Genomic DNA, 114,784 nt, shown 5'->3' with positions numbered 1-114,784 from the left:
AGATATTCCGTCGTACTTTGCTGCGCAGTCAAAGACAACTCGCACCTTTCCAGGCTTGCGAGGATTAGTTACTGGATGATGTGGGAGATACCAAACTTTCCCATCATTGTGGTCAAGCGACGAGAATGAGACTTCTTCGGCATATCCTTTATCAATGGTTGACTTCATCGCCTTAACATACTTGTCTTTCAGGTCTTTGTCCTTTGTTAATCTGCGTTCCAGTAGTTGTAGTCTCCGTGTCGCTAAGTTGATATTGTTAGGTAGTGTCACTGCCTCATTCTTAAAAGGTATGTCTAAGGTATAGTGTGAGCCTTCTTTGGTAACTGAGTTTTCCCACAGTTTAATCACCTTGTGGTCATTGATTGACAGATTGTTCTCTTGAGCGGGGTCATCAAGTTTCCAAAATCTTTCCACCTGTGTATGCAGACTTTGATCTGACTTGAGGAAGTAGGCCTTAGCCGTCCTAACATCTTTGTAATCAATGGGTCCATTTATGGCCCAGCCGAGTACTGTTCTGGTAGCGTAAGGGTCATTATCACCTCCTACTCGGTACTCTTCAGGTCTGAGAAGACGGGGAGCATCCTGTCCAATGACGAGGTGCACATCATTGGACTTGATGCTGGGAATAGGGATGTCTGCTAGGTGATCCCATCTGGCTGCCTCGTCAGGTGTCGCGAGACAGCTAAGTCCTATGTTTAATTTTTTAAGTGTTCTCACACCATTAAGTGTGTAGATGCTGCCATCATACAGAGAGTCAATCTCAAGATCAACACTTTGAGTAAATAAGCCTTCTTGGCTTCCTCCTACAGTATCAAGGTCTAACCTTGAAGGCTTGCCTTTGACCTTTAGCTTCTTGGTCAGTTCTTCTGACACTAAACTGGTGTTGGCTCCAGGATCGAGTAATGCATATGTAATAGAACTGATGTTTGTAGCTTTGCCCCTAACGACCACAGGAACAATAGGTAAACAAACTTTACCGTTTGCAGCGCCAGCGAATCCACATGTGACATTAGGTGATCTGATAGGTTGTGTTTGTTGGGTAGTTTTATTGTCATCACTGCGGTCCTGGCCTGCTGTTGTAATCTGTCTGTTAGAGTGGTTAGGATGCAGCCATTTGTTGTGTTTCTGTCCACAGCCAGGCACACTGCACACCCAGTTGCGAGTGCAAATCTCAGCACTGTGCCCAATCATGAAACAGTTTTGGCATAGTTTGTTTTCTTGAACAAACATAAGGCGTTCCGGCACTGTTAGTGAGCGGAAGCCTGGACACTGGTTTAAGAAATGGTGCTCGGAGCATTTAAGACATTTTAAATAAGTTGGCTGCTTAGTACGTGCAGACTTATTCTCATGGACTGCAGCCACTTTGACAGTGGTGGGGTAGTTTTGATGTTGTTTCTTTGAGACTTTGGTAGGTGATGTAAAGTTGTTTGGCTTCTCATGTTTCTTGCAGCTAATCAACTCACCAAAGACTGGATCAGATCTCTTTTCAGCTTCTGTCTCCACAAAGCTGACAACATCGTTGAGTTTCGGTAGGCGTCCTTCCTTTGTGATGTCATAATTTTTATTTAGCCACTTGGCCTTGAGATCCGATGGTAGCTTGCTAATTATCTCACATAATGTGCGGCGGCCACTGAGCTCTTCCTCACATTTCATGGCAGCAAGCGTGTCCTTACAACCTCTCAGCTGGTCTGCAAAGTAGTTGCATATTGTCTCTTATCTCTTTAAAGTTCAAAACCTTTTCAACCCAAGCTTGGGAGATTGAATGAGGATTTCCAAACCTTGATTTTAGTCGGTCGAGTGCTTCCTTGAAACCTGCGCTGGGATTGGGGTTGTATAGACAGTGACTAATAGCATCTCGAGCCTTTCCTTCTGTGTATTGGTGCAGACGAGTTAACTTTTCTTCAGCGGAAACAGACTCTTTGTCCACCATTGCAGTGAAAAGCCTCATGAACTTCCAGTACTGAAGGGGGTCACCATCAAACTTGATTAGATCTGTTGGTGGGAGCCTGAGACTGTCCACTTGGGCTTGATACTGCTGCCTTGAGAACTCTAGCAGTTGTGAGATCGAATCATCTGCCATCTGGGATGGCGAGGGTTGCAGTGTAGTAGGAATTTTTCCAGTTTTAGGTGTAGAATGGAGATCTGCCGCTAGTGCTTGCATCTTTTGCTGATTATGTAGCATCTGTGCATCCAGCTCAGCCTTGTGATGTAGTCGCTGAAGTTCCAGCTCAAATTCCTCTTTGTTGAGTCTAAGCAACAGCTCAAAGTTTTCCTTCTCTTTCTTTCTTATGGCTTGGATTTTTTCTAGTTCAGCTGATGTGGAATCTTCATCATTTATGTCAGCTGGAGATTCACTGAACAAATTAACTTGAGTAGTGACATCCAACTCATCATCAACATATGGATTGACACTAGCTCCATCTCCTTCTTCTTGCAGCCAGGTTAGAGCTTCATGACGCAAGTCGTGAACGTTCCTTATGATAAGCTTCTCATAAGCATCAGACTCTTCTCTGTCGATGTCATCAGTGAGTCGAGAATGATAACATTTATGTGCCTCCTGCAGTTGTGCAAGGGCTAAGTCGAGGCTCTGCAGCACTGACTTTAATTCTTCTGGCTTATTTTCTCTGATTTTTTCGTTTGCTGATGTTATCATCTTAGTTACAGCTGCTTTAGCTTGTCCTCTCTTTCTCTTTAGTATAGCAAGGTCTATTTCTCCCGCAGAATCTTTGGTTTCAGACATGTTTGCCTCGTGTTTAACTTTATGTTACAAAGAACATAAGATAGTCGTTGTTGTTGTAGCTGTTGTTATTTTTATTGCCCAGTGCTTTTACACAGACATGCTGTCCGGTTAAACTGTAAATAAAGTAAAAACAAAACATCAATACTTAGTATTGCAATATTCAATAAACAAACTTAAACATAGTTTTAAGAGCTAGGATTGACTTAACTAACTGGTTATAAGACAAATTTTACTCTCAGAACACTTCTTAATGTAATAAACATCGGCATTCAAACATCACAGTGCAGCAAACACAGCTAGCATATGCTAATTAGCTCTAGCAAATTTACCGAGCTCACGCTTCGAACAGATAACAAAAAATCATATCTTCTCACAACTAACATCATTAATAAAACTTACCACGTTGGGCAACACTCATAAGATGTGATTTTATGATATATTTAGCGTTTTAGTTTCAGCCAACGACAGTCTCAGTACATTACTGGCCTGCCGTAAGTTTCTTCACTGGTTTCATCTTCCCCCCCGTCCCAAATGCAAAGCAACTACAGCGCCCCCTAGCGGAATGGGAGGAGTGAATCCAACAATCAGACTCCACTTAACTGATTTAGTTCTGAGCAGTGATAAAATTATGATTGAGATTCCAGTACTCCATACGTTGAAGTGTAAATGCTTAGGCCTTACTAAAGTGATTTTTTTTTCTCTATTGCTCAAGTGCTGTTCTGTCATCCAGTGCCTGTGAGAAGAGAGCGCTCTTCGTTCAAACGGATCAGAGGCCAGACCGCATGCGTTTGATCTTTAAAGGTCAAGTGGATGTGTCTGCTTATCTCACTCACTTCATCAAAATTCAAAGAAAACAGTGGCTCTAAAAGAATAATAATAATAATAATAATAAAAAGACAATGTGTGCGAGTTAAATTCCAAAAAGAGGAATATTTAGAAATATCTACAAAGAAGAACAAAAAACGAGATTCTTAATGGGAAAAGGTTTTGCTAGTCAGAAAGAAGAATTTGGTTTGTGTTTTGGAACGTGAAATAAGACAAAGATCATAACTAAAATCCACATCAGTCACAATCTGATTGGGATGCTGCCTACACTTCTATTTGCAAATGAAGACAGGTCGCAACTGCAGCTACTGACTGCAATTTCCAATGCAGATATGCAAACAGGCAGATGGAGGCAGATATGTTCAGATGCTGTTTTTGGGTCCCTCTGTTTCTGTTGTTGACAGATATTTGGCAGTTCTTAGCTTGACGGGGAGTTTAATACATTTAGCCAAAAAAAAAAAAAAAAAGAGACAGATCCAGATGTCACGGGAGAGGATGTTTTCCAGCCTGGACTGAAATATTCTTCTCTTGATGGAAATTGGGTTTTTTTATGCTTGTCTAAAGAAAATTATATAACTGGTATTAATGTTTCTCCAACAGCTGGGGTGACAGCAGGCACATTTCACTTAACTATTAACATTTTAGTTAATAATCCTCAAAGGAAACTATGTTGTGTCTGTGCATGTCATGAAAAATGTAACATGACCTTCCAGTGGGTTGAAAAAAAAAAAAAACAGTTCAGAAATTGACATAGGTTTATGTTTCAGACCAATATCTAATTTTAATTTTATGCATGTGATCTTTTGAGTGTTTATCTAGGTGACAGATTAGTACTCTCAGAGCCATCTGCTCACTCAAGATGTTTTTTAAAAGGAAATAAGAAGGGCCCACATTTAAGGTCATTTTAACCAGATGAACACTGTGTCTGTCAGCATGATTCACATTTTTCCACATCATCATAAACTTCATCCGCAAACCTCTCTGAATTCGATTGAATTTTCTTGATTACTGCATGATGGGTGTTTTAACTTCCACTTTAGCCCCATGGAAGAGCCACAGTGACTTCCCACTCTCACAAGAAAGCAAACAGCTCTTTCTACAAATCCTAATTAACTCATTAGGGACACAGGAGCAAAAGTTACTTTGATCAATTCCAAAATAATTATTCAGTTTTGGCATTGTGACAAACTGGTGTGAAGATAAGTAGTCCCCAAGAACTTAATACATTTTTATTTCCAGCTCCTGAGGAGCCAATGTCTCACCAGTCAACCTCACTACATGCTACCGATTTGTGCTTCATTAAAGTACTCCAATTTCTGTGACAAAATTTGTAAAAGTTGAACTATTATCAGGATAACAACTGTAAAAGCCAATGAGAAAGCCTTGTTTCAGTCATGAGTGCAGGCAGCTACCCACATTATGAATGGGAAATTTACAATGTGGGTGTCAAAACTAGCAGTAATAATAATGTCTCACAAACTCACGCAGAAGAATGTGTTGAGGAAAGTGGAAATGAGAAGCGGAGCGGGGATGGGACGATGCCACTGAAGATCCCACTGGGAGTCAGTTCCAGTCTGCAACCCTCCACACAATCTTGTGTGAAACTACAGACTAAAGAGCTGCCTTCGCTGATACATCTGCTTATTGTCTCACTAAATAACTGATTGTTTGCAACTATACTCACAATCCCTCTTCTCCTTCGCAAATGGCTTGCTAATCCCTCTATCTCTACCTTTCTCTGCCTGTGTGGGATGAAGCACAATGAGGAAGCTGAATCTATTTTAATTGACTCTTTCCTCCTGCCCTGTGGCCCAGCTGTGTGCGACGAGCAGTAGATGAAGGACATACCTGGCTAGATTTCCAATGAGGAGTGAACACTTGTTTAATAGAATGAGTTTAAGTGTGTGTGTGTCTCTGAGTCTATGTGAACATCTTCACTTGGCCTGACTTCAGATGAGCACTGGCAGAGCAACAACCTGTGGGATGAAGTCTGTTTATAGACTTTTCTCTCCTTTATTGGGCAGTTGAGTAGGCAGACGTTTTCACATATAAAAGCTGTTTGTTTTTTTTTATTATTATTATTAATAATTTGTCCCCTCATGAACTGTCAGAGGTTTACGACTTCTCTTTCCTGTTGATTAACTCAGCAAGAATTGAGTTTCCATTGCAAAATACCAGATGAATTGTAGGGCAACAAAACAGTTTCATACTTTTAATTTGGGAAAAGTAATTGGAGAAACCATTCAAAACTAACAGAATTATATTTAAATCAAAATCAGTTTGATGCCAAACATGAAATTAAGCAGGAGTTACAATGTTGTGAAAAAGATTTCTTGTCACACTGAAATATTTTAAATCATTTAAGAATTAGTAGTGTAGCAATTTAATAAATATGAGCTTTAATTATTATTATTTTTTTTTCAAAAAGTTCTGAACATTCATTAAGACTTTTTTGAAAAGTTGAAGTCCCACCTTTATTTCACCACCATTTCATATTTGCGGATAATTGCTCTGACTGTATGCTGTGACATTGTAATTACTTCAAAACTAATGCTAGGGATTTTGTTGTAACTTTTATTTTTAGATTAGGGTGTTGTTTATTGCAATCTTTTAGACAACCTCACTCTGTCGGAGGTTATATTTAAGGTCTGTTATGACTGAGTAATCAGGTTTTGATTGTCAAATTGAGCTCGACTGTCCAAATAATATAATCACATTTAATTCACAATTTAACAAAAGAGGCAGTTGCTTCCCCCCTTTGGGCTAGCGTGATTTAGATAGCTTTGCTCCCTAAACAAACCAAAGTTTCATTTAAAAACTGCAATTTGAAATTATTTAGAAGCTTTGTTTGGTATCACAATTTGTTTGATGATTTAAAAAATCCAATTATGACGACAAAACAAAGGGGCAATAACTCCACAGTAGGCATAATAATGGCAAACGGGAATTCATGAAATCCATCTCCTCTTGAAGTAATGTAATGAAATGTTATTTGTGGAATGAAAATATTTATAGCACTTCCCCTAAATGGGTTTTCCCTAGTGAACAGGCAGATAAACAAGAGGATTATCATAAAGTAAAATAAAATAAAAAAATAGATGTATGCGATGGGCTTTGGGTGATGGTAATCAGACCTGAAGAACTGGCGCCCATTTCATGTGTCACTTTAAAGATTAAATTTGTATTTATTTGCTTTAGAGCTAAAACTGTCCAACTTTTACAAATCACTGTTGAAATAAGAAGCAAGGATGGTCTGGTCTATGGCTTGTAACACTGAAACTGCCTCATTTTCAGTGTTACAAGGACAAAACAAAATGACGTCTCTTTGGCAATGCTTGCTTTAAGCTTGCACATAACTCCTGATAAAGACGATTGATATCAGAACCCAATCAAACCAGAGGTTAGAGCTGCATTGTTATGAAAGAGCAACAGTTTGTAGATAAAAAGCTTAAGAAGTTGCAATCTGGGAGATAGTGGCAATAAACACAATTCACCTGCTCTTTTTCCAACTCCAAATTAGTTTTCTAGGTGATGATGTTGATGGAACAGGGAATGTTTAGGAGTTGAGCTGAACTGGAGGTACAGAGGTCCTGTTGTTTTGGTGGTGATATGTGGATCTTTGCATGGTTTTTGTGTTCAGATGTTTCATATTCTGCATTTTAATTATTGTAAGTTTTAACTTTTTCAAGTCACTCACATCAAAGACTAGATGTTTGTTTTTTATTATTTCTCTGGGACCTCTTTGTTAAAATGATGTGCTTTGTTTTGACGCAGCACAGAAGAGAGCTTGTAAAGAGACTCTCGCCACTTGAGGCTCGAGATTTTATTGGAACGCAACTCAGTCCTCCCTGCGTGTATCAAGAGTCACCCAATTCCATCATATCCATACGCAACACTACAGTCATTATGGATGAAAGCTTGTTCATGATGGTGAGAAATATTGCAGCTATATTTGCGTAGTTCTGTTCTTACTTCTTTGAAAAGTGACTAGAATCTGCTCTACAATCTGGCGCCAAGTTCAATCCACCCGTGTTTAAGCTTCACCTACAGTAGGAGGCTGACGTGAGCTCCCAATAACAAGTTAACAAACTGAGGGGAACAAATTTTCAACTGCTTATTTTTTTTATTTTTTATTTGTAAGTGATTATTATTTGCTACTGAATAATCATTACCACAGTTCAGTGCAGTTCAGGCAGCGGTTAGCCAGACGCATAAGTTTATACAAATATCTGAATAAGTTTTTTTTTTTATCTCAGCCAAACTATATTTAGTCCAACCGGTTACAGTGTTTTCGGAGAAGCACTACCAAAATCTGTACATCATGATCATTTTAATGCATTTAATTTTTACTTTAATCTTGCTGGGTGAGAAATTATAAATATCATATCAACCTGTGAATATACTTGGATAGTGTAGTTGACAGCTAAACAGCTGATTTACAGATATTTTCTGTTTTAGCTGTTTTTGTATTTAAATGCTTCATGTCGCTAAACTATTTTAATATCAAACAAAGTTCACCTGAGTAAATACAAAAATAATTTGTAGATGGTGATGTCATTTTTTTTTTTTTTTAAGAAAAAAGGTATTCAAATCTATCTGCCTGTTGCTAAATATCAAATTAAGAATTTTATTTGGGAAGATTTTAGAATTAATGAATTACTTAAAGAAAACCTGTCTGAAAACTTCAAAGGGGTGAGAATATCTCTAAAGGCAACACACCAAGTTCCAAGAAAATTAAGAATAGATGAAAAACGACTGATATTATTTATCAGTATGGAAAGATTTCCAAAGCTATTTCCAAGTCTTTGGACTGTGATAAACTGCAGGGTTATTACTTATTAATGGATAAAACATTGAACAGAATGGGAACGTTGACTGAAATCACTAAGTGCACATCAATGTGTCAAGTCATAAAAAAAAAAAACAGAGCACCATTTGAAGCAAAACATAAGTATTGCTTACTTGGGTAAACAGGTAAACATTGTTTACCCAAGTAAACAATACCTCTGTAAGCTTGTGACAAGGTCAGTTCATTTTAATGTGATGATCTGGGACTACTTTGTGTGGATGACTGATTTGAATGGATTCCTGGCTTTTACCTTACTGCTAACTTGTTAATGGTTAACATGCAGTTATCAAAATGACACTCATAAATCCTGCAAGTAACTTAACAAATCCCATTAAGGTCTTTGTGCCATTCCTCAGCATGTAGGCATTTAGATCTTGCGTGTTTTATTCTGTGCTTCTGGAGTGCAGAGGCGACCCGACGCAGAGCAGAGGCTTTTACACTATTAAAGAATATCACTTTATCCAAACATACTTGTACCAAACCCCTGAAACTTGATGTTTACATTTGTTGGACTTGAAGTTTTAGACACTCCTGCCATTTAAATCTACTTAGTATGCGAGTTTTCTAATGTAGTAATGAACATAAACATTTCTGAATTATTAAATTTTTAAAAATACATTGTAACGTGGTGCCATGTGGGAAAGTGAAAATATTTGTTCCTCTTTCTTGGTGTCAGATTGGACTCAGAAAAATATTATTCTAATAGCATCTGACTCACACTCAACCTAAAAATATGACACAAATGTACAAATTCACACACATACCTGTCCTCCTCCTCATCCTCTGCCAATCAGCTTTCCCACTCGAGGATATTTTATCTTGTTTCAGCCTTGATAAATTATGGCATTCACAGCAATCCCTGCATAGGAGTGTAAATAAAGTAAAAATGTGAAAATATGGACATCTTGAGGAAAGTGGGCAGAAAGGAAAGGTGGTCTTTTGATTGTTGACATTATGTGCAATATGTATATGAGATTGTTTTAGCATGTTATGGTTGAAACATGAATCTCCACTTTTGTTATTCTCTCATTTGCCCAACTAGGTATTGAGGTATGTGTTGAAAGTGCACAGCTATGTTGAGGTACATTTCCAGACCTGCCTCATGGTCTTGTGAAGAAATTTAAATAAGTGTGGACATGTCCACCCAAAGCATAAATACCCTTCCTACTAAATGATGACCATTAAAAATCGTGACTAAAAGTAAGTCAGGCTGGTTGTCAGGTAGGTCATTGTAAAGATTCAATCTAACATTCCCTTGGAAAAACCCTCACTGAAATTAACCCTAATTGGCTGAGCAGCAGAAAGACCCAAAGCTGCTGGGAATCCTGCAAATTTGCTTCCTTGTTTCAGCTGGCCTCTTTTCAGACCTTCTCTTTAACCCCAATGGAAACCAAGATAATTTCTTCCCCCTTATCCACACAAACATACACGCCTGTACACGCACACCCACACATACGCTGCTGTGTGACCATGAAAAGGTACAATTGGAGCGAGGGGGAATGTCTGGGTCTGTGCTGATTACTTTCACCTCGTTTCACTCGGCTGAACTAACAGCTTTTTAAATTTAAACATTCATTATTACCATAAACTAAAAGATTCTACATATGGACATCGATTAGGGGCTTCTGTGAGTTTATTTCACAAAACTGGAAAACTGGTGAAGATTTAAAAAACAGTTAATAAAAATGTTAGGGTTGCAGATGCAATATTTTGTACTGGATAAGACCATCCATCCATCCATCCATCCATCCATCCATCCATCCATCCATCCATCCATCCATCCATCCATCCATCCATCCATCCATCCATCCATCCATCCATCCATCCATCCATCCATCTTCTTCCGCTTATCACGGGTCGGGTCGCGGGGGTAGCAGCTTCAGAAGGGAAGCCCAGACTTTCCTCTCCCCAGCCACATCCACCAGCTCCTCCGGAGGAATCAAGGCGTTCCCAGGCCAGCCGAGAGACATAGTCCCTCCAGCGTGTCCTGGTTCTTCCCCGGGTCTCCTCAAATCCTCCTCCCTGACCAGATGCCTGAGCAACCTCAATTGACCCCTCTTGATGTGAAGAAGCAGCAGCTCTACTCTGAGTCCCTCCCGGATGACTGAGCTCCATATCTCTAAGGGAGAGCCCAGACATCCTACAGCAAAAACCCATTTCGGCTGCTTGTATCCACGATCTCGTTCTTTCGGCCGTGACCCAAAGCTCATGACCACAGAAGAGGGTGGGAACGTAGATCGACCAGCAAATCGAGAGCTTCGCTTTTTGAGTCAGCTCTCCCTTCACCACGAGGGAGTGGTACAGCGCCCACTTGACGGCAGACGCTGCACCAATCCGCCTGTGGATCTCCCGCTCCATTCTTCCCTCATTCGTGAACAAGACCATAAGATAAGACCAATTAGAACTAAATGCATGTTAGCATGGGCTAAACTGGCATGCATAGTCCATGTTACCTCTCTTTAATGACTACAACTTCATTAAGTGTTTTTGTCTCCTGTTAATCTTCAGTGAACATTTTAAAATGCATAATTTATCATTCAGAATAATGTTAGATATAAATGTAGCATTTTCAGTTAGTAGAAAACATAAACCTGGATAAAATAATCCATATAAACACCTTTACTTTTATTAAGACCTGCATTCCTAATAATGCCGGTCAGTTTTGGACTTCCGTCACTAAATCCAAAACTAACTATATCAAGTAAAGCATTAAGTTTCATCAGTTTTAATGATGAAGCATTATTACAACTTCTGCCCAGAATTTTTCTCCCAATCATTTTTACATTTATTTTAATATTGCAGAATGCAAACTTACTCTTGTCATTTAAAAAAAAAAAAGACATCCACCTTTTTAGACTACCCTTCCACTTATATCTGAAGCAGAATTTGGCATAAATGAGCTCTCAGAGCTGTTACCGAAACCTGGTTGGTGGATTTTGTGTTGAATGCAGGCACTGGGGGATAAAATGCCACAAATTTCTACAGCGCTGTCATCATCAGGCATTGTTCTCTAAGCCATCCAACTGCTGCATAATTCATATACACAGCACCAGGGACCCATTCCTGTAATAAGCTGGAATGACACAAATCCTCACCTCCACCAGTAAAGAGCTGGCTGATGTGTGACAGGAAGTCGGCTTATGGCAGCCAAAGGATCAGAACCACTGTAAATAGTAATGTTGAGTGTAAATAGAGCCACATGCTCATCAACTCAGCACATTTTTTACTCAAAACTTTTAGTTTATATGAATATGTATTTGTTTTTGTGAAGGTTGCAAAGTTGATGTCAACTACTGGCTTCAACTCATGACAGAGGTGTGAAGGAAGAAGAAGAAGAAGAAGAAAAAGAAGAAGAAGAAGAAGAGGGCAAAATGATTGCGAGTTCAGTAGGGATGCAATAATTAAAGGTCAGAATTTTGGAAAACACCCCCACAAGCATAAACATTTGACTGCATAGGGCCAGTTCTTTAACAAATTAAAATGGATCATTTTAATGAGGCTTTATCGTCTAAAGGTCAGGCAAACCCACCCGGATAAAGATATCTAAATAGTAATGAAAAACAAGCCATTAAATCATCCGGTTGGGCCTCTTTGAACAGCAGGAATTGGATATAAGGTGGATATGCTGTTACTGTATAAATCTATGAATTTTTCCACTTAATTCTGATCCCTCTAAATTAAAAACATTGCCCGATATGAAAAAACATGCAAATAAAGTGTAAAAATGAATTTTCTTGGATAAGCAAGAAGATTTTTAATTTCTTTTTAGCGTCCTTTTACTTTACCATTGGATGGAAGCTTAACATGATTTTTGAATTAGTAACACACGGTGAAGCAACATACATTAATATTAGTTTGAGTGACCTTATACAACTGTCTAATACACAAGTGTCAGCAGGTGAATGTTTTTCAGAAATTACTCTCGTTTTATGGCTGCAGAGATCCTCTTTTCTATATGACCCTCAACACAATGTAGAAAAAATACTGATTGGTTTCACAGCTTAGGAGAACTTACAAAAAGCAAAAACATTTCTACTACTCCATTTGGATGCCGCATGCTAGAAAACGTACAGCGGAGATCCCCTTATGGAAACTTGAACCCTTTACTTTGATCTGACCTCAACTATTTTCCCTCGCTTCTTGTTTACACATGTATTCTGCATGTTTTACAATGATAATAAATGAATTTGGCAAGCCCCTCAGGCTATTACTATGGGGAGTTTGTCTACTTTAAATGAAATAACTGCTCATGTTACCCTTGAGAGGCTAAATAAACACTTCTCCACATGGAACTGGTTGCTGGATTTGATTACTCAGCTTCATAGCAAAGGGATCCACATGCATAAGGCATACACAATAATAAATGTGTAACTGCTACACATTTAGGAGTTGTGCTAGCTAAACTCTCGAGCGCAAATAAAAGGAACAAGTCATCATCTAGATCCCAATTTGGCACATCAGGGACTTTAACTGGTTCATCATATTTTATAAACTCTTAACAAAGTAGAACACATTCAGTACAAGCATGAACAGATTTTAACAGATGTGCCCTTTCTCCCTCCTGATTTCCCACTATTTCTAATTCTTATAGGCTGTACCAGTGCATTGACTTTTAGGTAAGCATGTGCTGTATTCGCCTGAGGCGTCAGGGCATGTGAGGTTAAAAGACGCCTACTCACTCTTCTAATCGAAAATCACAAACACCCAATGAGCTGAGCCTGAAGAAACATGAGCGATACCATCTGACATGAGCTTCAAATATGCATATGTGTAGTAGCGGTGGAGGCAGTATGGTTAATCTAGGATGTCTTTCTTCTTTGCTTCAGTAAACCAGTGTCAGGCGCTGTTCCTCTGGGATTTTTACAAGGCACCCTTCAACATGAACAACCATTGTTGGATTTGCTTCTAAAACTTTTAGGAAGGGGCGGTGTTATTTCTGAATCACAACAGTTACTGTGGAGACTGTGGACTGATGAAGGATGATGTGGATAATAATCAGGATGGGTCAGAAATCAAAGGGGACCCTTACCGATGTTCGTAACACAAAATTTAAGCATGTAAACGAGAAAATAAAACAGGTATATATCAATATAGATTCACTAAAAAACCCTATAAATTATTATTTTAAAGAGGCTTCTACAGTGATTTTATTTCCTAGGTCTTGCAAAGGTTATGATGTTAACATGACTACATTTTTTCAATATTTTATCTGTGAACTATGTTTGAAAGATTAAATACAACTATCAGCCAGTAAAGCTGTTGGTTACCAAGGAGACTGAGCATTCTGTTTTTTTTCTAATAAAAGTTTAGTTTTATAAACAAATAAAACTAATTTCTCAGTCAGAAATTGCTGAGTGAAAACACACTGATTCTTAGGCCTCCTGCTGGCCATCAAAGGATGTGACAGGTGCTCGTCTCCCAAGTACTATTTGAAATTATTACTTAATTGATATCCTCCTAAAAAAAGAAACACAATTTCTTTTCCTTTAATATGGCTACAAATTAGTTACAACATGAGCAGCAGACTTGTGAAAATCATTTCCATACTTCCCACTGACTTTCCACAGATGAAAGGGATTGCATATTCTTTCAAGGCATTTTCTTCTTATTGAACAAAGCAGACAGCTCAAGTTTTGGAGGAAAGTTTTAACTATCTGTTTTTTTTTTTTGTTTTTTTTTTTGTTAGCTTATTCTTAATGGTAAACCAGTTCACTTAGAAGTATAGTGAGCTCTATTTTTGAAGTAACCATTAGCAGTGTGGCTATGTTTCTTTTTTTAGTGTGTGTCTGTTAAGATAATTTCACATCTACGGACGTGTCGTTTTGCACTGTTTGGAGATGCATCTTTAATTAGAAAAAGTGATGAAAAAAAAAATCCTTACCCCATTTTTGCTTGGGGTAGACTGACCTCCAGAAAAAAAAAAAATATAATGGATTTACAGCCCAGCTAAGAATAGATGATATGTGGGTTTTAGAAATTAATTTTTCCATCCCTGACCACATTCTGAACCTACATCGTGAAATTAGCCCATACAGCTAGTCAACAACCCAGCTAATTTACTCTTAATTACTAAAAAATGGCAAATCAATACCAAATTCAAATGTATTTTATCCCCATTCCTGTGCAGTGGAGACTCAATATTTTTAGGTCATTTTCCAGTCCACTCACTTAGACACTGATAGTGATTTTTTAACCAACATCTATGACCGCCATATCCTTGCTGCTTCAAAAGAGCGGAGGTTTGGGTATTTTTGCCAATAACTAAGTATTTCAAAAACCCATTTTCTCCTTTACTGCTGTTGATAACATTGTACTCTGTTGTATCCAACACTATCTATTCTAAGACATGTCTAGCACGCAAGAAAATAAGGAAAAGTTGAAAGGGTCTGAAAACCTTGTGTCATTAATGTATTCGACCATTAATGACATGCCATTATTCAAGGTTCGGTTGAGGAGTCAGTTTTCATTAAAATAACTCAAGCAGAACTCTATAACTCCAGACTCAGAGGATAATAAAGATAGATGAACTAGGACTGCTGCTTGCCCTTTTGCATTGAACTTGCATTTGCAGAAGGAAAGACAATTAAGTTGATGCAACAAATCTAGAATGCAGCCATAAAATAATCACAGAAAGACTAAGAAAATGGAAGCACCTTTCAAATAAACCTTCAATACGTTCCAAGATACCTATATATTAGAGTAGTTTTACCCTATGGGAATTTGCTGCATAATTCTTTAATAGCAGGTATTCATCACATAATTTTAATTTATAAAACTAAAGCACCAGTTATTTTGAAGTAATGGCTAGAGAGATCTTCAAGTGCATGATAATAAATCTTAGAGCCTATTTTCTCAATATGTCTGCTTTTATGAAAATATTTTAACTCAAAGAACTATTAATGATGAAGTAAATCTTGAGATGTGAGATAAAAATGCTGCAGAAATGAATAACTGTCATCCTCTGTTTTCATCCATGCAATAAATTCCATGTGACGGTGCAGATAAAGCAAAAATTAATACTGTGAGCCAAACTCGATTTTGTAAAGCGCTGGCTGCAGTGATACGCAAAGAAATGCAGTCAGAAAGGGGTCAGTAGGAGGGAAAATAAACCACTTGTTTGGATAGTTTTTATTCTCTCTGCAGGACTATTTCCTCTGGGTGCCATCAGTTTATGTTTCATTAGCCCTGCATTTTTCCCTCAACTGTTTTTTTTTGTTTTTTTTTGATGCAACAGTGGAATTGAGACCCAGTGAGGGGGCCTCAATCCTGCACAGCTGTTTTCTCTTAGGCAATTGCATTCAATCAGCGTCTTATTTTGAGTTAAAACTTCCTGTTGTCGCAAAGTGGTCTTCTATACTCCCCATGCAGCCATCGTTTGAAACACATCTCGGCCGGTGCATGGGAGGCCTGGCCCATGCATGATCCAGAACAGTTTACAGCTGAGGATAAGAAAAAAAATAAAACAACACAAAAAACATGTCAGAATGAAAAAGAAAATGACTATTTGCCTGAACAGAGCTAGTTAGGGACATGTCGCAGGCCAGTGAGAAAGTCAAGATTGTGGACCTGTGTGGGTTGATGCCCTTAAAATAAGAGATATAGCTGAGATTTTTCTGCTGTTCAAATCTTATTCTTATAATTCTATAAACATGATTGAAGCTGAAGCATCAAACAGCTACATCACAAGACCTATACAGAGGGATTTGTTTTACAGAGGGAGAGTCGGGCCTCATTAAGGCTGCATTCAGATCACGGTCACAGAAATTGAGGTCATGACCTGTGTGACTCTCCTCTAGTCTTTTCCCACATCTTGTTCCATTTCCTGCAAATGCATTACTAGTCTTTGCAGTCCCCAGTTTTCCATTATAGTGGAGGCTTTACAACAAAGCTGTATTTTTAAAATAAATGTAGATCACTCAGGAGGTTGGTAAATAAAAACAATTTTTTTTTTTATTTAGAGCTAAGATGACAGTTTCCAGGTTAAACTGATGGACAATTACAGTCCGATCAAGAAAATACAAAGATCCATGAAGCAGAAGGCAAATTGTGCCTTTTTCTACGTTGTTCTAGATCTGTTTTCATTTTTTTTCGAAACTGAAAAAGTATATATTCCTAAATCTATAACATGCGAGTTGGAAAATATCTAAATAAATTATGTGAATTTGCATTCTGTCTAATCTGAGAAAATCTTCCCAGCAGCCTCTTCCGTGCTCCACCATGTTGATGATGTGTTCAGGGTGATGTGCAGTCCAAATTTGCGGTGTTCACAACATATAGCTGCCCTGTAAACAGATTATTCCATGTCAGCTTTGAACTTCTACACAACTTTGCTCTATTTCCTGTGTTTCTTGGTCTTCATGATGCTGTGTTTTTTTATACTTGTAGAACAAGTTACTGGTTTTATTGGGACTCTCTAACCCTAACCCTACTAATTGGATGACTCCTGAAGGGCACTGGCCAAATTTGATTGATCTTCAAGGTATTAGAGTAAAGGAACCTGAATAAAATATTCATGTATCATTTTTACCCACTTCACAATTATGCTCTGTTTACTGCTGAGCTATTTTGAAAAATTACCCAAGTGACTTTGAAGGCAGCAGGTCGGACTGGATTTCATATAAGTTTTTACAAAGCAAGGAGAGCTAAATACAAATCTATGATGCACTTTTCACATAATCTTTTTTGAAAGCAACCTGTCATTTTACCCCAGCTTCTGAGTTATGCACTGCATTTTGGTGGCATGATTTTGCAATAAAATATGGTAAAACTTGCAATACAATTTTGAGGATAAACCACGTTTAAAAACAAAAGTTAAATCCACTGATAATATAGATGCATACCAGATACCAAGTAACAAATCTAGTCCAAAGTTTGACTCCAGAACAAATAGTAGCCTGCTTTATGTCAGGCACATTGCCAGTTGTTCTTTATTTATTATTATTAATATGTAGAGGCAAACACAGTATTATATATGTATGTAAATTATTTTATTAATTTTATAAATAATTTTATAATTATTTATAAAATTAATCAAAACCCCAGCACATACATATCTTCATTATTCCCCTGAGATTCTCATGACACGGATTAGCTCAACCATCTAAAGCCCCCCCCTTTTTTTTTTTTTAGCTTAGAAGCAGTTTAGGGGTCATAAAAATGTACAGCCATGAAGTGGACTCAGTCTTAGTTTGATTTCACACACATAAAACATTAATACTTTGTAAAATAATTATTGGTAACCTTTGACCAAAGTCTTAATAGCACCACCCTGCTGAATAATAATTCACATCTTTTTACCATCCTCTTGGAAATGTAACAATGGCGGCGAACAAAGTGATTAGAAATAATTGTAATGCTATTTAAGGCTAGGCGCCTGACTATGGCCAAGTATGGCAGTCAGAAAGGTTTGGCTGAGGAGCCCGTGTGTATGAATAAAACACCATCACACAGAAAGCACGTTTCAGTTATTGTATTCAAACTTATATTTTTTCATATATTTAGGAAGGTATTCAATAATAATAATAATATTTATATTTTTCTATAAGTATAAACAATAAACACAAGAAGAAGACAATAATAAAAAAATAAACCCTGATAACACCCAAGAGTTTTTTTCTCTTATTCAAGTCCGTTCTTTAGTATGCAGAGTGATCCATAGATACAGAAAAATAAAGTAGTTTGGTTAAAGTAAGTCCTACTGCAAAGCTGCTGTGATCTGGTAGCTCGCCATTCTGGGTTGAAACTGAGTGGGTGATTCCTGTGGTTTGTTGGCAAATGTTTGAGTGTGCCTAAGCCTGATACACTGTACTTGGTGCTAAAGTGGCTAACACGAGTAACAGTTTAGTCCAAAGCCTTTTCTGCTACAATAAAATATTTAGTGTATGTCAGATACAGTACACATTGCATATTGATCTGTTTAGCTAACGTTAGACTGTGTAGCAGACAGGCTTCAAGGTGTAGAAGTTGTATCAGTGCTGCCATTAGGCTGTACTTAGCTAACGGGAAGCATGTGTTTGTGAGACGGCTACGCACGTGGTAGCTGCACTAAATATCAGCCAATGAAATGCGGCCCCTGTGGTAAGGTCCATTGGTTTTTTGTTTTGTTGCACAACTCCAAATAAATGAACCAATTCCAGAGTTCTATAGGCGTCAACAAAATCACTGAAAAGCAACTAAAAGTATCCTAAAAAGGACAGATTTACAAAAATCAAAGGGCTTATTTAATACTTTGAGAATATATCTTCTATTTGGCCACAAAATTAACAAAAAGAGAACTTTCTTTTAATCTATAAGACGATTTTTAAGACGCCAATACATATATTTCCAGATCAATAAATTTTTGATATTGCATCATGTAATACACGACATACATGGATTTTGGCAATACATCCGTAATATACACATACATGTTTGCATGTGTCACAGAGCAGATGCTTTAACCCAATCAGTAACCGAGATGATGCAAGCAAACAGCCACTTATTTGCACAATAGTTATGGGGCAATTTTAGTTTGCTTTCACAGTAACGTTCATGTTCATCTGATGAATCTGAAGTACAATATTTGTACACCAACTACCTCTTTTTCCTTGGGGAAATATCTGGCTCCATACCACTTTAAAGCACCCCTCTGACTTGAGCGTTGCATTGTAATATTGTCCGCAATAACAACCCTCAGAAACCGCAATAAATGGAATGAGACTACAAAGATATAGCTATTGATTGTCACACATGCTGTGTTTGTCTCTTGTACTTCGCAGAAATACTGATCAATAGGGTGTTTGGCTCACATTTTGCATGCAGGAGTGTGAACTTGAATCTTTAAGACAGAAGGAAAAGCTTGTTATCCTCTTCTTACTGTAGCTTGGAAGAAATACAACTCCCATCTTCAGGATTAGGAAAGATGTGAAGCTTCTTCAGCATACTAATAGTTTCCAGATGACTGCAACAAGCTGGTCTCACATTTTTTTAGGAGGATTAAAAATTCAGAAATGCTTCACAACACAAGAAAATTCACGTCACGGGTGAATCCTTGTAGGAGAGCCCTATATAATATTTTTATCACGTGAGCCTTCTTTGCAACTGTGCAGCATAGGAATTGTAGCTCAGGCAAAGTCCTGTGATCTTTGAAATGAACAGAATAAACATGTAAACACAGTTAGTGACATTAAGTCAAATCATATAACGTTAATATCCATGAGTCAATCAAGCTCACTGCTCATCAATAATCCAATCTAAAGCTGAATTATTAAGCTTCGCAACAAGTTTTCTTTTCATTGCACTTCGAAAGAAGAGATTCCTGGTTATGCTCACAACAAGATGTTTACTTGCACTGTATAAAAGATACCATTTGTTTCAACCTCTCTGCATAGTTGAGGTGTTGCAGAATGCAGAGTGATCCTGTCGGCTGCATCATTTGCAGAGATATTAAACTTATGTTAAGCCCATATAATACTGTCACCGGATAAAAGCAGGTTCTCTTTCAGAACTTTTCACAATAAATGTACAGCTTTGAACCTTAACGTGTCATGCTTAGTGAGTGAAGACCAAAAAAGGCATTGAATGTAGGTGAGCTTGAAAAGGGGAATGTTGAACAGCTGAGAAGAGAATGCAGAGCAAGGAACTGAGGTGAAGAGACTAATGAACACAATGAACACAAAGGAAGTTAAACTTAAATGGACAAACTGAGCTAAACACTAATGAATGAACTGAAATGGCAGACAAATAAACAACAATAACAAACAGAAACATTAACAGAAACTGTTTCCATATTAACAGATATGGAGAGGAATAATAAAGAAAAAAAGAACAAGAAAAAGAAGAGAAGTGATCCCAAAGGAAACACAAAAGAACAAAACAAAAACATTTGTGAATCATGAGATTAGATAATTAATTATACATTCTGAGCAGCAGGATGTAGCTTGACATAAAACATTAGTGTGGAATGTCATGAAAACATTAAAATTTTAAAAGATTAGTTCAATGCTTTGAGAAAGATGTTTTGTTCTGATGAGGCCAAGAGCTCATTTTATTCACATACTGAAATGTATCAGACTATTTGAAGTGAGCGGGACATCAGAATCTCTTAGGAAATGAAAAGTTTAAAGTTTGGCTTGCACTACAATAATTAAAATATCTATATGGATATGGTTAGACACTTTAAATAAACTAGTAAAATCAAGTTAATTTTCCTCTCTGAATATGTGCCTTATGTTTTATTTTTGTTTTTTTGTTTTTTCTTTAAAGTTCACTGATGTTCATCAGGACTAGCTCAGGACAGAGGCAACAGATAATGAAACAATTTAAATTTGTATCTGACTGAGTGTGTGGCTCAGCAAGGACTCTGAATAAAGATCTGATGAGTATAAAAAAGATTTCAGCATGATGAAAACACCTCCTGCTGTGGATCCATGCTGCCCCTGCCTGAATCCCATCCATTACTTTACTTGAAGGCCTGACAAGCATAAGGCTGAAGATCGGAGGCCACCCATGTTATTCACTAAGACTCATACAAGAAACGAGATGAATTTAAAGACTGTAATTTGATGAGAGAGCAGTACAAAATAATCTTCCCTGCCTTTGAAAATCCCAGATGATTTGTTGTTATGTCAGTGGGATCTCTTATTGAAGAATGAGAGCGACAGAAACACACAAAATACATAACGGAAATTGCAGAATAAAATGATTTTAATTGACTTGTATGCTGTTTGAAAAGTTTTTCTTGCCAAACCTTTACACCCTCATAATGTTATATCATGCCCCTCCTGTCCAGCATAATACCCTAATGGTGTATCAGGAAAATCAGTCTATTACCTGTTTTAAAATATAAAAGTTCCCGTAGATCACAGGCCATAGATGCCCTTTAATGGTATATGCGTCAGTGCTGGAAATGGATAAACACATTGGAAAGTGCTGAAGGTGAATACAGATGTATGTGTTTACAGATGATGACAAGAATAAGTATTAAAAAAAAAAATAGACAATGTGATCCAAAAATAAGCACTATGTTTTCTACGTCAACACAAGGAATGGAAAAAAATATGTGAAATGTCTTCTCTTGTTGGGAGAAATATGCAAATACAATGACAACTAAATCAGTCTAACGGGACGCATTTTCTGCATTCTTAATCATAATACCTTTAGTGTACGCAAAGGTAATGAAGACTGTCCAGGTATGAGTATTATTATAGTTATACATTCTAGAATACATTCTTTCACTCTGATTGTCCAGTTTACTTTTTACACATGTGTAATTGCTTGTTATTTTTAATAGTCAATCAGCCATATAAACTTTAACATTTTACAAGCTGATAGGGGCCTTTAGAGTCTGAGAAGTACATCTTGTTTTGGGTGACAGTAGGACTTTAATAGCACTAAGATTAATGTAGTAACAACCCCAGTGTGGAGTTCCAAAAATTACCCTTCATTAAACCCAAAGCTTACCGAGCTTCTTAATCCAATCCTTCATAGCTTTCTTCCTCTGACTCGTGATCCAACTGGGATTACTCTCTAACACCAACACCCATGATCAATAAAGTGTTTAATCAAATGAGTGTGTTCATTTCAGGCCTCAGCTGCTAAGAGATTCCCAATCTGGAACTGTAGCCTTGAAGGTTAAAGGTTGAATCCTTTTGCAAGGTAGAGTCTTCAGCTTATCTGTGGGCCATGGTCGTGTTCTCCGTCTGCAGGGTTCTTTGTTTGTCTTGATCTGCTGTTAGGACACAACCCACACTTCCTCTTTCCTCCCTCCTTTTTATAAGGCTTTTTGACATACAGATGTGTTTCCTTATTGTCAGACTGACTTTACTGGTTATCTGTTTGGGTAGATTACCTCAAATCCCCTTTTACCCATGATGTCATGCAGTTTTTGTTCTTGTTGTTAGAGCCACAGCCCCCGTAGTTCCTCTTCTGTGGTTCTGCAGCCATCTAGTTGTTTCCATCATGATAGAAATGGTCACAGTACTCAGCTCTTTACCCTGTAGACTACGTCATGACTACAACTTATAACACTAGCATTACCAGGGATTTCGACCTCTGGGATCCAATGGTAGAAATGTCAAATGACCCTTCTCTGGTAATTCTAGTGTTAAGCACAACCTAGTTGACTGTACTGAAGTCTTATTCTCATAAAAGCCAAAACAAGAACTGCTTCCGCAAATTAGCAGAGTAAAATATTTCTGGTGTCTGCTTCTGCTGATTTCAGTGATTGCGGCTTGAAGTTTGTGAGAACCGAAGGTTTATTTTCTCAGAAGATTGAAACACTCTGTAACTTAAGACTAGTGAAACAAAAAGGCTACAGTTATTTCTGTGCTCATTCGTTTGATTGTATCATGCATTTTCCTACCAGAAAACTTTCCATTAGAATGTTCAAATACTCTAAATAGCTTGCTTTTGGCCATTTCAATCCCTTTCTTTTCTCCTTAGCACAGGAAAAGACACTTGTGTAGGATTCGGTCCTCTAATTGTAAAGTTCCAATAAATTCTTGGACAGATTTTGCTGGACAAGCGTCTCAAATCTGTTTACTTGTGCACCTTTTTTTTTTTTTTACATATTTACTTCCACCCTGTTTTCTATGAATATGCCTTTGTGAAATAAATATATACACAACCTGACAGTCAGTGGCATGTTCTATCCGTGAGTTTATTCTTCACATTAAAGCATATTACTTAAACTCATCCTTGTTTGTCAATCACAGCCATTTATTTAACTTTTGGTGAAATAACAGTATGAGCATCACTGGAAGCCGTAAGAGCAAACAAAGTTTCTGGTGTCTTGAAGGCTTCATTTGAAACTGCACTTGCTTCATTAGTAAAAGATCTAGATGGTCTAAATTTCTTCAGAGTGAGAAGCATCTGTCCATAATCTGCTGTTTCTGTACACAATATTCATAAATACGATATGATTCTCAGGGAAACAGGCATCCTGCTTTATGGGTTTTATAAATGTCATTCTGACACTGATAAGTGAGCAAGCAGGGTCCACACATATTTGAATTTGCACTTTAAATAATGAGGCTCAGTGAGGAATAAACAATGAGAGATTTTACTTAATTCACTTCATGAATATTTTAGTTGTGGATTTTTTTTTTTTTCTGTTTCATAAATCCAATATCCTCACTTCACTTTTTCAGAAATCAAAAGTTCAGAGATAATAAATCTCAGAGTTCTTTTCTGTTTGTTTATTTAAAGAACCAAAACCCATCTTTACTTTCATGAACAATAAGGGAGTTGTAATTTTTACCAAATGAATTATATCTAACATATGTCTGAATTTTGTTTTGAATTGCTGGACCCAATGGCAACAATGTGTAAGGTCACATAGATTACTTTGAGTGTACATGGTAAATTTATTCCATCCATCCATCCGTCCGTCTGTACGTCTCTCCATCCAGTTTCAGGAACTGATTAAAAAATATCTCATGCAGTAATGAGTTTCTCTTGAAACTCAGTGATGAGTTTTAAAAGAGACCATCCTGCAGATGGTTTGAAATCTGAAATCTTATTTCAAACCTAATGCTGCACTTTCCTGATTCCTTTTATCACCTGAGGTCATTTCTTACAGTGTTGCCAAGTCCCTTGGACCAGCCAGTTCCAGTCCCACCTCAGCGTGACACAGGCTGATTTACACTAATGACAAAGCGCCTCTCCTTCTCCAGATGCGTCAGTGGATAAACGGCAGTTTTGGCCTTGTTTCGCTGTCAGCCCTTATCTTGTTGGAGACAACAGAAAAAAGCAATTACCCACAGATGCTGCAGTGGCTGACAAAGTAATGGAGGAGACGACAAGAAGCTGATACCACTTCTTTCATCATTACGTCTGTCTCTTCTGCACTGCTCCTCTCTGGAAACATTTCTGCCTGTCTCTTTTCTGACTGCTCTGACTGCAAATAGGCTCGCTAACATGGCTGACCCTAAACCGCTATACCTCTCTACTTCTCTTCTCCTATAGCTTAAAAAAGCTCTAGTTCATCATCGCACTCTGGGAATCATTTAAGCTCTTAGCAGTCGGCCCTGTTGCTCTTACTGAGCATTCAAGTGAGGGTTTGGGAGGTGGAAGGACACAAAAGTGCTTCAACTCCTCCTCAGCATCTATCAAACTTTTTTCTTACCTACAATAATATATATATATATATATATAGTTGGTAGATAGATACAGTGAGAGAATTACATAGAATGCAAACTAGGAAAGCCCCAAGAACAGCAAATTAATGTCTATAAATACAATTTTTGGCGTATTTATCTGATAAACCTTTTTATGCAATAACAGCCTCTCATATTTTTCAGTCTGCTCTCTCTGCATTCTCCTCTCTCATCTTGTCACCCTTCAACTAGTTGCACTTGATTCTTTAGATTCTACCTGTAAACTGTATAGTTTGACTTTTAACTTGCTACACAAACAACACAGATTTTGATAATTGTACAGGACAACAAGCAAATGAAAAAAATGGCTCTTACTCTGAAAAAGTTCTGCTAATATAAGCAAAATGTTTTTGCTTTTATGTACTAGATTTCTGGAAAGTGGCAGATCTTCTTCTCGTTATCTTCAGCTTCGTCAACATGTAGCTAATTCAACTCCGGAGTCAATGCATCTAATTTTCCCAACCCTTTTATTTTTTGCACAGGCACTGTTTCATTCTGATTTGACTTGGATATTAGCACCAGGAACAAATTCAAAGGTCTTTCTGTTATACATCGCTGCAGCCTTATAAACCAAAAAACTGTAAGTGATTCAATTGAATAAATCAAAACCTCTGTGGTGAAAGCATGAATTAGACTATTAAAGTATTTTAAAAAATGTTACAAAGATAACCAGTTTTGAAATGAGGACTTTATTAATCAAGGTAAACAGAAATTTTGAATTGCTGAATTGTTTTAATTCTGTCATTTTGACAAATATGTTTTTAAGGCAATGCTACAGCATCTCAGTCAAATTTAAATCCACACTTTGACTAGGCTACTCTAAAACCTTAAGTTTGTTTCTTTTGAGCCATTAAGAGGTGGACATGGGGGTGAAATTTGGATCCCTGCCCTGCAGCACAACCCATCAAATATGGCAACTTGTCCAGATCCTAAAGCAGCAAAATCAGTCTGTAAACCAGGGGACTTCAAATCCAAGTACTGTGTCCTGTAATTCTTCTGCTTTGTCGCATCTATGGCAAATAATAATGTGATTAATAAGACTCTGGAGAAATTGCCTGCTTACTGATGGGGTAATTATCATTTGGCCCAGGTTTGTTCGACCAGGGAGACATCTAAAAGTTTCAGGACAATGCATGGCTCTCGAGGCGTGGACTTAAAAACCTCTGCCATAAATTATGTTATGATGTTTTCTTTCTAAAATGTCTTCTTGTTTTTATGCCATGTCAAACAGGACTTTTGTTTTTAACATTGGTTTGCAAAATGTTTTCAAAAAAATCTTGGAATCACTTGAGCTTTTGTTTGTTTGTTTTCTGTTTGATAATGGTGGATTTCACCTCATAACTCTCCCATGTATACCATTTTTATCTATTCTCCTTCCTATTTTTGAATCATGAACATTGACCTTAACTGAGGCCAACGAGGCAAACAGATGTCTGTGACATCGTTTCTCTTCTGCTTTCACAAGTTCTTAGAAGAGGCCAAATGTGTTGCTTTTTCAGTATTTGATCTTGCTTGATCTGGCAGGTTGTATTACAGTTTCTTGGTTCTACAGGTCGAACTTAAACCACATTCTCGGTGTGTACTTGAACTCAACTTTCAAAATAATTAGGTTAATAACTAGAAATTCATGATTTCTAGTTCTAGTTCATAGAGCGTGGTTCCTTTTAGACTGGAACTGTTTTGTTTTTTTTTCTTCTAAAAAAACTGTTTGTTAATCAATTGGCATTTAAACTGGTGATTGTTTTATATTAAAATTGGTTCACTGGTGAGAAACACTTAAGAGTGACTAAAAAAAATTAAAAAAAATCAACAAGCAGAAAATATATATGAGGGCACACCATAATTTTGGTGTGGTCAAACTGTAAATCAGAGTCTAATTTTGCTGATTTTAATGTATTTTCAGGGACAATATCTTACCAGTATTGGAAAAAATATCAGAAGAAATACAGAGCCAGGAATGCATGACTTCGACTTTAATGAACATTTATTGAAATCTCCTTACAAGATATCTCTATATAAAAGGGTCTCATAAAATAACTGGACTGGAGAAATGATTCTCCTTGCTGGTGTCCTGTATGTTTCAGGAAATCGAGAAATTACACTGGCTGGCCAATTGGTGCAGGGGGCGTATAGGAGGGAATAGTTATGACAATTCTAGGGCCACTGAATGACAATAAATAATTATTTATTTATTATAGAAATCAAAAACAATTGGGGCACGGTCAATTACAAAATTAATCATATTGTGTTTTCTAAAATTGTTTTTAGCAGTAAAAATCAAATGTTGCCCCTCCCAGACCAAGAAGCAGACATCCATATTTGCCCTGAACCCCCCTGGATCTGCATGAAATGGTTGGTTCCTTCTTGGACAGTGACGGTGTTCAGCAGCAGTCAGAGGAAGACAAGAACGACTGTGGCTGTTACTATGCTGCTAAGAAAAATAATAAAGTTAGGTTTACAAGAAAATAGAGAAAGAGAGAGAGAGAAAAAGTAATAGTGTCAATTTATAACCCACTTTTTGTCCAAGAGAGGTGGGTAGACTGTGTGAGATTATCAACCATTTAGCATAATTAGCTTAGCTTCAGACTACTGTTTGCCTCCATTTCACTAGCATTCTATGAAATTGTTGGAATATGTTGGAAATTATTTCCAACATATTCATATATTTTACTTGCATTTGTACCTCTTTACCACACTTAACAACAGATGAGTCAGTCAGCAGCTCTAACCCAAGTCCCTCCTGACCAGTCCTCTCCTAAATGAAATTATAGCTACAGTAAGTAACTTTTCTAACAAAAATATGTATTTTTTTTACATATTTGTTAAAACTGTCATTATGTTGTGACAGTATGGTATAGAAATAATCTATGAAAAATGTATTTCATCTGCTTTCTCCCAGTACTATCTAGATACAACCAATCAGAGGCAGGAGAGTTTTAATGCTGTCAGTCACAATATCATGTGGCTGCTCATCCTCCCTCCCCTTGCTCGTTGCTATGCTGTAGCTAGCAATGACGATAAGTTGTTTCTCCACCATTAGCACATTCAGTAGTGAATGAATGAGGTTGATTGACAGCACTAAGACCCTCCTCCTGGTTCTGATTGGTTGTTTTTGGCCAGAACATTGCATTGCTTTAGCCAGCAATAGTTCAGGGAGGCGGTGGAGGAGATTGATCTTTTCAGTTTATCTGTCTCGTAACAAACTGTCACGACCTGGTGACAGCTTTAACAAATATGGAGAAAACATATTTTTTTATTAAAGTTATATACTGCAGCTTGAATAAAATGCAACAATATAGCATTTTTTGAGACATCTGGATTGGTTCATGGGGCCCAAGATTCCTGGCGGACCTGACCACCTGCATGTGTAACATGAAGACCCACACTCACACAGGAAAACACATGCTGTGAAAACTATGCCTGGAAAGACAAAATTTTACAACTTACCCTGAAATAAAATTTGTGCAAAATAAAACAACGTGCTTGGGTTCCAGACAAAAACAGGTTTTCGTCTGAGGAGACATGATCTGTTCCTGCTGCACTGGAGCATCTGATTAAAAAGACAATTGAAATGGGATGTGAGATCCAACAAGGGAACTGCCTGTCATGACGGATGCTAATCAGTGTATTAGTGAGAAAATTACAAATGAGCGTTCATGTAAACATTTTCCACCTTGGTTAATGAAACACAAATTGATAACTGCATCCTCCGGAGAAATTAGGTGACAGCATGCGTACAATAGCATCCCAATAAGTTACGAGCAATTAAACATTGCCTTTCTTCCACTGAAGGAATCTGGAGGCTCTAATTTAACTCCATCTTCCGAGTGTGGCTCTGCCCAGACATTTCATTTGTTTCAAGAGTTTGTGAACCCCTCAGAGATTAGATTTCCTTCCTCTAAGCAGTCAAAGAGGCCTCTTATTTTTTAATCTTTGTTCAAAAGTAAGAGAATATCAAACATGCAGCCACCTTCACTTTGTTTACCTTGATATTTTATTTTAAAAAACTCATCAATATGAGCATACTACCCAAAAAAAGAAAGAGAAAAATATCCTTGCAGGCACGACACCCCTAAGACGGAGTGATTGTCTTTGGCGAGGTGCCATTGAGCTGTAGGAGTGCTTTGAAGACATTCCTAGTAGGATATAAATAGTGTATTTTTCCTCAGCACCGCCGTGTAGACAATGGCAGAGATATGGAAGTGGCCAGTCTTCCTCTCACTAAGTAGTACTTTCCCAGAGAAGTATAGGCCTTTACTCAAGAGGCCAGCAATATATGAGACTGACCAGTTTTAAAAAAGTGTTGACAAGTTTAAAGTTAGACATAAATAAACGCCATGCCCTTTTCATGAACTTTGTCATGTCAACATTAATCATTTGACACTGATGAAAATGTAGATTATATGAGTAATTTTTTGGTGTCATTTCTTTGCTTGTTTGTATCTAAACATGGTATATGATGGGAAATAGGAAGTATGTAGTATGTAGCTGTTATAAAAATAGATGTTCTACTCCAGAGTAAAAGAAACCCTGTCATGTTGGTGAGACCAGGTTTTACGGGAGAGATGAGACCCCAATCCATTTAAATATTTACTGGCCAAATATTAAGCTGCTGCAAGGACACCAAATGTGAAAATGTCTGCATTTCATTTTTGCGCTTGCAAGCCTCATATCTGGCCATTGTTCAAGCATGAGGCAGTGTGACGGCGTGGTGAGAGGGTGAGAAAAGACTCTTACATAAGTTTGACTATTTCCTGTGCAGAATTGGCTGAGGTGGCTTGCAGAAACAAACAAAGAGATGCACCTTTATGAATCAGCCTCAACGTGGGGAAGTTTAAATGCTGCCTTTTAAACCATCCTTTCGTCCTCCAGACACATACATTCAAGCTCGCCTGCCAGCTGCCAGGCTTGTATGCAAAAGATGGTGAAGATTATTCTTGTATTTATGAAAACACAGAACGCTCGCTTTGAACCCAAAGTCAGCCCTGGAATTCATATCAGTAGTTTCACATTTTCACTCTAAATATGTTCTGCCTGTATGCTGTTCCAACCCACTTGGTGAAATAAGGAGGTGTTCAAGATTTCTTATGCAACCTAAGATTTCTCAGACCTCAGAAAGAATGGCATAAATATGAGATTAGTAGCTTTTAACTAATATTATATATGCTCCACCAAATAAATTTTATTCATAGACAGTAAATACAATGAATTATGTTTTTTTTTGTATAATTTCAGTAAAACGATGAGGCAGCAGTACTCTGGGCTAATGAGTCACAGTAACACATTTTTAGAGATGCACCAATCAATAGGCTAATTTTTCCTTAATATGCTCTAATTGGTGATCAGAATTTGAAATACTGAAAATTATGTTTTCTTTTCCTTTAAACGCACCAGAACTAGAAGTGTTCACCACCTTTGATCTACAAATACAACAACCAACAAAATGTACTTCGATGCACTTTTTTCAAGTGTAAAAATATCTAAGACATACTTGGGACATATGCTTTTATGCATAAAAGGAAAAAAGGTTGTAATTCCTTCTGTTGGATTCCAAACTATTTTACAATCTATTTTACAAAATTTACTACATATTTATTATTTCATGAGGGGGAAAGCTGAAAGACAAAACTAGTAACTCAAGACAACAATTGGTAAGTTAGACCTTAAAAAAAATCTATTTATATGTGCTTTAGTAGCATTTCCATGTCTCATACTAATGAGTGAGAGAGCTCCAAGTCTTTCTAAGACCTTGCACTACTTTCTTCAGAAAATTAAATCAGATTTGGTCAAATATGGCCTTGGCAGGTGAGTGGACATTGATATCGGTCATGAAAGTTGAATCGTTTATCCGCAGATCAGATGATGAAATTTTGGATGGGTTTTTCTCTCCATTAAAGATATCAAAATCTGGATCTAACATTAGTTTTAATGTATAAACCCCGAGCCATAACATCATGAACTTTTATAGAATATTTTGGGGGAAAAAATATAACATAAATGTCATTTCATTTTTATTTTAATTAGTAAATGAGCTCCCTCTTTAAGAAATTGTGGAAAAACAGAACTGGTAAATACTGGAATCAGCACATCAGATCCAAAATAAAATCTGAAATTCCAGGAAGAGCCTGACAATCCTGGCCAGAAAAGGTCCAGTCGATGAATCTCCATAAATAGATTTTATTATTTAATGTGTTATTTCTCTTGGGAAGAAATTGAACTGGCATGTTGGCTCTCAAATAAAATCAGCATCGACCTGAAAAAAAAAAAACCCTGATTGGTGCATCTCCACACATTTCCAAATCTCTTTACTAATTAGTGAGTGAGGCAAAATATAAATAGTATCCCCCTTTATGTGCGCTTTGAAGTTCTGCATATGATTTTCTTGAAGGCTTTTCTGAAGTCTCTATTAAAAATAGTGTAAATAATGGGGTTCACCGAGCTGTTGCAGTAACCAATCCAAAAGAAAAGTTTGAAAAGTGCGTCAGGGATGGTGCAGCTGTTTCTGCAGATCGCATGGAGGCTGTAGGTGAAGAAAAAGGGGAACCAGCAGAGCACGAACACCCCCATCACCACCGCCAGCACGAAGGTAAAACGCTTCTCCCGCATCTGGGCCACTTTGGTCTTGTTAGCCGCGCCCAGCTGCTGTCGCTCGGTGGGGTTCTTCTGCTCCGGGTATGGCTGTGACGCCCGGGCCGAAGCCCAAGAGAGGCGGCAGCTCTGCGGCGGGCAGCATTCCGACCCCTCCACCTTTCTGCGCTTGGTGAAGCGGTGATGGCGGGGCTTGGTATCCGAGGAGTAACAGCTCTCTTCCAGGTCGATGTCGTCCAACTCCCCTTGCCTCTGCTGATGGCTGCCGGAGCTCAGGCTGCTGGGGCTCTCCACCTCGAACCGGTCCTTCCTGACGAAGCAGGTCTCCGACTGGGAAGGTTCTCTCTCCAGGCCATTCTTGGCCACAAACACGGTGGACGAGCGCTGCTTGGCCACTTTGTAGATCTTACAGTAAACCAGAATCATGATGAGACCTGGAGCGAAGAAGGACACCAGGCAGGAGGAGAGGATGTACCAGGTCTCGTCATTCAGCTCGCACTTCCTCTCGTCGTGCTTGGTCATGAGAAGAGGGGGGAAGGAGATGATGGTAGATATCACCCACACCACAGTGATCATGGATTTGATGCGCTTCGGCGTTCGCTTCAGGTTGTAGCTCACAGCCTTTGTCACTGACCAATAGCGGTCCAGACTGATGGCGCACAGGTGCACGATGGATGAGGTGCAAAACAACACGTCCAAAGCCAGATAGAAGGCGCACCAAGTAGTTCCAAAGAACCAGTAACCCATCACCTCATTGACTAAAGAGAACGGGATGACCAGAGTGGCAACCAGGATGTCCGCCGACGCCAGGGAGACCAGAAAAAGGTTCTGTGGCGCACGGAGTGCCCTGCTAGTCAAAACCGCAACAATAACTAATACATTGCCTACAATAGTCACAGAAATCATAACAATAACTACAAGTATAATGAGTGCCGTGGCTGCCTCCGGGTACGGCAGTGAGAGGGGTGCGTCGGTGGTGTTGCCATCCCTGGAAGCGTTTTCCAGCAACACATTTAAATCCATCAAATCCATTCTGGCTGAAATCTGTTCTTTCGGATCATTTTTGATATATTTTCTCCCTCTTAAAACAACTGAGGACGGGCACGCTGTGCTGCGCCACTACAGATCGGTGCTCCGCTGTGCGCAACGCTCCTGTTCAGAACAAACGCAGCGCACCATACAGAAGACTCCAAAGCTGCAAACAACACCGATTTCCCGAAACAGCGTGTTTTGCGTGATTGTTCGTGAACACAGTTCCAGCACTTCCACCCGGTCCCGAACATAAAGAAAACATGTGAACGAAGTCGCTCCCTTGTTGTCACATTGCCCTGCGTAACGATGGCTGCTTCTGTTTCTCTTTGGAGAGGAGCTGGCGAGCCACGCTGCGGGTGGAATGAATGTTCTCACAAGAGTGGGGTGACATCACAGCAAGTACCATCCCATCTTCAAAACTCAAGCACGGAAAAAAGGAGAGAGAGAGAGCAGATAACATTCTCTGCATGTCATTTCTCCTGGGGTTTCATCTGTCCCCGGTGTTATTATTTTTTTTTTTATATTTCGCAAAGTAAAAAAAGAATAAATTACTAAGTAAAGTTTACCACACTCATTTTAAGTTGTGTGTATTTTTTCTCTTTTCATTGGGCGTATTTGTTATTTTATTTGATTTATTTATGCACTGCTAGTTGCGCACCTGAACTTAGAACTAGGCTACACCAACCCGACAGTTCTTTAACATACACTGTTTCATTAAATTGAATTTAGAATAAGAGATAACAGTTTGCAACAAACATGAATTTACTTATTATATTGCGTATTCGTCCATTTTTTGTGTTTTAAGTACAATTTTGCTGTTGATATGCCAACCCAAGATTATGAGCGGCCTTCATCGGAGCAGAGCACCCCCTGGGAAACCTGATCCCATCTCATATGCTTAAAGTCAAATTGTTAACTTCTTGCTGCGCATTAGTGCCAGTTAAATAGACGTAATTCCTTGTATACTGCAACGTGTATGAATAGATTTGTAGATAAACGAGTTACATTTTCGAGACCATCATGAACACAACTTTATCTATTTAGCCTACTATATATATATATATATATATATATATAATATAATAATAATATATATATATATATATATATATATATACGCGTCCCCCCATATATATGTTTCCACAGCTGATTTCTAAAAATTACTTTTCAAAATATAAATAAATTAAGGTTCACTTCAGTCACCAACTCGTCTAGACTCACATTCTTATCCAGTTACAATTTTAGGAAATGGTTATTCAGGTTTCTGTCTCAAGGCGAAGCCCACTGTTGTTTATATGCTCAATCGCTTTTCCATTATTCATGCAGTGTAATCTGGGGTCATTCTCTGCAGCCACACTGAAGCCGACTATTATACCTGTTGCAGTTTTATCTGTTTGCTCTCAGTCATATCAGATATGTGCAGCTGGGACAGAGAGCTAGAGGGATATATACCTGGATACAAATTGCCGGGTACTTAAAAGAAAAACCCCCCCCACCATATTCGACGTTGCTGTAGAAGAGAAAAAAACATTACAGCTAACAAGAAAGAGTCTGCCTAACACACGCAGATCACCAGTTTTGATTTGAAAAAAATAAAAAATAAAAATAAATAAATAAATATATATATATATATATATATATATATATATATATATATATATATATATATATATATATATATATATATATATATATATACTTTTTTAACATAAACAGCATCTGCTGCGAGGCTATTGGGCTGAGATTTGTAACCCATCTGAAGCTGCATAAAAGCCAGCATTTGCAGATATGTGCACGGTTGCGTTCACTCTTGAGAATGAATTATGTGGAGGCTCAAGAAGAACATTGGCTGCTGTGAGATGAAACCTTAAAAAGCAGTTCCAGGGAATTTGATAGTGAAAGAGGAGGTGGATTCTCTTTATCAAGCCTTTTTATTTTTCTCTACTTTTTGCTGTGAAAATAAAACAGCAAAAAAATTGTGTAAAGGTCACAAGGGCTCATGTCACTATGTATCACCAGTATGTGGACACCTGCCTTGAGGCTTTGTCTCCTTTGTAAAATCAGAAAAATGCTGCCTCAGGTAACCACCGTCCTCTAACACATGAATCATCTAAAGCAATGTAATTTTATAATTTTTGCCCATTATTTTATTACCTGAGGAACCAAGATATTGTGTGCAGTCATAACAAGCACACAATATCTTGCACATAGGATGAAAAATAGCCAGCTATTAAAATGGGTTCTTTTATTGCTTTGTTTGAGCTTTAAAGGGTAGCTACAGATGAAAATGAGCTCAGACCTAGAAGGGACGGTCCAAATAAATGAAATAGGATATCTTTGTAGGTAATTGACAAATGTTATCTTCACAGTTGCATGTTTTTCCAAAGATGGAAATCCTTTTACATGTATTCATTACAACAATGGTTATTATAGATGAGGCGTTGTTCAAAGGGGTTCAGCATGTTCAGAGTTCAAAGTTGAGAACGTGGCTCAAAATCTGAACCCTGAAATAAATAAACATCTTTTATGAGTTCTCAAAAAGAACTCATAAAACACTTTGTCTATTTTCTTTTTGTGAATATGCAAAAAAATGCTCCAACTCAAACTCTTCAACTTTCTTCAAAGTTACTGTGCAAAGTTCGGAGGCCTCAGAGAGAAGCTAAGCAGAAAGTGCGTCAACTTGCGTGTCGTCATGAAAAATCACCTCTGATCTCATCCTAGAAAATTACCATGAGGCCTAAACAGGTTCAAACATGAAAAAGGAATTAGATACAAGTTCATTTGATTTATTCTCAGGGTCTGCTTACTGTAATACAATGACATCTGACATCCCTTGACTTTGACTCCAGCATCTGTTTGGCTAAATAAATCCTCCGACCGAAATGAAGTGAGTACAGCACAATTCAAGGCATCCCACAAATCAAATACCATCCAAGAACACATTTTAATAGAAACCACAGCCATTTTTTGAGCAGAGAAAGTTGATGAGCTATTTGCCATGCTGCATGTTGCATATCTCTGAGACACGCATGACCCCAGTGTGACGCAGATGCCAGATTGATTTACCGTCACATTTTTAAATATTATCAGCACAGAAGTGTCGGAAGCAGCACAAATAGAGACTCAATCAGCTTTAAACACATCGACTCATCAATCATTAGATATGCACAGTGATTTGACAACTTGTCCAACTGCCAGCAGGTAATGTTTTGAGTCATGTGGTTCTAGTGATAATTGCTGCTCTCAGAAATTATTCATTAGCTCAGAGCTGCATATTAGTATGCGACCTGAACATCCTTTTTAAGCAGAGCGACTACTGCACATATATGTTCTCAGATTTTCTGAGGTCACTGCTGAGCTAGTTGCGTTGTGTACAGGACTGCAGGACATTAACAAAAAAATTTAGACATTTCTGATCAGCCTGTATGGGGAGAAATTGTTGTAAAAAAAATATGTAAATTTTTGCAAGAGTTCACATTCATTGCACTTTATTTTATGGTTTGAAATCACGATTATGGCTTAAATCCCAAAACAGAAAGGATAACAGAAGTTTGCGCTTTAATTTCACAGCCACAGATGCTGTTAGACACAAAAGAAAAGACCAGACTGCAAATGTACCAGGAGGCTCTGCTTCAAAATGGTTGTGTGCTAAAAATATTACTCCTACACTTTAATGTTCATATATTTGGCAAAAATATCTACAGTGCTTACGGGGGAGAAAAAACAATCCCAGATTTCATTTTATTTTGTAAAATTCAAATGCTTCAAATTAATTTTAGTAACACAGATGACTAATTTAAATTAAAAAGAAAAATTGGTTTGAAATGATAATGTAAGTTAAATCAATTGATATGGGTGAAGAAACGTGACAAAAGATGAACTTTAGCATAAAACCAACACAGCATTTAAGGCAAAAAACATGAGAACAAAAGTCAAAGAGGGTTTTAGGTAATGTGATGATTTGGGGCTGCATTACTTCTTCCGATCTGCTGTGCTTCAAAGCATGAAATCAGTTTCCTACCAGGCAATGTTTAGCCATCAATTTGGTTCCCTTAGCTTGGATCAAATCAAAATGCAGAGGACATTGTCATGCTGAAAAACATCTCCAATGTAGCTGAATTACTGTAAAATAATTCTGCAAAGTGTGAATCAAAATTACTCTGCAAGAGTGTTAAAGACTTATTGCAAGTCACCACAAATACCTAATAGCAGTTGTTGCCACCGAGCATTGAACATGCATCAAGTTTGGGACGATGGAGCAGATTAGTTTGATATTTTTTTTCCCCCCCTAAATGCATGAAACCATCAATTAAAACTGAATGTTGTAATTGCTGAATTGTTCAATACTGACAAAGAAGCAAAATAATAATAAAAATAATTAAAATGTATTTTTTAAATCTTCATTTTCTTCAAGGTTTAGCTAACAAATGTCTGGTGAATTCTTGGTTGTATGGGCTATAATTAAGTGGAGTTAACTTTTTTCAGGCATAATTAGTATGTAATATAAATAAGTTGACAGCCTTTTGAGGTAAAAATCTTTCAAAAATGTATTTGGTTAATTTGAAATAATGTATATTGAATGATACTGAGGATTGGCCTGCAAGGTATCTCACACTGCATTGCACCAGCAGCAGTAATAAACGAAAAATGTCAGTGCAGAAAGTTTAAATTTTTTGAAACAACTATTTCATTTATTATAAAATTTAGTTTTAAGATATTTAGGGTGAGACAGTAGACCTCACAGCTTCATCTATGTAGATGATTAATCAAACATGAGCCTAATTTGAAATGCAGTCCAGCGTGTTTGGAGTAGTGCACATTCATTAGTCTTAGTAGCTATTTTTTGGCAGGTACATTTATATTAATAAAGCATTTAATACAAATCAGAGTAAACCTAAATCAGTGCAGTGTAAGCATATCATTATTTACCATAAGAATAAGTATGACATGGCACTGTGGACTAAAAAAGATTTCTCTGCACTTGTAAAGTGGCAGTATTATGTACCATACATTTTCTTTAGTTTTACATCACATTATAATGTTATTCCCTCGTTAAAAACATACTTGGATGGTTGCCTTCATTCTTTATTGCATGTTTGCGAAATGCACGACTAAAAGCATTGTTAAACGTTGGATTGGATAGAGTAGCGTTGATTTGATGATGTGCTGAAGGTGTAGTGTTGGAAAGAGCAGGAGCTTCTTAAAGAGACAATGGCCCTATTTCAAGGCGTTCAATTGCTAAATCAAGTTTCTTTTAAAGAGGCAATATTATGTATTTTCCAGGCACTTTCTTATAGCAAAACAAAGTAACTATGTCACCTTTAATTGTTAGAAAAGTTATATATAAATTTATTAGAATGTGACCTTTTAAGTTAGGTAGGGTTAAGTTAAAAATCTTACTGAGTTTAAATAATAAAAAGTTGTCATTGTCAACTTAGGGAATTGCAACATGCTTAGATTTATCAAGTTAAATAAATTTAACAAGTTACTGTTACTCAAAGTACTTAATGTACTGGAAACATAATTTTTAATTAGACAGGTTTTCATATTATTTTTTTTTAAATTAGAGAAACTACAATGTGGCAATTTTAATAAAATACAGTGCAAGTGTGTCTTTTTTTGCCAGTGTACAACTGTAGTGCAATCATTTTTGCACTAATGAAAATACAATTTTGACACACTACAAACAAAAGTCCGTAGAGCGCCATATAACAGATTTGAGAAATACCCTATTCTTTTTGCAAGAAATTTTTTCCTGTTAATTAATCTACTCAAAGCAAAGTTTCTTTGCCATTGACATAGAGCTCTACTTCAGTATCTTTGCATTCTGCAATACAATACATGTCAGTAGATAAACCAGAGATATTCTGGGAGGGCACCTTGGTTGGTGCAATTTGAATTTTTCTTTTTGCTGCTTCAATCCTCTCACTTCCCTGTCTTGTATTTTTCCTTCCAAAGGAGGCTATTTGGCTGGATGTGAACTGAACCCACTGCTGCCTTATGTAAGTTTCCAGGAATAAACAACCTGCGGTGGTGTGTGGAAACCTTAGCTCAGGTTTCAGGTGATCTGCTATTGTAAACAATTTTAGGGCGACCAAGCAGACAAAATTTGTCCAGGCTCAGTATGACTGCTTACACACTGTAAATATATATTTATTTGCATTTTTGATTTAAAATGTTCTTGGCACGCATTCGTGTGTTTACTTTTTGGAGTGGGAAGGAGTCTGTGTATCTGTGAATTAGCCACACTGTGATTCTTTTTTCAGTAATCTCACTCTTCTGTATCTCCCACCTTCTCCCACTCCTGCTCTCCCTGTTAGTGGCCTTGGCAGTTCAAAAGAAATACATGGCACGACCTTTATTGTGCCCCAAACAAACAAGATTATCCTCAGATGTTTGTCACATCTAGGACCAAAATACACTGGAATGTGAACGTGTGACTAGACTAATAAATCCTCAAAGGTCAGATTTGACCTTTGAGTATGATGTAGTAAAATAAATGTATTAACAATTGCATGGAATTAATGATAAAAATCAATTGTCTCATCTTTAAATTTCAATACCAAAAGCAAACACAAACAGGGTAAGAAAACTGGCTACGGTACTTCTCTCTGGATTTTTGCTTATTTTTACAAATACACAAATATAGTTTTGAGGTTTAAAGCCTCAAAACTGTATTTTAAACAAACTGAGGCAATAATTTACAGTCTTGTACAATGCCTTGCTCAATATATAGCAACTGTTGCATACAGATGGTAGGATCAGACTTAGGTTTTTAAACAATATGCATGCATAGATATATCCTGAATTGAATTAATGATTGGGCTGCTGGTGGACCAGGGGTGTCGCCAGGAATCTTGGGCCCCAGGACAAAAAATTTAATTGGGCCCCCCAGCACAGCTGCTGTTACAATGTCTTGAATCTATTTGACGTATCAAAAGTGTCACAATTTTAAAGGCTTGAAACGGCCTTGCTTTTTTTGGTTCCATACTGATACTAGCACAATATTTACTGCTCGTGAATTTTACATGAAGCAGTCAGCATACAGTTTGCAAGTAGGTTGCTTAATTTTTTTCTATTAGCATAGTTTTAGATTACTGATATGTCTCTCTCCATGAGCAACAGTCATAGGCAACATGTAACATATTGATGAACCAATATTGACTTCTAAAAAAATGCTATGTTGCATTTTATTCAAGCTGCAGTATATAACTTTACTAAAAATATATGTTTTCTCTATATTTGTTAAAGCTGTCACCATGTCATGACAGTTTGTTACAAGATAGATAATCTGTGAAAAGATCAATCTCCTCCAAACTTCTCCCTAAACTATTGCTGGCTAAAGCAATGCAATGTTCTGGCCAAAAAAAATCAATCGGAACCAGGAGGAGGGTCTTAGTGCTGTCAATCAATTTCATTCTCTCACCACTAAATGTGCTAATGGTGGAGAAACAATTTATCGTTATTGCTAGCTACAGCACAGCACAGAGCAAGGGGATGGAGGATGAGCAGCTTTTTTTAAACTGTTTCCTCCTGAAGACACAAAAGAGTTAAATCAGGGGTGTCAAACTCCTGTTCTCAAGAGCCACTGTCCTGCAGTTTTTAGAAGTGCCACAGGTACAAAACACTGGAATGAAATGGCTTAATTATCTCCTTCTTGTGTAGATCAGTTCTCCAGAGCCTTGCTAATGACCTAATTATTCTATTCAGATGTGGTGCAGCAGAGGCACATCTAAAAGTTTCAGGACTGTGGCACTCGAGGACTGGAGTTTGACACCTGTGAGTTAAAGTAATGAGTCAGTGTTAAATAATAATTGTAGTTGAGTTGTGACGTCCAAAGACCAGAGGGAACATAATTACCATAGTATTTAATTACACAACTTTTTAGATAGCGTATGAAGGCTCTGACTGTGATCAATTGGGTATGAAGAGATTTTTAGGTGGAGGAAACAGTTAAAGCTACATCCTTTTATTAAGTTGGTCCACATGCTAAGATCTTAAAATGTGTAAACAAACAAACAAACAAACAAACAAAAAAAAAAAATTATTTTGTAAAAATATCCAATTTGTACTTTTTAAAAGTTCAGGTCACAATTTAAGGACAGACAGGGATAACATTTAGCTGGAGGTGCCAGAGGATAGAAGAGGAACAAATCATGTCCTTACAATACATCAGTGACTGATGACTAACATGCCCGCCAGCAACATGACTAGGAAATATCACAGTTGTAATGTGATTTGTTGAAGAGCAATAACACATTTTCTGATTAAAAATTGTGAAGCCTTAATTTTGTTTCAGGTCAGATGACAGATGACTGCACTCACACATATATAAATATATACAACAATAAGAGAAAAGCAAAGACGAGACGTAAGTCCTTACTCCATAACTAGGCCTTAATTTCACTCAAACAAAAACTGCACAACCTCAAGTAAATTATTGTAAAAGCCCTTTCATGTATAAATCCTAAGGTGTTGTTATATGACAGCGGTGAGTATTTTACTATACTAATTGGTATGAGACCCTTTGACTTCTTTAAAAATCCTCTGGTATGAAATGCATCATGTAACTTTGCAAAATGTTGAGCAAAATATGACATTAAGAGAGGCTCAATATTGTTTCAAAGTGCTGCATGCCTTGTTTGTGTTTCCTTTGGTCATCGCTTCTGTGTTTTTCAGTGACCGTTTGCATTTCTCCTTTTCCTGGTCTATAAATATTTATTTACCCTTACTTATGCTGGTTCTATTCAAAGGAAAATGAGGAGGAGGGTGTTAACAATTCTAAAATGAGTTTTCAGTAAGTTTTTTAAGTACCGTGTATGTAAAGTGAATTATGTTCACACACCGTCAAACACTTTTAACAGTTTTAGTTGGAAATTTGTCTAATTTCTCCACTTTAGGAGTCTGTGAATTAGATTTCTTTGACCCATGTCCAGCAGTGACAGCTTTGACAGTGAGGTAATTTCTATTGAAACAACTTTTGTTAGGTTTTAATCTACACAGTCCTCTGACTGCTATATGCCTGACTTTAAAAGACTGCTCAGTATTCAAGCCTGCTCTTTAAATCCTGCTGCCAACTCAACCATGAAGCTCTGATTTCTGAGTGGAACTTTGGTCTCAGTTCAAGTTAATTCTGCATCATCCTCTGCATTCCAGTTTCCTTTTCATTTTCACATTTGTCTTTGAGACAACATTTCATCAAGTACAATGAGTTGGACAGTATTTAAAACTTTTTCTTTTCTTCAAAGTTAATCTGTATGTGTTGAAGTATAGAGTTAAGGCTCACATAAAGTTACAAAAATTAAACTGAATTTAACTGGAATGATTCAGTATGATCCAATTTTATTTAAATGTATCATAATACATAATGTATTTATGGATACAAATATATGGATATTTATAAGAATTTGTGATCAGATTTCAAATGTACCAGTGTACTCGGTTCTGAAATAATTGTTACTGCAGCTGGAGCAATCTGAGACTGAATGAAATGAATTAAATGTAACTGAATTGAATTTTATTGGACTGGGTTGAATTGAAATGAACTGAATCAATTCAAACTGAATTAAATTGAAATGAATTGATTTTATTCAGTTAAAACATTGATTGAATTAAGTTGATCTACATGTGACTGAGTTGAGTTGCATTTAAGTGAGCTAAATTAAAGTGAAGTGATCTGAACCAAAATGAATGAACTGGAATGAATTGAACTGAACCTAATCTCAAATACTAAAACTTAACTGAATCAGTTTCAATGAACTAAATGTAATTCAAGTTATTGAAATAAAATTAACTCAACAGAATTAATCTAATACAGTTAATTTGGAAACTAAACTACATTAACATGGACTGTTTTAAAGTGAATTGAATGGAATTGAGTTCATTTTCTTAAAGTATAGATCTAAGGAATAATTTTTGCATATCTTTTAAAACTGAGTACTTAGACTTTTTTATCTATCTATCTATCTATCTATCTATCTATCTATCTATCTATCTATCTATCTATCTATCTATCTATCTATCTATCTATCTATCTATCTATCTATCTATCTATCTATCTATCTATCTATCTATCTATCTATCTATCTATCTATCTGTCTGTCTGTCTGTCTGTCTGTCTGTCTGTCTGTCTGTCTGTCTGTCTGTCTGTCTGTCTGTCTGTCTGTCTGTCTGTCTGTCTGTCTGTCTGTCTGTCTGTCTATCTATCTATCTATCTATCTATCTATCTATCTATCTATCTATCTATCTATCTATCTATCTATCTATCTATCTATCTACAGTCTTGATATCATTCACTGAAATTAAAACATATAGGATTACCTATATGTTTACAAATTTGCCTACGCTACATTGAAGGTTTCTTTGAGTTACTGTTATAGCATTTAGTTGATCGTAACTGTCATGTAAAGGATCCTGGTATGACACTCTTCACCCTCTGAGGTCACAGATTGTGGAGTGAGTCACTGGGCTCTGGTCCACAGTTAGCCTCTCCTGTCTCCCAATCTGGCATGCTCTGCCATTCAAATAAACCCTGTTAGGTGTGCTGAGCTGCTGCAAAGGCACAAAAAATGGGCCATACTGACATGCTTGTAGATTGGTGTGGCAAGCATCCCCTAAAGATCTTACTAGCATGATGGGGCTCCAAGTAGCAATATAGGAATGTGAGAATGTAGCAGCTAGATAGTATCACTGGTGTTCTTTGCTTCACAACAGCTGGCACCTGATGCCTCTGGAAGTTGCTTTTTCACTTTGCCTCTCTACCTGCAGATCTATCTCACTATCTCTCTTTTTTCACATCCCTGACCATCTGCCGGGGCTTTTTGGGCAGATCCTCTGCCAGTCCTTTTTGTGCTGCCCTGTGGCAACAAATAACAACTACACATAATTCACCAGACACCCCATGAATGCACTATGAGCATCCATGTACAAAGCTCCATTCTGGTATCTAACTGTCAGCCAACAGTGTCTTTTGGCATTGGATTTGTTTTGATACTTGCTGTTTGGTAGAGGTTGTGTGTTTTTTGTTTGTTTGTTTGATTTTATTTTACCATAATCTCTGATCAAGCATCAGAAAGGTTTTAAGAAATTTGATGAAAAGTGAAAACCATATCACAGCACTGACTGATTAAATGCATAAAGCTTAAATGCTTAACTGAAGCATTAATGCACAAGGCAATAAACATGATCTGTTAGCTTAAATGGGAGCACACAGTTTAGTACACCAATTCAAGGCAGAGCTATGTTTATTACAAAAATGTACTAGCTTCATGCCAAGCGAGGCTGTTTTCAGGTCATTAAATTCACAATATCCAACAAGCTCTTTGTGGGCCCAAAGTGGGAGGCCATCCATTTGCTCTGTTTTGAACAAACAGAGGAATGCAAAGAAGGGATAATGAATGAGGGGTTTTGGTAGCATAACGATGCTGCAGAGTGTCTAGGGTTTTTCTGTGACATGATGGGACAAGCACAATTAATCCAGGGTGGAATGGACACTTTCTAAACTATTTTTGGTCTTACTTACTCCTTTATCTTGTGAAGAATGAAAGTAATCCTCTTTAAATTAAATTGGGGATCTCATCTATTCATGTAAAACTTGCCCTTTCTGCTTTAGAGTTTCTTCAACTCTAGATACAAACAGAGGCAGTTCTTGAATAAGGCAGCATTGTGTCAAATTGACTTTTTTTTTAGCTGTACGTCATGTTATAATGTTACTCATCAAAAGCATATCAGGAGTGTTGCTTTGATTCTTTCATGCATGTGTGAGAAATTCCTTTAATCTCACTCTTTCTCTGGGTGCAGAGAAAGAGTGGAATAACCAAGCGCTGCATTTTCGACAAGCTCTTCCCCGAAGCTGCAGTCAGACAGAGGTCCAATTTCAAGGTGTTATGTTGCGAAATTTCTTTAAAGTCATGTTTGATATATACAGCATTTTTTGAACAGCTGAAGGTAACATAGTCACTTGATTATGCTATAAAACTTGTCATGCTTATCTCAATATAGGATAGCATGTGCCAAGTAAGCACATCAAAATGGCCTTTTTAAATTACAAGCTTCAAATTTTACACTAATTTTGGTGTCATCAGCCATGACAACATTCTCTTTTGTGCGAACCACAAAGGGTCTGATTGATACACCATTAATGGAAACTAAAACCCTGGATAGAAATTCATATTATTTACTTGATCATTCTTTTTTTTTTTTTTGTTGTTGTTGTTAAATCTTTCAAAGTTAAAAAGCCTAAAGTAGTTAGGTTTGCAGGTTTGCAGGTTTGCAAAATTGCAAGTTGGGTCCAGAATTTAGAAATGATAAAGCCACGTTGTAACAATATGAGCATGCACAATGCAGATAACACAACTCAATGCAATGCAACTCATCGCGATACAACTCAACTCAACTCAACTCAACGCAATGCAAAGCAATGCAACTCTACATAACGCAACACAAAACAGGCTGACAGGATATTGCTACTCATTGTTTTAAAAGTTAAGAAAATATTGACTGTTTCAAACTATCTCTGTCCTAATTGCAGGTTTTAAAAGTGTCATTGTTTGATAAATAACTGTTCACTAAACTAACAGTTTACCAATTGCCAGAGTATTGGTTTGTTGAATGTGGTACTGTGAAATGTCAGGATGAATACTACATTATGCAATCATCTTCAAAAACACCTGACCTCCAGAAGAGGGGAGAGAAGAGGAGTTGAGTAGATCATATTGAGTGTAGGACACCTGGAAAAACACCAGGCTCTATAAGGACTTTATTCTATAATTCTGTCATGTTTTGGTCATTTCACATTTCATTCTATTTATTTCATTTTTTTAAAAAGAAGAATGCAAGATATATCTCCTCCAAACAACTTGCTTTTTTATTGTTAATGGATTTTTTAGAAAGATTTCTAAATCCTATTTTTTTCAGATGAAACATTAATAATGCACAATATAGCCAGCCATTGATAAGCACCAACATACCTTTGCTTACCTCAAAAACAGTATGAGTGCTAAGTATTTTCTCTTCAATGTGTGCTATGTATGCAAAACTGAGCATTGTAACTGATTGTAAAGCTACTGTCACACTGTCTCTTATCTCAGCATGGATGCAGATGTACCCATGAACAATTTAAAGATGGGTTTAGACATGAATAAATTAAGCCTATTTTATGAAATGTCAGTTCTTTGGATGTATATGACATTTATGTGACAGTGATGATGAACTCCTGATGTGATTTATCTTTTTCAAATGTAATACCAAGTGGATATCAAAGTTTAATTTTAGTATATACAAGAAGTGCCCCAAAGTGGTCAAATAGTTATTATCCGAATTCATTAGAAAATAGGTCAGGCTCCCCTGCTGTTGAAGTCACATGAATGTTTTTGCATGGACGTATGTTGTCATATTGCTACATGAGATTAATCATACTAATCTGTGTTTTTACCACAAAAAACAAAACAAAAATAAAAACACAAATTAATATGATCCAACAAAATGAACACATAAATAAAATTATCATAATTTTGGACAAAATTAATTATGTTGAAATACAATATATATCATCATATTTTGAGACAGGTGAAAAAGTTTATTTTTACCATATATTGAAAATGATGCTGCAGGAGAACAAAACCTGCTTTTCTAGCACAGTGAGATATTTGGAGGGAATATGATTTTTATGCATTTTGTGTTTGTTTGCTTACCAGTTTTCTTTGTTGGAAATATGCCAGAATTTTGTGTTGGTAGGTTTTGTAGGAACATAGTGTGTATGTACACGGACCAACCAGTATGTCTTCTGATGCAGAAGCGACACCTCTGTTTCCAAAGTTGACAGCTCAGAGACTGGCTGAAAATCCATGTTATGCATACAAAAAAGCTGTAGGTATATTGGTAGGCGTAAACAATGAGCCCTGTTTTCTCCTCGATAATTATTAAGTAGCAAGGAATAAAAGGGTGGGTGACACAAAGCTGCATTAGCAAGAAAAAAAAAAGAGCTATAATTGTCAGGTCCAGTGGCTAATGGTTATATTATCCAATAAATTGGCTTACTTTGTTAAGTCTTGAAAAACAATAATCATGCTCAGCAAGATCGATATATGTATCAATAAAAATGATCAGTTAAAATGATACTGAAGTCTCAAACCTAAAGACACTGTAAAAACAATTCTCAGCTGAACACCCACAAAATGCTCATCTCATCTCACATAATAACAAAAATTACAATAAATGACTAACATATTAATTTGGACTACCCAGGCTTGAGCTGCTCAGTCAGCTCCACGTAGCTATTGTTGTATACCAAGCATGTATTATAAATTGTAACACTTCAAATCTGTCTCCAAAAGAATCTATTGTGATATTCTGTGTAGTTGACCTCCTTTCAATCTTCTGATCAGGAAACATATCATGCTGCCACGTTTACAGCTGCTTACAACTGCTTGTTACGTCCTGCTATGTTGCCCTGTCGGCCATTTCATATCCATGTCAGGTGTTTGTGCTTTCTATTTTTCAAAACCAGTACACAAAGTCTATAGATAGTGTCAAAAGGCGAATCATAGATCGAAAGTACAAAGAATATTAAAAAGAGGTGCACATACGGCCTTTTAAGGGACACTATTCTCAGGTGATTGCCTTGCAATTTACATATCATTTGCATAAAATATGTAGTATCAGTATGCAGTATGCATAGTCTCTGAAAGTAGTGTGGCTCAAGCAGAAATGAAATTACTTATATGCTGCAGTATTAGATATGTAGAAAGACAATGCCTGAATGAATTTCTTTAAACCCACAGAAACACAAGAAAATGTGTGGTAGTGCAATTTGGTTAGATGATTTCAGTTTTCTGAACAGCTCTAAGGATCAAGCAAATGTAGTGCTAGCACTCACTCCCATTTATGTTGGATTTAAATTTTCTCGTTTTCTTTAAGTTCACATGCCAAATAAACTGATCCAAATGACTGGACTGAATACACTGCTGTGCAATAAATATAATTTTTCTCAATTTTACATTTCCAATGCAAAATTTGTACAGCAGTTTTGTAACGCTGAAAAGCCTAAAGATGATTCCCAAGGCACACGCAATATGCAGATATAAACACAGCCTTTATGTATTAACCACCCTAATATAGTCTTCACATTGCTGAATGGATGTCAGGAGGGTTGTATGTGTCTGACAGCGGTGACTCATTCTGCCTAATATTTTCTCACAGCGTGAAATGGTTGGAGACATCTGAGGTTAATAACCCTTTTCATCCAATTACATGAGACGCTGAAATCAAAATGTAAATTTCTTTGAAAAAAAAACAACAAAGATTGACTCGCAAAATCATTGTGTGTCTACAAACCAGGTGGGATTTAACAATACGTGTAACAAGAAGAAATAGAATTCAAATAATAGTCAAATCGTCTATTTGTAAAAAAAATAAAAAAATAAAACAAAACAAAATATGAAACCTCCAAGGCGACAGTAATTTTGTGGGCGCAGGAGTTACAGTTTAAATCATGGGGTTCACCTTGTTGATACTTGTCTGACAATTACATAAATGCGATTAATTTGTAAAATATATAAATTCAAGAAAAAGTCTTTTCTAAACAGATAGCTACCATGGAGACAAATTGAAGGAAAAATGAAGGGAGCATGTTCACAGAAGTGCTTAAGAAAAGTTAAAAGCAGAAGAAAAAGTGAAAATCAGATTGGAGGAAGTGTTTTACTCTAAACTTGATATTTCTGAAAAGCTTAGGAGCATTAATGCGCATGCATGGAGATCTGCAGACATGTTTTTTCTCCATCTTTTGAACATCACGAGTGCCATCCAGTGGTGACAAATGAGACTACATATTGACTGAGAATAGAATAGAATAGAACAGAATAGAATATGTTGTATTGTCACTTAGAAAAGAAAATTATGTGTTCCAGCAGCAAAGTGACAGAAAAATTTATGCATGCAGAGTCACAAAAAACAGCCAAAAAAAAAAAGAGAGAAGAAATATGAGACTGTGAAATAACAGTAATTTTACAATATAAGAAAAAAATACTAGGGGGGTGGGATAGTGTCATAACCATGTCTAGGAGCTGCTGGGAGAAAGGACCTGAGATATTGCTCTTTTGTGCACCTATACTTATAGGTGCACAAAAGAGCAATTTTATATAGAGTTTATTTCTGTAGGAGCTCTCTAGTTCTGCACTTGTTTCATGTATGATGTGGAGAGAAGTTGTCCCTCTGTCTTCCACCACCCTTTGTGAAGGGGGCATTCTAGCACAGAAAGAATAAATAAATAAATAAATAAATAAATCATTATAGCTTCCAGTCCATTGAGAAGGCCGGAACTGATGGTATAATGATGATTTATTATTTCAATCCGTTTATCTCATCAAGAAAAATGAAAATTACAGTCGTTTCACCATTCAAATAAATAAATAATCACCGTTATTAACCTTGCTCCCTTACTTTACAGCATTGAATGCTGTTAACTTTATCAGGTAGAACTGCGCTCTGTTACCGTTACAAAATAAAACTGCAGAATTTTAACGGCAGTTACATTAAACAAAAAATAACTGCACTTCCTTGGCCTTTATAATGATATTTTTTACTAATGGCTAAATATTTAATGATTTTTGAAGTCTTAAATATGAATTGATAATGTTTCTAGGCCTGGTGTTATGTATACTTGCATTGGATGGAAGGCTGACAAAAGTAGCTTATGCCTTTGCATTCCTGTACAGCAGGTGGAGGTAGCTGCAACTATAAATTATTATTTGATGCGCCATACAAAAGAGGAAAAGATGACAGAGGAAAACAAGGAAGCGGTAAAACGATACCTATCATTTTCGTGCTCTGTTATGAGATTACAGCTTACTAAAACGTTTTGAGGCAGTTTATTTGAACGCTAGAAATGGCCGACAACATTATGAGTGTGGCGTGGAATTCTAACTAGGAAATGCTGTTTGACGCCTCAGCAGAGAAGTTGTCATGTGTTTTGTGACAAACATGATGGGCATTTTCCCCATTCACGATAGGTAGGTAGTCTTTGTTCGGGACAGTGCGAGCTACCGCGGGTCTGCATGACAAGGTGAAGCTTGCGTGAGCGGCGGCCCTCCTGCTCTAGTAGACCTTCTGCTCCGTGTGAGGCGCTGGATGACGGGGGAGAGATGGAAGAAGTGATCTCCCTCAGCTCAGACGACTCCGATCTAGAGATAGTCGGCTCTTACGGCGGCTTCACCAAGTCTGAGCCCCCGCCGCCGCTGTCAGAGGTCCGAGTGGACGTCGAAGCGGTAAACGTCAACATTCCCCGGGTAAGCTAAAATAGAACGTTGTTGCTATAGAAACTAAGGCGCGGAACTTTAAAACTAATACTGCATAGGTGTTGGCTTAAAAAAAATCACACCACATCGGTTCTGAATGGGTAAGAATTTATCTATAACGCAATACGTGTTCTTAATTTCTAAAAAGAAATGTACGTACTTCTTTGTCTTAGGTGACAAAATGCTAAACTTAGAAGCTGAAATTTCATAACAGCACATATTGTAACTTGTTTGTCTGTCGAAGCACATTGTTTGAATTTGCAGGCTTATTTTATTATATAAAGTGTCCGCAGCTCGTGAGTTTACATCTCTCCTGTATTTAGCTCCACTCCACCCATCTTTCTATTAATGTTGTGGCATGCTGTGGAATGCTCTTCTGTCCTATTGCAGAAAAGCATTCCACAGCATGGAGCTTCTTCCACCATGTTTCACTAGTGTCGCAAAAAGTGGGTATGCACTGTATGCATGCAACACATAGTGGCGTTGCACTAGAGAGGGCGAAAAAAACAATGTGGGGATTTTTTTTTCTAGTCAGTTAGTGTATGAAATGATCAATAACAGAGGAACAGCACTGATTAGGCGCCCCTCCCATCCTACCAGCTGCTCTCCCCTCCCATACAGGTGGCTAGGGCACCGTTCCTTCGAGAACGTGCCGAGGCGCCTTTTTTTCCCCCTTTTAAATTGGAATTGTAGTACAGTAATGCACTTGACAACAGGGAGTTAAAGACGGGGCCGCAGAAAAATTCCGGGGCACAAAACAAAAAACGGAAAAAGGGGAAGGATAAAGATGTTGGAGAGACAAACAAAAGCTTTTCAAAGTGGTTTAAAGACAGTAGGTAAGTAATGTCAGTGTATCAACAAGAGTTGTAAATATTCCGGTTAGCTTAAGCTAGCCTAAAATGGCAGGTGGCTATTGTCCAATACGGGACGCGATATATTCCGTATTGCTATAAATGTCTGATAGACACAGCTACGACACACATATCACCAACAAGTGGAAAAATAATGACCAAAACACGGGAAATAGTAAGGTCAGCTAAATTGTCGTTGCGGGACCTAAATAGGAGACCCCCTCCCCAACCGTCACGAACTGACGCTGTTGTCACGGTTGCTTAGAGACGGACACTACGCAGCCGCGGTGAGCTGCTATCAACCCGCGTTTTTTTTTAAAACGTCCTCCCGATACTACACCGTCCGTAGAAGAAAAACCTCTGACAAAAATACAGACGTGAGTGGAAAGACGCACATTCGAGGCTAAACAATCACAGTGACGTTTAATAGGGGCATTAAAAAATGGGTCGGCGATATTCAGTGGCGCACAGTGGGTTGTTTGATATGAGACAGAATGGGTCAGGAGAGGAACACCTCAGAACCTAAAGAACCAGACATCAGTCTCTTCATCCCTCAGTCATTTCCTGAGACCGAAAAATAATATAAATGGCTATTTAAAATACAAAGAGATTAATAAATATTGTGAAGAGAAATAGATTATATTTTCGACATTAAAACGTTTGTTAGGATTGTGTAGTATAAATACAGTGTTTTGTGGTCAATATTATTTCACCATTTTATTAATGTAGGTTGCCAGTTTGGATAAGGGTTCCTATCAAGCTATAAGAATGATAGAAAACATGCTAACAAAATGCCTCAGCCCTGCAGGGGTGGGAGGGTTGATGACACGTTCACATATACCTCAGAAAGTATGTAGTTGCGCCCCTGTGTTTCACCATTGTGTGTTCAGGGTGATGTACAGTATTAGTGCTCGTCCACACATACTGTTTTTTTTCTTCCAAAAACCTTAAAGCTCCTTCTTTCTCACATGTTTGTTGTGGCCAGCTCCTACATGTTTTGTGGAAACGATTATGTGTCTTACTTCCGGCGCCCATCGGAAGTAGCAGTATTTCATATGGGGGGAATTCTTCTGCCATAATGGAAGAGCACACATGTTCATTCTGAAAGCAGGATTTCATGTATTTTGTTCTCAAAACTTTTAATACTTTTGCTTACATTTTTATTTTGAGGGCAGAACTTCATGTCTTTATCCTCAAAACTTGTAATAATTGTGCCCAAACTTCTCTTCGCTTTGTGGAATTTCCCTGCTATAATTCAAGAGCACACATTTTTAGTCTGAGAGCAGGATTTCAGGTGTTTTGTTCTCATAACTTTTTGTAGTTTTGCTTACACGCTCATTTTCAAAGGAGGACTTCATGTCTTTCTTCTCAGGACTTATATCGCGTGTACTCAAAACTTCCCGTGCTCACACTTAGTCTCTGCTCGTTTAACTGCCTTTTTGGCAGAGAGACGCCTAGCGACCTCTCAGCCAATAGAATAAAAGCGTTGTGCCTGGTTGCGTTTGTTTCATTTACCCCGTGAGCCTGTGTGGCTACTATCGATTGCAGCAGAAACCTCAGCACTGCCGGATAATTTTGTTCATATCGACGGACTATTGACGTGAGATCTCGGGGGATGACGTTTCACAAGTAAAATGTAAATATTACCGTTTATGTTTTGTGAATGGAATATTACTATACTGTATTTATGTCTACTGGCAAAATGCTAGCTAATATTAGCTACAGTGCGTTAGTGTAATACCGGGGGTCAGCCCCCGCTATGAGGGCTAGCCGGGATTTTATAAATCTTAAAAAGTTTTAATTATCCCCTGACATTGATTGTGACTCTTATTTTTATGTAATTCTTTCACTCTGTCTAAAGCAGCGCTTCTCAATTCCAGTCCTCAGCCCCCCCTGCTCTGCATGTTTTAGATGTACCTCTACTCCAGAGCAGCTGATTCAAATGATTGCATGAACAAGTGCTGCAGAAGCCTGTTAATCACCCATAGATTCAATCCAGGTGTGTGGAAGAAGGGAAACACCTAAAACATGCAGGGCAGGGGGGGCTGAGGACCGGAATTGAGACGCACTGGTCTAAAGTAAGATCCCCTGACATTGATTGTGACTCTTATTTTTATGTAATTCTTTCACTCTGTCTAAAGCAGCGCTTCTCAATTCCAGTCCTCAGCCCCCGCTGCTCTGCATGTTTTAGATGTACCTCTACTCCAGAGCAGCTGATTCAAATGATTGCATGAACAAGTGCTGCAGAAGCCTGTTAATCACCCATAGATTCAATCCAGGTGTGTGGCAGAAGGAAAACACCTAAAACATGCAGGGCAGGGGGGGCTGAGGACCGGAATTGAGTAGTTTTCATCGCCTACCGACATATACGGAAATAGAAAGAGTTCGGCTAAACATTCTAAACTTTAAGAGAGAACCCAAAATGCTTTGTGTGTGCTCGTTTCATTGTGTGGATAAAAAGCCAACGGAAAAAAAACCGAGTCAGTGAAGTAGCTAGACATGCTAGTGCGGGTTATTTGCGGTCATTTCTTCAGGTCACCATCCCACTCCGCAATAGCTGTAGGTAGCGGTAAAACAATATTGCCACAATTAAGCTGTAATAGCTGATGTTCCCAGATATTTTATTGCCTAAAACCTCAGACGAAAGCCGGTTAGCGAGTTGCTAACATGTAAACAAATGGCGGTTCCGATTTGCGGCGGAAGTCGCGCTTATAAATCACGCAACGCCTGAAGGGGGCTAGTATTAAGGTTGATTTACCAAACAGGTGACTTCTGAAGGCAGTTGGCGACACTGGGGTTTATTTAGAAGAGACTAAAAGAGGCTATATACATAAGAGGGGTACATATTTATTACACATCTGTTCTTTCATATGCCCATCTTGTCTTTCTTTTCTCTCACACTTTGCAAGTATTCCGCTCATTTTGGTGACATTTCCCCTCTTTTTCCCCAGCATTACATTGACCTCACTGATCCAAGATGGGCTTGTCCAGAGCTCAAGCTGCGCCCAAAGTTTAACATCCCAAGTTCACCTGTTATAGACTTGACTGCAAGTGAGACAAAGGAGACGAAGCCGGAGACAAAGAACTCCCTTGCCTTGACTGAGACAAGAGTGACAAAACCAGACATAAAGGGCTGCTTTGAAATTGGTGACAGTCAGTTCAACCAAAGCATTGTGAATAAAAATAATGTCTTAAATGGCCAAGGTCTTAAACTACAAGAAAACTTTTCCGGACTCTCCCACGTCTTCCCTCTACAGCAAAACTGTGGCACCCAAAGTCCAAAGCAGAGACGTTTGAATTCTCCGATGCAACCACAGAAGCAAAACCTTGCAATGCAACCCTTTCAGGATGCACCTGATGTGGAACTAGATCAATTGTCTTTTATCGAATCACATAGCAAGAATCTGGAAACATCAGGCAGTTGTGTTCAGCTAACCAAAGATTCTCCACAGATGTCACTTTGTTTTAAACCAAACAATTGCATTGAAGCACAAGAATCTGCAACTAGTTCAGAAATATTTTCTTCTACATTATATGTTTCTCTCACAGAATCTACTGCCCCTAAGTGTCTTCCTATCATGTTGAAATCTACAACAAAAGAACATGGAACCACCCAGGAATATACAAGCAACCTGTTGCAAGATCAAGCAACGCAGGACCTACAAATTCCAACTGACTGTCCTAATGCGGGACATGATGATGCAAACTTAAGGCAGCACAAAACTATAGAAAATAAACTAGATGGCTTTCATTCATCTGACATGATTCCATCATCAACTTCATATCAAGATAAAACACAAAAAGAAGCTATTTGCTCCAATTTGGAAAAGCTGGATTTAGATCATTCAGAATCTGGACAAAGATCTTCCTCCGATCATCCTTCCTCTCATTCTTCTCAAAGTTCTAAAGCTGACTCTGTGTCATACCCAGGTTCCAGTCCTCTCAGTCATACAAACCAAGGTGGCCAATCACCCAGGTCTCCTTACACGCCTAGTGAAAAGCTGCGTGAGTGGGAGCTGGAGTCACAGACCTATGAAAAGGATACCGGCGGTCATAGTCCGATGTCCTTGCCTTGGCAAGGAGAAAGTGATAGAGAAGACATGAATGAAGAGAGCAGATGTTGCACAGATTTCCGAGAGGCCAGTAGAGAGGATCGCAGACATGTGTGCCCAATCACTCTTAAGAAATTAATGGCTGGACACCATCAAGTCCTGGTAGGAAATGCCATGTTTATGCTTTACTTTCTGTAGCTCTCAAAGCTTCTTTATACAGATGCAAACAAATGTGTTGGCTGCTTGCTAAATGTGTAGAAAGTTTTAAAATAATTTCTTATTTTTTTCCAGTACCATATTCTTGCAATGATTTTGTTGAAAACAAAGACAACCTTTAATTTGAGTTCATTAATTCAGTAGGAATTTATACTTTTTAAGTCCGTCAGTGTTTTGATGAACTTATGCACAACTTTTTCCTTCCTGCCAGAGAATTATCTGTTCTTCATGCTGAGTTCTTGATGTATGAGATTACTGAAGAGTCAGTGAGTTGAATTCATGAATTCCATTTATTAATACCAAAATACCTGCCACCTCTAAGAGCTAACAGACAAATGGCCACGTGCAACAGTTGGTAACTTCTTTTATTGGCCTCTGTCTAAGCTACGCCCCAAAGAGGGCGTTCCCTAGTGTGTCATTTCTTCTAAGCAGAGCTCTCCTTTGCATTTTGTAACATGTCATTTCCTTTAGGTGTAGCTTAGCTTTAGCTTAGCAACTAGCTAACAGAGATAGAAGGAAAACAGAATTATTTATTCTCAACATTCCCTTGATTGTAAGAATGACATTTCTCTCTGTTGCCTGCTGCCAGTCGGAATGGACGCAAGTTTATTTTCTTATCACACACACAGTGGACAGGGTAGCTTAAAAGGAAGACGAAGCAAAGTAATTGTTTTTAAAATGTTTCTTTCACAGATCGATAAAGATAATGTAAGCCCGAACACTCCTGAGGTGCTGTGTCGTCAGAGCCTGAGTCTGGTCTATAGTACAATCGAGGAGAACTACCCAGAAGGCACTTTGCAGCTGCTGTCTGACCTATTGCAGCCTGGTTACTATCCTCCCAAAGATATAACCACCCACCTTCTTCGTGGTATCCTGCTTGACCCACACTGTCCCTATCATCTCAGCTTGCAGGCTTATAATCTGCTTATGAGGACTCAGAGGTCAGAGAAAAGCACAAGAAACATTATTTTTCAAAACATTTCATAGCTTTGTGTCAGAATTTTACCCTCAGCCTTTGATTTAAATGTGCTTTTTTATTCCAGACACCACCGGGCTAATAGATCCTCTGTTCCTTGGGATTGGGAGTTGCTTAGCTCGGTTATGTCCAACCAGCTTGAGCAGAGCAAGCAACAAGACGTGAGAATTTGTAGTCCATTAATATCACAGAGCAAAAAGAAGTGTTTGTAACATTCTATAATAAATTCATCTCAGATTTCATATTTATGTTTAAATAGATTTGACTATTTTGTCAATATTTCTAATATGAAGTAAAAAATAAGCAGGTGTCTTTGTTGCCTTCTTTCACTGTTAGGATGGGAAAAAGGAAAATCAATGGAATGTTATCTGCCTGCTTTTGGAGTACTGTGTGCAGACTTTAGAGGATGACTTTACTGCCAGACGCTCTTCATCTTCCCTCAGCCATTCCATTGCAAAGGCAACTCTGTCATGTGATCGGCAGTTTTCTCGGGTCAGGTAAGATGAACAAGCCGAGGTCTGCATTTTACAGAGGAGCAGGCCCTGCCTTAAGTTCTGCATTTCTACTTCTGCTGCTGTTTTCACACCTAAGCAGCTGAAATGTTTACTGTGCAGTAAGAACTGCCCAGAGGGCACATTACAGCAATTGTGTTAACTACTGCAGCCCGATTACCATCGTCCCAAACATAAAACCATCCAAGTACTTACTTAGGCTGAGGCTATCATCTTAGCCTTTGTGACAATGTGATCTATTTACTTTGCTGCATTGCTTCCCTTTGGATTCATTGGCAAAAGAAAACAGACAAGTAGAGCTACCAAAATATTTCCTTAGCCCATATTTGGAGTCCCTGAGTTGTCTCACAAACATCAAAAGACTGGATTAAGTGGGAGTGTTTTGAGGAAATGTACTCAGATAAGCACAGATACTTTAGTACTTTCAAGAAGTATTGTTTCCCCAGTACAGGCAACAGAATGGAAAAATTAAAAGCTTGCACACACAGTATGCAGTTTTATGTCATTTTTGTGCATCAAATTTAGAGCTGCACAAAAAAAAAAAAATCACATTAATAAGGTTTGTCATATCACAATTGCAATATAGATGCGATATTTGGTTGGATAGGATTTTTCCCATCCCATACATTCACATTCTATATGGTAACAATATTTATGGGGAACTGGATGGAAACTCAGAAAATAAATTATGAGGAAGGGAAAGAGATGGGGAAATGTGAGTTGATCTCATGATCACGACATTATGCAATAGTATCTGTTTTGCATGTTTTACTTAATCCGTATCAAATTCCAGAAAGTAAGAGTTGTCTGTTTATGAAAACTATAGTATAAGTGGTGTAATGTAATGCCTGGGCTGGGAAATTCAATTCTAGTGACTTGAATGCTATAAATTACATTTTGGCCGATGGCCAATATCTAACACAGTTGTTATGGTTCAGTTTTCCTTTTACTCTCGCCAATGAAAAAAAGGATAATGCACCTTAAAAAATAAACCAAATTCATTCTTAAAAATATATAGAAAGCCTGTCTTAGAACTTTTTCAAATGTAACAGTTTTAAAAGAGTTTTAAGAACTTCTTTTACCATTGCTAAATTAAAATAGTTCCCATTGGTTACATCGCCCAACTTCTTCCTCAGAAAGCACAAATTAGATTTAAATAAATCTTGCCAGTAAAAGAGCAAGGTCACTGGAAATTCTGGATTACAGCCGAAACATATATTTTTACTGACATATGCCAGCATCTGCTAGTATATTTATTGGAGTGGGATCTCATTAAAAGAGCTTGGGAAGCAATGGGTTAAATGTTGTCTTTTTAGACTTTATTGATTCTGTGTTGCGTAAGATCTAACTCTCTTTTGATTCAATGTACTCTTCAACTAACAATATTTTCAGTTTAATTTAAACGTAAATTTCCAAATTGAAAACCTTATTGTTTTGTATTTTTATTACTACATATTAAGACATTTGAATGAGCAAATGAGAGAAACGGTAAATCGGTGGAAGTAAAGGATTCTAATCAAATTTATTTTCACTTCGTTTAAAAAAACAACAACAATTGCATGATTAGGAAGCAACCGCATTTCAAATGTGTTTTTTTTTAACATATATATATATATATATATATGTAATGGCAATGTTAGTTTTAAATTTATTTGGATAATCTTAAAATATCTGTTTTGGCTTTTAATTCTCAACAGAGATGTTATCAAGTGGCTGTTTTGTGTCATTACGAAAACAACCGAAAATGACGACAGCAAAGAAGGAATCAAAATTAAGGATGAGCAAATAAGGTACAAAAACAAAACCTTCACTTAAAACCTGTTGTTGTTTCACTCTTCCCTAGCTTTCTGCACACTTATGTTCTGGCTGCACTTTGTCCCCTGCAGAATAGTGTCCGTTTTCCAAAGGATGCTGTCTCTGGCCCTGGAGGTTGACCGTTCTCCTGCTCTGAACTCCGCCAAGCTTTCCCATGAGCTCTTCCATATGGTCCTCGGCCACATGCCTCTAAGAGCACACAGGTGACCAGCAGGCAAAGAATGCCTAGGACTACCATAAATTCATAACTACAGGGAATGCTAAAATTAAATGAATATTTTTTTTTTATTATTATTATTATTATTTCATCATTTTCCTTTTACATTATGAATGCTCAGAAAAGTAACGCGTTCTAATTCAAATATGCAGATGAATGCACTGAATCACCTGAGTTGCTTTGCAGCCATACTTGCACAGGAACTGGTTCCCAGTTTTTCAGACTTTTCTGTTGGTGATATGCAGGATGTTGTTGTTGGAGAGCCTGCAGAGTAAGCTGCTGAGCTGTAAGCTGTTGGAACAGTTGCTGGACTATGCATGCCCAGAGAAAGTCTCTATTCCCATGTCGCTTAAGCTGCTGCTTCACTTTCTGAAGAACTGCACTCTGGCTGCAGACCCAACGGTGAATATCATGCTTGTGTATTTTCTGTTGTTATCATAATGACTTAATACTGTTAACAAATTTGGTAAGAGTAGAACTTAATTTCGCACAATGCCACTTTCAGAGAGCTGTCCGATTTGTAAAAGACACTAAGAGATTTCTGTTTCACAATTGAGAGACTTGGGGATCACACTTTAAAAACTGCAGCTGCAGAGATCACAGAGTACAGGATTTTTGAAACCAACTGAAGCCACCTGAACACATCAAACTCTCTTGGAAACTCTTTAGGAGGGGAGATTTAAGTGCACCAGCTGGTGGTAGAAATAAAGAATATGCCCAGAGTTCGGAGAGACTACATTTTCCTTCTGATACCCTCTTAAAACAAAAGAGATGCAATGTAATTACTTAATAGAATATCATTTAGCTCACAACTGAATTTCTCCAATGAAAATTGCATTTGGATAGTATTGACTGTGTTTTCTGAAATACTTGTGTTGAGAAACATTTATTCTTTTATGTAGGGATGTTTGCTTTTGAACAAGTTTTAGTATTGGATTTATTCTTAAAATATTTGTTTCTATTTTAGCAGACAGCAATATATTGGTTAGGGGAAAAAGGATTGTGTCAAACAATTTAGCTCTAATTGGAAAATGTTTTATCCATAAATGTGGATTCCTTAAAACTAAGCTCTACCTGAACCACTGTCAAAACTACTCGTTTTTATGCTATTACATTTTTAAAGTCCTTTACCTCTCTTTTAAATTTGTTACATGTTTTGTTAATTTCATAAACCTTCATTATTTATTTTAAATTTATATCTCTTAGTACTTTTGCAGGTGTTTGCGTTTTTTTTATCATTAATGTGTGTTTTGCTCAATCTAAAACTATGGGATAATATAGATCTCCCTGTTTTGAGTTTGTTTACAAGTAGAGTTAAAAAAAAATCACCTCTCATTGGTTGTCAGCAATGTGTTTGCACTTCAATTGCTAATCAGTTCACAAAACCCACTGCCTCCATTTACAACTCAAAACATTTGTCTGTCAGCAACTGAGGTCTGGTGTAGTCCGTTTCCCCTCATCCCCATCAAACCAACTATTTTTTTGCGTGAACTCGCCCAACTAGAGCAGACTGTAGCAGACTTGTAGTGACTGTTCATTGTGAGAAAAGTTGGGCAGAAGAAATGGTGTACTGCCTTTTCAGCTATGTTTTTCTACATGGATTCAAACAAGAAAGTGCAAGTTTTATCGAGTGAGTTGAGTTACTAGATTTGGGTAAAGAGAAAACCAACCAAATAAAGTTGACGAAACAAGTAAATCTCTATAAAGCTAAAACATCAATATGTTTTCCAGGATGGCTTGGAACGCTGGCGAAAGTGGGAAGAGTTGATGCATCTTCTCTGGATGTTACTGCTCAGCTATAGCAAAGCAATGAAAGGTGAGCTGATAGAAAAAGGCCTCGACAGCAAATGTTGTAGTACACTGCACTGCATAGCATGAGATCTTCTAAATTTAAAAAGAACTGAACTTGTGATGTTAGTGAGGAGTTTTTCTCTGAGTGGTGAAATAAATGTTTTCTTTTTTCTTCACCAAATCAAAAGTTAGCTAGTATTGTTTTTGATAATTAAACTGTCTATTTGTACCAAGTCTGTGTTACTAATAGAATTTAAACCTGCAGGTTCACTGTGTTTCAAACAATGTTTGAAATGTGTGTCCTTGTAACATAACATGGTCTTCTCTAATGCTTCTGTAACATAAAAGTGATCTGTTGGAACCTCAGTTTCAATACTGAAAAGTAGAGTTTGTATTTAAATACATCAAAAAAGAATTAAACATCAGTCAGATCTTTGGGGTAACTTGGTTGAACACATGCAAATGTGACCTCTGACGTGTTATATGACACTAATTATGTTGTAATTGAGACACCTATCAGACTATGGGATCTAATAGGCAGCAAGCGGACATTTTCTTCTTAAATTTGGATTATGGATTTGAGTGAGTTTGACTGGACCCAGATCATGATGGTTAGGGATCATGAACGGCCAGTTAGGAGGAACTCCAGAACACTAGCTAGTGTATGCTGGTCCAAGTTTGCAGTAGTCGGTATCAATCAAAAATGTTCCAGGGAAGTATCAGTCGTTAACCTGCCTTGAGATCATTGGCTGCTGAGATCAGACTTACCTTTGTAGTCTGATCCAAATTGCCAGAGAGGTTGATGCTGATTCTGATAGAAAGATGTCAGCATACAAGATCATCATGGTTTGTTGTGTTTAAATTCACTTACTGTTTTGCTCACTTTCAGCAGGAAAATCTGCCTCTGCTACCAACCATAAATGGTTCAGTAACAATTTTATGAGAACATGTTTAACTACAAATTCCCCTGACGTCAGTCTAGAACAGGGGTGGACACTCCTGGTCCTGGAGGGCCGGTGTCCTGCAACTCTTAGATGTCTCCCTGGTCCAACACACCTGAATCCAACAGCTGAATCACCTCCCAAGTGCAGTCAGGTTCTCCAGAGTCCTGCTAATGACCTCATTATTTGACTTAGGTGTGTTGAAGTAGAGATAAATCTAAAAGTTTCAGGAGACCGGCCCTCCAGGACCAGGAGTGCCCACCCCTGGTCTAGAACATCTATGGGACGTGCTGAACGAACAAGTCTGGACCTCGGAGTCCCATCTTGCATTTTACAGGACTTGAAGGATCTGCTGCTGACAGCTTGGTCAGCACAGATACCGCAGCACATCTTCATAGGTCTAATGAGTCCATATCTTGACAGATCACTGCTGTGATGGCAGCATAAGAAAAACCAGAACACCATTAACCAGATGATCACAATGTTATACCTGATCAGTGTATTTCCTTTTCCTGCTCTCACCTTTATTGCCCACATTGTCCTTCCTGTTACAGTTACAATTAAATTAAGTTGTAGAAGTATGCATGTGGTATATTGTAATGACACAGCTATTCTTGGTCTTTATTTGTACCGGTATTTGTTTAGTGTTTTTTTTTTGTTTTTTTTTATTGTTTTTTTTTACTTTTTTACTCAGTTATCTGTAATAAAATTTGGCATTGCCCAGTGGTTTGTTTATATATTCACATGTAAACTGCGATGTTTGTTCCTGGTGAATGCACACTGACTTACATATGCTAAAGTTACTTTTTTGTTGCTCAATTTACCACTTTTCTGAATATTGATTATATTAAGGAACTAACTAGTCATGGTCATTAAACAATGATGGGTTCTTAGTTTGAAGAAGTCATACATAGCATTACTTTTTACAAACTTAATTTTAGATATTTAGAAGTCTTAAAAGACTTGGTCAAAAAGTATATTTTACTGTTTTATAACTGTATACTTAATAAAGAATTTGGGCTTACACTGTGATACATAAAATTAGGTTGATGTCGGTGTTGGCATTTGGTAGAACATTTAAGAAAAACATTTTTCATTTGAACTCTTAATCAACCACAACTGGAATGGGCATGTGAAAAAAAAACAACCATAAATCAGTATAGAGCATAAAAAACTTAATCATGGTGTCCTACCCTTGCTGGAAAGCAAGCGGTCAAATTACATTTTCCTAGACAATCAGCCTGACCTCCATTTAATGGTCAATTTTTGCAAAAACTATCGCCTAAATGTGTGTTCTGATTGCTGTGCATTTCCCATAATATACCGACAGCTGATTAACAGCCGCTCATAAATTCTATATCATTTATTCACAACTTCTGCTCTTCAACCTCTTGCTTTACTTTATTCCCTACTCACGGTTTGTCATCTGTCGTCTACAGGCTGTCTGACCAGCTCTATCTTTGAGCAAATTGGCAAAGAGGCCACATTAGTTTACAAGCCAGACGACATGGTGTCAAAGTCTGCTGTTCAAGAAGCAGTGAATGCTTTCCTGTCCAGATCCCAAGAAGACATCGGTGAAGCCTTACCTCTTCATGTGGAAGAGTCCCTAACTTATCTTCAGGATCACCTGTTAGATGTCTGTCAGTGTTGATTTTGAAGGAAAAAAAGAGGCTTTCTCTTGTTTTATTCATCAGATGAATTAAGAAGCATATTGTAATTTATAATCTGTTTCTTTTATGTGCGTGTTCATTTGCACAGTTATTTCCTTTAAAGTTGACTTAAAATTAAAGTTTTAATTTATTGTGTTTATCAGGATCTCAGTAAGTTATTTATGGGTTCAGTTTCCTGTTTATCCCACACTACTTTCACACAGTTTTTGAATAAAGTGGACCTTCAGGCATATTTGTAAATTTATTGCACATCTCTGTGTTTGTCTATCCATCACAAAATGGTCCACCAATATAAAAGCATAGGTTTCTATTTATTGTGGTTCAACAGCTGGTTGGACCTTCTAGACGGCAGCCAATAGGATGCAGCGCTGTTATCGAGCGAGAGAAAAAAAATCCTTACAGTCGCCATGATACAGCAGCGGAAACGGGGAAGAAGTAGCAGCTAGAAAACAAAAGAGAACACGCAGTCGTCCTCGCGATTTGGTATGCTCTTGCAGGTAAAATGAAACCCTCTGTGTAATACCCTCGTATTCATGTAGACATATTATTCATCGTCGCATCAAACATCTTTGTCTTTAATGTACACAGCTCTCCCTTCGTGTAACAAAGTATTTCAATAGGAACTCGGTCAGCTTCAAATAACTGAGATGTTAGCTTTTAGCTTGTAGGCTAGCCAGGCTAAGCTAAATAGCTCGCAGTTGCTCGCAAGTTAATCGTTTCGGGCCTATTTTTTAGAGCGCAGGTGTTGTTTTTTATTTAGTAGCAATTATTATTGTTTTTGGAAAAAGAAGTAGGCGAAAGTGGTGTTTAGCGTGTATTCGTGGCCTTGTGTTTATGCGCAATTCAGTGCTTTGCCATTATGTAAACAAGTGCACACTATATTTTCGAATTTATCCAGCATATTATTTTTGACGTTTTTCGAAAGGGCTTCGGTCTATGGTAACTAAGGTTTAATACTAATTTAAGTTGCCCTTTTCACCAGATTGCTAGTCTGCGAGGTAGTTGGGGATCTGGCTTTGTTATGTAGTCCGATAGCTGCCAATTTAGGTTAAGCTAGGCTAATCAGTTAGCGTCACCGATGGGAACAATCGGTGAGAGTAGCTTTGTTTATTTTGGCTTTTTAGCTGTCCAGTTTCTTATTTTATACAGAACAAAACCTTGTTGGGGCCTGCCCATAGCAATGCATAAGGAGAGCAGTGGCTGACTTGCGAAGCAAGTCAGTCACTGCCTCCATGCATTGCATGGCAGGCACCTATTGTTCTACACCCAATAGAATGTCTCTTTATTTATATATTATATTTTATTCTTCCGTTACCGTTAATGCGGCTCGTACCGCTGCGAGCCCACCCATAAAAGTGGTATCAAAACGTGCGGCTCGAACCCGGCATTGGAGCTATTACTTTTGGTGGGATTTGGAGTTACCATGGCGACGTAAAAAGCAAAAAACGACCCCAAAATCACTAACGAGCTCACCAGCTGCATCTCTCGTCGTCAAGGGGATGAGGCAACCAGTAAATCCTGAAAATACCCTATTTTTGAGGATTTTCTGTGTCGTCATAACTTTATGTAGAAACGCCATTCAAACTTCATTTTGTAGATACGTCCGTGATCTCTTTTAAAGTGAAGACAGCACGTCAATATGTATTATGGTTTGTCCACAACTTCTTTCTAAGCGACCCAAAGTTTTTGATTTTTGGAAAAATCAGAGGGTGAAGGTCAGCTCCGCTAGAGTGAGAGTCAGAGCGACATTTTGACCCCAAATCATTTTTTAACTCGCCCTCACGCTCACAAATATTGCATGATTGGTATGAAACTTGGTCATGACATTGATACGCGTGCCTGCTCCGGTCAAATGTTTTCAAAAATTATCTAGCGCTTACAGTTTTCTCTCCAGGTGCTTCAGAGCAAAGTCATGCGCCAGGGTAGCAGACAGATCTCACTGATTCACTTCCATGTATTTCTGAAAAATTTCAGACCTTGGCACACACTTTTTTTATCTCATCGCTGTTAATACTGTGAGTGAGGTAGAGATATGAATGGCGGGACTATGTGAGACGACAAATAGCCCTCTCATATGCTTCAAACGGTTTTGGAATATGTATTACGGTTCCCGAACGGGAAACAGTTTTTTGCAATGCTTTTTTTAGTCAAACTGGCTGGCTCAAACAGAGAATTGTCTCCCCCTGGATGTCTCACTCACAGCTGGCAGAGAGGATTATTTACCATGGCAACGGAACCCAGAGCAGGGAGAGCTGCTAAGGACTACAAATACGCATCACTGTAGTTCGAACTAGTAGTGCCTCCATGCATTGCATGGCAGGCACCTATTGTTCTACACCCAATAGAATGTCTCTTTATTTATTGGGGCCTGCCCCATAGCAATGCATAAGGAGAGCAGTGACTGACTTGCGAAGCAAGTCAGTCACTGCCTCCATGCATTGCATGGGCAGGAACCTATTGTTCTACACCCAATAGAACGCCTCTTTATTGGGGCCTGCCCCATAGCAATGCATAAGGAGAGCAGTGACTGACTTGCGAAGCAAGTCAGTCACTGCCTCCATGCATTGCATGGCAGGCACCTATTGTTCTACACCCAATAGAACGCCTCTTTATTATTTATTATTCATCCGTCACCCGGAATGCGGCTCGCACCGCTGCGAGCCCACCCACAAAAGTGGTATCAAAACGTGCGGCTCGGTCCCGGCAGGTGTGCTATTATTTTTATAAGGAATCGGACTTACGATGGCGACGTAAAAAGCGAAAAACGAGCAAAATTTCCAACTGCCGAAACGCAGAGCATAACTGAAACCAACTGACGCTCCAGTAGAGTGAGAATTTAAGCAGATTTTTGACCCCAAAGCGATTTTGAAATCGCCGTCACGCCCACAAATATCGCCCGATTGGTATCAAACTCGGTCATGACATTGATACGCATGCCTGCTCCGGTAAAATGTGTTCGATATTTCTCTAGCATTTACGGTTTTCTGTCAAGGTGCTTCAGAGTGAAATCATGGGACAGGGTAACTGACGCTCTCCCTGATTCACTTCCATGTATTTCTGAAAAGTTTCTGCACAATTTTTTGTCTCATCACTGCAATTACTGTGAATGAGGTAAAAATATGAATTGCGGTACTATCGGAGAAGACAAATAGCCCTCTCATACGCTTCAAACGGTTTTCAAATATGTATTACGGTTCCTGAACGGCAAAGGTTTGTTCGGAGTGCTTTTTCCATATTAATTGGCTGGGTGTCTCACAAAGATAGAATTTTTTCCCCCCCTTTCTGTCTCAAACACACTGACAGTTAGCAGCTGATCCATTACCATAGCAACGGAACACATGAGGCCAGAGCAGCTGATTTATGGGAGGACACTCTGGAATGAGCTGGCCTTTAGAACTACTTGTGTTTTGGGCATTTTATAACAGATTTTAACAAACCATTGTTACACACAGGATTAATGTGTCAATTTTAAATAAAGCTTAATGGAAATTTCCCAATAAAAGCCCCAATATCTCTGTCAGGTGAGTGCAGCGCCGTAAGGCGCTGCAAAAATCTCTGCCTATATTATCTTTTCCTCTCAGGTTATGGCACTGGCTTGCGCAGCAAGCCAGTGCAATGGCATTAACCTTTGACCTAATGATATTAAATAGGACAATCAGAACAATAATGCATCGCCGTAAGGCGATGCAATAATATTAGAATGCTTTATTAGTCTTATCTTAAATAAACTATTAGCTATTTTTCTTACTTATTAGTCATTTTTAATATACTGAATGGAGTAAATCAATTACAGAAAACATTCTAATGATGCAATGGCATTAACCTTTGACCTAATGATAATAAATAGGACGACCAAAACGCCATAGTTTGGGCATTTAATATGATGCTTATGTTTATTTTAAAAAAAAAAAGCCTTCATATTGCCCTCAGGTTAATGCATCGCCGTAAGGCGATGCAATAATATTAGAATGCTTTATATTCTTCTCTCAGGTTAGGGATCTGCCTTGCGCAGCAAGGCAGTCAATTAAGATAAGACTTTTACCTTAAATAAACTATTAGCTATTTTTCTTACTTATTAGTCATTTTAAATATACTGAATTGAGTAAGTCAATTACAGAAAACATTCTAATGATACCCCAAATGCTATTGGAAACACTTAGGTAAAGATATGTTTGGCCTGCTTTGATCAGAAAAACTAACTGCTTCAAACTATTAGGATTCCATCTCTCCCTGTGTTTCACTCTCATGACAGTTGAGCTGCTCTTTAGAACTACAAAGACTGAAGGTTAGAACTACAACATGGTGGAACTGTCAGTTACTACAGAGGAGGACTGAGCTGGCCTTTAGAACTACTTGTGTTTTGAGCATTATAGAAACGATTTAACACATTCACTGTTACACATGGGATGAGTTTGACCATTTCTTATGATGCTTACTGAAAATTTCAAAATAAAAGCCTTGGCAATTTTTACATCATATATTTGCTCATTTTTGCTTGACGTGATTGGTTTATCCAAAGCACTCTTAGACACTGGATTAGTGTGGGCATTTAATATGAAGCTTACTGCAAATTTCAAAATAAAAGCCTGAATATGACCCTCAGGTTAATGCATCGCCGTAAGGCGATGCAATAATATTAGAATGCTTTATATTCTTCTCTCAGGTTAGGGAACTGCCTTGCGCAGCAAGGCAGTTCATTAGCATTAGCATTTTATCTTAAATAAGCTATTGGGTATTTTTTTGTCTTTTTAGCCATGTTTAGTATACTTAATGGTGTAAGTCAAGTATAGACAACATGCTAGTGAGCTGATTATCATGCTTAATCGTGCATGTCCATGTTAGTCAACATTCTTGTGATTCTCCACATGGTTCTTTGGAAGTTTTTAAGCTTAGCATTGATGCTAATTGTTAGCATCAGAACGCTGGGTCCAAACCGACGGGCACACTTTGGCAGGCCCCAGTTAAATTTCTTCAGGAATTTTCTAGTTTTGTTGTAAAATTGCCGTTTTTCTAAATCTGGCGGGAAGATTCTATAATGTATTCTCTAGGTGTTCCGTTTTTAACTTATGTAACAACAAAGAAATCAGTCTTTATAGCAATCTGTGGCATGTTTTACTTAGTAAATATTGCTTCTGATTCACAGTTGGTCATTAACTTGATAACATTTTTAACGGTTTTAATAAGTGTTGACATTTGTCTGCAGATTTGTTGAATAATAAAATTGACAGCCACATCATCCTGTGTAGACAGTGTTGCTGAATTAAAGTTTCAAGCCAAAACCATAGATTATGTCTTGCGATTTATTGCATATTGACGAACTTTTTATATTTACCACTGACAGCTTTATTATACACGATTTCTGTAGTGTTATAGGAATGCCCAAGGAAAAATATGACCCGCCGGATCCCAGGCGGATGTACACAATTATGTCTAGCGAGGAGGCAGCAAATGGGAAGAAGTCATACTGGGCTGAGCTGGAAATTAGTGGTAAGTATCTTCTCCTGTAGGAAATGCTGAGAATCTTGCCGTGATTGTTGTGTGCTTCCTACTGGAAAACCTTTATTCTGTCTGCAACCTTAAAGACTGAGGGTTTTAATTGTTTCTCAGTTAAATGTATTGTACATGTCATTAGGAAATAAATTTTTTGTCAATTGATTTCTTAGATATATTTTCAACACTTGTATCAAAACAAATGACTTTGACTATAAGAAGATTTAAATGCCCAAAATAATTCCAGGAATATGTGAATGCAAAAGTAAAAATGTGATTGTTTGTGTCCCATTTACTTTAGAGGATCTAAGGTGAGCTGACGTGTAATAGCCCTATTATTCAACATAAAGGTCATATTTGTCAGTGCTTTTGATCTTACTTTGATCAAAAGCAACAGAATATTTAGCAATATACAAAAAGCTATTCAGCTTGTATTCAATGTAAACAGTACAATTAATCCTAACATTGTCTAAATCGTCTACCATTTATGGATGGTATTGAACATCTGACCAATACCATCAAATTAATGAACTAATATCTCACATAAGTTGCTTTATTACATTCCATTTCATTTACGCAAATTTGAACATAATTTTGTCAAACCGAAACTTAAAAAAAAACATGAAGAGAAATACAGTTTTTTATTTTTTTCCTGTTATCAGGAAATCTCAAAACGTAATACCAAATTAGCCAATAAAAGGTTTTTCAGTAGAAGTCACAGTTGGTACCATAATCCTCGATGGACGCATCGGAGGGCAAAAGCCAGAGATGAACTCACTTATGTTATTTATACATGTTTTGTAATCAATAGAACGTGTATAAATAAACCTCAATCTTTGTCATACTAAAATGTTTTCCATTTTTTTTAAATATGTCAACATAAAATGTTATGATTTTATTGCTTATTTTACATTATGAAAATAATGGAGAATTTTTCCTGCTGGAGGCTGTTCAGTGAGTTTTAATTTCTTGTAGAAACAAATGCAACATAAAACTCTTTTAATAGTTTGGAAAATCAAGAAGGTAAATATTGTGATTATTTGATGTTTAGGTGAAAAAGTCAAGTTCTGAACTATAAATGCTTGAAATTCACTAATGAAAGGATTTTTCATCGGCCATGTTCCAGCATTCTCAAATGGAGCCTTGTAATCCCCTTTACCTTCGATTTTCACCAAAGGTTCTAAAGTAGAATGAGATCTGGGCGGTTTGCTGGTTACATGATTGATGGTCTTTGCTTTCCCATATGCTGCCTTATTGTCGTAAAAATGATTATGTGGCATATTATGAGAATGAGAAAATTCAACATCTCCTCTTTTGTAGAGGTATTGAGTGCCATCTGCTCTGATTGTTTATCTGACACAAAACTCCATATTGATGAAAACTCTTACCAAGAGATGTTTTTATTATTATTTTGGGGGAGGTGGGTTGTCATGGTAAATATTTATAAAGGTAGTTACACTACAAACACTTGTTTCATAACCAATTTTTCTGTGTGAATCTGAGTTTGTATGTAAACAGAAAAGTTAGCTTCACTGCATACGTGTCTGTTTTTAAAGACCGGGGAGCAAAAACATTTCTCCACATGTTTTTGTTGTATTGTCCTTCTGATTCGATGTTTCGAAGCCCAGCATCTGGCCTTTCGGTTTAACCTGAAACCCCTGCTTGTGCAGATAATACCACCATGGACCATTACAGTGTTCCCAAAAATCTCAACTTAAATTTTAGTGTAGTAAATGTCCAGATGCTTGTTTTAGCAAACATAATTTTTTTTTACCGTGGAAGTATGGCCTCATTGCAAAAAATAATTTCTTAATTTTTTAGGTGCTCTATAATGATCGAGTCACGTCTGCCAATATCCAACATCAATTTGTAGGTTCATTGGTAGGTCAGAAGAGGACAATGAGAAGCGAATTATTTATAATTTAATATAAATGTGATATTTTCAGACACAACTTGGATCTGCTTGTTTTGTGGAGCATCTTAGAATATTTATAGTGGTTTTTAAAAAAGAATATTTTTATTATAGTAATCTTAAATTATGAAGTTGTTTAAGTTCTTCCTTTTTTTTTTTTTTTTTTTTAGCTACAGTTGAAAAATTTCTAATTGTGTCCAAACAAGATTTAAGTCACAGTAAATGCATTTACATTTTTATCTTTGCGGTTTTTTTTCTTCAGGCAGAGTAAGGAGTCTCAGCACCGCCCTGTGGTCTCTCACCCACCTCACTGCCCTGCACCTCAGTGACAACTCTCTGTCACGCATCCCGCCAGACATTGCCAAACTACACAACCTGGTGTACCTGGATCTCTCATCCAACAAGATTAGGAGCCTGCCGGCAGAGCTCGGCAACATGGTGTCTCTCAGGTCGGTGATGCCAGGTTACATAATGCAATTAGTGGAGAGATAAAGAGGGCAGCCACCACAAGTTGCTTGTGCATTTGGACTTTTATTATTTAATTACATAAACGCTGAGAAGTATGAAGGTTTTGTCCAAATCCTAACACAGGGAATGTGGTAAACCGTTTTCAAGATAATAATAATGTTGTTGTTTTTTTTAAATATATGTATATCTTATTTGTCCTCTGCAGGGAATTGCTTTTAAATAACAACCAGTTGCGAGTTCTCCCGTTTGAATTGGGAAAACTTTTTCAGTTACAGACACTGGGGTTAAAAGGTAAGTGGCTTACACAGATGTTTTTATTATTATTATTATTATTATTATTATTTTTAAGGCCTTAAATCCTGTTGCCGTTTTTTTTTTTGGGGGGGTACTTGATACAGGCTGATTATCTCTTTCCAGGAAACCCACTTGCACAAGAAATTATGAGCCTCTATCAGGAACCTGATGGCACACGGAGACTGCTCAGCTACTTGTTAGACAATCTGGCAGGGGCTATTAAGCGCAGTGAGTATTTAGCATCCTCTGCTAGCTGGAGCCAGAAGTGTGCTTTTGGTTTTCTTTTGTGATTTTATGTGCATGAAAAATATGTCAAATTTAAGCATTCAAAAACCAAATTGAAACACTTTAATTTTTTCATATTGACCTGTTTTTCTTCTTTTGAACAGTACCAACAGAGCAGCCACCAGCCAGGTCATGGATCTCGCTCCAGGAACCAGACCGAACACGTCCAGCAAGTAAGGCTGATGTACACACACCGAAACTTCAAACAGATTTTAGAAATGTTGTGTTTTTTGCTTTATTTCATTTTATTACTGTTTTGTTTTTTTTTCCCCCCTTTCTTGCATTTCATACATGTTGAAGCAAAATCAAGTTTATTTTCGTCTGTGGGACTTTGATAGTTTGTTGCTGTTGAAAATGTATCACAAAAATAAGGCTGATATAGAAATGTCAAAGTGAAAGTTAAGAGTTTTATTCATATATTTAATTTTAAACAAACAAAATAACTAAGTCAATTTTTCAAATTCCTTATAGTAAGACATTCTCATGCTAATATGTAATATTTTCTGGCTAAATTGAGCAACTGTTTTATGGTGGAATTTTAAAGCTACAGAGGGTTTCTTCTTTTCTGTATAAATCAGCAACATGAGGACTTGGCTCATTTCTGTTCAACTAAGTGCATTTCTTTTGGTTTCTGTTTCTGTTTCCCTTTCGTAGCACTGTTCTCAGTTATGTGCTACAATGTGCTGTGCGATAAATATGCCACACGACAGCTATATGGCTACTGCCCCTCCTGGGCTCTGAACTGGGAGTACAGGAAGAAATCTATCATTCAGGAAATCCTAGGCTGCAATGCAGACATCATCAGTTTGCAGGTAAGAAAGAATAAAGGATGCTTAAAGTTCAAAAGGTTGTTTGTTTTGTTCATTAAATTAATACCAAGACGTTTTTAAAAACATCTTTTTGTGAAAAGATACAATTTTGGCCCTACATAACATGATCACATTAACACTCCCCGTGATGGGGTGCCTTGGTTGTTGCTCAAAAAAACACCCAGATTATCAGCCAGATACCATACCTCACTATTGTAAAAATAAATATTTCTTAATTGTACCTTTTTTTTACAATAATCCTCTGGATTTAATGGAACAAGAGAGTAGGGAATGAATAGATCAATCACTGTTAGAATGAGAGAAAAGATTTTCACTCAGTTATTTAGAAAGCTGTGTTGCTTGTTGATTAATACCTCACTGGAATAATTCAAAAGTGAATGCACCCAAAACCTTTTTCTTTGTTTTAATGTTCAATCTGCTTAAAAATAAGCTTTTCCAGTAAATCACTCCACACTCACCTGACTGACACTTTATTAGGCACGCCTCTGCAAGCTGGTCTTCGTTTAATTTATGCATGTTGAATGATAAATTAAGTTGTGGTGGAACGGGAAATTAGTTTTATGAATATTCAGTATACTCTGTAATTCTGTCATGTCTGTACGGACCAAAACATGTGAGGGATATTTGTTGGTAATGAGTTCTAATCAAGTTAAGAAATCTATTGAAAGTAAACATTTTACTTATTGTAAGTAAAGGTAGTTATGGCAATATATGCCCTTTTACCCACTACTTGAGCCTTCTTTGTTTGCAAAGTACATATTTTTGATGTGGACCATCTTATTAGTTTGAATAAAGTCTGAGTATTTTATTTTTTTTTATTGATTATAAAACTGTAAAGGTTTTTAAATAAAAACCATTAAAAATTTTTCAAAGTAAACTTGAATGAGATTGTGCAATTTCATGTTTAATAATTGTGTTAAGTGATGTATCTTCACATAATATCAGTATAAAAATTTATGCTAATGTTATGTTAATTTTTGTTGGCATTCAATTTGAGACACTTTACTAAAACTTTTTTTGTGATTTCTGATGACTTTTTGGCTTTTTTTTTTCATGGGATAAAGATTTTTACTCCTGACCACTCTGTTAGATGACGGTTCCTGCTCCTGTAAATTTCTCAGATTCTTTGGGGTTCATAAAGAGCCATATTCCTCCGTACCCAAATAGTTTTGAATTATTGTAATTATAGCTTAATTACGTTCCATAAGGAGCCACTTGATTAGGATATGTAAATGCTGTGTGTCGTTTTCTGTTTCCCTCTGCCAATGTCGACTGGGGTTTAATATTGCTCTCTGAGTTTGAAAAAGCTGCATCCAGGTTTCCTGGTTGGCTCTGACCTTTCTGTGCACATTTTAGCTGGTTTTCTGGTCCAGACATTTGCATGCAACATCATTTGCTTATTGTAAATATCTGTGCATGTTTGTGAGAAGTATATAAACTTACCAGTGGGACTCATGTAATGGACCTTTATGCACCGCTCCTCTTGCTCTCGGTGTCTGCTGGGATGGACTCCACCCAACCACCGCCTAAGGCAGTAGAGCATATCAGTGACCTGGGCAGATGAATTGTTGCTACAGAACTTGTAAAAGATGGAGAGAAAAAAAATACACCCTGTTCATTTTTAACAGGGTAAAAATTATACCATCACAGAAAAAAATCTAGTTGTTACATTTCATAAATATAGGTAGATACAATTTCTGAAATAAATGCATAGCACCTAATAGTTTTTACATTCATCTGCCAGGAAATGAACAAAAAGGGTCTGTGAGCTAAATCTATCAAATCAGTAACTTTTAGAAACGTCATTAGCAGCTGGATCATAGTGTAACAATCTTCTGTGACCTCATTAGTCTTTCACATCATCTTTTCAACAACATCAAGGTTGTTATACATCAGTGTTTTTTGCACAGCTGTGTACACATCAGTGTAATAAACAGCTGTAGTGTTTATTAACACTAAACACTACAGCTGCCTTTTAGCTAACGTTGACTGCTGTTTCTTCTGCTTGCAGTGAGGATTAAAAAAAATAAACTTCAGACGTTTTCCTTGTGTAGTTTAGTGAGATTTAACAGTTCATGCTCTTTGGGTGGTGAAATTTTCCCACCTTAGTTTAAGCACCGTCTTCTGCTTCCGTTTGAGACGATTTGTTTAATCCGAAGTTTTTACTAGTGTCATAACTGAATATGGCTTTTATGTGTTTCATTTTATGTCAATACTAACTGAATCCTAGTTGGTTAGTAGGATTTTGTCTTCATAATTACAGTGTAATTATGAAGAAAAAATCCTAATCCTAAGTAACAAATTCTTCCCCGTATCACAAGTTATTTCATGAACCTGAAGGAAAAAGGAGAAATCAAACTGAGGTCAGAGCGAGAGCTCAGAACTACAATGAATAGAATTTGACCCCCAGACAATCCTACCATTTTTCTGCTGCAGCAGATTATGGATGCATTGTAATAATTCACAAACTAACAGTCATGTTGCCCAGGTTGTGGTTCCTTTTTCTAAGAACTAAAGAAAACGCACACATTCAGGTGTTTAAACTTACATGAGATCTATTTGAGATTATAATTATTAACCACAAAGAGAATCCCCTTGCTGTTTCTTTATATAGGAGCTCAAACTTGGAATACACTGGATAGACAAAAGGATTGCAAAGTTATTCACATTTATGCGATAAAGTATATGCACAGTTTCTACAACACAATATAATTAGTTTTTTTAAATGTTTCCATAAATATAGCAGTTTTATAGCTAAACAAAATTGTAAAATTAAAACATTGTTGTCCCAAAGTAAATCTGAACAATTGTTAAATGGAAGATATGCCTCAATTATTTTTCCCCAGATATTGGTGTCTCTGCTCCATTGCCATCATAACACTTTGCTAGAGCTAGATAATTTTCTGCCTTAAATAATGTAATTTCACTACATAGATGTTGTTGAATAATTTATTAACATGTTTCAATATATAGTAATATCTCAGTAAAACGTGCCTTAGCTAACGTTTAATAAACAGATGGATTTGTTTGGGGTTTCAGAAATGTGCACCATCCTATTAGCAATTTATTTTATCTTGTTAATTTGCAGGAAGTGGAAACGGAGCAGTACTTCAATTTCTTCTTGCCAGAGTTGAAAGAGCAGGGATACGACGGGTTCTTCAGTCCAAAGTCACGAGCTAGAACGATGTCCGAGTCGGATCGTAAACATGTGGACGGATGTGCAGTCTTCTTCAAAACAGAAAAGTAAGTAGTGCCAACATTATTCCTGTAAGGGGCTGGAAACATAGATTGAAAAAAGTCTGTTGTTGGCGGCTGTTTTATTTTTGAATCAGAACTTGGGCTATCACAATATTTAAAGAAATCTATGGAACAAAAGATTTCTTTCTTTTTAGAAGAAAAAATATCAGCATTTTTCTTTTCAGCTTGAATAATTTTTTTTCTACCTTTAGTCTTGGCATTCTGACTCCATTTCGAATGAAATGTCAACAGGTTTTCAAGTTATGAATTACATACATGTGCGATGCCACATCTGGGAAAACAAGAATAAGTCTTAATGAAGCTCATTTTATTTGTGCTAAGCATAAAAATTCCAAATGTAAATATGATTAAACCAAAGAAGAAATGAACAAAAATAAGTCCTGGTTCAGTCACAATACAACTCCAGAGGAGAAAATATTTCTATTAAACATTAAGGGTGTGTTCAGACCAACCCAGGATTAGAGTCCTGAATCCGGCTCTAATCCGTTTCTATCTGCTATAACAGGGGTCTCAAACACCAGGCCTCGAGGGCCGCAGTCCTGAAGTTTTTAGATGTGCCACAGGTACAAAACGCTGGAATGAAATGGCTTAATTTCCTCCACCTTGTGTAAATCAGTTCTCCAGAGCCTTAATTATTCTATTCAGGTGTGGTGCAGCAGAGGCACATCTAAAAGTTGCAGCACTGTGGCCCTCGAGGACTGGAGTTTGAGACCCCTGGTCTAGAACATCCGAGTTTTTGGGGAGGTCTGAATGCATATTTGAATTCCAAAACGGACTTAAAAACCGAACTCTGATCCGCCTAAAAACCCAGGTCTCGGTCCGGTTGAAGTGGACTCTAAAACGGTAGAAAACTTGTCTGAATGCAACCTGACTAGAGACCGTTTCAAAAGCAGGAAGTTAGCCACAGGACATTCTAGTTCATATATTATATCTTTGCTCTGCGGGTTAACAAAGATGTTGTGTCAGTTGTCATATCAACGGGTTTGCGAGCTGACACTAAGCATGGAAAAGCAGAACATAAATGGTTTGAAGTTGTTTTACAACTTTTTAGCAGCTTATTGTCCCATTGCTTTGGCGCTCTGCAGCTGCTGTAATTTTTAAACCTTTAATAAATGACAAAAACTGAACTAATTGTTTGTTTAAACATAATCATCAAATAGGATGGAGGAATTTGCTTAGTCTTCTCTGGCGTCTTGATAGAAACCAAATTGTTTCTAGATTTATATCAAGGGAGAATACTGAAAAACATCAGCAATTTTCTCAGCTTTAATTTAAGCCACGTTTATAGAAAACGGGTAAGAAATAAAGGCGCTGCGATCATTTTTGTGATTCCTGCTCATCCCGCATTGGAACAACCTGATTTAGTGGGCAGACTCACCGCGTAGTAACGGCGCCTGCAGGAGTGTCGTCAGTGTTAGCGGCTAACAGAGTCCAAACTCTGGTGTTAAACAAACATGTTCGCATTCAACAGCTTTAAAAAAAAAAAAAAAGGCATCATTACTATATATTTTTTTTTTCCTGGCTCATCAGCAGCCGTTTCTGTAGCCTTTTCTGCACTCTGCTGCTGCTGTCCATAGCTTGGAGAGCACACAAACCTCTATTTATATCTTATTTTGATACTAGCCACGTTTTAAAAAATCTTGTTCGTTAAGAAGAAATTAATCCATTGACAGCCAACCAAAGGCTTTTCTCCTTTCGAAACATGTTCAAAAGTGTTTGGGGGGAAAAAAGCCCTCATGTATAATTTTGAGCTCCCATTTAAAGCATAGTTTGAATTTTCATATTTTTTCTTTGTCAATGACCTGAATTGCATCCTTTTACAACACACCATAAGAGATGTACTTGGTTTTAAAAACATTTATTCTTCCAATTGCCTTCAAAATGTTTTTATTCCTTCCTTTCACTCTAGATTCAGCGCTGTGCAGAAGCACACAGTGGAGTTCAACCAGCTGGCCATGGCTAACTCCGAGGGCTCAGAGGCCATGCTGAACAGGGTGATGACCAAGGACAACATCGGAGTAGCCGTATTGCTCGAAGTCCGCAAAGAAATGATGGAAATGTCTTGTGAGTATATTTTTTTTTTCCTCTCGTCTTTATTACTTAAATTCTTGCATATTTTGACCTCCTATGTCTTAGATTTGCTTTTACTATTGATCCTTTTGTCTATAACTCAAACTATTGTAGTTTAAGGAGGCCTATGATGCATAAATGTGTTTTCTGCTATAAGAACATGGTGTAAATATGCTTGTGATTGATCTTGTTAGCTGGTAAGTCACTCCACGGCCTGGACAAGCAGCTCCTGCTGGTGGCAAACGCCCACATGCACTGGGATCCCGACTACTCGGATGTCAAGTTGGTCCAGACCATGATGTTCCTGTCAGAGGTGAAAAACATCGTGGACAAGGCAACGCGCAGCTTCAAGCTGTCCACCTCTGGTGAGACCAGTGCCATTCCACTGGTGCTGTGTGCTGACCTCAACTCCTTACCTGACTCTGGTAAGTAAGCGAGAGCAACAGTTCTATATCACCATTATAATTATGGGGATGTGGGTGTTTTATTTGATTGGCGTAAGATCCCACAGCTTTCATTCAAAAACTGCCTTTTCTTTCTGGTATCGCCATATTGCGCTGCTAATTCTGGCTTTGTATTTGTGCCACCATTGGGAGCGCGCAGTGAGATTGATGTGAGCGCATGTCTATATTTCAACAAGCAATAATTTGTGGTGCTTGCTTATAAATTTTTACACTCGCTCACTCAAAACGTGTTCTGGCGCTTGCGCCTTCTCGAGGGAGTGAGCGCCACCCATGAGTGAATGCACTTAACCCCATGTCTGCATTCACAATTTCTCAAAGTGCGTGTTAATGAACCAGTCATGAGCACAGTTTTGGATTAAAACGCTGAAAAAGCACAAAGCATCTATAAAACACATTACATCCATTGCCCTCCCCATGTTTTCCCCTTTAAGCTGCAGGCAGCAGCAGCAGACGTCATCAGAGGGAGGAATGATAATCAAGTTTAACGTTGCCTACAATGTTGCAGAAGAACTTCTCTTTACTAAGTCTGACATAATTCTTTCACCTAAAAATGGCTTGACCGTAGCAAGATGTTCCGTTGGATATGTTCATGAGCTTTTCAGGAGTGTTGAACCATTTGGACTCATTTAGATTTTCTTCCATTTCTTCCTTTAAATTTACATTTATTTTATCTTGATGATATCCAGTCTTGCGCAATTCTGATTCAAATCAATATCTTTATGTTTACTTGATAATAAATCACTTACGAATCAATATTACCTTTATGGACTGTAATAACAAAAACAATAACAACTTTGAAGTTAAATTTGATGCAGTTGAAGATTTGGGTGCATCTAACATTTGTTCTGGTGCTCCTAAGAAAAAAAGGCCCCAGTGCAAGAAGTCAGACTGGAGGTCTGGTTAGACCAAGCAGAGTAACTAAAAGGAAACATTTGCCGCACTTAAAAACTTGTATAATTCCATTCAATTCATCGTTGTTTTCTGTTTTAAACAAAACAATTGATAATCAACTTGTAAGAAATATATATTTGGTATTGTATTTCTGGAAGAGGTAAGCTATGTTTTCTTTTAACTGTGGTAAACTTTTCAAAATAAAGATTCCTTCTGGGGACATTTGCTCTATTTACACTGCATAAACCAGGATTAAGACAGATTAGGTTAGAAATTAGAAATGCAGATAAACGAAGTATAGCCAACTCAAACTGCTTGTAGGGAGCCTCCTCTTTTCAAGATAAAAAGAACAGCAGAGCGGATCGTCAGGGCTGATTTTCCCTCCATCCAGGACATGTACAGGTCTAAGGTCAGGAATCAACAACAGTAGTTTAAGGAGGGACGAGCCACGGAGTCGGTAGAGATAATTTACGAGGACATATAAGTTTGTGCGTCATTGGAAACACAAACAACAAACAACCCAAAGTCCTGGATTTAAAAGATAAAGTTCCTGATCATTGAAAATTCAAGAAATTATCATGGAAACATTTTTTTTAAATTTAAATAACAGACCAGCACAGCAGGAAATGTGTCAGTTCATGTGTCATGTTTTTTTTTCCCCTCAGGTGTAGTCGAGTACCTGAGCACAGGCGGAGTGGACTGCACCCACAAGGACTTCAAGGAGCTTCGCTACAGCGACAGCCTGACCAAATTCAACTGCAACGGCAAGAACAGCACTTCTAATGGCAGGATCACCCACGGCTTCAAGCTCAAGAGCGCCTATGAGAACGGCCTAATGCCTTACACCAATTACACCTTCGACTTTAAGGTAATTAGATGAATAAAACACAAATTTGTCCTTTTTTTTTTACCCTTGTCTTTAATCTTTTCTTTAAAACCAAGAATCAGGTACCATTTCTACCAGTAGGAGTCATTAAATATGCTGCAACAATTATGCCAGCGGTTTGATGGTGGCTACAAAAAGTGTTTCTTTGTATCTTGCTGAGAAATGACGGTTTTTGTCTGTATTTCAGGGTGTATGTGTAATTTCAAACCCATTTGGGTTAGAGAAAATCTGGTGTGCATGCTGGCTTTTAAAATTCATTAGAGTTGTGTTCCACTTTACATGGAAAAACATGGTTGAAATTCCTGACAAAGAGCAAAACAAATTGTTGTTAATGCCAGCGGTGAGTTTATTTGTATAACTCTTGAGCAGCACAAAGTGTTGCATTTGCTCACTATGATCCTTCTGTCTCATAGGGTGTCATCGACTATATTTTCTACTCCAAGCCTCATCTGAACGTGTTGGGCATCTTGGGCCCCCTGGACCCTCACTGGCTCGTAGAGAACAATGTCAGCGGCTGCCCACACCCCCACATCCCCTCTGACCACTTCTCCCTCTATGCTCAGCTGGAGTTGCTCCTGCCCAATGTGCCCTCCCAGGTCAATGGGCTGCACTTGCCTGCACGCAGGTAGTGAGACCCTGCCATGCCACCAGGGGGAGCTGCGACCACAGCTTCCCCCTCTACCAGCTCTTACCTCCGCCACCTCTGGAGGAGGAAGACCGAAAAACAACGCAACCTGTAAAATATTCGTACAGTGAGGTCTGGCTGACAGGGATTTCGTATAAAATGTTATAGATATTCTATATTTTTCTTTTTTTCTTTGTTTTTTTTCCCCTCTTCTTTTTACGTCCTTTTTTAACTGCTTGATTCAGTCCTGTTTATGTATCACGTGTTTTGGACTCCCTCTTCTCATCTGGTTCACAAACCCCCACCCCTGCATATACTTTTTATTTTTCCGTCTTTCAAGCTAGAGGGGATGGTAGCTCATTCAGATTCATCACATGTGGCTCTGTGTGGTTTTAATGGGGAAGCTTATAAGCGGCTGAGTGGGTGACATTTAGCTGAGAAGCTGCGGAGCTCTGTCTGTCTGTCCCTGTATAAATCTAAAACCAGCAAAGACAGCAGACTTGTCTGTCTCAGTCCCTCCATTTTGGCTCGTGCTCGCTATCCATCTGTACTCTGGGCAGCCGGCGTAGATTCTCAGTCTCTCCACGATACGCACATTTGGGCTTCGGGTAGAAGCGACTTTTCATCATTAGCTAAGCATCCCAGCAAGAGGATGCGCCGCAGCTAATCCGAGGGGATCTTTCCTGCTGTCATTCTGTGGTGCTCAGGCCTTTTTTGTGTGGTCACGGCCTCCTGCGGTGCTACAAGATAGTCCACACTTCTTACCCCTGGTCCTGGTGCATAAGAAGCAGAATTGTGTGACATCGGCAGTTCGGAGAAAAAAGAAAAAGTGAGAAACTGAGAGCAGCTACCATCCTGTTTGCAGACAGTTTCACCCCGGCTTGTATAGTTGTTATGCTAGTCATGTGCTTAGGAGCTCATGTGGCCCAAGAATCACCTTTTTTAGAGTAAGGAGCGAGGGAGCTAGGTCGACCGGCTAAGCGATGGGAGGTAGGGGGGCTTCCACAAACCTTTTCATTGACGTCATTTGCGTTTTGCCCGAGAGCGAAAAATGGCTGAAGAGTAAAACCAGCATTCCTCTCTCTATCAGGAGATGACCTCCAACTTCACTCATGCAAGATCAAACACACAGACACACAGGTAATCTTCAGGCAGATGTGTAGCACTGTCTCCAAGGCCAGTAGTGACTCCTCCCCCCACCCCCAGCCATACGTTCACTCATAGAAGCAGTGATTTTTCACGAGTGTTTGTACAGAATAGAAACCTAGACTCAGTCTTTACATGATTGTATATGAACCACAAAAAGACCTGTTTTCTGGCATTTTTTGTACGAAGAGTAAATTATGGTCAGATTAAGAAAAAAAAGATTGTATTGTAAACTATGGCTAAATTTTTATCTAGTTAATGTTGAGATGAATTAATATTACCAGCTTGTACAAAAGACGTAAGAGGAGGCTGCTCGCCGCGTTCGCTGTCACTTCTTTGCACTCCCAAGAGATTAACTGTAACGCATCAGTATTGTTTTGGCTGATTTGCTTTGATGTAAATAGACAAAGTTAAAAAAAAAAAATTAGTTTTTTTTTTTTGCTTTTTTTTTTTTTACCTGTTGCTTTCTGCCTATTAACAAAGCCAACGATCCAAGCTGCTGCCGACGGTTTGGACGAAACGACACGCAGCACCGATTCGCATCTGTTCATCTGGCTCCAAAGCGAAGTGTAAACGACACAACACGGAGAAGTCCCGCGCGTACGCCCCGTACTCACTGTAGCAGTTGATGTTGTCTTGCACTATTTACATGCGACGAACGCCCGAGCAGCCTCCTCTCCTTTTATTTTTAAATACTGTTGAGACATTTGTGAAGATTTTATGTCGGTTTTTTTTTGTTTTGTTCTTTTGTTAAATGTTTATTCCATTTTTTTTATTTTATTTTTTTTTTTTTATGAGATGTGACAATGTAATGATGATGTGTATATCCTTCCTATTCATTGAGCTCTCTAGTAATCAGGTATGCTTTCTCCACCCACCCTCCTCTTCTCCACTGTACGGAACATGAGCGGGGTCGTCTTTATAAATTCACTCAAATTGTTTTGTTTTTTTTTGCCCCCAGATTACCTAATCCCTCCTAGCTTCCTTCCTGGCCACAAATAGCCCTGAGCTTTTTTCCATCACCACCACCATAAACCATCCAACCTCAGACTTTTTCTGCTACTCTTCTCAATTTTTATTTTTTTTTTTAACATCCCTTGCCCCATTTTTTTTGTATAGATTTTCTACAATTGTCATTGCAGCTATAGTGCCATTTGTGGACCACCCCGGCCTCTTGCCTTTGCATCGGAAAGGGTGGAAGAGCCCATTGTTCTTTTTATTCCTGATGTTTCTGTCTAAACGGCCAGCCTGTCAAGTTTCTGTTAATCAGATTTGTTCCATCTCAAAAAAACAAGTTGAAATCGGTTAAATGTGAGATTATTTGAAATGCACTTAAACAATTCAAATGCAGCTCTTATTATACTTTAACGAGAACTTTTTTTTATGTCGAATAAGCAAGAGAATGGGAAGTGTCAACTTGGTCCCTGTCTCTTGTTCCTCCCCTTTTTCCCCCTTTCCTTTGGTGAAAATCAATGTGTCCAAATTGATTTTTCTTTCCTGAATGGCATTAGTATTGTAGTAGATTTAAAGGGTAGCTTCTCTTTTTTTTTTGTTCTTTTATTTGTGTTTTTTTTTTGTAAAAGTGTGAATAAAAGATGTACTTCTTATTTCCTTTCTAAAAAGACAGAATTTTTGGTGTTTGTGTAAATCATGATTTCTACAATGACGATGATGATCTGCAGCATTGTTTTTACCCTCCTTTGACTTTTCTTATTCCTTCCACCACAAACCAAATCCTCTGTCAAAATCACGACACGTCTCGATGGGTTGATTGGAGAGGCCGAAGGTTTCCGAAGATGCGTCGCAGAAGGAAGTAATTATCAGTTAAAACCCGACACACGGATGTTTTTTTTTTTTTCTTTGCACTAGCTGGAGAGTCCTGGTGTCCGTAGGTTAGGGCAGCAGAGCTGTCTCACTAGTGGCTGCAGTTCAGTATTAGCAAATACTTTTTGACGGGTGTTTAAAAAGAAAAAAAAAATACAAAAGAATAAAAAACATGTTTGTTCAGCAAATGCTAATGATGTGCCGCTAGACCGGTCCTGTGATTTTTTTTATTTTTATTTTATTTTTTTTATTTTTTTTTTTTTTTACCCGTACTTTTAGTCCCATCTCATTCTGATCTTGTGCTTTACAGTGGTTCAGTCTGTTAAACTAGCTAGTGATGGTAACGATTCACAAATCTATTTCTTTGCTTCTTCTCTTGTTTCCTCTAAAGATCTGTCAAATTAGAGCTGGATTTGTCACCAGTGGATCATCACATTGCAAGCTTTTTATTTGTTCAGGCTTATTTAGCGTAGTGTTTTAGTTTTATTTTGTCTGCTGGCTGCATCTTTTTGTAACAGTGCAAACCAAAGCTTCTTGTAGTACAGTTGTGTTGTAGAGGAAACTGTTAAACCAATCAACCCTTTTTATTTCTCTCATTTAAAAAAAATAAATAATAATAAAAAAACAACAACTCCATCTTCATGCAAATTAGGGCTGTAAGAAAAGCAAAGTCGTTTTCTCTCTGATCCCATTTAATTTGTCCTTCCATCAGCTAAACTTGGCAATAATAACCGGAAACATTCAGCCATTTTTGTTTTAATCTTTAAAATGTAGCTGTTTAATCCTTCACAGCTGTTCTGTGCATCTTAAATTTGCCTTCCTGAACCCTTTAGCCCTCCCCCCCCACTCTTCCTCTCTCTTTTATCATCCATTTTGTATATTTGCTCATCTCCTTGCCAATTTTAGTGGTAGTTGTTCAATGATCAGGATTGTCTAACTGTAGTCAGCTGAGTACATATATTGATCTGTGTCACTGTGTTTATGCACTGGACCAACTATTGTTTACCATTCATAAAATACCAGCAAAAAAGGAAAAAAAAAAAGAAAAAGATGAACACTTGCACAATGTTGTAGAATGTCCATTAACCCAGATGAGAAATCAAGGCAGCTGTTTTCAAGTCAACACATACTGTTTAAACCTGCAACTGAATGGTAAACAATGCTTTCTGTTGTATCCTTTAGCCGTCCTTTTTATTCTCTTTCGACTAGTTTTATTCTTTTATTATATATATTTTTTTCCTTTTGACTACAGGTTCTGCTTGTTTCCTTTACACCTATCTATGTATTTTCCTACTTCTGGTTGAAAAATAAATTCTGTATTATCTGTTTCAAGCTGTGTCACCTCCTATTCTTTGCAATGGATATTGAGAATAAATTCTATATCTGTTGTCCTCGTCTTGCCTGCTTTCATTCTCATTTTGTTTCATCCAAGGCTTATTTCGTCAATGGATGCATTATACCTTCATTGCAAAACCTTTTTCTTTTTTTTTTCATTATACATATTTAAGTTTTGCATTTTTAGTCTTTTAAGCATTTTAGTAGATGCTCAAATACCAGGCCTCAAACCTAATGAACCTGTTCATAATTCCACAGGTGAGAAACCTAATTTTCCAAAACTTTTTATTGGGTTTTATTCAACAAAATAACACAATTTTGTTTTAAGAGGGGGGGGGAAAGACATGGGTTTTGGGCATATTTTGCAAATAAAAATCTAAAATGTGTGCATTTCTAGTTAACCTCACTGAATCTATGTTTTGTAGGACCTGAATCTACATTTTGTTTCTTTTGACACAATGTTTCTCCCACATCTATGCAGGTTGAAATTTTTGCTTTTTATCAAAAAGCTGAAGTAAAATAAGGTCGACACAGTTGGAGTAAGGACTTGGACTTGGCCAGGGATCCTCAAATTCAGGCTGTGGGAGCAAGTTATAGATGTCTCTGTTTCAACACACCTGTATCAAATAATTAGGTAATTAGCAGGACTGTGAAGAACTTGGCTGCACCGAGGAGGTAAATCAACCATTTGAATGAGGTGTGTCGAACGGGGACAAGGACCTGTGCATCTTGAAACGCTTCACCTGCGAGGTAGGATGGCTTATCGGCGTATGGTGACTTGGGCGTGGTTTGAACAGGCTAACATACTTGAATGTTTCATGTGATTCAAGTGTTTAAAACCAGGTGTGTCGCCCCTCCAACGTGAACCGCACGAACTTTGTGAGTAAAACATGACGAAAACATACTCACTGAAAAAAAAAAAAAAAAAAATCAAATCAACTCGACAACTCCACCAGTTGTCTTGACGTCAAATGGTATAATGCTAAGCTAAACGTCAAATCTGACCTTTAATTTCTTTCTTTCTGTTTTTCTTTTCATGAGCTGTGCAGGAAATTGACATGTTTCCCATTAGTTTCGGCTAAACATTTAAAACCTTACATCTTTTGCAGGCTGGGGGTGATTTCTTTGTGGTCACATGGTGGAGCCAGAGGATCAGCTTTAGACAAGCAGCGGGATCTGGTCTGCATGCGTGCCGCCCTCTTACTGAACTGACCTTTTCAGATTGACAGGTATGAAAGAGTTGGGACTTTTCACCTTTAACACTCTAACAAAAAATGGTTTTCATCAGAAAATGAGTACTGTCTTAGCTCAAACCTCCCATTCAATGAAAGCTGCTCTTTTTGACATCGAAGATTTAAAAAAAAGTAAATAAATAAATCATGTTTGCAGTGTGTAGAATTCAGTTTTCTGTGTGTATTGTATTCAGCACAGGTGAATTTGGTGGTTCTATCAAAAGATTTTCTGTTGCTTGCTTTAGCTCGTGTGGTGTGAAGTAGTGCTTTGCATCCTTGCGGAAAAATGACTGACTCTCAGCCTAATGTTGTTAAAATGTCATGCTGAGTCCTTAGAAGTTGTCCTCTTTAGTTAACAAATAAACCTCTGGATCTTGTTCGGTATATTACTAGAAGCTTAGCTTTTCACCTGTGATGTTTTTTTACTTTTCGTTTTTGATCCATAAAAACTCTTGGTATGCTGGTCAAGTGAATCTATTTGTATGCGATACAAAGTTTGTGTGGTTGTGTAATTTAATGTGTGACCGGACCATTTTACATGCCATCATTCAGGTGAATGACGGAGTGATTGGAGTTTCTCTGCAGAAGTATGGGTGCTGTTGCAGTCTCTTGTGGTAAAGAAAGAGCCTGGCCAAATGGCAAAGCTCTGGATTTTACAGTTTTCATCCTGCCCCTTACTCCTGGTCATGAGATATGCAGCATGACCGAAAGAATGAGATTGCACATAAAGCAGGAGAAATGACCCAACTCAAAGTAGAGCTGAAGGATGGATGGCCATAGTCTTAAATATGCAACTCTTTTACAGATCTCCTCAAAAACTGAAGTTCTAGACTTTGGAGTCTTTTTGTTGTTCTGGTTGATGGTTTTTCTTCACATAAACAAAGCCTACAGCTCACAGTGCCCTCCTGATCTGATATCTGGGCTGCTTTAAGAAAACTCGGGTCTCAGAGCATCATACACTCTCCACCATGCAACTTAGATGCCACTGCATTATAAAGTGTATCCCCTTTTATAATATTATAATATCACGCAACATAATATTGACATAGAAGAGAGTGAAGCTCGTATATAAAAGTTTTGCTACTGAAATGAATTGATTGTCATTGGGCTTTTAATTTTGAGAGGTTTTGTAGAGAGACGTTGCCTTTTTAAATATTTTTACAACAATTTTATCAGTTATTTTTATTTTTCTTTAACAAAAATTGCAGGAGTAGAAATGATTATGCTTCTTTGGTAAATGTACAAAGCCTGAGGGCAATGGGCCCACTGCAAAGTTCAATGTCTCTGTTTTAGAGGGAGAGTTTCAGAAATGAGAGGAACAACAACGAAGCAAAAAACACACTCTCTGAACCATTCCTGAACTCTTTCTTACACAAAACCAGAACTCTATACCAACATTTTCTTCAAAGTAACTACAACCTACAATGCCCCACCATAAAAGCAATACCTTTTATGGTTGTCTTCTTTTTTTTGGAAAGTGACAAGACAGCCCCTTTTAGCTTTAGGTTTTGTTTAAAAGCTTTGACAGTTTTATTGAATTGTTCTTATATCTATGTACTCTATTAAAGAATTTAGACCATCTACACAAACTATCACTGCAATTTATGGCTTTATACTTTTCATTCGTCACATTTAGTACGTCATATGTCTTACAGAATAGCAATTCTATATGTAGCACATTCGACATCCATTAATCAGTCTGTATAAAATGCATCACTGCAACAAAAAGAAAATTAGAGAATATGTAAGATGGATTTTATTCCGTCTTATTGTTCTATGCAAATGTTATGTTTTTAGTAAAGGCGCTAAAATATTTGTTGAAATACAAACCAGAGATATTTTCCCCCATGTTTTAGATCGGTCAGGATGACCTAAATATCTCTGCATGTTACAGGCAACATCTCAAACGTGCAGCTTTGTTGTGTGACAACATGGGGAAATCAAAGGAAATCTGCAATCAGGAAGAGGCCTTTGGATCCTCACAAATCTAGTCCACATGACTGCAGATGCCAAATTCATCTGTTCAAGCGATTATATACAAGTACACAAATTAATACTGCATCTATACAGACTGGTTTACTATGAATAGGCATACAACCAGGGGTCCTATTGGAAACACTTGCACAGTCTGTTTACATGTCTCTCATCAGTGAAGAGATGCCATTTAAAAAAAGAGATGACTAGTGCGAGCTCTGCTCGATCAACCTCTGATCTGTGCAGTTTCTACTTCTTTGTGTTTTTCTTTCAAATGCTAAGAAGAGCGTTTTGCACAAATAAACGGCAAAGCTTGAGAATTGCAGCTGCGTCCTTGAAATTGGCGCCGGTGAACAGACCTTGAGGGAAGTGAGCCACCATCTCTCCTACATTGACGATGTGCACAATGAAGAAGAGAGGAAACTAATCCGAGAAATGCAAGCAGACCTTTACCAGATGCCCACAGGAGAGACACCAACTCATAATGAGACTGCAACTGCTCTGCAGAGCAATATAACTGTTAGTAATATGTTCTGGTTTCAGCTCTTTACACAAAGTCAATGAAACCTTATTTAACAAGACATGTACACAGAGAAACTCATTGTTTCCCATAGTTCCCCTGAAATGGACTTTGACACTGCATGCAATTCTCACCTGAATTTGCTCAAGTGGAAAAAGGGGGAGGGATCTTTAAAGACACGCTGTTTTCATTCTGTGGAGTTAATCTGCTTTAAATGAGAGCCCGGAAGTTGGAAGACGACATCAAGAACTTTCCAAGAAGCAGCTGTTCCACTGAGGCCATGAACTGTTTCTTCTTTTAAATCCAATTTCTATTTATTTTTATTTTTTTTCCAGCGTTTAGCCAAATGTTATCCGGTGTCAGTTTGTTGACAGTTTTTTTTTTAAGAAAACAAGAGAAAACCAGATCCTTCCTTACTTTGGCATTAGCGGGCTGTCTGTCTGGTGCTGACGTGGCTTCAGACGCTATAAATTTTTTTTGCTCTCTTGCGATCTCTCCTTTTTGTTTTGCTTCTTTTCTTGGATCCAATGTTTTCACTCCTCCCTTCTTCAACCATTGTTTTTAAAGTAAATTCCTCCAAAATTCCAGCTAGGGTGTTTCTGTAGTGTGTGTGTGTGCTGTGATAACTACTAGGCCCGTTTCCTGTGTGATGTTTAGCCAATTCCTCCCTCACTAAACTACTTTGGGCTCCATGGCTGTGGATTCAAGCTATAATGGCTCGAAAACAAGCACATAAACTGTTAGTCCGCGTGTAACTGGGTCTAGGAAGAGCCAGACCAGACACATTTCCAACACAGAGGGAATCTGGCCGGAAATGTTCCAGAGGTTTTTCACTGAGTGAAGTTGACCTCTCCGTGCTACAAGAGCGAGACTGATGCAATCTGAAGCCAATCAGACCAAAAGGTTTTACTGCTGATGGAATAACACCTGACGATTTGCCTCTCTACAGACACCAAATGTTCATGCTTATGTGTGTATTTTATTAATCTTTCAAAGTTTTGGGGCATGGCTTTATGCTATTAAAGAGAAAGTAAAACCTGACAGCCACCAGGACAGAAAAAGCTGTGCATACAGATTCGGACTGCAGAAGAAACTTGAATAAATCAAAGTGTTTCTATTTTCTTAGAACTCAGGGAAATTTCTTATGTAAATTTAAATGATCGAGACGTCTATTGCAAGTTGAATTAAAAAAATAAATAAATAAATAATACACCATCATTCCATTTTGTGAACCAGGTGAGACCTAAGGCTTACTATCTCCAGGGATTAATGGATGAGAAGTGGGAACCATTCAGGATGCATTGCCAGTCTGCTGCACGGAGCTCAGAAACGCACACAAACATTTGGTAGTAATGGGTGGATTCAACACTTAGCCCCTTGTAAGCCTACAATATGGAAACCATTTTCACTAAGATTTAGATAAAGGGTTTAATGCAACCTCTTGGGTATTTTGCACAATAAAAGCATAAAATAAACAAATGTGCTTTTTGAGTTTTAGGACCTTGGATGTCTGACAAATTTGACAATGTATTGTTGCGTCTGTTCACTGATTTTCAACATTTTTATGAAAACAAATAACTGGACAAAATGTTTTTCACTAAAGTCTGCCTCAACAGATTAGATTTGAGGAGATAGACTATACTTTATTAATTTATTTAAATTACATGCCGATCAGGAGCTTGATTTCAGGGAAGGTTACCTTATTCTGGACCTTGATTTTTAGTTTTTTTAACTGCTGACATTTTTTAGTTTGTAAATTAAGAACTGGCTCATTAGCATATTAAAATAAATAGCCATTTTCTGAGTTTCATATTCATCCATTAATAGATTGCCTAAAAACTCAATGGGATTGCTCTATCTTTATACCGTATATTTCTCTTTCTCTCTGTAATTATCAGTAGTTTAAACATAGCTAGCTATAGTGACAGAAATTTTTTGTGAAATGAAGCCTAATAAAAAAAAAGAACCTTTCTGAAGTTTTGCTTTATCATCTTTTGCACTTTGTATATTTATGGGTTTGAAGGCATTTTCTCAGAGACCAAGCCGACCACGCGACATTGTGAGTAGGCGTGAGCTGTCAGAGTAATGTCATTAACCTCGCCAAACCAGAACTCTGAAAACAATTAAAACTCAAATGGGAGCTGCTACTTTAGTGTGAATAATTTACTGCTTAATGGGAAGTGATATGAACTTCAAGAGTTATGGTTTAGGCTATTTTTCCATCGAAGCTTCATTGTTCTGATTTTGGATGAACATTCTTAAATATATTCTTGAAGACATGTGCTGTTTTTGACAGTGGCAATAAAAGCATCATAAAATGTCTGCACGAAGCTGACAGACAGCTTAAGCATGCTTCCTGCAGGACAGCTTTGCTGCAGAAGTTAATGTTTTCAGCTGTCGGTTCTGCCATAAATTATACCATTCTGCTAATTTTGCCAAATTAAGCTTGTGACTCCTCCTCGCAGTCATTAGCTATTAAAGAAAAAAAACAAAAAACAGTTGTGTTCTGAGTACTCAGTCATCTGACAGAACCCAGTTTGGTTATCTTTTAAAATTCATAATTTCATGTTAGCAGAGAAGAGTAAGTTAACCTTGACCTGCAGAATGCATTTAGCAGGAGAACATTAAGGGAATGACACAACATGTGGTACAGACGGATGTGATGAAGATGGAGGATTTGGTAACCAAACAACCCCACCTCCTTGCAAACTGCACACAACCTGCAACCTTTTGAGCAGCAACAACTCTCCCATTGAGACATATAATCCACAGAAAGAGAAAATAAGGCTGTTTATCTGTGAAGTCATGCTAGGTATTCACAGCATGAACTTCATGGAAAAATAAATAAGATTGCCTGCTCTGATTTGTGTCTAATTGGTGCAATATGATGTGGTTTGTCTGTAATAAAAATAAATAGGAAAAGCATGTTTGTCATTATGCTATTTGGTCATGTATGACAATTATTAAAGAGTTGTTTTTTTGTTTTTGTTTTTTTTAAAAGATGTTAGTAGTGGTAATGAAAGCTTGCATGGAAGGAACACATGCAGATGAAGTTATCCAGTGGCTCTGACTCTTTGGAACTGCTGTGGAACGGGTAAAGTCTCCATTATACCGCTATTTCTTCCAGTCTATGAATGTGTTTTGAAATGTACACCTCCTTCTGAAACTGCACTGTAGCAGGATAGAATATCTTAATTTTTCTGCAGCAAATTGTTACCATATGACTGCATCAACTCTTTATATCTGGCATTGTAAAGACATGAGAATATGATTCTATTCTCACTGGAATATTTCTGTCTTTTCAACTTTTCTCATACGGGCGATATCTGATAGGCCAATGCAGGACATAAAAGGGACATAAAAGTAAACAAAATCACAATCTCCGTAGTATAGCATGACTCTTCGCTCCAGACTTTACAGTCCAGCTATTTTCATTTTGAGATGATGAATGAAATCCCGAGATGCTAAATGTTTGAAATCTTACTTTTATAATCCAAACCTCTGCACAGCTTTATTCCTGACATGTTTGCTGCATTCCTTTGTCTTCATAAAATTGATAAGTACAGTTCTCTGACAAATCCGAGTGCCTCCTTAAACTGAAAATGTTCTGAAAAGAATAAAATGTGACGGCTTTAAAATGTTTGCCTTTAAACTATTATACGGTGTCATGGTAGCAAGAAAAATATCTAATTCATAACATAAAGTCTGTTTTTTCGGATAATTAAACCTGATAATTGTGTCGCTCATCAGTTTGTCAGAAAGAAAGCTGTTATTGTTGCACCTCGAGCTTATTTTTTGTGGATAGAAATTGCTTGGTGGAAAGGTGATAATTGTCCTTTAGATTTTTGAGATCTTTATTTTTGATAGATCATTAGACTGTTTGGGTTAATATGTCTTATTGTAGCTAAATCATGATGGAGTATTACCTAGCAGCTGGACTCAATTTGCTACTGAAGAATGTGTAGACATTTGCCAATAAACACAATGTGTGTGGACAAATTCGTGCAGGAACTAAGTAATACTCCTTGAGCCATAGACGTGTTTTTTTTTGTGACTCAAGTTGTTTTGTAAGTCTGACACTTGCTTGTGACACAATTGACCCCAAAATTGTTTATATCTCTTTGAGAATTGGATTTGAAGAAATCTTTTGATTCTACCAAAATCTTTCTTTTGACTGTAAAACATTTTAACATTGCAGAGTGCCCTAGTCAAAGTCCTCACTTTAATCTGGTAGCAATTTTATGGAGGCATCTAAAAGATTAAGGTGGCCTTATGACTTTGACAAATTGGACCTGATAATTTTAGGCATATATGTAGGGGCAGGCTGCATGATGTGGTGGCTTTGCATTTTTTTCCCCATAAAGTTTTGATTGTAGAATTGCCAGAATCTCAAAACTGGCATGTATTCAATTTAATCAGATACATTAAACGGATACTTCAGCAGCAAAAGTAAAATCAGAGAACCGCTCTGTGTGTTTGATAGAAACACACCTCATCCAGGCAAACAGTTCTCTGGAGCAAGATAAGTTTAAGGCAAGTTTAATTGTGTGGATCCAATTGCTGAGTTAGCTTCTGCTACTGTCATTGCTGTCACCGTTAGCGCTGATGCTGCTGTTGCTGCTTGGGTTTGTGGGAGAGGGCTGATGTCTGATGTGAGAAGCTTCTGGTTGCGGTTGTCCCTTTGTTTACTGTTGTTTAGTCTCCTGTATTTATAGATTCTCTGCTGCCTGCTTCAGCTAATTATACCATGGATGCCATAGGGATAATTGCAGTAATGAATGGTTGGCTTCCCAAAGAATTCAGGTTTTTTACTCTCCGTTCATTTCGCCTTGCACAATAAGTCCCAACTTCAGCAACTCGGTTTGTGTTAGACATTCCTATTCACATACATCTGCCTGTGTGCTTGGAGCCACATATGTTTTTGCCTTAATTCATGCCAACTCACTGTGAGTTACCTCAGAGTGGCGCCGTTTAGCATTCTTTTTCTTTTATAAGAACACATAATTCATGCACTGCTTTGAAATTGCCCATTTGATAGGGGCAGAGGTCTCTTACTACCTCCACAGCTCACTTAACATGCAGAAACAGAAGCCAGGAATGTTCTTTAATCAACCTTAATTATGGTTTCCCAGACTCTGCTGCTCTAAGGTCAGCTGTTAATCCTCACTCCAGGTTCACAAGTTCAAAGTGTCATTAGCTTAGACAGTGAGGGTCTCTAAACACGCCATGTGTAAAATACTAAACAATATCAGCACCCACAGAACTTGCATTTATCATAACATCCACGTCTGCATGGCAACATAATAATGCCCCATTAGCCTGATGTTGGAGTTGAAGAATGCGGGGCTCTGTTTCTATGCGGATGTTTCATTTTTGCTGTTCTCCTCGATTCCTATTCTTAACTGCAGCCGTTTATTGGGCAATGCAGGCTTTCGCAGGTACTGCACTTTCTAACTAGTGCACATGTTGGTGTGTCACTGCTGTGTTTTGTCACATGTAAACAGCAGACATTTCTGATGTGCTCTTGCACTGAGGACTACGGGAAGCTCATATGAAAACAATGCACGGCAAACCAGGCCAGATCCAGTTGAAAACACACACATGTGGAGCACGTATGTTCTTGATATCGTTTGGAAGAACAGCTGTGAGCCTGGCTGAGTGTGTTCTGAAAAGGTCAGTAAAGTTTGACGGGGGGAAAAAACAGTCTGGTTAGAACTGGTGATTTAGATCCCTGTCTGGCTTCAAACTCACAACTTCTAGAGCCTCCGTGTTTACAAATGAACAACTCAGACGAAAACATTTTATAGAAGAGATGTCAAACGCTCTGACGTTGGTGACACAAAAAATTAGAAATGTACATTTTTTGTATTAAAACAAATTTTGCAAAAGTATTTGAGTGTGGTTTGAATATTTATCAAAACAGCAATTTTTCATAATTGTAGTGTAAAATTTATAAAGTGAGTATTAACACTGACATTGACTTTTTGGAAATTTGAAGAGTTGAAACATGGAAAATATAACCTGTGATTTATTACTTTAAATAAAACATGCCTGTATTTTGTGGCATTATGTAATAATTGGCTGTAGTGTTGGGAACAATCTAGTCTGAGATACTCTGACTTAGTTGAATGTATGCTGGGTTACTTTACTCAAAGGTTGGACCTTGGATCAGGAATTGACACCACACAAGATCTGAGTGCTTTTCAGTTGCAAGTTTAAAAAAAAAAAAAAACATGTACTTTTCTACATTTTATGCTTTTATACATTAAAGGATTATTAACTTTAATTGGTATTAAAATTCATTATCATTGTTTGAGCTTTGAAATGAAAGTCTGGACCAGCCAACTCGCATACCAGTATACCAGTACACAAAGACACAGATGAGTGAGTTTTGCTGTATAACATTTTGGCACATAGTTTTGTTCTCAACATTTTCTTTTATTTTGTAATCATAAAGAACCCAAGTATGTTTGACTCTTTTTGAACTTGAGTTGTAAATGTCATGAAGAGTTATTTAGCTATTATCTGTCAACTTTGTGTTAGTAATGTCTCTCTAATAATTAAAAGTGCTCACATGTTGTTGTTCGTTTTGTTATAACAAGCACCTTTGCTCTTCAGATATGCAAATTTTCTTGTTGCATAATAAAAAAAGCAGGCTTTGGTTTGCTTTGGACGAGGGACAGTTTAGTCAACAGTATCTATTGACCATGTTTCCTTGCCAGAGTTGGAAATGTATTTTCAGCTGGTAGCTGGGATACAACTCAGTCTACAACAATGTACTAGAAACCGTTTTACTGCAGTTGCATCACTTCTTACCAGAGTGGAAAAAAAAAAAAACTTCATTTCTGCCACAGGTGTTTACTGGTTCAATCATTTGCAGCATGCTTAGGGATTTCTTTTGTTCCTGTGGAAAACAAAAGTTTTACTTATAGTAAACCAAGGAATATTTTCATTATGATGAGCCCAAGTTGATATTTCAATGTTGTTTGCTGAGATGATGAACTGAAGTGGGACAAAGAGGAGCAGAAGAGCTAAAAGGACAAGAAATAATGATGCAGCTGGTGTGTGTGCGTGTGTGTGTGTGTGAGCCCCTGAGATTTCTGGGAAAAGCCCCTTTGTGTGTTGGGGCAGAAATTGCATGCAAGCGTCATTGTCATGAGAGCAGGTAAAGGGCTTTGACACCAGACAAATGTCAGCATTGATTAGTAATTCTTACCTTCAACATCTTTCTAGAATATGATATTGTTTTGATTTGGTGCTGATCTTATTTGCTCAATGCAGATTTTTTTCCATTTATTAGCCAGCTGCTTCTGGGATCGTCTGTGGAAGCACAATTCTATAAAACTCAGAACGTCTGCTGATCATTACATTTTACCATTATGTTACACATTGTGCAGCACTGAGTTCTTGTTTACACACCATTTAAATAAATATTAATCCCACTAAGCCATGAAATTCTTTTTATTGAATCCTTAAACTTATTTGAGATGCACTGTAAATAATCTGCATACTTCCTCTGTTTCCATCTGTTGGCACGTGGCAGATGCTCAACCTTGACTCTGCTCAAGGGTTCTTTTGAAGACGACCACAATTTGTTAGGCATCAATGTGAGAGGTTTGTTTCATGGGCCACAGCTAAATCAGGGATTTTGTGAGAAATTTGAAGCTGTAATGCAGTTAAAACTCAATTAGATTATATTAATCTTCATGCACTGATCTGAGACAAAACTTTATTGAAAGTCAATGTGACAAGCAAATACTTTTGTTTTTCAGGACGCATTACTTCAGAGGGGGAAAAAAATCACAACTGAGTTACAAACATAAAAGAGCTGATTGGTTGAATAGAAATTAAGAATTAATCAACAATCAATTCTGTATGATTGCTAGTTACTAGACATATTTGGCACGTTTACTGCTTAAACTTTACAAAATTAATTATACATGGCTTCAATACATCTAAACTATGAAGGACCAAAACTGATATAATTAAAGAAATGTGTGTGTATATATATATATGTATATATATATGTAGTTCTGATCCTCCATATCTTTTGAGGTAAGCTTTCACCAAGCCTTTAGTTCAGTTTCCCTGTCTGTAATTCTGCTACTACCATGCTGCATGAGAAAACAATATATTCAAATTAATGTTCAGTGTTGCACATAGTATTTTGCATGTTTGTGGGGAAAAAAAAAAAAAAAAGTTTTTGGTTTAATCTTCTTTTACATGTTTGCTCTGTTCCCTAAATGACAGCAAGCACACTTTCTTATGGCTTCCTTTCAGCAATAGTTTTGTCCTCATCTCTCTTCCATGAAGGTCATATTTATGACACTTGCGACTAATAACATTCCTATCAATGGACTCTCAAGCCACATCTTGGGGTTTCTGCAGCTTCCCCAGAAGTACCACAGGCTTCGTGACTGCTTCTCTGATTAATGCTCTTGTTGTCCCTCTTGTTTGTTTGGGTCGTGTTTTGTTAGGTTTACACTTGTGCCGCCCTATTAACAGTGTTCCTTGACATAGTCAAAGCTTGGCGTATTGTTTTATAACCTAGCCCTGCCAAAACCTTTCCCCTGACCAGTCCACTGTGTTCCCTGATCTTCATGAAGCTCTTTATTCCCTAAAGTTCTCTAGTAAATCTCTGAGCTCTTCACAGAACAACTAGATTTATACTGAGATTAAATTACAAACGGTTGTGGTCGATTTACAAATCAGGTTATTTTAGACGGCAAATTCTTTGCACTTCATGCAATTTATGGTATGATAGTAAAAAGAGCTGATTAGAAGTGGATATTGCATTTTTAAATTAAATTAAGACGCACTGAAATAAAGCAGGAACACCTAACTGAGTTTTTTTTAAACCAGCAGAAAGATAATATATACTGATGATGCTAAAGAAAATTACTTTAAACTGCATTATTTTGACATATACTGACATGCATCTAAATAAATCAGGCTCCTTATTGTCAAACATTTTATTTGGTTATGGTTTATATTCTTTGGAATTTAGTGTTATCTGTAAGATACAAGACTATTGCACCTTAGTATTCTGTCATGATGGTCAGACTTGGATATACATGTTCTCTGTGTATGTACATCATTTTAAAAAGCCTCTTTTCTGAGCATCAGTAGTGCTGCATTATGAATTATGAGTTTGTGGCTCAAACTTAAACCCAGATTGGTTATAGAAATGACTAATTCCTGGAACTTTGGTGTATTCTCTGACACAAAAACAACTCGCACTAAAAACACCTGCAATATAAGGTGCTAACAGGATCCCTAGGGCATCATAATTATCTTGCTCTCTGAAAATGTACACCTCCAAACCTTTTCTTTGGAAGGTAAAGGCAATCACCGGATTCTTTTAAAAATGAACATGTTCCTACAGCGGCGCATTGAAGCGGCGTAATGCAGTTACAGACAGCACAGAGGTCTGAAATGTCTGTTGTGTAAGCAGTGGGGAGTCTTTGAACTAACTTTTCCTGTTGCGCAACCACTGAGGGCACCTGTACTCGCTGTCCTGCCATGTCTTTAACCTGTGCTTGGCGACACCTGAGTGTTTGTTCTCAGACAGCAGTGTATTAGTTTGACCTTTGGTCTGTTCCTGCAGAAATGGCAGCCTTTTCCATCATATTGCTGCTCAGCCTTGCAAATCCCAGTAGCCAGTGTAAATACCAGGTAACACTCAGATGGCTCACTCTGTTCCTCTTTCTCTGTGACCTCCAAGAAGTTGAAAGAGAAATGTTACTGAGCGCAGGATGAGAGTGGAAGGTGATGGATAGCCCTAAGCAGTGTAATGGTGTTGCCCTTCTGTATTGAAAGAGAACAAATCTCTTCCTGGGCTGTATGATGTGTGGCCTCTGCTCGCATCATACGTTGTGCCGGGTTGTCTCATGTGGCTTTCTTTGGATGTTCTGTAGATGCTGGGGAAAAACAAACAAAAAAAAAAGACAGAGCCGTGCGGACAAACAGCCTGACAAAAACGATGGGAGACTTGAGGAGGAAAATGAGAGGAGACAAAAAGAAAATGCACCAGGGATGGAGCAGATATGGTGTGACATTGAGAGGCAGAGAAGAGAGATCTCAGCTCTGTCAGGCTTCTTGTCTTCACACGGCGCTGAAAGATGGTCCATGGCTTTTTCCTGGTCTAATGATCACCCTGCAGGCTTGATGTTTCATTTCTGAAAGTAGGTAGCATTTTCAAAATCTCACACAACCCTACAACCATACACATTTTTCCTTTTGTAGTTGAGGATAGGCTAAACAAAGAATTCAAATCAAATTTTCTTGAGTCCTTTCTCTTAATCTAAACCCTGGGCACAATCTTTGATCTATATTTTAGACAGTCGGAGTACGTGTCCAGAATAGATGAAGGTATCGCAAACTTGACACTCCTGTCTCATAAAACCTAGCAACGCTGTTCATAAATTATTGCAAGCCAAGGAGAACTGTGGCCCTGAGGGGTTTGGAGGAGACCTTTAGCAGAGCAGAGACTGCTTTACACCTGTAATATAAATTAAGTGCAGAATGGGGAGGGGAAGGGATGGACACCTGAACCTGGGAAGCAATAGATGCAGCTTCACTTTAGCAGCGCATGATTTATTGTTGATGGTTAAAGCAAGGCTCAATTCAAAAACCTGTTTTAAGTTCATATAGAATGTTTCTATTAAAAGGTTCACTATTATGCAAAATTCACGTTGTGCATTTTTCTGTACTTCCAATGGGGATCTACTGTTCCAGCTGTTTTTTGGGAATAAGTAAATGTTCTGCTGGTGTCTGCTAAACTACCGGAGAAACCATTAAATTGTTGCCACATTTTGTTTTTTCTTCTTGTAAACCTAAGTCGAGCTACTAACCCTAACCCTCCACCCACTTCACTTCAAGGCAACGCTACATTTGTTCTGCTGGTTTTACTGCTGTACAATGGTTGCTGGAAAAGAATAATGTTTTGTTGTCTGCTCTAAGACGCAGCTTGCATCCATGCATTTTCTCAGTCATGGAGAAAAGAGCTGCATGGTTTAATTTTATTTTTGCTTACAATGTCCCTGCAATATTGCCAAAGAAAGTTGCAGTTTTGGCAAATCAGTTTAAGAAAGAGTTGTTTGAAGTTAAACTACCAACAGTACACTGCAGGATTTGTTAAATACTTCAACTGAAGCAAAATTCTGTCCCTACTGTTCATCATCGTCACAAATGTACACATGATGGCAATGTGTTGTGTTGGACATTACCAATATCGTCTGAATGTATTTATTTTTACGTGTTGAGCTAAGTGCTTCTCCTCTAATCTCATAAATATATATTTTAAAAAAAGTGTGAAAAAAACCCCCCATCTGCATTGAAATAATGGTGACATAAATGTCCATGAGATCTGCAGTGTTTCATCCTTCAGTGGTTGTGGCTTGATGGTTAATCAGGAAGCTCCACTTTTGCTTCTGAATCTGCTTCAGGATCAGAGATATGATTGTACCATCGTGCATCGGCTTGTTGTAGCCATTTTCAGGTGTTTGAAGTGCAAATGTAAACACTGAGATGGGAGGGCTCTGCCAATAGCAGCTTATTTGCATAATTATGACGTAACGCTAAATCGGCGCATTCATAAATGAGCTCCAAGCAATCAGAACTGATCGGGTGAAATCTCAATATCTGAGAATGGTTGTGTGTATTACATGTAATGACCATGTTTTGTATAGCCTACAGACCTGACCTAGCTTGTTCAGGGAAGCATAATAGGTTTCAAGCATTTAAAGGTGCACTAACATTGGATGTGCCATAAGGTGATAATGAGCAACAAATGGTTGTAACAATGCTGCAAAAGCTTTACAATAATTAGCATAATTTCCCACTAAAAATTAAGAAAAATACAATCTTTTCAAATTATGAAAAGGGGTATTGTAGTGACTGGAGGGAAGATAAATATGGGCCACTGGCTAAAATAAATAGGTTCCTTTGTCAAGTCATATTTATTTGATGGGGAAGACAGCAAATCAATGATTCCTTACAACTCTTATGAACTTAAAAACTAAAGTAGATTATTATTTTATGCAGAAATTATTTATGATCAGTACAGCCAATTTATCATTTATATAAATCCTGAGCCAGTGAAACTGTATTAATAATACTGGTGATTAAGACTCGCCAGGCAATTTTAGTCCTGTTCCATCTCAGGAGAAAATCCAATCTGCTGAGTTCTTTAACCTGAAGAAGTACTTCATTCTGGAACAAAATGTCTGCCTATCTAAAGTTGATCATGACTGTGTCCACATTCTCTAGTAAAGACAGTCCTTCAGGTGAAGAGGGATCTGAATTAACATGCTGTGCTGTAACTTCACTATAAAACTAGAAACATTAAAAAACACAGCAAATCTAAAGGTAACAAACGCACAGCACTGTGACACTGTTTGAATACCTGGTGATCACTTTATTAGAAGCCACCAAGTGTGGCAAAATCCCATGAATTGTGACCCTGTAACTACATTTTCCTGAGCACTCAGTCATTCTTGTTTTGCTTTGGTGTGGAGAGACTTAGACACTATATAAATATGCTCAATTTCTGTGATGACTCTTTACACATGGACTAAAAATAATAATAAAAAGAAAACACGTTTATCCTTTCTTCTGGATGAGTTATTATTCTCATTTTTTTTCTAATTAAATGGACTAGATTACTATTGCAATTGTGATAAATCCACATATGGAGCTGGATAAAGCAACAGGTGGATTATCTGGGCTAAGACAAAACCAACATTGCTACTTGGAAACACAGAAAATGAAAAAATCTCATTCAAAATGCACAAAACCTTAACTTTGGGACATTTTTCATGCTATTTTGAAACAGAGTTTGGCTGGTTATGTACTCTTTCACTTGGTTAGATGTATTAATCTGTATTGCTTATGATTCATACAATTAATAATGGGGACTCTCAAAGGTTTAACTATTACTGCCTTTGTAAATTTTCACAGACAACATTGGACAAGAAATCAAGAGATTAACAACAATTTTTTAAGTCCTTATATCTGACTTCTATCAGGGTGGTATAACCTTGAAATATTTTAATTCTTAATTTCTGAAAATCTGAAGTGAAGTTCAACGTGCTGAAGTTATCCAACCAGTTTTAAATGACAGTCTTTCCAGAATGTCTAAGACAATGTCTGAGATTCTTCCTCATCAAGTTATATGCATTAATATTAAGATAGAACATTACATTTTTGAATCAAGTCTTAAGCAAGCGAGGATGAAACTGTTGGAAATTTTGCCTGTCATGGCCTCATTTCCCCCCGCCCCCTGCTGCGAATGTTTGCTCAATGTGGGAGAAAAAATCGGCAGTTCTGGAAGATTCCAGGGGGCCTCCATGAAAAAATCATGACTCAATTAGAGCTTGTTCAAAATTTCAAACAGAGCAATCATTAAAAATTCACTGGGACTTCTGACTGCCACTTTTAAATACATCGTTTGTATTGCTTTAGCTGCTGAGGACTGGGTCAGGCTGAGCTCCCCATTTAGATGCTTGATCTTTTGATTTGCTATCAAGTTGTTGCCATGGCTCATTTAAGGTCCCTTGAGAAAATAATTAATGCTGGCAAAGCTGCAACTTTTTATCACAATATTTGACCTCTGCTAAGCCATTTGTTCTTTGTATCTGTTTAACCAAAATTTAACGCTATTTATCTTGTACATCTTTCCATGGTTTAAAATCTCTCTTCACTCAGATTGAATGAAAACAGCCAGGTGTTAAAAATTAAGTGAGGACTGCAAGGTGCAAGCACTTCCTTTACCTGCATACACTCTTATGTTTTTTCTCTCTTGTGCATGCCAGCTCTTACACAGGCACAAACACACTTTCACACACTGTCTCCCTGCTTTTCCCTGGTTTCCATGGTGAAGGACCGGAGAATTCAAGGACAGGTATGTTTTCAAATGAGACTTTGCTAGCATTATATGTCCACTGATGCACTACGAGCCATGATTCTCAAAGGCAGGCTGAGTTTGTCTGAAAGTGAGTGAGATTTGAAAGTGTACAATCCAAAGAACATGACACATGTTGGTATTTGTCTGTTGGCCTGCTGCAAGTTCTGTACATCTGCAGTCCATGCTGTGTTTGCGTGTGTGGATCACATGTTTGGCTGCTTCCACATACAAGAACAGACACAAACACAGACATGCTCCAATATGGTCTCTGATTAGGAGAGCAGACTGCCCGACTTAAATCTCAACGTATAAACAACTAAGCAAGAAGGGAAATGTAGAAAGAAATGTAAACGTGATGCAATGGAGAACAGCTGCATCAAGTACATAACATTTACAGTTTGTCACCAAGCATTCAGTGCACTTAAGTAGGAATAGCTCAATTTCAAGGAGGTAAAAAGCTTGTTTAATCTGATGTATTTTGGGAAATTATGTAATTATACACCAGAGAAGATATTACATTATTTGTAGGTTCCAGTACTTAAGACAGATCAAATAAAAAAATAAGTAAAAGTAAATCATATCTTTACAAAATGTGAAATGTGGATAGAACGCTATCTATCACTCTGACACTAAGCTAATCATCTTAAAGTAACTCATAACAATCAGTAACATTATACATGATGATTAGCTTTGTTTCCAAAAGATAAATATGTTCATCAGTGAAATTTATTGATCTTTTTTCACTCCCTGTAAGACAGGCAAACATTATGACAAGCTTCTAACCTAAAAAATTTCAATTGACAAAGATTTGAGACTTGAACTTTGGGTAAAATACTTTTTAGGTTTACGTTGGAATTATTCCTCTGTAATTCAGATATAGCTGAAATGGAACATTTCAAACTGAGGGGAGAGTTGTTCTAAAAGATGCAAATGAATCAGTCCTCTGATAGTGATTTTTGTGACAGGGATACATTGCTATTTAAGATTTCATGTGTTATTGTGTAACGTGTGATCATTGTTGCACTTTAATAAGAATGAAAATAATGCTTCACTGCATTCACAGGATATCAGGTGATGCAACATGTAACTTTAACAAACATAAATCACTTCCGTTCTAAAAAAGAAATGAAATACATTTTGATATGGTTATCAAACCTTCTGAAGTTGTCCCATTGGAAACTAAATGTATAGGTAACTAAGTGATGGGAATAACCTTGCTACTTTACAATGTATTTGTCATTTTATTTGTCCCATCTTCAATGGTGGATCTTGTTACTGTGCTCTCAATGTTAGGGACTGCAGACCTCCTGTAATGCACAAATGTATACACAAGCTGTTCTGCCCCCATATAGCACTCTAAACCATATGTCACCCCTGGAGGAACAGCTATCGCACACTGCTGTCTCTGACTGTGACTTTTCTCTGTGTCATGCTGCAAACACCACAATACAGAAGTCACACACTGTGGTTTTACATGTAACTGTGTTTGTATATCTGTCTGGTGTCATGTGTCCCAACTCCTTTGTCTGTCACCACGCTTGTGTCCTATATATCCAATGTCGGTGTGAGCTCCAGAGTTAAAAGGCTTGATTTTTTTGATTTTTTATTTTTTTCTCCCCCTGTGTGATGGGTTGAAACCTGGAAGGAAGGAATTTTCACATCTTCAACACATCTGCATGACAAGCAATTTGTCTCTTTGTCTCTCCTGTTCATCCTGATTAGCTCAGTGTCACACTTATAACGCATTAGGTATTCTTGAGATTACAAGAAGAAATTGTGGCTCAAAAGAATATTAGTTTAAAGGTGTGCACATTTATGTATGGAAGCAACAAACCTGATATAAATATATTTCAGTCATTATCCTAGGACAGGAGTGATTATCTTGCTATTCCAGGTTTTTGTAACTTTCCCTTTTGATAACCAGTCACTTTTAAATATGACTAATATTAACATAAAGCTGTTTGTGGATCCTGCTAGTTTCACATGTTGCTCATTTATATAGTGTGCATTAATGATTAGAGTGAATCTGATCCCTCCAATACTTTTTTTGATCTCATCTTTCTTAAAAAACTTTTCTCTTCATTTATGTGAAAAACCCCTCCCATACTGCTTCGTCATTATTTCATCATGTTCCAATGGGTGACTGTTGCGTAATATGTGCTGTAATATAGCATAAAATGTTTATCTTTCTAGGTCTGTCTGGCTCCTGTAAAGGGCCAGATGTGGCCCAGCTGTTGTAAAATACCTATAGTTAAAGCTTATGTAGTGACAGATTATGTGTGGAAAAAAATGGGGCTCCTCTGCCTTCTCTCTGTTGCTACTTTTATCTGGAGAGTTATACCCAGGCTCAAGCAACCAGGAGGAATGTCTTAGCACTGTCCATCACTGTTGTTTACATGTTGCTCACCCCTCCACCTTGCTCTTTTTACATGGAGTCTGCTATGAATACACAGGCTAGTTGGCATGACCACTGATGACGTTAGATAGCAGTTGTCACTATTAGTACATCAGCATACCCTCTATCACAACATAGTGACAAATATGTAAAAAAAACAAATAAGGTACTGCAGCTTTAAAGCTGTGCGGGAGTGGTACTTAAACTTAATTGGAAGAGGTGTAAGTGTTGTTTTGTATTTGTGACAGACTGAAGAAAATCTACTATTTCTTTTCAGAAGAATGTTGTTTTTTTTTGGATAGCTGTTGACCAAGAAGCACAGTGGCATAATGGGGAAAACAAAGTCAAAGATCTTGGCACATGTATTATCAGCATAGTAGTGGAGGGCTGTTGGCTTGTTTTACAGTCACAAAATCCTGGGCACCTTTTAACCATTGAATGAAAAAAAAACCCCAAAACTTTTCTCTAAATTAGTCAAAAGTGAAGCTATCTGACACTGATGCTTGTTAAAGATTGGATCATACAGCAAATCTGTGATAAAATGGCTGAAAAGTAGAAAACAAAGATGTAGTAAAGACTCGGCCTAGTCTTTATGTCCCAGCCTTCAATTTAACTGCACTGCTTTGGCAGTAAATTTAAAGAGCTTTGGGTGAATGACAGCCTAGTAACCTAAAACAAACCAGAGCAACAAGTGTCTGAAAAATAAAAAATCTTTAAAGTAGCTTCAGGGAAAATGAAAGGTGCAAGTCAACGGGTTAACCACCATTTACACTTAGGGCAGACAATGTCAACTTTGGCTTAACACGGTGATTTAAATATCCGACTGAAAGGAAAACATTCTAAAAACACTGGCTTGAGGCAAGCAGTAGTATACCTCTTCAGTTTAGACGTTCCTGTTTATGACTTCTTCTTGCCGAAGCCAGACAGAGGGGAAAAAATAGATCTGGTGTTCATTCTTTCTCCATCACACTCCCTCTCTCCGTGTTTTATCTTTAATTGGCTGTCATCTTCCCGTCTGCTCCTTCTCCTTTCTTCATTTCGTTACCATTCCCTTTTTCTTCCCCCTGTCTGCACGTCTTTCTCTGCGTTTCTTTTCTTGTTTAGTCCCTCAGTCAACCTCGCCATGCTTCTCTCCCACGTCCTGCATGGGCTCTCTGTTTGTGTCGCATCCTGGCATAGGTGGCATAGCTTCCATATGGAAGTGTTCAGCAGATGATATAGAACATATGTGACCCCAGCTCGCTGGCTTGGGACTCTGCGGAGATCACACCGTGTCATTAGTGGCATTGAAAACGCCAGTGCTGCAGTGCAAAGAAGGAATGAAAAGGACAGATATAATTAGGTTAAGGAAGAGGGAAGAAGTAAAAAGGACAAAAAGAGCAGGTTATAGTGTTGAGTACATTGTGTCCTTTGAGAGGCTTAGTGTGTGTGTGTGTGTGTGTGTGTGTAGGCGTGTTCTCAACCCCTACTGGTTACATCTGGGAGCTAATATGAGTCGAACTGAAGCAGAAATGCCAGGTAGGCGCTCACGCTCCAGTGTGCACTCACTGTTTGCTTTGAAGCTTACTCTGCTGGAACCAGTCTTAACAAATTGATTTTGTCTCAACAACCGCATAACAAGATCTGTCAGGATCTATTAACTTTCTGTTCTAAAGGTGGGGGGAGTGCCGAGTTCAGTGCAACACTTTCATAACGACTACCAAAATGTCAGCATGCCCAACGGTGAATCTGAGGTTTCACGAAGTCATGAAGACATGCGCTGATGTCATACAGCTGGAACAGAGCTTATAACGAAAAAAAAAACTACACATTTTCCATATGGCGCCTCACTGGGAATGAATCTATTTTGATTGTTGTTTCATTTGCCTGACTTGTGGAATGATTTGGCAAAGCTGCAGTTATTTTTGGTTTGACTTGTGAAAGTCAGCAGAGCCCAACTTGATTTCTCACACTGCATACTGCATGAGATATTGCTCATCTAAAGCCATTTCATTTCTTTGTGAAGCCACACAAGAAGGTTTGACAGATATGATGTGCGCTAGCCTCACAGTATGGGGATAAATATTAAAGATTTAATAAAAACTTCCAACAAAATATGAAGCAATTGGCATAACCCCTTGCATGCCTGTGGAGCCAGTTCTCCTGGACTAGATGCAATATACGTAAGGTTTATTAAAATCAAACATATTTAAATCCTTGAAGAACATAGTTCAGTCAGTTGGATCTATAAAGAAATGTCATATATTGCAGTGTCAAAAATTGCAGTATAATGTATATTGTTTCAAAAATTTTCAGGATGTTTTTTAATAATCTTTACATAATAATGGATCAGTTCCAAAAGTTCCCCAAATCTGTCTTGCAGGTGATGCAGCATTCAAAATATTCATGAAAACATTTCAACAAAAAAAGCTTTTCATCACCTGAAATTTGACAGTTTCTTTAGTTTCTTTATTTATCAAACCGATGGGGTAAACGACTTTTTCTTAATACCTAAATTGTGTTTCTTATTACTACTGAGAAGTTTGCTACTGTTAATTTCATTGATCAAAAAGTCAATTTAATCTTTTTCCAAACTAAAACTTTAACTCGGTTGGTAGTTATTATTATTATTTTTTTAAAGTGTTATTCATAATTGACACCATAAAACTATTTACTGAAACCTCTTTGAATTGGTTTATTTTTTTATTAAGTTGACCTAGGTAGGAGTACATGAATCAGATTGATTGATGGATCATGACATTCTCACTTGAAGATCATCTTGACAAAAAAAACACCAGTTTCACTGCATCACCGGACTGGTTTACCTTTTTGGAGTGATGCTTTTTATCGAGCACGATGCGTCCAACAAGACCATATTTACTGGTTTACTGTTCTGCTGTTGGCTGCCTTACCAATCTGCTGCTGGCAGCTTAGCAACTCTCGTTTGTAGTAGTTACCTTCATAAGATTGTTGAATGTGCTCTTTTACTTTCCACCCAGGGGCGCCGTAAAGGGGGGAAAAGTAATGACAATTCTAAGGGCCCTTCACCACAGTTTCAAATCCCAGTTCCTCTGATTTTAGATCAGTTCAAGGTAAACCACAAAACAAGAGTAAAAACTGGGCAAATATGGATCAATAAATATCAGCAAGGTTTTATAATACCAAAATGGTCTTTCTACCTTTTAGTTAATGCTGTGAGGCATCTTTTTAGTAAAGGACTGTGATGCACAAAAACACTAGCAAAGACAGAGTCACCACAACTTAAAAAAAAAAAAATTAAAAGTCGCTGATATGAAAGAATATGCTCAATCCAAGTTCAATGAGATTTTTGTGTAATGTGTGTTTCTGTGTGAATTGTATTACGCTACATTTATAAGATTTTTAATAAATGTACTGCATACAGAATAGGGAAATAAAGCTGGAAATGCATAGCAGGAGACGGATGAATTGTTGAGTCCATAGCCTGAGGACAGAGGAGTCGTGGTTTTGAATAATTTAAGGGAAATAAAGAACATTTTGAAGTAAAAATGTTCCAAAATTTGTTAATGATGAGTACTTTTATGTATTTAAAGCTAAAAATAAGATTAAAGAGGATGAGAACCATCCAGCAGAGGGAAAGATGGTGTCTGGCGGAGAGAGACAGACCAAGCCTGTTTGCTCAGGCATTGATTCGGGGGGCCCTTGAGGCTGCGTCTTCCATTTACCAATTTGTGTCTTTCCTACACTCATCCTCACCTCTGCCCGGCTTCCCTCTCTCTGGCAGATCACTCGCAGGGAACAAACAACGCCGCTCGGGAACGCCGGACCCTTGGTTGCCAGGCAACCACACACTGACTTGATGGAGTGGAAGCAACTTCAGAGGCCTCTGTGAGCACAGCATCAAGGTTGCTATTAAACTCAAGTCTCAACCCTTCACACATACACATGCAAATAAGACAAACAAATCTGAGGGCGTGTGCTAAAACCAAATAAAATTCAGAAGCTTCTTTTAGTGAAACGACTGCAAACTCAGGGCTGCAACTTTACCGTAGCTCTCTGTCCAGGTCAGATGTGTGCGTTCTCCACCTATACTCGGGTTTTTTTTATTTTTTATAAATTGTACAGGAAGTACTGTTTCCTTCCTGTAAGCAACGGGTGTGACTATGATAATAACAGGGGCACATATTAATTAAAGGGAGAAGAAACACTCAAATTGTCCACTTACACAAGAAGCTGACAAGTAAGACAACTGTGGGTGGCTTCAAGTCTTCGGTTGAATGAGTTTTTCTGACCAGATGTTCATGTGTGCATACTTGCATTTTAGTGTAACCACCTTATATTAAGTCTATTGCTAAACTTGTTCTCAAAGTCGTATGAAAGCGTCAGTGTGGGCCTCAAATGTTCTTCTGACTGAGAAGCACTTTGGGCTACATTAACTCAATAAAAGCAGCAACTAAAAGCATTGTATGTTTGATGAAAGATGAAAATCGTGCAACCTGTTGTTGCTAAATAGAGAAAATAATTAAATAATAATACTAAGATCAAGGTCATTTCTTTGTTTGGACTCCTATATTCCTGAAACTCACTTTGCTGTCAACAGCCCTGTTCCAAAAATCCTAAATGTAAAAAATGTCTGCCACTAATTATATCAAAATTTTGCAGCAATTTAAAAGTGGCCAGCATAGAACTGGTCAATTAATAGGAGTTAAATGGAAATAGTCAATGGATGGACTTGGAATATCCAACAGTAATTACATTTATTTTAATCTCTGGACTTTTTTCTGATTATTATTTATTTATTATCAGTTGTTTCTAAGTTATATAGACTCAAAGTTTATTGTGTCTAACTTTCTTGAAGTTTGTCATAAAATACAAAGCAATAAACCAAAGAACGAACCTCATCTGATTGATCACTGGGCTGAGACACCGAGAAGTGTTCGGAACACTGTGGCAACAAGATAATCAACTTGTGAAAGAATAAAGTTTGGGCAGCAGAGAGGACAGGCACAGAAAAATCCAACTATTGTTCACCACCACCAAGGTGCTCTGTGCTGCTGGGAAAGCTCTTTTTGTTCCCTTTTTGTGTTTTTACAGAACACAGAAAAGCTCTGACTTTTGTTTCAGTTTCTAAATACCCCCTCTGGGAAGCTGCATTTCATGCTATTCAGAGGATATGCTCCAGGTAGAGTGAGCAGAATACGAAGTCTAAGCAATGGAATAGCCAGAGGAGGGTATTCAAGTTTTGGAATGCTGATTAAAAGCGTTGAGAGCTACATCTGTGACACAAATGATGCGGCGAGATCCAATGTTTGCTTCAGTGCTGGGAATAAGTTCACTTCAGCTGTTGACAATGTACTGAACTGAGGCGTCTGCACATTTGAACAACAACAACTGCATTTTAATTAGCTACTCCTTTAAGCACTGTCTGATTCTCATATCATCAGTGGGTAGCACAGTGCCGCATGGTTGTTGATGCCTTTAAACAAGAAGATCTTGAGTTCAAGTCGCATACATTTTCTCCATTAGGTCAGGTTATTTGCTTGCTTATCAAATCTTCCGCATGTGTGTGTGCATGCATGGTTATTTGTCCTGTATATTTCTGTGTTGCCCTGTGACGAACTGACCACCTGTCTGAGGTGTTCCCTGCCTCTCGCCAAAAGACTGCTGAAGATGGAAACCAGCCACTTTGCAAGGACAAGAGGGGATAGATGATGGATCATTTTAACATACAGATAGACCCAAGATAAACTCAAAGAAAATCTAACATTGCAAAGTCATAGTTATCTTTACTTTCCCCCCTAACATTGGCAGCATATGCAAGAAGCCCTTGTAACCCTTGTGTTTGAGTTTGTTTTTTTTTTTCTTGTTGCTTATTTACTTATATCTGGGCTGTTTAGTTTACTTATGCATTTATTCACACAGTTTATGCTTTAGATCCGTTTTCCTAGATCAGTGATTCTTTCTGCAGGTTTCATGCCTCCCTTTCTCCTTCTCTTAGCCCAGTGGTTCCCAACCTTAGTCCTCGGTGACCACTGACCTGAATATGCGTTTATGTGCTGCGGTACATTTGACATAAATGAATGGGTCATTGACAGGCTAAACAGCATTTTATGGAACGCAGAGGAGGTCATGTAATCGTTTGAATCAGGTTTTGGTGGAACAGAGACATCTAAAAATACAGGACAGCGGTTCCAGGGTTGGTCACCACTATCTTTGCTCACTTTCCCAGCTGCTTTCAATCTCCTATTTCCCTCAGTGTGGTCTTTTCCCCAGCTGTCCTTACTTACCTCTGATTAGCTCCTCTTGTTCACCTTTACCTCAATATTTTAGCTCACTGTATTGTTCCCCACTGACTCTTTCTGTAATTCATTGTCATTTTCCATCTTCCCTGCAGTGCCACCAGTTTTGTAAGTTACAGAACTTACAAAACTTTTGTAGGTTTTGAAGCTGAAATGTAGTGCAGCAAGTGAGAAATGTGCATATTTCTCACTAAATGTGCACTCTATAATTATCCAGAATTGTTGTCTGTACTTTGGTCCACTCAAAAAATCCCCTTAGATGACAGCAAGAGATTATTTCTGCAATGAGAAATCACCTTTTGACCCCAAAGTATTAATCTCACATAACAAGAATTTTGAAATTAATGTATGCTTCTCTTAAGCTTAAAAAGGGGTTGATATTTTTCATGTGTTTTTTAAATGATTTTAATTGTTGTCAAATATTTATACATGGTTAATGTCAATGGAGCAGATGGATAATTACAAAGTATTGACATCTATTTATAGTCAATCTAATAAATGGAATTCCTCCAGCAAAGATGAATTGTAGTTCAGCAAAGTGTTTTTAGTGGTTAACAGAGTTCAGAAATAAAACGTAAAGTAAAAATCGGAGTATTTTTTTTTTGTGTGTGGATTTGAACACGTCCTTCGGCTTGTGTGTTTATTGGATTGGTGCACGAATGTAATTCCTGCACATGCGCCTCTGACTCCTTACACATAAACACACACACACTGTTCATCACCACATTGTCTGGTTGGTTAGCCATCCCCTTATTCTTAGCAGCTGTGATCAGGAAGTTCCACAAGATCTTAACTTCATTATCTTCAACCAACTTTGGTCTTTTTTCTCACTTTGACTGTGGGCTTAACGGGAGCTATAAATTTGTACGTGTTCCATATAAATTTGTATAAATCAAATAATTTTTTGTTGCAGGCATACTGTTTGTTTTTTATTTTATTCAAGAAAAAAAAGCAGTTGAATTGAGTGTATTTTGTACAGCAGAACAAAAAAGCCCAAATGTAAAGGTGAAATAAGAACAACAGAAAGAGACGGCCATTTCCCTCTGGCATCTGTAAAACAGTATATTTCCTGGTTGGTATAATGGATTTATCTCTGAGGAAAACCTCCCAGGAGCACCGTCTACAGATTGCTCCTCACACCATCTCCTACAGGGTTATTTGTTTGTCAACAGCTGTTTCAAAAAGGGGCAGAAGTGTGGATGGAGATGGGTGCTAAAAAAAACTAAGACTATTTCACACAAAACATGCAGGCGAGAGATTCTTCATTTACCACAAACTCATCTCACACGTTCACTCATCTAAGCCTCAAATTAAGAAACAGAGGGTCTCTCCAGCTGTTGCTAAGCGTGTGGCTAGGGGTTCTAAATCCCCCTCACTTATTTTATGGTGACAGACATAAAACCAATCATTCTATGATGCGCTGTTTATTGCGCTTTTGGCTCCACATATATTAGATCAAATCTGCTGCGAGGATGCCTCCGGCTCTTTGGCCGCTGGGTGGGGTCTGTTTTACCGTGGCAAGCCGGTTCATTTTTAGCAGAGCCCCGGGGGGAGCGGTGAAGAGCGAGGTCAGGAAAAATTGGAAATTTGATCACCCTCCAAAAACAGTTAAATGGCCTTGGGACCTTCGCTTTGACCAGCCTCAGAAAATGGCCCCGGGGCCAAAGATGTGTGTTTGCATTGTATTTATTGTGTACAAGTGTGTGTGTGTGTGTGTGTGTATATATATATATATATATATATATATATATATATATATATATATATATATATATATATATATATATATATATATATATATATATATATATATATATATATACATCTGTGTATGTGAAGCATAAAAAGAAAGCAACACCATTTCTGCATAAGGATCACAGCCTTTATAAATGTTGGCCATGTTTTCCCAAAACAATATTTTAGATGCTGAGAGAGATTCATGCTCTGATTTTGTTGTTTTTCCTGTCATTTTAAAACGGGACACAATACTATACTGCTTAAAATGCAATGTCCACAAACATGCTTCAGAGTCAGTTCTTGAGGATTGTTAAAGTTTTCTTAAATTTTGAGTTAAAGAGGCTAGTAAATAGTTTGTGGAGCTTGGACTAACAGAGAACAACTTTAAGATAATAATCTGGATTAGGACATGACATTAAAATTGTTCCTGTTTGCTGGATGATTTTAGGGAGGTATTTTGGTTTTATTAATGACACCGTGCATCTTTCATTGCACATAACAAAGCTTGAGTGGCCCCTGACTGCTTGGAGAATGCACAAAGTTTTTGTAATCAGATTGTAGTATTTCCAGATTGATGTTTTGGTACCTTCCCATTGGAGGACATCAGCTGTTGAAATTCTGAGCTCATTGTTCTCCTCCTGCTGTTAACGTTTCTCTTTGGTGAACTACGTGTCATGCAGATGTGAAGAGCAGTTGTTATACAATTACATATTTGGCCAGTGATTCACAGGAAGTCTGAATCATCACATATTTTTCAGCTTATGCAATAAATGGTCAAATTTCTGGCGGTAGTCCCCTTTAGTTACTAGACAGGAAATGCACAAAGGAAGAAAGACATACAACAAAGCAAAGGCATCAGGGTTGGGAATCGAACCCCAGACTGCTGCCTTGAGGACTGCAGCCTCTGCGTATAGGGCACCTATTCCACCTCCACATCATGCACAGCCCCAAAGTACATCTTTAATTGTAAAGAAAAATACAAGCAGTTCTGATATTTTCAGCCTGAGTATGAATAATTTTTCTTTTTTTCTGTGAGCTAAACTTTGAATTAGTTTGTGTTGATAGCTTGCGCATAAGTGTTTAGACATAAATGGTAAGTGAAATATTAAAACAGCTTTTAATAGGTTGTAACATAAGAGGCACTTATTTCTGTGCGCAAAACAAAACGTGTCACACTGACAAAAAAAAAAAAAAGATGAGATAAAAACAGCTAGGTTATCTTGAATTAAAATAATGAACCGCTGGTCGCACATCATAAATTAATTGCAGGCTTAGACATTTATAATCTCCAACAACCCACTTTAAAAATACATTTTAATAAGATGAGGTGTCACCAAATACTGAGAAATATCTAGTTCACTTTCTATGTCCCCGTAACCACATGTTGGGAAAATATCCTACTAAACTGTCTGCTATTTGTAGAGTGTTTGAATTTTAATGAATATTTTTCAGCAACAATTATTTTTTTTTTTAAGCTGTAACGACGAGCTTCAGCTGCCTGGCAGAAATTTCTATGTGGTCTTCCTGTTGCAGAAAGAACCCACCACTTCTCCCCTCCTCCTTCCTGAGTCTTCATTTTAAAGGGAATGCCACACACCTGGAACCTGGTAAATACTGAAGGTGTGCAGCTGAATACATTAACGAATGGCCAACACTAATGAGGGGAGGAATTTATTTACACTGCGTGTGCGTGCTTGTGTGTTTATGTAAAAGAAAAAGATGGATTAAGAGATAGAAATGAGAAATATTCACAAAATACACAGATGTGAGTGTGTTTTCACAATTTCTGGTACATTAACCCTACAAACTTAAAGAATTTTAACCCTCCAGTGTTTTAGTCCACAATCTGATCATGAAAGTTTATGTGGAAAACAACAAATTTTGTTTACTTTTGCATTAATAGAACGTGCCGCGTCTAGTGGTGATGAGTGACTGCATGTGAAGAGTAGCAATAAGTGAATCTATGCATGTGATGGGGTACAATCTGGCTATTAAATATATGTATATTCTTAATTTAGTATGCATTTAAATTTTGCCTTCTTTAATTTGATACCTCTAAATTAATTAATGTGCAATCAATTGCCTTAAGATGCCAGCTAATTTTGTAAGCCGAGTTTACTGGTGTGATGTAATCTGAGTATTTACTGTTAAAATATACCCATAACAAACTAATTTGTAATATACATGCAAGGGACACAGCAAACATGTGATAGTAGGTGCTCTGGATAAATGCCAAAACACTGATTATAATGAAAAACTAATACAGTTCAGCACCCAGGTGACACCAATGAAATCTAAGGGTAGAGAATGCTTTTCTTCAGCAGAGACAGGAAACCTGGCCATAGTTACTGGGAAGATGGATGGAGCTACATACAGGACAGGGATGAAGGTTCATCTTTCAGCATCTCAAAGACTTTAAACACACACTCTGAGACACAATGTAAAGAGTTTCATCAAAGCACATCCATGAGTTGGAAGAACCG

The 114,784-nt window shown here is 37.7% G+C and overlaps 3 protein-coding genes and 1 long non-coding RNA gene across 9 annotated transcripts; 3 read left to right on the top strand and 1 right to left on the bottom strand.

Moving 5' to 3' along the window:
• Positions 1–26,522: 26,522 nt before the first annotated feature.
• adra2db (adrenergic, alpha-2D-, receptor b) lies at positions 26,523–32,693 on the bottom strand. Its single transcript, XM_044127265.1, has one exon. It carries the CDS (start codon positions 32,168–32,170, stop codon positions 30,899–30,901), a length of 1,272 nt encoding a protein of 423 aa, XP_043983200.1. The 5' UTR covers positions 32,171–32,693; the 3' UTR covers positions 26,523–30,898.
• A 16,239-nt stretch (positions 32,694–48,932) lies between these two features.
• simc1 (SUMO interacting motifs containing 1) lies at positions 48,933–62,732 on the top strand. Of its 5 annotated transcripts, none has more exons than XM_044127675.1 (10): positions 48,933–49,452; positions 53,264–54,526; positions 55,274–55,521; positions 55,624–55,717; positions 55,893–56,053; positions 57,766–57,858; positions 57,955–58,086; positions 58,346–58,502; positions 59,832–59,916; positions 62,272–62,732. In XM_044127675.1, the coding sequence occupies exons 1-10, from the start codon at positions 49,309–49,311 to the stop codon at positions 62,481–62,483; spliced, it is 2,589 nt and encodes an 862-aa protein (XP_043983610.1). In that variant the 5' UTR covers positions 48,933–49,308; the 3' UTR covers positions 62,484–62,732. The 5 variants fall into 5 exon arrangements, with proteins under 5 accessions (XP_043983610.1, XP_043983615.1, XP_043983613.1 ...); XM_044127678.1 differs by lacking the exon at positions 48,933–49,452 and adding an exon at positions 49,465–49,562; XM_044127679.1 differs by lacking the exon at positions 48,933–49,452 and adding an exon at positions 50,182–50,297.
• Positions 62,733–62,853: 121 nt separating this feature from the next.
• Positions 62,854–84,333, top strand: cnot6a (CCR4-NOT transcription complex, subunit 6a). The gene is made up of 12 exons (XM_044127681.1): positions 62,854–62,999; positions 67,868–67,989; positions 70,167–70,353; positions 70,578–70,663; positions 70,790–70,894; positions 71,056–71,124; positions 71,606–71,763; positions 74,870–75,024; positions 76,949–77,103; positions 77,304–77,534; positions 79,130–79,332; positions 79,764–84,333. The coding sequence occupies exons 2-12, from the start codon at positions 67,878–67,880 to the stop codon at positions 79,977–79,979; spliced, it is 1,677 nt and encodes a 558-aa protein (XP_043983616.1). The 5' UTR covers positions 62,854–62,999; positions 67,868–67,877; the 3' UTR covers positions 79,980–84,333.
• Positions 84,334–84,918: 585 nt separating this feature from the next.
• On the top strand, positions 84,919–113,954 carry LOC122837363. Of its 2 annotated transcripts, XR_006371766.1 has the most exons (4): positions 84,919–85,030; positions 85,390–85,509; positions 108,050–108,170; positions 113,777–113,954. It is a non-coding gene; the product is annotated as an uncharacterized LOC122837363 (long non-coding RNA). The 2 variants fall into 2 exon arrangements; XR_006371765.1 differs by lacking the exon at positions 113,777–113,954 and having other exon boundaries at positions 108,050–109,000.
• The last annotated feature ends 830 nt before the right edge of the window (positions 113,955–114,784 follow it).

The sequence above is a fragment of the Gambusia affinis genome, linkage group LG09 (assembly GCF_019740435.1).
Source record: "Gambusia affinis linkage group LG09, SWU_Gaff_1.0, whole genome shotgun sequence".
NCBI classification, from domain to species: domain Eukaryota; kingdom Metazoa; phylum Chordata; class Actinopteri; order Cyprinodontiformes; family Poeciliidae; genus Gambusia; species Gambusia affinis.
Note: the sequence above shows the minus strand (reverse complement) of the source record. Positions and strands in the feature narration are given on the sequence as shown.

Excerpts from the sequence above, each read along its gene's own strand:
- cnot6a (XM_044127681.1), top strand. The coding sequence starts at position 67,878 with ATGCCCAAGGAAAAATATGACCCGCCGGATCCCAGGCGGATGTACACA. Across the intron at positions 77,535-79,129 it reads CAACTCCTTACCTGACTCTG|GTGTAGTCGAGTACCTGAGC; the intron begins GTAAGTAAGCGA and ends TTTTCCCCTCAG. Across the intron at positions 79,333-79,763 it reads ATTACACCTTCGACTTTAAG|GGTGTCATCGACTATATTTT; the intron begins GTAATTAGATGA and ends TCTGTCTCATAG.
- adra2db (XM_044127265.1), bottom strand. The coding sequence starts at position 32,170 with ATGGATTTGATGGATTTAAATGTGTTGCTGGAAAACGCTTCCAGGGAT.
- simc1 (XM_044127675.1), top strand. The coding sequence starts at position 49,309 with ATGGAAGAAGTGATCTCCCTCAGCTCAGACGACTCCGATCTAGAGATA. Across the intron at positions 55,522-55,623 it reads CTGCTTATGAGGACTCAGAG|ACACCACCGGGCTAATAGAT; the intron begins GTCAGAGAAAAG and ends TTTTTATTCCAG. Across the intron at positions 55,718-55,892 it reads AGCAGAGCAAGCAACAAGAC|GATGGGAAAAAGGAAAATCA; the intron begins GTGAGAATTTGT and ends TTTCACTGTTAG.